The following is a 144,179-nucleotide window of genomic DNA, read 5'->3' as shown; positions in this document are numbered from 1 at the left end:
TGTTGATACAAATAACTAATAATAAAAACCTTTTTACAAAATAAAAAAAAATAATTAAAAAATGTGTCCAAAAGAACTCTTTTAAAATAGCAAAGAACCTTGACTGTGAAAAATTAATTTTCATTTACTTTAGATTTGTTTGATTTAGTGTTGAAATGTGGCATTTGGACTTCCTTCGGTTGGTTACACGTTAAACTACCTGAGAAAGTCATTCAAGTTGCCTTTTTGACAAATTCCCTTATGCGCTAAAGAATTTACAAATTAAATTAACGGTCAAAATTAGTATTTTCTTGACATTCATAGAATTTGATTCAATTGTGTAGATATTTCCTCAATCCAAAGGCAAAGCGATCACAGGGCGGAGTGAAAAGGAGCGGGCTAAAATGTGCTAACTTGCTTTTGAAGTGTCGCGGGTGTGCGGCAAATCTGTTGAATAAAAGCTTGGGACTTATGCTAATGAGACGGGCACGCCACTATTAGAAACAGGAGATGGAGTGTGGGAACAAAGTGGCAGCCTGGTGCATCACAACATGAAACTGTGCTCAGAACTGACAGATGCTTCTCATTTCAGTGTTGTCAGAAGTCCTCGTTTGAGGACGACTTTGTAGATTTGCGCGGCCGCTAATTGCCAACTCACATTTGCAAGAAGGACAGGAGTCTGTTTGCAGCCTTTGTGGTGTTTTTTTTGTTTTTGCATCCGCACCTATCTGACGATTGTTCTAAGTCAACAAAAACAAAATATGTGCTTTTTTACTTGGGGTCTCCAGGGTATATGATGTTTTTCTTCCCCAAAGCAGCAATGAAACATACTTGGGATGAATGTTAAGGATGTTTTGTTTTGTCTTTTTTTATGACTTGGAGCTGTTTTCAAGATGTACTTTCTCCTCTGCAGCACAGTAAAAAGTCTTGTTTCTTTCTGTGGTGTTTCAAAGCTCAAACATTGCATCCCAACGGGGAGGACGACGGACAAAGGCTTCTGAATCAAAATGCATCCGCCACCTTGTTTTGCCAACTCAAGTCGTCCAAATCTCAAACATGACAGACTCCCGGTGACATCACAGAGAAGCCAGCCTTGGTTTGCTGCAAGAGGACATCAAGAGTGCGGCGTCGGAACAGACTCGGGTGAGAGAGTCTGTCTGCATCCTTATTGTCAGGAGTTCCGCAGGGGTGAGCTACCTACCTGGGAGATGAAGGCAGCTGTGTGGGACTTCATTTCCTGGCAGAGTAAATCTCTCCAGTCAGAGGAGCGCTACTTAAGGCACCCTGACAGCCTGGCCCAGCTCTATGATGCCAAAGTAAATGACACTTCGGTCATGGCTAATGTGGAATCACAAGATGATGGGGCATCGTCACCACATTCATTGACTCCAACACCTTGCAGCGACTGCGGCCACGTCATAGTTTTCCTCGACCAGTTGGCCACTTGAGTGTCACAGCTCCTCAGCCAGATGGAGCAAATTGGTGAGGCTGCTGTCGACATCGGTGTGGCTGAGGATAATTGGGCGGAGGCGCTGGTCCATTAATAATCAAACAAAAGCCAGTGAATGTATTTCCAGCACACTTGGGAATTTTCTTACAGCAAATAATACAAACGTCTAGTGGGAATTGCATCCCTTTATTTATGTAAAAATGGGCCCTTACCTTCTGAACATCAGAAGGCATCCTCTTGAGGAAATCCAGCACCTCATTATTGTCAATTGCATATGGGTTGCGCAGCTTCTTGGTAAATTTGTTAATGCCTGTGAAAACAAGAACACATTCCTAAATAGCTGAACAACATGCTTTGCATCAGTGTATTGTATAAGGTGCTGTGATCCACCCCAGCCAAATATTATAGATACATATACTCAAGAAAAATATAAACGCAACACTTTTTTGCTCCCATTTTTCATGAGCTGAACTTAAAGATCTTAACCTTTTTCTGTGTACACAAAAGGCTTATTTCTCTCTCAAATATTGTTCACAAATCTGTCTAAATCTGTGTTAGTGAGCATTCGTAATTCATCCATATGTGGCATATGCTGATTAGACAGCATTATTATTGCATGGGTGTGCCTTAGGTTGGCCACAATAAAAGGCCACTCCAAAATGTGGAATTTAACTGTATTGAGGGGTCCAGGGAGGTCCAAAACCCACACAGTCTCTGCACCTGTGCCGTGGATGAAGTGGCCCATGGTGGCAGTGGAGTTATGGTATGGGCAGGCGTACGTTTTGAACAACGAACACAGGTGCAATTTATTGCTGGCATTTTGAATGCACAGAGATACCGTGATGAGATCCTGAGGCCCATTGTTATAGTATTCATCCACGACCATCACCTCATGTTGCAACATGATAATGCATGGCCCCATGTTGCAAGCATCTGTACACAATTCATGGAAGCTGAAAACATCCCTGTTGTCGGATGGCCAGCATACTCACCTAACATGTCACCCACTGAGCATGTTTGGAGTGCTTAGGACCGTACAGTCGTTCCTCGTTTATCGCGGTTAACTGGTTCCAGACCCGACCGTAGTAAGTGAATTTCCACGAAGTAGGATTCAATGTTAATAAATGGAATATTTTCGTAGTGAAAGCATAGAAAACATTTTTCTGACTTTCTAAATATGTTTCTTAGCATTATTAGAGCCACGTAGAAATGAAATAGCACCCCAATAGTCACCTTTACACTGCTATTATTCTTTGTTTACACCACATTGCTGTAATGTAATGCAGTGTCTCATCAATGTTTCGTGTCAGTACTGACGCTTAGTGGCCAGAATACTACATATAACTTTTTTTTTACTAATAATGGGCCATAGTCAACCACGAAACAGGAATTATTTAATATTAATTAGTTTTTGAAAAGATTTTTTTTTGACAGAGTGACATTGGAACAGCGATGTAGCTAGGGATGACTGTATATGGTATTTCAGGCAAATGACATTTACACCAGATACTAGTGTAATGTCTTTTTACGGTTAACAATGTTAAAGATTCACTTCAAACATTGCCCCTGCAGTTAATAAAGGTATGGCAAAAGTCTGATCATGGAACAGATTATCTAAATTGCCATCATTTTCAATAAAACAATGTATCAAAATATGGACAATTTAGAGGTTCCACTGTAATAAACTGTATTATCCATACACTTTATGTACAAAAGTGTTGTTTAGGTTAAATATTAATACTCATTTCTTACTTAATCTTAATTGTTCATCTTATTTGGGAGAATTTTATGCAAACTTTGTGGGAACAGTTTGTTCCCTTATCACTGCCTGTACATGTCATCAAGAGAGTCAATCCTTGTAGTGTACATATTTAGAAGCAATAATATGAAAACAGTGTATTGATTTGATTTTTCAGACAAGCAACCCTCTGCTCATTTCAGTTTTATCATTTTACATGGCATCCCACAGTAAGCGAAAAATAAACCACACATCTCAAGGGTCTCGTAATGGGACCATTATACCCACAGCTTGCAACATGCACACAAAGAACCCGAGGACCCCAAAAATGTGCACACAACTTGAAAGGGTTGCCTTGCAACCAAAGTGATGGGGGTTAACTGGGGGAGGCAGAGCAATGTCTGAGTCTGCGTGTTTTTGTTTGATATGATGGGTTTTGTTATTGATCGTGTTGAAGGCTGCACGGAAGTAGAAAAAGCAGTTGTGGGCTTACAAGTTGGTGCAGGAGAAAGCCTGTTAAGGGTAACACATCTACCTGACCATTGAGATGTCTGTTCTGTATAGCTGCACTAGATAATGAGAGGCTAGACCAGGAGCCTGCAGACCGCCCAAGGACATCCTGTGTTATATACAGCTCTACCGCTCGCCTTTGATTTCCCACAAACCCCGGGCCTTAGCCTATGCTGGGCTCCACCATAACCAGCCCACACGAAGAACACCTCTGCATACCACTGATCTCATACAGGCGCATGGTTGTCAAGTGTATGGCTGAGAACTTATGATAACTACACTTTACTAAATGAAGGATGTAAAGCTAGCTAGGCTCAGTATAAGAAAGGATAAACAAGGACGTTTAACACAGCAGAGTTTGTTATATATAATACACAATAAAATTAGGTTAAAATTTGAAATTGTAAAGGATCCTGGTAATTTCCAGCACAATATAAACAAAGAGAGAATATAATACGTCTGGGGCCTCCCCTGCTCCCTGCAAAACAGATTTTCTGCTATCTATTATGCTATCTGCTAACTATTTAGTGGCTTGTGGAAACTACAGCTATTTAAAGATAAGCAAAGTTAGCTTAACAGTTTTTAAAACCTTTCTCAAGTTTCTCCCCTAAAGTCTTACAGCGCTTCCCAGGGAAGGGTAGCCTGACTGCTGATGAGTATTTTAATAAACTATACATTTACACCACTGGAGACAATTGAGAGAAGCTTACGACTTTTCATCAAAACGTAAAACTATTCATACAGTTGTCAGCCAATTCAACAAATGAAAGTTCAGTTCAACTCAAAAATGTGTCGGTGAATAACTGTGTAGTAGTATTTACCAGAAAAGCATGGTTCAGTTCTAGTGTGTGTGTAGAGTGTCTTTGTACAGGACTGTGCAAACGTATTACCCACATTTTGTTGCGTTAACGACCTACTGTATAATCATAGCAGTCATTTTGACATGGTAGAACAATAGTAACAACAGTAGAAAGAAAGACTCAATTAGTAGGATTACGGCAGGTACACAAAACATTGCAGAGGTATCTGGTCCATGAGCCAAGGAACGATCCTTTAAATTTGGTGAGGATCTGGATAAAGGTACAGATGCAGGGAAATGTATTATCTGTGTACTAATCGGTGACATTTAGCAAATTTGTCATTGTATAATTGTTAAAACAGTAAATCTAATGGTGCCTTAGCCTTTTTCGACAGTACTATAAATGTACAACTTACCCCATATGAGCACTATATATCGCAGTGGGATGAAATATAATAGTGACGTGGCTGCGAACAGTACCAAGCAGGCTAGGCAAGACATGAACGGCACAGACCAGTTGAATATGCTGTGCAGGAAGAATAAATAGCGTTAAAAGTTGATAGCATCAAAACATTTCTCATGAATAACAATAAAAGGCTCCATTTACTTCTTTACTCGCTCCCCGATGCTTGCAATCTCTTCCAAAATGTTCTGAACAGCCAAGACCACTTCTTGCACCATGTGGATCTTCTCCATTATACCCTTTTTACCAGGTTCCTGAAAAGAAACAACAAGAAATGCTCTGATGAGGTAAACTATTGTGGTCATTATCAGGCTGCATTGACAAAGACCTGTATTATTAGGACCGTTAAATGATTAAAATGTTTAATCAAATTAATCATAGTTTTGAAATCAATTTATGATTAATCATCATTTGCAACTATGTCTGAAATATCCCAATTTGTACTGTATTTTATTAACAGAAAGATAAACAACAGGACACATTATACATTTGTATATATGAAAAACTCCAAATGAACTGAAAATATAAATCAGGCTAAGAAATACCACACGTCTGAAAATCGAATTGCATAATCCTAGTCTCTTGAATAGTGAATCACACTTTAACGGTGTAACCGAGCAATGAGGGGTTGTAGACACATAATTTAAGTTGAAATCACATGTTTTGGGTGTATTTATAGCAAACTGTACTTCCACATTAGGGCTCACGCACTGCCCTTGAACGCATCATCATGTAAGTAGTGCCTGGCCAGCACACACTGTGTTCTCCTGCTAAAAAAGGAGACAATTATGTAGGTATTCGTTTGTGTACTTTTTACAAACCAAAGAGTGAGTTTAATGATGTTTTACATTTAATGATAATGCTATTTTTGACAGTCCTAGTTATTATATACAGTTTATCTGGCCAATGGTCATAAGCAAACTCCACTAGAGATGGTGCTTCTGAGTCTGACACAAACTCCTATATACACACACGTGCGCACACATACATAGAAACACAACCAAAAAAAGCGGCAGTTAAGACACTCAGGTAGGTGACAAGTAGACAATCAGCAATCAGGCTCAGGGGACATTCCATTCCAGCAGCCTCCATAGGCCCTGTGCCAATGTTTCTTTTTTGCATACAAATCTCCCCATCCCTTGTTTAATAACTTAAGAGTATCATAACATTCCCTCCACATGAGATATGCTTTACCTTTTGTCGAGCACCAGCAGCATTCATATGAGTCGTGTCGCAGGCGTTATTTACGCACTGACATAATAATTGAGTGTGGCAAGGCAATAAGTCAACATGTGCGGGGGGTTGGAGGGTTTGTCTTTGTGATCACTTCAAGGCAAGAAATAACGACCAGTGTGAAGCCTTCCAGAAGGAGAGGAGTACACCGAGATAACTCGCAGCAACGCGCACTAAAGAGGCCTGAAAAGGCTGACATCAAAAGGAGGAAATAATGACAGGAATGATGACAGAGAGAGAGAGAAAGAGAGCGAAAGAGAGTAAAAGGAGGGTAGCAGTGATGGAGGCTGGAGGATGTCTACAGTATATGTTTATGATACAAGACATGTAAATTGACAGGGTCCAGGCAGGATGCCGCTATCAGACTCAATGAAGCCGCCCATGGGAACACAGTGTCTGAAGGAGGCAGAGACTCCCCACTGTCAGGTCCACGCAGGAAGAGAGCCATTCCCACACTAACACATCCTCCCCCGCCAGGCTTGGGATTGCAGCTAGACACCGGAGGCTCGGCACTGTCCAAAAAAGGGAAAAAGCATCGCGAATGCGCTTTTCTTTTACATGAGTATCTCACATTCTCATCAAAGGGACTATCAGTGTATTACCTCAAGACCAGTTTCCCTCATACTGTCCAGTCTGGTTCATTTTAGTGTAACATTTATTTTGTAAAGTGTACCAAATTATGAGATTTACTCCTACAGTACTTGATACCTTTTGTTGGTGCAGCAACTGAACTTAAAGGATAGAGCTTGACAAAGAGTCTTATTTCGAGTCGTTCTGTTTATTGGTTTTATGCAAGGTGGTGGTTATTATTTACAACATGCGGGAGGAGAGATCGCATGAATTAAATAACAGGTCTTAATTATGACTTTGGGTTTTGACCATGGGTTTTGACTTTGTCGATTATTCGGAGCATACCTATTTATTTCTATTACAGTATGAAATGTGGCAGTTATCATAAAGCACTGGGGAGAAACGATCTCATTATAGAAATGGTTCTCAATTATTTTCTGTCGTGCCACCCTAAAAATGTTTCACCCCAATTTAAAATACTATTGAGAACCTATTGTATGTATTTATTTATACAAACCACTTTATGAGTTGCTGGCACCAGCATCATTCAAGTATGAAAAAAGAACTGGCCTACCAACCTTGAAGAAATGTAATGTAGTATATCATTTAGGTATATCATTTATCATTCAATTGCCATTACCAATACAGTATTTAAAAGTTCTATTGTGACCCCTGAATGGATTCATTCTATTTCCAGTATTTCCTGTGGAGGAATTTAATATACAAATCTTCATTTCTTTTCATGTTTACACTTCAACTTGTGACCCAATTACATGATTTAGATTTCAAACTAGGAGATGTGACACATAAATTAGTTGCAATTGCAAATTTAGCAAGAAATACAACTCTGACAGACAAAGGGGGGAAAAAAGGAGACACATTGGCTTTCATACTTAAAAGAAAGAAAACAGACAAATATATGCACTCTGAAGTATAAATAAATAGGCAGCGTACTGAAGATTATCATTATTAATTTATTTTTTTTAAGTAAAATGAATCACAATATGCTCCATTTCCTTGGTGACAAGGTATTTGTTGTATTTGTTTCTCCTTTTTTTGGCTAGCACAGGAGACAACAAATACATACTAACAGATTTGGAACAGGAAAAAAAGTGAGTTTAGCAAAAGATAAATGTCTACTGATTAGAAAACCTGGTGAACCACATTCTCATCCATCCATCCATACATTTTATATGCTGCTCGCCCTTACAAGGGTCGCGGGGGTATGCTGGAGCCTATCAGAGCAGACTTTGGGCAAGAGGCAGGGTACACCTTGGACTGGTCGACCACATTCTCATATCAGGTAAAATTGTAAAATGCTTGTGATAACATAGACTCAATTTGATCCTCTGAACAGAAGCAAGCACTCTGTAAAAACGCTAATTTAGACTCAGTTTAATTACAATAAATGGTGCCAAATATGACTGAATAGGATTCTTGACAAAGATTAGGAGGACATGCAAATGAAGATACAGCTGTTTTGCAGGCTCCTCATCTCCTAAAGCAGTTAAATTGAGTGAAAATGTGTTAGGAATGTTCTCAGTGTGCAGTAGTTCTACATGTATTGCATGTTGCAGATGATGACATGGACAGTCTGGCTGCGGTGCTCAAGGAGACCCAGCGGTGACTGTGGACTATCGGATGAGGGATGGAGCAGCCCCCTGGCCCAGTCTAGCACCCCGACAACAACCTCCCCCCATCTACCTCCCCTCTGGGAGCAAATGGAGCCGAGACCAGCTCCGTGGGGCCGGGGGGCACGAATGAGCAGTTTCATCTTCCTTGTTCATTTCTATTGGAGATCTATGGACTTGCTTTGCCTCTTTGTTTCTTTCTGTTATGATTAAATATTGTCTGTGTGCACAATTGATACCTAAGGCCAAAGGGAAGTCACTTTGCCCACACATAATTTGTAAGCCGATTCTTCCCACCCCGAGGACAGATTTGTTCACAGGCAGAGGATCTGTTCTATATTATCCTTCTGTAACACTGTGTTGCCTTTCGTCTCTCTTCAACATCATGCCTTCTCTGACTGTGGTTCACATATTTCCTTCCTCAAGGGGGAAAAAGAGGGAATAAAAAACATATTTGAGTGGTAATCGTAAACTCTTTACAGGGCTTGTATTCCAATGTGAAAGGGGGACTTTGAAGCCATCCAACTTAAAACCGATCACTCTTTAACCCCAAATATTTTAAAGCAGACTTTGATAGGAGGTGTAAAGCTACACTCGCTTGATCTAGCCGCATGATATCACGCTCAAGTGACAGCAGAGACCATAACACAACTTTCAAATAAGCCACTTTAAATTAAAGCTGACAGCTTAAAACAAACACGAGTGAATGCTTAATTAGTAAATGAAAGGAGATATTTCATTTTTCCCTCGGAGTGTGAAAGGGCTTAAGAGGCTCACGGAAAACATTTCAGAGAGCTTTAAGATGAGACGGGGAATCTTGTATAGGCATTTCTTAAACTAAACTACAAAGTCCTTGATCAGAAATTGAGGTTCAAGGTGAAGACATATGTTATAAATAGTCTCTGAAGCATTTATATTACAATAATTGCGCGGCACTAAATGCTAGAATAAAACTATTTTTAGTGCAATGTTCTTTCAAAATTACTTTTTCTTCCACTTTGTATGTGCACACATATCATGTGAGTTTCATCATCCTTGCAGACAGGATTTGGTGGTCTATGCGCCTGCATGTGTTTTTTTCCCCTCAAAGCCCCAGCGGTCATCCAACAGAATATATTGAGCACATTATGGATATGAATCCTGGGTCTAGACACGCAGCACAAGGGTCAGCGCTCGCAGGCTTTGCGTTAGTTCCACACTTCATTGCCATAAAGCAATAATACACATCCCTGTTAACTGTCCCTTCCTTATAGAAAACTGGGGGATGAGTGTAATTGAATATGGTGTGCTTTTGGGTAGGAGTGCGTATAATTTTTCAGTTTTAGGTTTTCAGAGACACTAATAGAGATGGTTTATGATTTTCCCTCCATATAAATAAGTGGCTTGTAAGTCCTTTGGGCAAAATATACATGTTTTTCAGTTGCTTTGTGATTTGTTGTGATAGTTAATATCATCGTCTACTATAGACTTCAGACATTAATGATACAAGAGATCTACTCATTTAATCCGCCAATGGCTCTGTAATTTTAATATAGTATGTTTGCAAAAAGTTTTGCAGTATGAATTTTTATTCTTATTTTGTATAGATTTTTATTTTTATTTGATGGATTTAGAAAAGAAACGTTAAATACCAAAAAGAAAAGAGCTTTTAGTTTCAGCTTTTAAGGTCCTGCTAACCTTGTTCTGTGTAAATGCCACCAAAGCGAGGTTGAGTGGGACAAAGACAATGCAGACAATTGCTGCTGTCCAAAAAGAACTGTCTACAACACACTGAAGGTCAATAACGTTGGATCTGTTGTTACGGCTCCGATGCGGCTATTTTGTTGGATCTCTATGTGAAAAGGGTTATAATGTCTAAGGCGCCATTTATATAAGCAGTGGAGTTTTCAATGTACAGTAGTGAGTCCTCGGGACCCACAGGTAGTGAACTGAGCGGATGCATGGAAAATTCAATGGATCCCGAATGAAAAAAAAAATTATTTATTTTGCTTTTGCGTTCTTATTTTCATTTTCTTCAAATGTAGTGTTAGAAACTCATTTGATGGTGGTATGGTTTATGATATTGTCATAATTAACGAATATATCGATTGATGTTCATCATGTATTTAAAAAAATAACATTTGCCGCTTATCCTCACTAGAGTCGCAGGTATGCTGGATCGCTATCCCATCTGAATTTGGGCGAGAGGTGGGGTACACCCTGGTCTTGTCGCCAGCCAGGGCACATATAGACAAACAACCATTCACACTCACACTCATACCTGTGGACAATTTAGAATCGTCAATTAACACTGTAAATTCCAGGGTTTTCTTGCCCCGACTACAATGCCCAGAGGACAGCCAAAAGGCTGTGTGGTTTAAAATTAATTAGGCCTACAATTACCCACCTTTGTTTTGTAAACCCAGCCATTACCTGCCAGATTAGCAGTTCACATTGGAATGTGGTTCCACGAGAATGCGCAGATCAGGTAGGGGGAAGGTTTATGTTTACATCACTGCTTTCACGACTCAATCCATGGAAATAAAAGCCACTCTTTCCTGATTGAATAAATAATTTTAAGGGTTTTTTTCGGCACTGAAAAAGCTACAGACAAAAATGTTTGCTAAGAAGACGTTGGGATGGATGATGGATGGTATTTCTCAGTTTAGCATAAAACTATAGCTGCTGGTATGCGAACAAATCCATCTTTGCACTCAGCTTACAGTCGTGCGCATTCAAATATCACATCACTTTTGTTTTGTTTACTCCTCCGTGAATCACCACCTTATCGGTGTGGAAGGGTTTGAGCCCCTGAGTGATCCTAGGAGCTACAGTATGTTGTCCGGGGTTATATGCCCCTGGTAGGGTCTCCCAAGGCAAACAGGTTCTAGGTGACGTGTCAGACAAAGAGTGATTCAGAAGACCCTATGAAAAAAACAATAAGAAGCCACATGGGATCTCCACCCATAGACCCACCACCTGTGGGGGCAAGCATAAGGGTCTGGTGCAATGTGCTTTGGGTGGCGGTTGAGGGTGGGAACATGGGCGACCTGATCTGCTTCTTGTGACATGAACCGACGGGGAAGGAGTGAAAACTTGTGAAAGAGGTTGAGACATTCCAACTCAACATAGTCGGACTCACCTCGACCCACAGTTTGGGCTCTGAAACCAAACTCCTCAAGAGGAGCTGGACCTTATTCTACTCTGGAGTTACGGCAGGGGAGACACGGCGAGCTGGCGTGAGCTTATTAATAGGGCCTCCATGTTGGACTCATCCCCGGTGAACGAGAGGGTCACTTCCCTACACCTTGTGGTTGGGGAAAGGGTCCTGACTGTCGTTTGCGCTTACATGCCCAATGACAGTTCAGAGTACACAGCCTTCTTGGAGTATATCAGAGAGGTGCTGGAGAGCACACCAGTTGGAGACTCCGTAGTTCTACTGGGAGCCTTTAATGCCCATGTGAGCAGGGACAGTGTGACCTGAAGGAGAGTGATTGGGAGGAACGGCCTGCCCAATCTGAACCCGTGCAGTGTAGTGTTATTGGACTTCTGTGCGAACCACAGTTTGTCCATAACAAACACCGTGTTTGAACATAAGGATGTCAACAAGTGCAATTGGCACCAGGACACCCTAGGTCGCAGATCGACTTTGTAATTGTATCACCAGACCTAGGTCCACATGTTCTGTAAACTGATTGCCACCTGATAATGAGTTGAATTAGAAATGCGGGAGAGGATGCTGGACAGACCTGGGAGACCCACGTCTGGCAGAGTCTCCCGTTCGTCGAGTCTTCAACTCTCACTTCCCGGGGGAGGACAAGAATATAGAGTTGGAATGGGCCATATTCTGTGCATCCATTGCTGAGGCAACCGATCGGAACTGCGGCCTCAAGGTGCCAGTCGTGGCGTCAAGCCTCAAACCCGATGGTCAGAGGTCAGGGCTGCCGTCAAACTGAAGAAGGAGTCCTGTTGAGCATGGATGGTTTGTGGGGCTCCTGAAGCAGCTGACAGGTACCGGCAGACCAAGCAACACACGGCTTCGGCGGTGGTGGAGGCAAAAACTCAGGTGTGGGAGGAGTTCAGTGAGGCCATGGAGCACGATTTTAGGTTGGCCTCGAAGAGGTTCTGGCAAGCCATCCAACACCTCAGAAAGGGGAAGCAGTGCCCGGTCCACATTGTTCAGAGTGGGGATGGAGGCCACGAATGAGAATGAGTGAAAGTGTTTTGTGTTAACATTTTTGGGTGTCTGGAACAGGTTAACTGAATTTACATTGTTTTTTTATGTGAAATATTGTTTCAGTTTTCATACAGTTTGGTTTTAGACTGACCCTTTGGAACAGATTAAAAACAAAAACCAAGGTACCACTGCACTTACCAAAGTCCCATTCATATACAGTGTTCCCTCGTTTAAAACCAAAAAATACCAGTGTTAAGTGAAATCCGTGTAATAGAAGTTGATTTTTTTTTGTTTTTTTAAGGGTTTTTTCGTTAATTATATATTTTTTCTTTTACAGGATATGTTTTTTCATTTATTATATATGTTTTTTCCATTTACAGGGCATGTTTTTTCGTTCTCAGACATGAAAAATGAAAATGAAAAATATGTTGCGCATAAAGAGGGCCTTGAAAGCATGGCTCATTCCTTGGTTCATGGGCTGAATCAGCAATGTAGTGTTTCCAAAATAAGCCTGTCTCATCCATATTAAAAACTTGTTCAGGTTTATATCCCCCTTTCTCGATGATGCCTTTAAATTTGTTTATGTATCCCTCTGCCCCGGTGTCCGCAGACACAGCCTCTCCGTGGTCTTGTTGCGGACAGTTAAATCCCTTCTTACATACAGCACTAAAGAGCCACACTGTTAGCGATAGAACAATTACATAAATTAGGCAAGCTGAACGCATTCTGTACTGTACAGGACGCATGGCGTGGAGGAGATTGATTGATGGTCTACAGTCCCTTAGCAAATCGGGACGCAGAAGATAATGTGGGTTCTTCCTCAGTGAATCAGGACGCAGAACACAATGTGTTCACACGCTGTAAAAAAAAAAAGCATGCTACATTGTAAAAAATTCCACACAAAAAAAAATCTATGCAATGGCGAGGCCGCGTAAAGCGAACCGCGTTATAGCGAGGGAACACTGTATATCACATAACCATTGGCGAAGGGTTGTGTCTGGAAGGATAAGCAGTTGTTGAGTGTTCAATTGCAAACACCAACCACTGGCCTAGCAGGCACAATACAGTGTTTTTAGTTGTTTTTGGGGGTCTGTGTCATGAATATTACTTTGAATAAAAAATCCTTTTTTAACTATGTTGTTGTGCAAACATACTCCTCGATGGCATGATAAGGGTAATGTCACAGAAATGTGAAAATAGTCAGGCTTTCAAGGTAAATATTAAAAAGATAAACATAGATTTTAAAAAGCTGCACTTCCAACCAAAACATATTATCCCCTAAAACGGACAAGATAAAATACCTTCTCGTCGTCCTCTTCATCCTCACCTATGCTCACGTTCACCTAAGAGAAAATAAAAGGGTAGGGAGACATTCAAACGAATGGTGCATGTGGGCACTGGAGCATTTTTAACAAACACCTAGTAATGAAATTTTCTTTGAGTACATTCACCCCTATTGGGACATGCTTGTTTCCATAGAGACTGCATCACAGGGGTGACCTCGCACAAAAGGCGAGGTGAAAGAGGGCCTTCTTCACAACAGCACTGTCACACAAAAGCAATCTCATTTCTCCCCAACGTAAGCACACAGAAAAGCATGAAGAAAAACGCATACACACACACACACATACACACACATTTAATTTGGATGTTGTTGCCTATATCACTTTATATCAAGTCAGCCCTGACCCTACTGTGGCACACACTGTGACATTGCCTGGGAACAGAGCTTTTGTCATTGCCAGCCAGAGGGTCACAAAAGGGGGCGAGAGGGAGTCTCCGCACTGGATGTGGAGGGTGAGCCTGGGCTTTAACATTGCCCAGGGATACAACCTCTGCCTACAACCATAAAAATACTCTCTGAAGAGGGGCATCACTTTAGGGAGGATGTGTAAGCCAGTCCAGGCTTGTGGCTGTACGGTGAGAATGCGAGGGTGGTGGGTGGCAGTCAAAAGTGTGAACAGCATTACCCTTCAGAGGCCTGTGGAGGGCAAACATCAACTCCATAGCAGTGGACAGGGGAGAGATTATGTTTTAGGCTACGCTGAGACGACAGCAAGCTAGTATAATGCTTTTTTTGTACAAATGTCAAAATGATCACACAGACGAGTCAAAATATTTTAAAAACATGGTGTTGTGGCAAGGTGATGTCATGACATGGTGATGTCATTTTGTAAAGAGACGCGCATGCACACCAACTGCCTCTTTTTTCATACCCTTCGTTGGCTCGTAAGTGATATGTGAATAAAGACTTCGGTAAGCAATGTGACTCCACTGGAGCACTGTAAATGTACTTTTTGCTGGAGAAGTCTTTAGTGATGGTCATTTTAATAGATTTCCTTGATGGACTATGGAGAAAATAAATCGGGGGTGCCCAAAGTCTGGCCTGGCCGCCATTTGTTGCCCGCAAGGCAATTTTTGCTTTGTCACCTGTAACACAAAGCTGAATTTAGGCTGTTTTTTCTGATATTCAACTGTTATGTAGCGTTTTTAACATGCAATTAAGTAAACAAAAAGTGAAGAATATCTTATAAGGTTGTAATCACAATCCGTACCCAGTTCACACCTAAAGTCCAGCATATTTGACTAGAGTGAGTGCACTGATTCTTGCCCAGCCACGGCCCACTTCTCCTTTTAGTCAGCCAAGGCCTAGCACTAATTCAAAAACATCCACAAGCGCAACATAACCAAGTCATAGAATAACAGGAATATGATTGCTCCTCACAGGTTATACATGATAACAGACACAATTCATCATATATATGCATTACTCAAAATGACCTAAAAGCCAAAATCACAGGATGCTTGCTCACCCGCAACTACATTCCTGTGGGCAATAAAGACCTGTCATTTAATTAATACAATCGCTCCTCTTGCAAGTAATTCATGATAGCTGGCACCTCCCACATTAGCAATAATAAAAATGACTCAAAATAAAACTGGAAATAATCCACAGAGTTAGGGAAATTGCAGTGAAACAGCAGAATTGAAGTGACGGGAGAAGTAAACTAGTCCATTTCAGAAGGTGTTACTCAATGATTTTTTTTCTGGTTCCTGGTTATGTTTGAAATTCACTTAAAGATGCCCTCTTCTCTTTTCCAACATAAACATTGATGACAATTTTTGCTTTCTTTTAGTGCTTTTTCTCCCTTCATCAACTTACACAAGAAACCCCGCAGGCTTATTTTGAACTTTTTGCACTCATGTTTTTGTGTGCGAAACACATGGAATTACTGACATCCCACACACAAGATTGACACTTTCCCTGCCCACACAATAATTTTAATAAATTGCCTCACACCTCTTTTGTCCTCTTTTTTTACTGCACATTTTCATTGCTCTTAAATAAGGACTTTATGTTTATTAATAATAAGCTAACTGTAGATTCTGTAAGTTATTTTGTATTATAAGTGGTATAAATTGGGCAAACTGCAGCATCAGTTTCACTCACCAGGTCCGGGTTTGAGTTGCTGTTCCTCCCACTGAGCTGGAAGTAGTTCCAGCCGATAAGCAGGAGCAGGAAAAGGGGAAGCATGAAGAGCTCCCAGTGCCAAACTGTCACCACAAAGATCTGAGGAGAGACGACATGACAGATTAAATGTGATACAGCTCATCACAGTCAAGTACCCTCAAATCCCAGCGGGCCTGTACCCAAAACAAAGTATAAAATTGATTTAAGCACATTCTAAATCTCTTGAAAAGCACTACAGTCTATAAAGCCTTTTGAGAATTTGGCAACAGATTATGTCTGAAATTTCAGGGACAACTTTTAATATCTCGAAAATCCTATTTATACACACACAGCAATAGCACTCCCTTCTTGCTGAACAGAAAGTATGACAGATAGGCGCGGTTTACTGTCTTTTTACTAGCACATCAAATCCTCTTAGAATCAGAGGCGTTGAGGAGCTATGACGAGGCACATGTGGCAAACCGGAGGAGCATTTGCAACATTTAGCCCCTCCGTGGTGATGATACTGACCCCTGGTAGAAATAAGACAGATCATGCTGAATGAGTAATCCCTTATAATTCTGTAAAGGAATGGCGCTAAGCATGGCGCACAACACCGCTGCACTTCACAGCAGAGAACTAATTGGATGGCTGCTTTTAAGCCCATTTAGTGACAGTCTAATGAGGCTGCCTCCAACCGAAATTATCATAAACATGTGAAGACGATCACACCCAACGCTAGACGGGTATGAGGTGGGAAAAAATATCCTCCACATTAAAGGGATAATTCAGATTTTTTGACATGAAGTTGTATGGCATCCCCATCAGCAATGTAGTGCATCAACATTGACTTAGGCCCCACTTCGTCCCGTGAGCCCAGTTCTGGTCGGACTTTGGTGATGAGGAGCATAGTTCTGGGTAGTAAGTGGAAAACAATGTGCGGAATACATTTGCATCACAAACATGGGTCCTCAAAAAAACAGACACTGCTCGTCCGTTGTTGTTTGCGAGACTCTCATGTCGCTTCTGCGAATGTAAAGTGACCTAAAGCAAAAACCTGGCTCCTACAAATACTGCCCTCGCCACAATGCACTTTGAATTTCTCGGCTTCACTCTGTCACGTTTTTTCAAAATATATTACCATAAATTTCGGACTATAAGCCGTTTTTCACTCGCTTTGAACCCTGCGTTTTAAATAATGATGCGGCTAATTTATGGCTAAAAAAAACTACAGTTCCCACAGGAAGTAGTGAATTGGAGTAGTCAAGTGGATGCTAATATCACGTTTTGAAGTCTTATGCAGCAATCGTGTTTTCATCTGATAAATCTTAAGTAAGTTTGATCAAGTGTACAATTACTAACAATACTAACATGTGTGAGTCTATATTGTGTCTTATCTTTTATTATTATATCTACTATATTGGGTAATACAAGTGTAAAAGTGACTATGGCGTGTTATTTCATGTGTAGAGAGATCTAGTAGGTTTTCTATGCACTAACTACAAAAATATTCAATTTATAAATAGGGAATCCTACTTAGCGGAAATGGCTCAGGTCTGGAAACCTATAAATCGTGATAAACAAGGGCTGACTGTAGCTGGCACAGAAAACCATCCCACCTGTGTTGAGAAAGACTCATTGCTATACCCAGACTTGGAAAAGACCCATCGTCTCCAAAGAGCTGCAGGTCCATCTCTCTCCTCTGAATCACTTACAAGCTCCTCCAAATGCTTCTAGATTCCAAGCTGACCAAAGAGCAACTGGGTAGACAAATGGAGCAGCTTTTATAGACTTCAGTGCTGCCTATGACTAGGGATGCGTACCAAAACTCGGTATGACAATGGCATCGGTGCCGGCACAAACAATAGTAACCAGACAGAAAAACTAAGAAGCTATCATTTTCAACATTATTGCCAACCTTAACACGTGAACAGCAGTGCTCAATTTCAACACAGCACACGTTTCTATGTTGCTGTCAACACCACCAGAATGAAGCTTTAATCCAGTGTCAAATAAAATAAAAAATAAAAGTAAAAATATGGCGTGCTAGGATGACTAACAATTACTATATTCATTTTTTTTAGTAGTGTGCAAAACGACGACCTTTGAGAAATATGCATTTAGAAAATCAATACAAGAATAACTTTTTTAATGCAATTAAGGGCAAATGGGAATAAGAAAGAAGTGATTACTAGTGCAACATTTGCAAACATAAGTTTATTTCTAAACCCACGCAATCCTAGCAGTGCATGCAAGGCTCAAAGAGCTGGAGGCTGCTCCGAGTACGAACAATATGTTTGCGTTAAGCAGGATGTGAACCACTGAGAGCTTCAGGCCTCAATAGCGGGGCCTGTAAACAGCAGATTGCTTGTGTCACACTATAACCATGCATGAGTGTGTGCACGTTTGCTCCTGGGGGCCAGTCTACCTACTGCCACACCAATGAGTAATGCAGACAAATGCCCCAAGCTGCACCACTTAGTATCTCTCAGTAGAGCGGTAGGTGAGCTGAGACTACTAGGTCTAGGATGAGTTAAACAATGGACAATATGTTGCTGATATTTTTATTATAGTTAATATGAATTACGCATACAGCAACAAAGTAGCACAAGAGAGGGGTTAAAAAAAGGTAAACAATGAATATGCATGATGTACAGAGGTAGCTGCAGCACATCCTCGTCTACGTTATGAATAACCTACGTCATTGTGTTGTCACCTCAGCTCCCATGAGGCGCTTCGAGAGCGATGCTCCCCTCACCCCTGAGGAATTCAGCTGGCTGGAGGACAGGTAGCTTGTCATATTCCACGTATTCTCATAAAAAAAAGGAATAGGAGAGGGAGGAAATGTGCAGAGAAACTGACATGAGCCCAGCAGGAATGTTGAACTTTCCTGCCCTCCCTACGAAAGCTGCTACATTAACCACTAAAAGTCTAATTGCTTGGTCTCCGTCTTCCTTCGTGAGTCAAAATAGGGAGCCAATTCGTTTCCGCCCGAGGGAGGCGGCACAGAGAATCTGTCACAGGTATTCATAATCGCCCACTAATGCAAATTTCTGCTCGCCGCGTTCTGGCTCAGTGGACAAGATAAAAGCCTACAGAAATACAATGCCTGGTGTCTAAAAGTGAATGCTTAAATGAGGGTGGAAACCAAAACTGTCAGAAATATCTTCTCAATTCCTCCCTCACGGTATGTCAGCCCATGTGTTCAGCAATTACACGTTTGTTGTATTTTTTTTTTTTTATTTCACAGCTAAAGATGACCCACGAAGTGAAACATCTGGAAAAAACCTCTTGGATTCTTTCACTCGGGTATCCCAAAGTAATGAGCGGAGGCAGGATAGTACTTTCCCCTTGTCTCCTCACATCCTCCAGCGTCTTGCTAGAGAGGAGACAGGACTAATTCCCCAACTAAGTGGCTTATGTTTTATTAGCAACCAGCTGAGTGATTGTTGTGACATGTTGGACAAAGTGCAACCTTTCAGGCATAACTGTAAATCTGAATAAAAATAATCCACATTTTTAATTGCCATCAGAGATGAGTGGTGATTCGCCTGCACTTTTTTACCCTTCTTCCTTCCATCAACAAATTACACCCGGCGAGTGAAACCTCGACCTTTCTAAACATGACAAATATACGTCAAACACCAACATTTATTTAAGCAAAAAAATGCGTAATGCAATTCACAAAACAAAGCTAGGAGATAAATGATGTACCTACGCACACAGCACAACTGGATAACAAATGGCTTGTAAGTGAACAAGTGTTAGTCTATATGTTAGGAGGAGGAGTGACTGTAATGCAGGAAAACTCCCTTGACAAACACCATTTAGCTGAAAAATAGCAGTATGATTACACGCAGGGTGCCTAGGGAAGAGAAACAATACATTAATAAAACTATTAGCACACACTGGAGTATATATGATGGAGATGCACTCTCCTTAGCCACCTGTAAGCACTTGCAGAAGAGGCCAAGCCTGGGCAGAGCAAATCTGCCAGCAGGGTTAAGAACAGCCTGACAGATTTGTTTTATAGTGCCATTAATATGATTCCACTAAATGCACCATGTAGACTCCCCCCTCTTGTTCGGCCGGGGCAGCATCCGGCACCTAATAATAAAGCACTCAGCGATTAAAAGTGTGAATAAAACAACTTAAAGCTGAGCAAGCACGGCAGCTCCTGCCACCCACACTCTCCCAGGAGGGGGGATAAGAGATCGTAGCCGCAACAAAGGGACAAAGACTACCTCCGTAAGAGTTTCTGACATCCTGTAAATTGATTAACAAGAGAAAGAGGAGGGAGGGCAGCTACCGGCTTAACCACCCAAACTAGTGACTGGCAGGCGTAACACCAGACTGGCAAAGGCTTCCTTTTACACAGCTGACTATAAGCAGTCACAGTAAAGGCAATAACATGATATAGAGCAGATGAGCCAAATGATGTAATGTCACAGCACACTTAAAATATCAGTATTATGCACATAAACAATCAAATATTTTAGGTGCCCTGGCCAGGGCAGTGTGAAAAAAAATTTAATGATGCCTGTTGAGTTGCGTTATTTCTTTGTAGGTACTTTGTAAATGCAATAAAATCACATTCCATTTCGCATCTATAGTATTTTGAAATAAATGTTTGTAGGACAACTTGCGTCAAAGAACCTTAAAATACACTAAAAACACAGTGCACAGTGTTTGACGTTAAAATTTGTCTCTCCAGGAGACCCTTTGCACTGCCCATAAAGCCATCCTTTTCTTGTTTTGCCTGCTCTGTGCGAACAGCACCAACAAACAAAATGAACCCACCAATATTCCGCCATCTGAGACAGTCTGAAAGCCGCAGAAACTCGCAGAAATTGACATAATGTAAATAGAATGCTGTCATTGTGAGGAGAAGGAACATTAGTGTGGGGATGTAGTTCACCGGCAGACCGTTGAATCATGATGGAATCTCACTACAAAAACTAGCCCGACCCCTCCCAAACTAAACATTTCAAAACGGCGACCTGAAACACTGGCAAAAGTTGAACAAAAAACTTAGAAACTCCTCTCTTATGAAGCGTGAATGGAAGCTAGCGGGGTTAGCTTAGTTTATCAGAGCATGCGAGTGCAGCTGTGTGTGTGCGATTCATGCTGTATGAGTGTGTTTTCACTGTGTTGTTTTTTACCGCTTGTTAATGTAAGCGAGTGTTTTACGATGCCCGCTGACGTCATGCAAGTTCTGAGACGAGAGGCACGTTTATTCTTAGTCCAAGGTCGTCTTAATCGTGAACAGACATTCTCAACACACACAACACACTTCCAGTCTTCATACTGTCAAATTTTGTACGGTGTTTCCTCATTTATCGCGGGGGATAGGTTCCCAAAATAGCCTGCAAAAAGTGAATTCCGCAAAGTATTCAACTGTATATTTTTACAATTATTATATACGTTTTAAGGCTGTAAAACCCCTCACCATACACTTTATACACTTTCCTCAGACAGGCATTCACATTTTCTCTGTTCTCTCTTGTTCTCTTAAAGTTCAAATTTCATTTGAATTTTAATGATCAACCAACTAGTTTGGACACAAGAAATTATTAAGTGACCCACGCGTATTTCACTCCTCTGACCTCTTCATCCTGGCAGCTGTAGCGTTTTTGTATCCTTGTTAAAACATACTGTATTGCTCCTGTCGTCGTATTTGCCTCACATGGTTAGTTTCTTCTGTTTCTTTTATTGTTTACAGTACTGGTAAGTTAGCAAGCAGCTCACATGGTTAGCTAGTTTGGTAGCCATGACGGCACAAAGGGGATTGATTGACAATGATCGACAGCCAATCAGAATGCAGAAGACAATGGGCAGTGCAGATAGAAGAGAGAGAATAGAGAGACACCGCCACCTGTATTAAAGCACAGAACTACAACTTCCCACAATGCAATTTCTCTTAAAGGGCCAGGCTCAGCCTGTAACAGCGTTCATACGCTGTAAAAAAAACAAACTAAAATTGCATTTCAAAAAATCTGCGCAATGGAGCAAGGGAACATTATATACAAAATAAGGGTGTCAAAAAATATCTTACATTAATAAAGCAATTGGATTTGTATTTAATTACTGTCACAAAAATACACAGTCTATGCTGGTAAAATACGTGTAAAAGGTAAAAAAATGAATTAATAAAAATTAAAACGAAAAAATCTAATTTTGAAAAAATATAAAACAGAATTTGGGAAAAAATAAAAGGGGTTTCATAGAGACCTATAAATGGTTATTCTGTTAGTGTTCTGATGAGCTGATTTTTCTCTGTGTTAAAGACGCTAGAGATGCTTGTAGTATATTTTTTCTTCAATTGAAATTTTGTGACCTCCACGCCTCCACCTGTGGGCAACCAACCCGCTTCCCCACCTGGCTAACTATAGTTCATCATTACTACGGGCGTAAAAGAAAAGAAAACATCCCCAATAAAGGACTTTCTTTACAGATTTCATGAGTGCGTGTGTGAGACGCTGTGACATCTTGGCTGTGGTTTCATTTCTTCTCCTGCAGTTCAACGCCGCTTGGAAAGCAAAGCGAGAAGAGCGCCAAGTGGCATTACGAGGGTCAGTCCGGGGCGGTGTGGCCGGGTGCCAGATTACGTGAGTATAGTGAAATACTAACAAGGCTACAGAGTGTGTGAGGAAGTGGTGGAGGTAAAACTATATATGTATCAAATTGCATGATGTTTTACAGAGTAAAAAACACTTACTTAAATAAAAAATCAAGTAAAAGTCCCCCCAAAAAATTGATAATGAATTAAAGGAGCATGAACAGTAGCAACTCTTGAAACGGATTCAATGGTAGAAAGCTGGTGCCGGGAACGGGGAGCAGCGGGCTCTCGAGCAGCTGTAAACGCAGAGCAATGAGACATGTAATGTGTGTTGAGCTCGGGCCAGCGCGGGGACAGGCTTTCGGGGGGGGTGTCGGAGGCAGAGGAAGCGCAGATAAGATTTCTCTTCGGGGCAGGGTAGAGTGTGTGGGCAGCCGCGCCGCTCTGAGCAAATTATTTCTGAATAAATATTTCACATACGCTCAGCTCAATTTGTATCGACTTAGGAGGAGGAGAAGGAAGAAAAACATATAGTCGAGAGGCTAGTATATGAGACGAAAAAGAGGTCAGCTGCGCTTGATTGGGAACAATTTAGAAATGAAAATTAATGAATGGGCTAAATTTGCATTAAATGGGAGGTTACTTTTCCTGCAAAATATGTTTCTTGTTGCATATCATGCTTAAATAAATGTCGACACAATCCTTGCCACACGCCTAAAAAGACAACAAACCAATTTGTCTGCAGAGGAGATAAGAAAATGCTTGTAAGGACGTCTGCACGTCACTTTATTGATGCAGTTAAGACAAGCAGACTTGCAAGGAAAGCATTAGCATGTGCTCCCAAGGGCCAGATCTGGTCGTTGCCCCACCACCACCCCCCTGCCTGTCTGACACATGCCAGGGCCACAGACGCACCAGTGTGAGCGCATGCAGCAGCGAGAGGGCCAGTCAGCAGGGGGCCCCGTGGTGCCTGTCAGTGGTGGCTACACTGACCCTGCACTCCAGCACTGGCCACTAGTGTTTAATCCGTGTCGGGTGCGTTAACACTGAGCGACCTCCCGGGTGACAGATCTGCCATGTGAGCCTTTTCCCCTGAGGAAGGAGAGAATGTTGGTGGTGGTAGTGGGTAGGGAGGGAGTGGCATGGACTAGCTGTCAGCTCAGCTCACACACACGTTAACACACCAGGGCATAGACCGACCACCGCTAACACCCCCTTCCCCGAGCAGCCGCACACTGGGGGCCGTGGGGGGCGAGTCAGTGCTTCAGCTGCCTGGGGAGAGACGTCCACTGTGACCAGTAAGGTGGCGAGTAAGTCATTAAAATACGACACACGTAGTGGGGTTAAACACGGAGCATTCCTCAGTGATGGGGGTACTTGTATAAAATTAAAAAAACAAGAGGCTCTACTTTCTCTAGCGTTTGTGGTAAAATTACTGTATTTCCTCAGTGTCCCCTACTCTAATAGACGCTGCACCTCAAATATACACTCTTTTTTTCATTTTTACAGGTGGTGCTATTAGATGGCTGCAATTAACTTACTAAATGTCGCAGCAGACATCTTTACCTCAACACACATTGCCTGCAGAGAGAACGTAGCATCTGTAAAGCTGACGTTCATGGTGAGTTTAAAGGAGAAGTGCAACAATAACAGCACATCCAACACTATGATGTCTGCTAACAAGGAGAGAAGTTGACAAAAAGTTGGGTAAAAAGCTTTTAAAGCAGATTTATTAATTGAGGGACAAACCACCAAACAGAACAGGAAATATGACCAGAAAGGCAGTGACAGATCTACCCTTGAGTGAGTAATAGAACACACGGTATGTATTAATATACAAAACCGGTCAAAAGTTTCAGAACATCCCAATTTTTTATGCAATTAAAGTCGTTCGAGTCTAATGAATAGCTTGAAACGGTAAGTGGTGAAATGCCAGAGGTTACTCAAAACTGAAAAATAATGTATTTTTTAAAATGATACAAAAAGGCCTTTTTCAGGGACCACAAAATGGGTCAACAATTTAAATCTGTTCTGCAGAAATGTAGGATGATCAAGCCTTGACAGTTGGTGCTACTAATTCCTACAGGTGTTCCAACTTTTCTGGAGCACTTACTACCCCCTCTGTCTGCATAAAAGCAGTGTTTGGAACACACTGTGGTATTATATCTTATATCTTAGCAGTTGAAAATGTAGTTTTTTCCTACAGACAAATTGCGGTGTTCTCAAACCTTTGGAGGGGAGTGTATATTATTTTCATAAATTATTCTTATTTGTGTAAATTATATAAAAGTAATATGTGTACAACTGAAGGCCTCACTATTATTAAAAGCCGTACTCCTACTAGATGCCAGGTACTCTCTGTGGTTGAGTAATTAGCATCACTATCCACTATCAAAAAGGAGATACGCTATATCAGGGGTTTTCAACTTGTGGCACAGTGAGTCTCCCCTCAAAGAACCTAATACGGTTGTACCTCCCCTACTTCCTGAAAAACGGATTTTCTGGAGCATAGCTTGTGAGGGGTTTTGCTAACCCCAGACTCTCTTCAATCTCTCACTGCAGGAATTAAAAATCATTTTGCCTTTAAGCATAACTGAAACTAGCTTTTTCAAAAACTTGTTTTTCTTTATTGTTCTCAAGCTGCTGCGCCTCCCCTGATGCCATGTTACGCTTCAGATCATACTCATAATAAAAACGAATTAGAATCATTTTACGGTTGCAATTGAGATTTGAGTCCTAACACGTGAACACTGAGATCGTATTCGCCCAAACGGTGAGAAAAACTCCACCAATAAGGGGGGTTGTTTCAAGGTCGCATGCTGCATTCATCCAACCTCAAGAGCTGTCACCTGACACCGTCATGGAGGGTGGCGCCATCATAATGCTACCTTAAATCAGGAGTCGCTCACAGCCTGTCGTTTAATAATTAATAATTGCAGGCCCATGAATGCATACACTTCACCGTCACTACCATCGTTTGTTCCCACTACACACGTTCCCACCACGCAGGCTGTGAGAACTCCCACAGCCAGGGAGAAGAGAGAGGAGAGCGTAACCCCCACGGGAGTGAAGAGAAGGGCTCCTTTGAGGCCTCCAACTTTTTCAAAGAGAGAGAAAACAGACGCAAAGCAGAAACAAGGAGACGATTAACAGGCGTGCACGGTTCCCTTCACAATGCAGCCGCACACAAACGGGCCCGACCTCAAGACTCACAAAAGCCTCTAGTTTTCAGGGACAGTGTTGACAAGAACAATTATGACAACTCTGATTACTTCTTTGATCTGGGCTGGTGTGCTGGTTAATGGCTGCGGCTGCCAAGGTTCTGCACAGGTGGTCACCCGAGACCCCAGGAGCCTGAGCTGACCCTGCCCTTGCGTCGCCGTGATTATATGGGCCCCTGGTTGCAGCTGCCAAGTGTGTTTACAGCTGCACCGCATCAAACATTCATCAAATGCCATCTTTACAGTGTGTGATGTGAAGCAATCAGCATTTCACAGGGCGTCAAAGCGACGTCTACAACAGTCGCTATGGCTGGCAGGGTCAAAGAGAAAACTCACAGAAGGTACACAGGTTTCTTTCCTGGCACATGAGGTACCTCATATGTTTAAATATTAATTCCACTTAAATACTTTAGGCAGTCTAATGACAGCTAGGCTCAAAAATCAGCTTTAATGTGTAAATGATCCCTTTTTCTCGTTTTAACTCTCACGCATTCCATCTCAATCAAAATTGTTCTCAACTTTAACTTCTGAAGCAGATTAATTTGCTTGGCTAATACATGCTAATTTAAGATTTCTTTTTTCATCATTTTCGAGAAGAAACTTATGTGTTGTGGTGATGGTGTTTGGAATGGAAGATCTCCCACTACAACTTGTCCCTAAGAAAGGCTCCCGTTGGGAAAAAGTGTCATATTCCAATTTCTAGTGGTGCTATAGCTCCATCTACAGGCCAAACACTCACATGCATGCAAAGAACTCTGTGTGACCCCTCTACAGTCGCTGCTGATGCATAGCACATTCATCTCACTCAGTCTTAGTGAGAAAAGCACATCTAAAGGATGTTATTTTATGAAGATTTTAGCTGTCATACTTCCTCACTCGGAAGACGAGAACATGCTGTTGTCTGACTCTTGAAAAGCGCAAATTCGAGGCTCATTACTGCAGCATAAACAAACCGAGAGAGGAGGGGGAAATATCATTTTCTTGTTTGTATTTCCGTCCACTTATGAAAATGTTTAGGCCCTTGCAGAACTTTTTTTTATGCGTGAGAACACGTTGTTTTTTTTTTTACCCCTGCAACATTACCTCATTAGCAAGGCTATCTGCTGCGTGGGAAAATGAACATTACTTTATTACAAACTTGAGACTACTTCAAAACAATATGAAAAGGCTTACCAGCACTAAGTATTATATCCAAGAAAACTCCCAAGATACAAGTTATTTGACAAAGTCATCAAATAGATTTTTCTCCTTTTCACATTCCCATCCTCTTTGGGTATCAGGAGTGATCACTCATGCAATAATTTGAATACCTTACACACCACAGCAACGAGCACTTCATAATGCATACATGAATCTGCATAAACAGGATAAAAATGGAGGCTGCATGCTGTGCGAAGGTCAGAAAATTGCCCTGTGGGACTGAGTGATATAATGGCTAAGTATTCCTGGTAAAGCACTACGCGAGGAGCATCCCGCAGTCCCAGCAGAGGCTGCAGCGGTGGTAATGCATTACAGGATGTATGTGGTGTAAAAAAGGACTATAGCGCTGGTCTGCCGGCTTGATAAATAATGTATTGTAATGTATATTAAAGCGAGACCACAACTGCAGTGTTTCCTACCGGCGTACCCTGAGAAGCTGCCATGGAGAAGAGCAGACACTACTGGTATAATTATGCACATCGCAGAGGCAAGGAGAGGCCATCTGTCAATGTCTGAATCAGTTACCTTATTACCACTGCCTAAAGATATAAAGATAGGAATGGGAGCTGCTTTCATTAAAGCACACAACTGCGTACTACTTTAGACAGATTCCAACACTAACTTAATTGCGAATGATGACTTGGACGACGGCTGTATGGAGGCTGGCCTCCGAGTGGGCAGGGGCACCCTGAGTGGATAGTGGCATGGCACACTAAGGCCTAATCATTACCCTTAAAGCTTTGAGGGTCTTTCCCACTATATATTTTATGTATGTTTAGTAAAATAACCAATCCAAACCCACTCAGACAAATCCTTAATATTTAATTTGACTCTACCTTACCGCAGGAAAAAGGTGTAGTCTGACACTGATATTTGAGACGAACACGACAGACACTTAAGTATGGGGACATTACACCTTCAAGAAGTGAAGACTTTCTGCAACATTTCAGGGAATTGTTGTCCATTCATTACAAAAGAAGATTTGTGAGGTCAGAAGTCTTGGTTTTTGGACCTGACACAGGACCATCTCTGTTCTAGTTCATCACAAAGATGTTTACTGGCATTGAGGTCTCAGGTCAAGTTCCTCTATACCAGGATCTTTGATTAAGTCAATGATTAAGTCAGTGTCAGGTGCAGCAGTTTGAGAAAAATAAAGAAAAAAACTGACATATTTGCAGCTGCTACAAAATGCTTATCTGAGCTTACATTAAAGGTGAATTTATAGTAAATTCGAGCAAACATATTTACATTTATACCACATTTATACCACAGGCCCAAGTCAAAGACGTTCATGTAAGTCCTGTATTGCGTCTTTAAGCTGTTGAAACAAATCAAGACATTGCTAATGCTAAAAACAATGCTAATAACAAGGCGGCATGTCGCGAGCATTGCTGAAACCTCAAGAAAGAGACACAACCACATATAATATAAACATGCAACTTCAAAACATGACCGGCTGTTCATTACCTTTGCGCATGCAGAGTTACGAGAACAAGTCTAAAGGAACAATCTACTCCAACTGCTTCAAACTGTACCTCATTTCACCCAGTATACTGCACTGAACAACATTTGACAAGACTTAAAGACTCTGAATTGGGCTTGAAACAGGCTTAATTCATAGTGTATATCCAGCTCTTGTGAGTATTGCCGCAGCAGGTGGAGTAAAAGGTGGAAATGAGAGATTAGAGTGTGCCAACACGTGCACAATTTAATTATACGTAGAGGGAAGATGGCCTCATCCTGCTGACCTGTCAGCCTGTCCACATCCCTGCCTGTCTGTCTTTTCCTTCCTTCTTATATCTTACACACATCTTCCTCCGTCAGTGCTCAAACTTTCTTTCCCAGACACAACCATGCCTCCCACTCGATCCTTCTTATACAAACTGCTCGCATTGTTCCCTGCCTTCCTGTCTGTGTGTCCGCCCGCCTTCCGGTGCTTCTTGCTGCTCGAAAGGCTATGATACATCGAGCATGGCCATAGCCGAGGGGGATTTGCTCCTCAAGATCAGTGTGAAGGGCTTATAGAATACACCAGGTATAGTTGCATGTCATCCAGAGACAGAGCTGACAGAAGAAAGGTGGTTCTTCACACACACCCCATCAGTGACCGCCTCCTCACCCTGACACCGCACTGCCAAGTGTAGTCTTAATCATGACATTACGTGTGCTGCACCAAGGGGGATTCACAGGGGTGATTCAAGATTATTTTAGCTTAGCACCTCAGATCGCATAGCCTCATTAAAAACCGCTAAACAGAGACATTTAAACATAACTTCAAATCTCAGAGGCAGACTGTCACTCCTCCAACGCAGCCGAGCTGAGGCGGTGATCCTCCTTACACCATCCCTGGGGTTAGCAGGCTTTGCTCAGAAGTCAGACACACAAATGCACAAACCTCGCCCCCTTCAAATGCACTCTAAAGTCATCAGAGCTGAAGGAAAGCCAAGCGGGGTGTGATTGAAGCATAAAGCACATCCATAGTCATACACGTGGGACCAAAACAGAAGGCGGCCATTGTTTTTCATAAGGCAAAAAAAGGTGGGCAATGAGAGAACATGGCTAAACCACAGATTCTCCACAGCAAAGTAAAAAAATGGTACACCTTGAGGCTCAAAGACAGTTCATTAACATGAGGCAATGGCTTACCAAAAAAGCTATTAGACTCCGATGCGTGTTCTCCCATTGAAAACAGCTCTTAATGTACTGTAATGTCCATAGAACTGCTGTGCTGATTTTTCGAACTCTATATATGTTCTGGGCAAGAACCTAAAGGGGAAAAATTGGAACAGAATGGTTAGTGTCATTGGATAGATGACATGATGTATATGGATACTTTTGATGTTAATTGCTTTCATTTGATTAATATGGCATTTGAAATTATTTGAAATTACGCAATATGAGTCTTATGAGTTTTACATGAAAACAGACAATTACTGTGATACCTTTTTTGAGAACTTCACATTTTCCTCTGTAAATTTTTCCTCCTTTGGTTGAAAGGTTCGAATACCAGCCCGAACCTTGCAGAAGACAAAAGTATTATTTGCATCCTTGAATGTGTGGAAAACAACTTTCCAAATGGTCTTGATCTTACTTTGTTATATATCACCTCCAGCACCAGCGTGACAGTTCCTTTAGCTGCACCTCTCAAGTCCTCTTTCTTCAAGAATAGACAAATCTGCTGCTCATTCTGAACCTTGTCAGACAATAATAAATACATTTGCTTTATGTGCTTATGTTTAGTATGACAAAACAAGATAATTGTAATTGCAACTTACAGTTAGTAATGGAATGGCCACTTTGCCCAAAAAGTTTGGTGCTTTGTCTCCATTTTCATCCAGGATAGTCAGCTCAATCACATCATGAATGTCCTTAACTGGGCTGCAACACGACAAGCACAACTGTTAAAATATGAACCACACTAAATGTCATACACTACGTCCTTCTTACAATGTGAGTGCTTTGTTCCACTCCGGATTGACGGTCTTGTAGACAGTGTGGGTTTGAAGTTTGCTGTTTCCAAGCTCAATGACACAAAATGGGTTGCTTTTTCCTGCAAATGGCAAATTGTGTGTTAACTACTATTCATTGCAAAGAAAAACGTGATTCTGAGGGTGGAGTGATGTACGGTTGCGAGTTACCATTGAGGTCTGAAGAAGAAAGCTCATTTGCTTTTAAAACTTTGACCTGAAGGAAACCAATTTCCCTCACATATTTATAAGAGTTCTTTAAGCTCTGGGGGGAAAATAGATTATGATTAATATCTGGAAATGTAAAACAAACAAACCAAAAAAAAGAAACCTACTTAGGGATATGCATTTGACTACAGTATGTTTACTTGATAGACTATGGGGAAAATGAATAAATAGTGTGGTGCAAAATGACTTGGTTTCATCATTGTACTCTTTGGCCAAATAAATGAAATTTTTGAGGGCTTTCCATTACTGAAAAGCTTTTACAAGCCTGTTGATGTTGAGAAATTTAATCCAGTAGCATATCTCAAAAATCCATGCTCAAAAAGACAATAGGAAGTTTGTTATTTTGGCCTTTTCCATGAGTCCTTCAAAAATGAACTCGTCCTCCAAACATTGTCTAATTGGTAACAAATTAAAACGCTACTAGACAAATGTCCAATGATAAACCCCAAAATATTGGAGTTTTCGGCTTTAATGGGGGCAGGGTCTGGTAGCAAAGTTGAATGACTTGTCATAAAACAGGAAACTAATGAATCAGCTCCACTGGGTCAGAGCCTGACCAAACATTTTCTGTGAGATGACGGTCTCGCCATGAAGCGAATTATATTTTAAAAATTACTGTTTCAACGGTACCAAGCAAATGCTGTTCTTCTGAATGAAGAGTACCTCTGCCTGTTGCAGCTACGTATTGCACTTGCGAGGAGCAAGTGTTGCACATTTTGCCTCAAGATGCGATCAATTCATGCAATCAATTCTCTCGTCTGAACAAAATACCTAATGATCAATTATGTCCATCCCCACACTAAATTATTTGACATTTGCTCTGACATTGGTGTAAATGCTAATACTCACAAATTTCTCCACCACGGCGTCTCTCTCATCAGCCTTCTCTAAAGTAGCCAACTCAATGTCAGAAACGGAGACCCCCCAGCATGGTCGGAGGGTGACCAAAAACACCAGCCTGCCCTTTCCCGGATCCAGCACATGAGTGTAGAGCTGCCTTTCATTAAAGTTAAGTCTGGATAGGTCAACCTCAAACCTGCAACACAAAAGAGGAAATGGTTCCAATGGCGACACAAAGGGCTGCAGAGGGGTTCCATTATCATTACCCACCAGGAAATACTCACATTCCCCATGATTCCTCACCCTTCCTGCCTCTCTTTGAATACACCTCCACTTGCAGAGGTTCCTGGTTATCTGCAAACTGATTGAAGTCAAACTGCTCTCTCCACTGGGGATTGGCCTGAATGCAAAGGTTCTGAGGACAGTAAAAACACAGATTCATGTCATGGAAACACACACGCGCACACACACACATTTGACACATTATCAAACCGAACACCACCTGCATGACATGTGAATTAAGCCATCATGCAGGACAACGACAGAGCAGCAATAGAGGAAAAACCAAAGGTTTCGCTTGTTTTGTGTGTGCTTATACACTTCAGTAGCCACACTGGGATCGTAAACACTGACAGCTCCCAATTATAATCAGCTTTGTTCAGCAAACAAACAAACAAACAAGCTGAAAGGGGTGTACAAAGAAATGACACAAGAACACGAGACAAGCGCACCGCAGAATCCTCAGTTGAGAGGGGGAGGCAAACAAGTCCAGGTAGATGAACAGGGGCATGCTGGGTATGCAAATCAAGGCAATGAAGCCCAGCAGCCGAGACACGGGGAGAGTGAGTGGCAGCCTCGCCTGGTCTAATGAGCTGTCTGTGCCATGGCCCAGTGAGCCAAGGTGGAGGTGAGCCACTGAGGCAGAGAAGCCCCGTAAGAAAGACATGAAGTATAAAGAGCACGTCATGAAGAGACAAAAAGAGCGTGAGAAATAAGGAGGTATAGGCAGGAAAGGGGCTATGAGACTAAGAAAGAAAGTCTAACCTTGCTTTTGTACTTCTGATCGCCAAGGCGAAAGCGGACATAGATGTCGCCGTGGCCGTACTGAGGCAGATCTTGACCCTCCACCAGGGTGATGGCGAAAACCCCTGTCCACATGCGGCTTTTCAGCTGACTCTTCTGCATCTCGGCTGGGCTTTGGTACTGTGTGGCCTTCTGTTGAAGCATAGTCATTCACCAAGCATGAGGACAGCAATGTACAGTGGAACCTCAAAATAACTTGGAAAGTAGGAACCAGTTAAGAACTGTGGTGAATGGCAATTCATCACAATACAGGTAAAACTAAGCTAAAGAAGAAAAATGTGATGATGACAATGTCACACATATCACCAAACAGGAAAGCGGTACATGAGTCTCTGACCTTGACTATATCGACCATACTGAAAGGGCAATACACTACAATTAAGACTGTAAGTGTAGGAGTTTTAAGTTTTAAGATTAGAGGTTGACTCCATTTTCTTCACTGGTATGACTTGTAAGAATGACAGGTAAGAATGTTCAAATGTTAGTTAGCTATACAGTTAATCAAGGTTTTATGATGGTAACAATTTGACTTTGGTTTGTATTTCCATTCATGGGAGCAAAAGTACCAAAAATGAACCGAATGGAGATCGATCAGCACCCTATAGCAGATTGTGATCACCCCACTGCCCACTGTGTGTATGCGCTCCTGCCTCAACCTGACACTTCGTCATGTTCATAGAGTGTCTTTAAGTTAGACAAGGGTTTACACTATTTCTGTTGGAGACATTAACACATCTTTTTCTGACAGGCAAGCCACACCACAGAGGTTGGCAGAGAGAGAGAGAGAGAGAGAGAGAGAGAGAGAGAGAGAAAGAGAGGAAGAGCGGGACGACAGCAAGCAGCCAGATGTCCCAGGCTGTGACAGTCCCACTCATCACTAGATTCCAGGCTGAGTGTTGGGAGTCAGGACACTTGGCACACTGCACTGGAGACAGCAGGCGGCAGTGAGTAATGATGCAAACCGCACAGCTCTCTCATCAGCATATTATGCAAAATGCAGTATGTATGACCAGCATTACAGTGTGTTGTATGCTGGTAAGTCCCCCCCTATATATGAACATAGGCTCTGTTTGTGTAACGAGCATTTCCACCTTTGTTCAGGCAGTGACATGTCTCTTAATTTCTATCTTTGGAAAGGTACAATATTCAATATGGCCCTTTGCTGGAGTGGATGAACATTCAAACCTACAAAGTGCAATGCATCAAAAGTGACACAATTTGAGGGAAAATATGGCTCAAAACAAAACTTGGAGTTCAAAACATATTCATGCATGATGTCACATCAGAGACATCAGCACATCTCATAAACATAATGGCAAAGAGGAAACGTTATATTAATTATATACGTATAGTTAATAATTCTAACAATAAAGCCAGACGTGGAACCTACTCCAACATAGGAAAGCGTCTGGCTGGTCAATACAGTATGAACATTAACATGAATTAAACATCAATTAAAGTAAATATACAAATTATATCCAGCAATAACTATTACACCACAAGGTGACAGTGCTCTCAAACACGTTCCTGCTCATTCTCCACCTGGCAGACATCTTCAAAGGATGAGTTGTTTGACTTTATTTTAGTTTTATTATACAGTGCTCAACTTATATATTTACATTTGCATGGCAGTTAGGAATGTTAAAATATTACTTTAAACATACCTGTACAGTTAGTAAAGGTTTTTTAACATGACGATTAGAGCTGTTTTGAGAAGAGATCAACTAAGAAATAAGCCAACATCAGAGGCTTTTTTTTTTTATAAATGAAAAGGAACATATTGTCTCGTGCCTTATTTTGGACAACATGACAGAAATGGAGGACAAGCCCAGCAAATGGACTTCCCCTGCCCTGTGCCACAGAGGGAGTGAGACAGAGCGGCCTTGATATGTTTCCCTGTTAGAGTTCCCATGAGGCCGTACGGAGATAGTTCAGAGCTGTAAAAACAAACAGCGGAGAGGTTGTGTCGCGCTGACAGTAATTAAAGAGCAGGACCATCATCTGCTCTAACCTCTTTGATTGCCCAGCTCCTTGGGCTGCCCCAGCCGACGCCGCTTCAAACGGCCCCGCGACTCCCTTGCCACTGTGGCCCCTCACCTTCCCACTACGAAGGTCACAACCCACATTGCCACCCAATCCTGAGGGGATCAAAGCCCATCTCTGGGACCTGAATTAACATGGCATAGCACAGGCGCAGCCCTATGAATATCACCCCCCCACCCTTCAAAAGAAGAAGAACAGAGGGAATGGAGGAACGATATAAAACAGGCCTCAGCCAAGTCATCCCTGGTGTTTATCTTGGACACGTTTCTATCTCAGCGGCCAATAAAACAATTCCACTTAACTGTAAGTGGCCCCTGAAGAGAATCTATTCCTGTTCCTAAAAAGGGCTGTGCGATGGCTTCCATATGGTGGGACAGCATAGGGACAAGCACAACGAGCTCAGACCAGGGTCCATTTGGCTCCTGCCTCAACACTGTCCGTCCACAGCTGTGATATTACCTCCTAACATCTGGGTTATTGCCCACTTTGCCTGGGAATTATCAGCCGTGCTGATCTTAGGCATCTCACTCTGGCAGCGTGCCGCCGACAGCCCAACCTCCCTTCCCGTTTTGAAACACTATCACACAGTGGAGTTTTTACTCAGCCACTTGCCATCTCATGTCTCCGTGGTGGTAACACACGGGGAGAAAACGATGTTTGGAAAGAGGGGGAACCGAGCTGTAAAAGCTGGCGATTCAGCACTTCCAGGATAGGTGTTAAATGCAATAAGATATTGTCAAAAATGAAATGGGGAAGAGGGGGTGGTGGGCATTGTTACATTGTCAAATTAGCACCACGACTTAGGCAGCAGAGTCCCATCACACATTTCCGTCTCCCTTTGAGTATCTTTAACCATCTGTAGTGCATGAAAATGGTTTCATTCTTTTGTCATCTCATTTCAAATTGAGATTGTCTGCTGGACCATCAAGAGACTGAACAGTGGCAGATGTAGAGACTACATAGGTGTGAATATAAACCCACTCAACTGCAGCGCCAGTCCCAAACAGCCGCCCAACTATTTCACTCTGAATCTAATTACAGCGGCAATATACTGAAACCCACTTGAGAATCGAAGGAACTTTGTTTACTACAAAACCAATTACTGCCCTGTAATACACATCTAAGAGTTTCTTTTATTACTACAGGTTTGGTCAACACAGTATTATAATTTGAGTTGTGATACAAATCTTTTATTGTATTTTCTCTCTCTCTCTCACAGAGCAAATGATACCGCTCAAAACAGTATGCATTGCAAATAAGGATAAGCAATAGAAGCCAAGGTTATACACAAAAGTGTCGAGCGTCCACCTTGTTCTTTGTTGTAATATAGCACAGTGAGCTACTGCCCCCTAGTGTTCTTCCCTAAAACAAATAGAGTGCAGCTCATACAGTAAGTCAACACATTTAATGTATGTGAGTAATGAGAGTATAAGAAAATCTTTACCTTATTCTTCTTTACTGGCCATCTCTGTTAAAGGAAAAAAAAAAGACAATCACGAGGGTCAGTAAAATGACCAGGAAGAGGTTTCTGTATCACCATATACTTGTCATATCATAAATACTTACTGAGTTTCGTTTGATGGTGGCATCCCGGAACATTAGACATACATCAACATTAATTACTCCCATGTTTTCCTCTTTGCTTTTAGGATCACTGAGGGGCAACTCCATTTCATAGTTCCTGAGATAAAAAGATGACATTTGGTGACATTTGGTTTGCAGTCTTTTATATCTCCTGACCCCTATAATAGACCTTTGAGATTCTGTTGTCCATGTACTGTTAAAAGTGTATAGCTGAACAATCAATAAATATCTGTTTTTTACATGCCACCTTTCTAATGAGTGGGTAGAAATGCAAGCCATTATTATGTCTGTGGTGTTGTCTAAAAAATGTAATTTTAGTGTGTTTTTTTTTTTATTAAATGCTCTAAATTATTTTTTTCTTGCTTCTGAAAAAAAGAAAATGTGACTAAATTGGGAAATTCCCTAAACCAAGATTTAGCACCCCTGGTTAACAGCACCTGTCTGAATCAAAATGTAAAAAAAAAAAAAAAGACAAAGACAAAGAAAAAGAAAGGATGCCACTCACTTGTAAAGTTCAAGATCTTTCAGCGCAATAGTGCTTGAACCCATGAATTCATCTGAAGTCCGATTTTTATCGTAGACCTGTTAGAGAAAAACTATATTTTGAGAATGTTCTTGTTTGTGAAATAAATTCAAAAAACGTTTTGCATACCCGAACTTCCACAATATGCTCTCTGTCCCGCAGAGGAAAGGAGAAGAACTCGTTCCACCTTGGATTCAAGTTTTTATACACCACTTTGCTCTTGTAGAATTGCTTTCCTTCCAGTTTGAACTTCACATAAGGATCACTTGTGCCTTCAAAATAAAACATAACGAGGCACACATTAGTATGATGCACATAATGGGCTAAAGGTTGTCCGTTTTTATCGGTTTGTAAGTCAGGTTTGTTGCAATTAATTACCAGTTGTTGTGTTTCAGCTCATCAGTTTATGTATTTGTTGGTTTTATGGCAATACATCATATAGGTTTGGGCCAGAGATATATTTCTAATTAGTCTTGAGCTGACATAAATTGGGAGTTTATAACTACTCCTATAGGAATTGCAGTTACCTTATGCAGAACCTGAAAAAAAAATTCCCCAAAAAACATGCTAATGGCCCCACACATGCACAGCCTTCTTCCACACCGATTTCATGAGAGTAGAAGGAGGAGGAGGAGTACCACACACATGGCGATGTAGCCGTTTAATTGTGAAAGAGGCGAAGCACTCGCCAGCATGAGACAACCAGAAAGCAAAATCTCGAAGCAACCAGTGTTAATCTCCCAAGCCTGTTAAGAAAGTCTGCGCGCGAGCGGGGTGAGGGTATGAGACTTCTTTGTTTCTGCAATTGCATGCAGACTGGCCAAAAAAAAAGAAAGCCATTTTCATGCCTTCATTTGTGTAGGGGGGGATAAAGGGGTGCTTGAGAGAGCCCGCAGGGATGCTTGAATCACATGACAAAGGCCCTGTGGGGATGGGCTGTCAGGCCTGTCAGCTCCCCACTCCAAATGAACATCTCGCAAAAGCAGGCAGGACCCACAGCAGCTCCACCCTGCCAGCCTGTGACAGGGAAACCTCCAGGCAACTTGACAGGAGGAGAATGTGGCAGCCCGCTAGGAGAAAAGCTCTGGCACAAGTGAGAACGGTGACGATGGAAATTAATGGGAGAGGGCGAGGGGAAAAAAAAAACAAGAGGAAAGAACAAAACCCAAAGAGTGGAAGGGGGGCTGGTGGCGTGGGTCCTTTTCAGAATATGTAATGAAAATATATGCCCTTGGTCAGTCTTTGGCACAGTGGTGATTGTTGGGCAAACAGGGGTGAGGCACGGAACGTGTGTGGGTTGCATCATCGCGGTGCCATCCTCTCAGCAACAGTTAGGTCCCTACTAGACTTCAAGTGCCCTTTGCTATCACTCAAAAGAATACAAATAAATGTAGACGTGTTATCAATAAATGGAACAAAATCACATGTTCTACTCTAAAATACTATCCATCCATTTTCCATCCTGTTTGTCCTGTTAAAGGAAAACTGCTCTTTTTTTTGGAATTTTGCCCATCATCCACAATCCTATGCCGCTGACAAAGACTGCTACAGAAACACCTCCAAAAACCTCCAACAAGGTTTTATGGTTTCATATACATGCTGTAACCATGTAGTAACAGGTACATTCATGATAACATGTAATAGGCTACTTACAATATTTTGCCGTATTTTGGTCTATTAAAGCATTACCAGAACTTTCTTTCTGGGTGAATTGATTTCACATAGCAACATTGAAATGAACGTCTATACCATGAACATTTGCAAACTCAAAAACAAATACACAGCAACAGTAGCAGCAGCTCCAATACGTTAGTCGCGTTACGTTTTGGTAGTGGCTTGAGGCATTGTGAGCGTGACACTGACGTGCTGTGGGCGAGTGTGTGGTGAAGCTAGTTGCTAGCCAGCTAGTAGCTAGCCGGTGTGGTGTGGCAAGGTGTCAATGCGCCAGTAACGTAGTTCAATCAGTGCAACAATGTTAATAATAATGCTGCTTTTTGGAGTTTTTTTCAGAAGGCTTTATAAACGGAATAAGTGTTTCCCATTACGTGCATTCTTAGCTAAGTCTTTTTAGCTGTTTTTATACCTTTAGAACACACAGAAAAGATGAAGTATGTGAAGTATGTGTTCATGTCTCAAATAAGGATTATGGCTGATGGACAATTTTTTTTTCTTTAAAGGTCACCATGAGGATGCATACTGTTTTTGCTGATTTAGGAAGGAAGACAAGACCAATCACCTGTCAATCACAGTGCTGAGAATTAGGACCCTTTCACACTACTGGCCTGCTACATTTTGTTCTGTATAAACACCACCCACATGAAACGGAGGGAAACCAGTTGACCTGACAATATTTCCCGGCCTTTGAGGTAGGATCAGAGCCGTAACACAGGCTGAACGCCACTCTAGCATTTTCAGTTAACCAAAACTACTTTATCTTTTTGTAATTTAGGAGGAAGTTGAAACACTTTAACATAAACCACACAGTGAACTTGGAAAATACAATAATGCAAAGATGTCCAATTTTATGACACTTGAACACCTTATATTATACCTTATATTCCCAACAGTGCCTTCTCACATTGGATCCTTATACATACTTTTCATCAATAGCTCCCAGATTCTGTGTTAGTTTTTTATAAAATACCAATTTACAAATGTATTTACTCTTATTTTAAATTGTGACGCAGCTTGCGTCCTGTGTTATCTGAAAGGTGCTATGAAAATAAATGTATTTACTTTTTAGCATTACAGATTAGTGCTCAAATCCAAATAATCACACATGAATTTTCTGATTGTAGTTCCAATTAATACCACTTGAGGTCGCTGCTTTTCACAACATCCCTTTCACAAGGCTTCTGTAAAAGGGGTCAAGAAGTGCATGAGGTAGTAAAGCAGAACATGACATGCGAGCTACGTTATGAAATATTCTAAATTCACTGTAGCTCTGAGCGTGACTGTATGTGTCAGCCCAGTGATTGACAGGTGATCGACTAAAATAGGCTCTAGTACCCCCATGACACTGATCAGCATAAGTGACTTTGGAAATGGATGCAAGCCTCTATACAGTAGATACATTTCTTTGACTTCGATGTCCTGGTGAACTGATTTCCTTATCACCTTATTTGTTATCATACTGGTCTGACTGCATACTTCTAAAATGTGTCTGACTGCACACCACCATACCACAAGTATTAACTTGACAAATTTACATCTTGCTTTCAACACATTTGTCCCACTTTTGAATACAGGGAAATGTTGTTCAAGCGCAACAAGTTTGACAAAGTATAAATGACGTATGAACATGTAGCTACAGTACAGCCAAAAAACAACCCATGAATGAGCATACAAGAAAATCATCTCACTTGACAACAGGCAGACAATACAGGAAACAATGAACACAATTTAGTCACAAGCCAATAATATGAAGAAGACTTGTGCAAAAGGCCAATGCTTTCGGAACACCTGCAGGTAGTTGACCTACCGGAGCGTTTGTCTCGGATGACCAGGTTCTGTCCCTGCTTTAAACTGATGCAAAGTAGGTACCTCTGGAGTGGGGCTGGTCCTTGGACATCTGACCCTGCTGTCAAAACCTGCCCGTGGAGATTATTTGCTTTTACGTTGTGTCTACAGTATCAAGTTATTGCCAAGCCTAAGCAAAGAGTGGGAACTCACAGAGCTTTCAGGTGGATCTTGTAGAATTTGCTCAAAGAAGTCACATGGTTCACTGGACATCTACATTGGAAGGAAAAAAATGGTAAACACAAACTCACTCCTAGAAAGTTAATTGACTAAACAGAGCTATTACATTTTTCAAATCGGTGCCATAGATCTCAAAATCTTTCACATGCTTTGCTCAAACAAAATGCATTATGGGAAAACTTTAAAATGTTGTTTTTTTTAACTTGTATTATGTACTGTATGTTTGCACAAAGACAAAAGAATGATTTCTGCATTGTCTTTGTTTTTTTCCTTTTTGGTGTCGCTTTTCCTGTTTTGTCTTTGTCATTACTAAATGACTACTAAAACTACTACTAAATGCAATGACAAAACGCAAGTGGAAAAGACAAATACAAAACAGGAAAAACAACGGCAAATTGGAAAAAACAAAGACAATACAAAAAAAACAATGACAAAATGGAAAAAGAATATGACTACATTTGTATATTTTTTTTATTATTGATTCTCTTTGTATTTCCACATTTGTATATTTTTGTTTTATTAATTCTCTTTGTATTTCCACACGTATTCCCTTTTAATTTTGGCACTAGCTTATCTGCTAATGCAAACATGACAGTCTCCATCTCCTCTCAGCCAAAGCTTGCCAAGAAGACAGTTTTGTTTCAGGTATGTTGACGTATAACGACTTGTGTGTAACTTACAAATAACGTGTGTGAACGGGTGTCAACAATCGCATAACCTATTGCCCGCGGATGCGGGACGTATGAATCATACGTTGACATACGTTGAAAAGTTTTGTGCATGCACAAAATTTTTGGACGACTTAGACGTACTACGACGTATGCCGGCGTGCTTCCGCGTGCTGTTAACATATACAAAACTTACCCATAACTTATTCGACGTACGCCAGCGTATTGGCCAAATATTTCATACGTTGGCGTAAGCTGGCTAAATCGTCAAGGTGTGACAGGCGTTGGCTGTTGGGCATAAATTGTGAACACTGGCAACACGCTATGCATTCGTTGATATAAGTTGTCTATAAGTTATAGAAACGTTCTATATAAGTTACTAATACGTCATGTTTACGTCGACCTCGTTATGAATACGCTATGTATACGCCCAAAATTGAAAAAAACACTGTCGGCAGTTCAACGTATGCCATCAAAATGATCACGTCAGGCATGCGCTGCCTAAATCGTCAAGGTGTAACAGGGCCCTAACTAGCCGCTACAAGTGAGCAGATAACTTTTGTTATAGATATAGACATCTTACCACAGAGTTAGTTCATCCATAATCAGAATAATAAAGATGAAAGTTGTATCTTCGTGCGTAGCTTGAAACGCTGCGGGGGAGCAAGCGTGAATCAGGAGGGGAGCTTAATGTCAGCTGACTGATGTCATATGACAACTACAAAGTGACGTTTACGTGATCGACCCAAACTACCTTGGCGATCTACCCGTAGCTCACGATCGACGTAATGGCCACCCCTGGTGTACAGTAATGTTGGCGTTTTCTAATCTAATCATTCATGTAAAGCACATCATAGTGAAGTCTGTGAATTATAGCCACTGTAGTCCACCAACAATTCTCATGGTGACATATGTTTATTCTATTCAGCATACAGTATGGATGGTCAGGAACATAGGAAATGAGCTAAATAAAAGATGTAAACAACATGGCCATATGTGGACAGCACACCACATTATCAAACTTTATTCAACTTTTGGAATCTAATGTTGTCCCATCTATTTATTTACCATCACTCTATATTTGTTTTCGCCACACTGTTACCATATTACTATTATTATTGTATTTACTAGTTAACAGTTGTACCCCATCAATCATGCATGTGTGTCATTCCTGCACGAGATGCTAAGCCAACTGAAGTCAGCCCTCTGCTACACCACACAGCACTCCAGGACCATGCTACAATCTCAGTATAGAAAAGTCAAATACAACAAAATGCCATTCCAGACTTTCTTACAAAACAATCGGAGAGACAACATACTGTAAATGACAGGAGGAGAGCGAGACCAAAACAGGGAGGTTTTTAATCCTTGAAATGATGCTTGGTAAGATTTATGCATTTTATAGATTTGATAAGATTTATACATTTGTTGATTAAGTTTGTGGTATTGTTCTATTTCATATGCATATTTGATACATTCTTTTTTTATAAATGTTATTACAGTGCTGGTGCCCTGCGATTGACTGGCGACCAGTCCAGGGTGTACCCCGCCTGTCGCGCCAAGTCAGCTGGGATAGGCTCCAGCATACCCTCGCGACCCTAATGAGGAGAAGCGGCATAGAAAATGGATGGATGGATGGATGGATTACAGTGCTGGTTGTAAGCTGTTAATTATTAGCGTTGTTTGTTGTGCAATAAATGTCAGTTTGTAAAAATGAGTGTCTTTTATTTTTAAAAAAGGTGTCGTGAGTAGGCTATATCACATTGAAATAATCTAGAAATGTATGCACCTTACTTTATGGAAGGAAACAAGTATTATGAACAATTTAATTATCTCATCTGCCTACGTCACAGCCAGGAAGCGGTGAAGGGTGATGATGTCATGACAATCAAGTGGTATCCCATTTCTTAGTGGCTTCTTCCATTTGGGCCTAGGTTTTAAGGGGTAGGGGAAGGGGTAAGGCAAGGGGTAAGACGAAGGGGAAGGGCTAAGTGGTAGAATTGGGATTCAGCCTTAGTTTCAACTACAGTCATGGAAAAAATGATTATACCACCCATGTTTCTTCAGTTTACTGATCCATTGTAATGCCTGGTACAACTAAAGGTACATTTGTTTGTACAAATATAATGATGATAACAAATATAGCTCAGAAGAGTTGAATTTAAGAGCTGATATCTAGCAACTTCCATGGTTTTCTTGATAATACCCACAATCACATTGTACTGCCAAAAAATGTAACTCTTAGAGTTATTTTTGTTGTCATTGTTATATTTGTCCAAACAAAGGTACCTTTAGTTGTATCAGGCATTCAAATGAAGAAGAAACTGAAGAAACATATATATACTGCTCAAAAAAATTAGAGGAACACTTCAAAAACACATCAGATCTAAACTGGGGGGAAAATGATCTTGAATATCTTTCCTGATAATAAGTGGGTGATGTATTAGTAACAAAATGATGCCACATAACTTGATACAAATGAAAATGATCACCCTATAGAGGGGGGAAATCAAAGACACCCCAAAAATGAAGGTGAAAAAATGATGCAGCACACTGGTCCATTTTGCCAAAATGTCATTGTAGCAACTCAAAATGATTCTCAGTAGTTTGTGTGGCCCCCACGTGCTTGTACGCATGCCTGACAACGTCGGGGCATGCTCCTAATGAGACTACGGATGGTGTCCTGGGGGATCTCCTCCCAGATCTGGACCAGGGCATCAATGAGCTCCTGGACAGTCTGAGGAGCAACCTGGCGGCGCCGGATGGACCTAAACATAATGTCCCAGAGGTGTTCTATTGGGTTTAGGTCAGGTGAACGTGGGGGCCAGTCAATGGTATCAATTCCTTCATCCTCCAGGAACTACCTGCATACACTAGCCACATGACGTCGGCATTGTCGTGGACCAGGAGGAACCCAGGTCCCACTGCACCAGTGTAGGTTCTGACAATGGGTCCAAGGATTTCATCCCGATACCTAATAGCAGTCAGGGTGCCGTTATCTAACCTGTAGAGGTCTGTACGTCCTTCCAGGGATATGCCTCCCCAGACCATCACTGACCCACCACCAAACCGGTCATGCTGAATGATGTTGCAGGCAGCATAACGTTCTCCACGGCATCTCCAGACCCTTTCACGTCTGTCACATGTGCTCAGGTTGAACTTGCTCTCATCAGGGAAGAGCGCAGGGCACCAGTGGTATAGTTGCCAATTCTGGTGGTCTATGGCAAATGCCAATCAAGCTCTACGGTGAGGGGCAGTGAGCACAGGGCCCACTACAGGACGTCGGGCCCTCAGGCCACCCTCATGGAGCCTGTTTCTGATTGTTTGGTCAGAAACATTCACACCAGTGGCCTGCTGGAGATCATTTTGTAGGGCTCTGGCAGTGCTCATCCTGTTCCTCCTTGCACAAAGGCGCAGATACCGATCCTGCTGAGGGTTGAAGGGCCTTCTACGGCCCTGCCCAGCTCTCCTGGAGTAACTACCTGTCTCCTGGAATCTCCTCCATGCGTCCAGGTACATTGATGCCCTGGCCCAGATCTGGGAGGAGATCCCCCAGGACACCATCCGTAGTCTCATTAGGAGCATGCCCCGACGTTGTCAGGCATGCGTACAAGCACGTGGGGGCCACACAAACTACTGAGAATCATTTTGAGTTGCTACAATGACATTTTAGCAAAATGGACCAGTCTGCTGCATCATTTTTTCACTTTCATTTTTGGGGTGTCTTTGATTTCCCCCCTCTATAGGGTGATCATTTTCATTTCTATCAAATTATGTGGCATCATTTTGTTACTAATACATCACCTACTTATTATCAGGAAAGATATTCAAGATCATTTTTCCCCCAGTTTAGATCTGATGTGTTTTCCAAGTGTTTCTCTAATTTTTTTCAGCAGTGTATATACCTTACAGACCAAACCCTGAATATGTATGCCTTTTTGTCATCATATAACTTCCAAGAGATTATATCTAGGTCATGTTGTTCATACAAAGAGTTGGAGGAGGATAAGAGCAGACAGCTGGCCATTCAACTTGTCAATCTTCCTAAATGTTTTCCAGGATGTGTCGCCCACTTTCTGCTCTCAAACAAACATCTTAGCTGTCCTTGCAAGCGCCTTAGAAAAACAGACCCATCCATTTCTTTGTTTTGTTTTTTTAGTTATTTATAATTTTATCCTTTAGAAAACAGAACAGTGGTAACAGTCTTGGAAAAATGAATATGTTTCCATACTTGAGTTTCCATTTTCCATACTTTTCCACACCTGGAAATTTATCAAATCAAATTCCATACTTTTCCATACTTGCGTAGGAACCCTGCTTTTATATGGCTGCAGTTGCTGGGTTGAAAAGGTTACATTGGAACTTGTTTCAGTTTCAGTGTTGCTTCACTGTGTTTCCTCATTGCTGCCACTGATAACTTTGTCACAGTTATGAAGCGAATTATATGGCACTCTGGTTGGCAGGTATGCAGGCTTCACATGCTAAACATAGATTTTAACATGATGGACAATGTACTGAATTCCCTAATGCAATAGAGTAAGCATACATAACATATGTGAGTTTTTTTTATAATAGGTACATTTACAGTATATAAATAAGACTTACCTCTATTTCTTCCATAGTCCCTCCTTCTAGTGAAGATTCCTCAATATTACAGTCACTTGTGATTGGGGATGGGGTGGGTTCCTGATCCAGTGCCTCAATGTCTGTCAACCATGGAATGGCAACCTGGTCCTCGCCCGACCAACAGTATTGTGAGCTGCCATCCGCACTGTCCTGTGGTTTACTGAGAGTTTCTAACGTCAAAGGCACCTTTTCTCTGAAAGGTGATGGACTCCCTTTTCCAGATAGGGGCCTGTCCTGCTTGAAGCGAACGACCCTCGCATGTGCACTTTGTTCTCCCAGAGAGTTTGCTCTTGCAAGCACGTCTGCGACAGCTCCTGGATTACCGACAGCCTCAGGTGTCCAGGGTCTTTCACCAAAATCTGTTGCAGAATCCAGTCTTGGCAAACTGATTTGTACATTGGCAGAACTGGAACTTTGTGCAGGAATGGGGTCAAAAGTAAAAGTAGGTCCTTTCCTCTTGGCTTGTTTGTCTACTTGTGCATATAAGGCTCCTCCACTCATGTTCATCTTTTTCTCCGAGCTTGACATGACGTCAATAATTTCCTCATAGAGAGTCGTTGAGTTGAACGATGAATATGCAGAGTTGGAGCCTACATCTGAGACATCTGTGGGAAGTCTGATGTTAATTGCCGACCCATCAGGAATTGAGCCACTTGCAGTCGAATCATTATCACTCAACATGGGGGAATTGGCACAAAATATGGCCTCGGAGGCTGTCGACGACACAACGTTCTCCGATGGAAGCACTTCTCCTGCCGTAAGCCTTAAGTCTGGGACAGATATACTGCGCCTATAGGCAAGTTTCTTTCCCTGCTTGGCACCTGCCTTTTTGCCTGGTTTCATCAGATTGACAAACTTATTTTTCACTCGGATATTGTCCAATAACTTCTTCTTCTTTTTGGCTTCCATTTTTAAGGCTTCCTTCGGGGAAAAAAGATCAGTTGGTTATTGTAAATGCGCACAAATATATAAAGATGTTCTCTAAATGACTACCTAGTGGCAGAAAACTGCCAGCTGTATGATTCAGACGATATTTTTAGCTGGTCGGCAAAAAAGCATTGTAGTCAGATCCAACAAAAATCCAGGTTAAACTATAACGTGAATTTACAATTGTAAAGAAAATGTACTGATTACATAGGTAGGCTTAAAAGTATTCCAATTAAAGTCTTTAGCGTTATATATTTGTCATAAACAGAATCATCCCAGTTCAAAAGAAGATACCTGCTCAGTCAACTTCCGCCACCACTACTTCCAAATATCCTCCAAGACCAGTGAGTTCTCAGAGAGGCAGCCTAACCATTACGGCAAAAACATGTCGTCGGGCACACCTTCCTGATTGGAGGCTGGTCATTGGTGGAGTAACCTGACTGGAATGAAACTAGCTATACCTGTCCTGCAAGGCAAGTTCCAACAACTGTGACAATGCAACAGTTGCGCTCCACGGCTGAGTCAGGCCGAAAGTTAAATTCCATCAAAACAATGATTCTATGACAATACACAGCTGAACCTTAAAAGGTCAAACAAAATCAGTTACGAAACATTTTCATCTTCTTAACTGTCGTAAAAGTATAAATGTGTGCAACCACTATCATTATTATGAATACTATTATTAACCACTGTTAATAATCATACAATGAAGCAATAACATGTGTACCCACTAGGGGTGTCACAAGATAGCCAACTCACGAGACAAGACGATACATGAAATTGAGTCCACAAGAACGAGACAAGATTTTAACCTTAATTTTGAGAAAAGTACAATGAAAAAATACGACTGCACAGACAAAACCATGTGGCGGGGGGGAGTTCGAAATGCTTATTGTCCCACAAATTGGCGCTAAATGATATTACTGTTTACTAGGGATGCTCCAATCAGGGTTTTATGCAGCAGATTCCAATACTGATCATCCATCTGTGGCCACTCCTGGTCACTCCGGCCACCCCACTTAGCCATCTAGACAATTTAGGTATCAACTTAATGCCACCCCTATGTGAGTAATGGTCTCACCTTGGCCATCCTAATGAAAAATGTCTGGCTCCGCCACTGCATAGAATCGCCTTCATTTAGGAAAAAACATATTTAACAACATATAGAACATATATCACTCGTGAAACTGACATATGAGACGCCTTCTTTAAGGAGAGTTTGGATGTGAGAGTACATGGTTTGATGGCGTTCTAGCAGGACTTCCTGATATCATGCAGCGGGGCTCCAAGTGAGAGAGCAGTCGGTAAACTCGGTGTCTTCCACCGATGAGAGAGGCTGGTCATGTGGTCTGATGAATTGAATTATTTTTCGGGTTATTTAATTTAGACTGCTGACTGTGTTGTCCAGTGGTGGCTACATTAGCTGCCTTTTGACTGATGATCACATCGTGTATCTTGAAAATTCACCATAAAATGATTCATGAGATATATTCCATTGTAACCTGCATGTATGTTCAAATTAAATTAAATCAAACCAAACCAAACCAAACCATGACCATATTCCTCCCCCCTCCCGCCACTACTGATAATTGGCAACAGCTGGCGGCCACAAGGTGTGAAGCGGCTGCCTCTTCCACCCAGAAGGAAGTACACATCGCCAAAATAAAAGCGTGACACCACTACCGCACTGGTTTGAGATTGGTATCCTTTTCCTGCTTGACCGCCCACTCTGCAGCATCCACTGCCTCCAACGTGCAGCATGACGGCCCGCCAGCAGTCTCGTCTCCGTGCAGCTGCTTTTGGTCTCTCGGAACCGACCAGTCTCTGATGGCACTGACTTTCTCCTCCACTGTACTGATGCCGCTCACATCCACCTTGTGGCCCAGGAACTCCACCTCTTGCCGCATAAAATGGCACTTCTCTGGATGCAGCTTTAGTCCAGCCACGGCAAACCTCCCTAACCCCAGCCTCAGGGAATCTAGCGTGGCCTGGAAGGACGTCCACAGGACAAGGACTTCGTCCAGGTACACCAGGCACTGCTGCCTGGGAATATTTGGCGTGGGTTGTGGCCTACATCAGCGCTTATATGAATGTTCACTGTTCTCCGCTATTAATAAAGCGATTGAAGTGCATCGGCGACGTGATTGTCTCTCCTTCACCACAACCAAAGGCATTACAATACTATAATTCCACAAGAGTAACTAACCCTCCCAAAATACCGTTGATGGATTCAGCAACATGACTGAGGCATATGAAATGTTGGCAAGTCTCGCCATCTGATCTCATCCCCGATTTCCAGATCACATCAGGCCTTCCTTCGCACCAAACTCACATTCCTATCACACATCCCCATATTCATTTACGGCGCAGCGTGCTTTAGCCGAGGCTCGTCACCAATGTGCATTAGTGTTTGCAAAGTATAAACTATGTCTTCCTGTCCACACAAAAGTTAATTCCACTGGTGTTCAACTGTGTCTCTCCTGGGTCTACGCCGCCTAACAGTGGAGACTGTATGACAACAGATGCGTTTGAGTCTGGGACGAATCTTGTTCAATATTTACCCAGGTCTTAAAGGGAGATCAGCCCCACACGAAAGAACCCCGACTTGGCTCCTGGTTGAAAGGCAGGATTGGAGGGGATTGTGAACAGGGCAAGCCCCTACGGCAGGTGGCCTGTAGCGCCCCTTCTCACACAAGTCAAACAAGCCCAAAGCCTGCTTGGTTACTCTACACATGCACACTGGACCTCTTCCCACCTGCTGCACAGCTGCTCTGGACGATAGCGAGCCAGGAACATGCACGTGCGGACATAAATGGTGACACATTCACACCTGACAGAAACAACAAAAAAGTTGTTGCATCATTCATTGTGTTGACGTTCACGTTCATTGCATTTAACTCACAAGAGTTGTCAAAATTCAGCTGAAGCTAATAGCCCCATTCATTGTACAGTGCCAGTCAAGTGTGGACAGTTTCCCATACTATTGAATGAGGCGGTGTGTCCAAACATCTGACTGCCACTGTAATTATCATTAACTATTTAATTACCTTTGCTGTGAACACATTAATGAAAAACGTTGGATATATTTACTTACGTTTTTAAAAAGTACATCAATTGTCGCAATATTTATGGTGATCCAATGATCATACTGTGGAATTTAAAACTCATGTAGCATATTATACTGACTAAATGCCTAGATTTAAGGCTTATAGCTCCATAAAAGGCTAGCTAGCTAACAAGAAATCTATAATGTACATAACGTGTATTATACTTTTTCGGCGTCGACTTCAAGCAACATGCTTAAATTGGTACATATTATTTATGCTGCCAAAGCGCCACTTGCCGGTCGGATGCCGGAACTACAACAAGTTACCTTTTGAATTGACCATTCATGATCTTCATTCTTCTTCGAATCTACATCAAACCGTAGCCAAGTTGTTGTCAAGTCAAGTTGGTAATTAATGATGCTGCCACAGCGTCACCTGCAGCCGGATGGTGAAACTACAAAAACTCGTCTGAATTGATTTATTCTATTTACTGTATTGTCGAGAGGTTTGCAGTCAGGGTGAAAAATAGATAATGCTGCAAATAAATAAATAACACTGTAAACAATACTGTACTACTAATGATCTAGTTAACATATATTTAACATGCTTATTTCTATTTTTATTATTGTGTTTTGAAATTATATATGACAGGCCCTTGAAATCCATGTTAGGTTTTGCCCCACCAAAAATAGCTGGATTTTTTAATAACATTTGAAAAACTTCCACATTTTCGACAGTAAATTACTACAAAGTAATAAAAATTTGAAGAGAAAATATAAATATATTTTTAAAACATGTTCAAAATATTGTCATGTTTTCTACAATCCAGTAATGCATTTTAAAAATTATCACATTTTCGACAGTAAATTAATGAAGGAATTGAAAGAAAAATAAAGGAAAATATAAGTTACTTGTAAACAATATATTAATTAATAACATATTTAGTAGTTTACCAGAAGTATTCTCTATTACATATTGCACTGGCATTAACCAAACTTATTGTTTATTTAAACATTTGATCCATAGAGTTGGAGGTAAGCAAAGGTGAATAAATGTGCTTTGAAAACAAGTGTGCATTGGTGTGAATCAGTGTTTGCCCCCTTCCTGATTTCTTATTTTTTGCATGTTTGTCACACTTAAATGTTTCAGATCATCAAACACATTTAAATATCAGTCAATGACAACTGAACACAAAATGCAGTTTTGAAATGAAAGTTTTTATTATTAAGGGACAAAAAAATCCAAACCTGTGTGAAAAAGTGATACTCGGTGGTCTAATGAGACAAAAGTTGGAAGGTGTGTGTCCCATTACACCCGGTGTAAAAGTAATGCCGCATTTAAAAAATATATATTTATACCAGCACTAAAATATGGTGGTGGTAGTGTGATGGTCTGGGACTGTTTTGGTGCTTCAGAACCTGGAAGACTTGCTGTGATTAATGGAACCATGAATTCTGCTGTCTACCAAAAAATCCTGAAGGAGAATGTCCGGCCATCTGTTTGTGACCTCAAGCTGAAACCAACTTGGGTTCTGCAGCAGGACAATGATCCAAAACACACCAGCAAGTCCACCTCTGAATGGCTGAAGAAAAACAAAATGAAGACTTTGGAGTGGCCTAGTCCAAGTCCTGACCTGAATCCTATTGAGATGCTGTGGCATGACCTTAAAAAGGCGGTTCATGTTCCAAAACCCTCCAATGTGGCTGAATTACAACAATTCTGCAAAGATGAGGGGTCCAGAATTCCTCCACAGCGCTGTAAGAGATTTTTAATGGGCAGATTCAAAGATGACTGAGACATCAAGTCCATACACTGATGTGTTTAATCAAGTTTGCTACTGTGTGTGACTTCACAAGAGAACACGTCTATGTCAGAGTTGTTTACTTCTTTCTTCTTCTTTTTCATACAGAGTAAAGAGAGAGATAACGTAAATTACACATTGAAAGCCAATATTTGTACTTTTCTGAAAAATACAAATTTTGTACAACGATATCTAGCATAGTATCTTAATTGCTCCATAAAAAGTTCACTTGAATACTTAATATATGCTGAAAAATAAAATAGCACATTCGAGGGAATTAAAACGCAGATTAACTTAAAATCACCTTCGTTTTTTTTTTTTTTTTTTAACAAAACAAATAACTCCAATGTTGGCAACAAAGTCCAGCTTGTGCCGCCAAACGGTCTGAGCAGTCAAACCGAAAAAACAGCTTTGGAGTGAAAGTGAACTATCGACTACAAACACTTAGCAAACACATACTGTTCTGTTTATAAAAGCCATGAAGCGAAGCGTGTGAAGAAAATTCCTTGACTACATTTCCTTTCAACATTCATCAGTTGTTTCCAGGCTGATCTACAGAGGAGGAGGAGAGTGCATCACTGTGCATTGGCCGTGCGCTTCTTCTTCTGTGATCAAAGGAGGTGAGAGTGGTGTCATATTTCTTTGGGATAAGGCATTTCCTATGTGTGCATATAGAAACTACAAAATTCCCTGACATGTCATCAAGTGTGCTCAACTACGAGGTGATGCTGTTTTGTTGTAGTCACTTTGTTATTGCTATTTTTTTTTTTTACCTGCCGCTCTGTATTGGATTCTGTGGTTGACACTGTTTAAAGAATATCTATTAGGGTACAGTGGAACCTTCAAAGTGGAACAAAAGTGTTAAAATGTAGAGTTCAACCAAACATTTTCCGAAAAAAATTTGCCTCAAAAGTCAACCCAAACTTGGAGGTCATCATTTACTTCTGTTTCAGCTTGGTGACTCCTTTATTTTTCTTTTATTTTTGTGTTAAGGGTACCACTGATGGCAAGTGTGATGATTACCATAGAACCGAAAATGGAAAGGGCCCAGGAAAGAGCAAAAGGTTTGTAATTCCAGCAATGTATCTTTAGGTTCCCTCACCATTCCATGTTGGCCAGGATGTGTAATTTTACTCTATTTTACTTTTATTATACAGTAGTTGACCTATTTTTATACTTGGGTGCTTAAAATGTGATGTTGACCCTCAAGAGTTCCTATAAATATCCTCAATCAAGTGTTCCAAATGAGTCAGTTTCCCAAAAACTACTGTAAAAATATTATATATTGATATTTTTTTCAAACATACACATTAAAATATTAACACTTGGTTGTTGTTTTTTTGAACTCTTTACATTCCTGTATGTTGCCACAATGACACAGTTTTGGATAAAAAAAAAAAAATCCATGAAATACATAAAAAAAATTCTGGTGTTCACAACAAAAAATGTTTGCTGCCCAAAAACCACTCCAAATATATATAAAATACTACTAAATACTACTTTAAACAAGTTTTAGGTTTTAAATTGTATTAACTACACATGTTAAATACTAATTATATTTGTTTTCTTTTTAACTCTAGAAAGGCCAGCATGTTAACTTAAAAAGAAAATAATTTCCATTTTTCTGTATATTACCGTTAGGACTTTGATGGGTCAATGATTGGCAGAAATATTGATTTTCAACGCATTATTTTCTGTAAAAATATATATATATATTTATATTTTTCCCCCATTTCAAACGAAACAATATATTTAAAAAAAAATATTATAACAACTTCTGATTAAATAACAATTTTAACCATTTAAAAGTCACCTTTAGGTTAATAACGATGGCAACAGTTTGAGTCTGGTTTATCAGATTAATCCACTTTTCCCTACAGATTTGGTTCCACTGTACATAAAAGTGTATATGGAAATGTGGACTTACCCAAGTTATCAAAACAATTCATGTAGCAATGGCACTTACGAATAAAAGAGGCTAACAGTCTATGTGCAGGTCTTCCTTAAAAATGCCTCCACCTGCATTGACATCATACATATCTGGATTAGTCATGTGATTTGGTGCTGCATAGATTATTATTACTATGGGGTGTGTCCTATACCATGGAGGCTGATAATGGATGCAAAGAGTAGCGCAAAAGAGCAAGTGCAGACAGCCAAAGCAGAATGATACCCCCCTATCCATTTGTGAGAACGATCTTGCTGAATGATTTGCTTGTGTGCTGACACAGAAGGGGAAAAGTCACCCATTACTCCACTCGATGATTAGTCAACGTGTGTTTGGCAATGTGTAGGCTGCAACAGTAACACATTCACAACAAATGACAGCTGTGTAGCAACCTAACAGCATTGTATCGAAACAAAAACGTAGTCGCCACTATAATAAAAATGTAATTGACCACTTGGCAGTAAAGTGATGTACTTTCAGGGTCTAAACTTGTAAACTTGGCTGTCATCCACAAAAATATGTCTTTTTTTTTTTCTTCATAGCACATTTTCAAATGTGCGCCACAAACATGAAAGTGGCTATTTACATGAAAGAAAGATTTGATGAAAGAATTGAATGGCTTGACGTGGCGACGCTACAAGTGGAACAACAGAAGAAGCTTTGGCTTGTATTAACTGATGAAGATGATGATTTTGTCACCTGTTCAACTGGGCAGGTTGACCTTCATTGCACATTTAATGCTCCTTTAACCGTAAAAGCAACATGAACACTGTGTCATTATTGCGATGAATTCCTTTCCTTACTGAATCAATAAATTAGAGGCCACAGGGGATAAAAGGTGTGTGTGTGTGGTTACAGCAATGACATCTTTCGGTGAAAAATCCTCTGATTGCTTGCGAGCACAACAGCGAAACATCAACGACATAATATAAGTGTCTAAAAACAATCTAGCACGTATTGTAACCTCTGCAGACGTCATGTGAGCGGCGCCTTGTGCCTGACAGTACCTGCTGAATGTACAACTGAACTGGGGTTGAATAATGATATCATAGAGCGCTCAGGACCTTCGCCTTCATTCCGACCGGCCTCGTTTCCTCTATGTCACCCACGTGTCCATGCGCAAACGCTTGACGGAGGGGTTCTCCCTGTCGCCGGCTCCAGCGGCCGGGGGTCGACCCAAGCCGGCGAGAGGCAAGTGGAAGTCCGCCCGGTGGTCCTCTCGATCGCTTCCGTCGTAGGAGCTGCAGGAGGAGCTCAGGCTGTCGGCGGGCGAGCGTCCCAGCCCCTCCTGTCGGCCGGACCCTTGCGGAGGCGGCTGCTGCGGGGGGAAACTGGAGGGGGTGACGCGCTCCCGTGGCGGAGAGATGGGCTCGGATTTGATGTTGATGCTCTGGCTGGTGTTGATGGAGAGGTTGGAGCCTTGAGGTAGGTGGCCTCCACCGCTGCTGAGGAACAAATGGGACAGGTGTGAGACATGGGATTCAGCATGAAGACACAAAAAAGAAGATATGCTGTAAAAACAACAATTGTAACAACCCTTGGCCATTATATACTGTACACTGGAACCCATTTAAATCAACAACTCGTCTATGTCGACCAACTCAAGTCCACCATGTTCTTCTTCTGCCCGCTTAAAGGGATAGTTCGGATGTTTTGACATGAAGTTGTATGACATCCCCATCAGCATTGTAATGAATTAACAGTGACTTTCCCCCCACTTCGTCCCTTTAAGCCGATGTTGACAGATATGGTGGACCGCTTTTGTCAACATAAAATGTGAAACTCAAAGGGGTCATATAATTTATGTCGACATTTGTTGTAGCATTGTTACCTTCATTATCGTTAAGCAGCGTACAACAACATTACTACTACTAAGCTAATACACAGCTTTAAAATGTGCACACAGAGACTTCCTGTTCGGTGCAAAGTAAGCTTCAAAATCAAAATGCGTCCATTTAATTTTCTTTCTAGATTGTTAGCCACTGAAAGAGAGATTTGTACATGTACATTGTACAAAAGCTTTTTTGTAATTTTTTAAAAATATCATATGAAAGAAAAAGATATAGACGTGGCTGTGCCGCCAGGACGGCCTAACGGCCACGCCCTCGGCCCAGGAGTAGCGCCACCTTGGAGAGAGATGGGGAGAGGGAAGGCCTTCCGTGGAGCCTCCTCCACCCCCTGTTGGCAACCAGGAATGACCCTTCCGCAGGTTCACCTACGGAAACCTTGCTACGACTTATACTTCCACTAGATATTGGCCACCAACCCATCGATTGCGAGCCACCAGTTCATCTTTGGTATTTTGTTGCTCGATCATGAGAATATTAGAAAAAAATGTATTATTACACCAGTGCCCTCCCCTCCTGGAGAGTGAGCAACAAGCACACATTTTGACCACTGAACACGCGCGTACTCCTTGCTGCTCTCCCGCAAAGTCCAGCCAGGAGCCCAGTCCCCAAAACCCAACCAGAGGTACCAGCGCACACACGTACAAAGGCTTGCGTCGCCCCGCAGCGACAGGGAGAGGGGCAGTGACAGAGCGCAGTGACGTGCCTGCTTACACAAGAATAATTATTTCACATTAATGTGGCTCAAAATCTGCATTTGCTACCTCAAAATGAAGGCACAAACATAACTCCATAGATGTGCACCTGCAAAAGACGCAACTTGTTAGGATTGACTTGTAACGCAGTCCCTCTCCCCTCAACCATCGCTCGCCCATGACACTGAGCCAACAAGTCAAAAACAGTCAAGAACTGACCCCGACACAAGAGCCACAAAAGTCAATGCAGAAACAAAATAAAATCGAAAAAAACAGAAAAAATGGTAAAAATACAGCAAAAGGCACAATGATGCTGACAACCAGTAATAACACTGGTGAACCCTGCTCTAGATTGTCAAGTTGGATCGTCATCTCGGCGTTCCGCCACGACAGAAGCCAAGCCGTGCCTCTCAGTGCCTGGTAGACACATGCTGATCCATTCAGTGTGGCACGCGTGCAACACCAAACATCTAAGGGGATCACAGACCCGTTATTGCTCAATCTCGTGTGGCTGAACGCCACTTGTGCTTCTAAGAAGTTAGACCCCTACCGCACGGGGGCCACTTAGCTAGTTAGTAAGCCGGAGTCTCGTTTGCTATAGGAATTAACCAGACAATCGCTCCACCAACTAAGAAACGGCCATCCACCCACAGAATCGAGAAAGAGCTATCCTGTCACTCCTTTCCCTGTCCGGGCCGGGTGAGGTTTCCCGTGTTGAGTCAAATTAAGCCGCAGGCTCCACTCCTGGTGGTGCACTTCCGTCAATTCCTTTAAGTTTCAGCTTTGCGACCATATTCCCTCCGGAAACCAAAGAAACCCTCCAATAAAAAAGATGCGAGTCAGCCAGTCAAACAGGTGTTGACAAATGGGTTCCACTGTATACATTTTAGATTTCCCAATGATTTTTCTTGTACTATTAACACTGATCAGCGTCACTGGTCTGTGCAACATTCACACATGAGCTAATGTGACCCAAACAGCATTAACGTTTATTGGAAGCAGTCCAAAACCACCTCTTCAACGGATCTCATTTCACTGCTAAACTGCAATATCAGAGCAATTGCATCATATTCTGTTTTATCCCAACTCAGCCTGAAAAATGTGGGTACCATACTGAAGTGAAACATATAACTTGGGGGTAATAAGGATTTACTATTTACTATGCATGCGTGTGTACCATCCTTGTTTGTAAGTGTTCTACTCACACCAAAGAATTAAGCGCTGCCTGTCCAAGTTGATGCTGTTGCCATGCAGACATGGAGCCCAGTGACAGCCCAGGAGAGCCAAAGCCCTGCAGGGAGGAGATCTCTGCACTGCTCAGGGAATACTCTGCAAAAAAAAAAAACATAGGTTGTAGTCTCAATCTCACATTTAATCTACAACATTGTGCTCTTTTATGTTCTTTTACGTTTGACTTTGGGGGTGGGGGTCAAACATGGTCTTACCTGCAGGGTTGTAGGAGGTGGGCATGCCTGAGTAGACCAGGCCTTGTGGAGGTAAGCTGGGGGTGGTGACAGACACCACTGGAGTGGCCAGTGGCTGGGTGGACTGGGAGCTGCTTATCCTATGTGTATTCTGCAATAGTAATAAAACAAACATAAACAAAGCGTTCATATCATAGCAGTTCATAGCCATGCCGTGAAAAACGCTGGTGAGTTGTGTCAAAGAGGACTAGATGTTGTATATTTTCGTTGTTGAACTTTTGAATTTTTCAAATTATGTTTTTTCAAATGTGTTAATATGGGAAAATTGTATTTTAGACATTTTACATATTTTTTTTTATATTTTTTGTTGGACATGTAGGTACAAATATTCAGTATATTCTGTATATAATTATTCTGTCTTTCCTGAAGGAAAACAATAAAATAATAGGCACACTTGTAATAGTAATAATAATGACACCAAACACAAAAATAATAAAACATTATAAAAATAGTATAATAGTAATAACAGTATAATAGTAGGTAAGTGTAATTTGGTTCTGCTTCAAATAATAATAACACTAACAATAATAACAATAATAATAAGAGGAATTTATTTGTGGCACCTCTGTGGCCCCACAAGGGCACTGTACAAAGAGTAAATAATGATGATAATAAATAAAACATCACACAATGCCGCCTCACATAACAAACCATAAAATGATAAATCATAAAATGACAACATTATATTATCTATTAAACTGACTCATAACTTAGTTAAACTTAAATTGATTGTTTAAAAAAATGAATGTCATAATAATAATAATAATAGACTGGCAACCAGTCCAGGGTGTACCCCACCTCTCACCCGAAGTCAGCTGGGATAGGCTCCAGCATAACCGCGACCCTCGAAAATAGGGTCGCACAGAACATGGATGGATGGATGGATGGATAATAATAATAGCAACTTTGATCCGCGCCAACAGTAAATATAATTGTGACCACAAGATGGTAGTACAAATCCATGGCTGACTAGTGTGGGGGCTCTTGTTTATTGAATTACGTTTCTGGAGAAGTATAGTAACTTTACTTGTTTCAAGTCTAACATTGATTGTGTCAGTTCATTTTAAGTGACAAGGTTCGAATGACCAGTTATATACAGTATTTTGCTCTAATGAAACTATTACAGTTTTTGTGCAGTGTCATGCAATCCACTCAAACACAGCACAGTCTGTCCATGCATCACACTTTGAAGCACGCGGCAACAATCAATCGCAGACATTGTGTAGACCGTAATGGAGCAAACATCTGTGCATCTGCCAGTGGCTGTGCTTCAGGCAGCATGGCCTCATCGTCATCATCAACCTCATCCTCATGCTGACAGCTTCCTTGCATTGTTCCAGCACTCTGAGGCCAGATGACTTCAACATGTATCTGACAGAATGACCTCATTCAAGATGATGTCAGTGTGTCTTCCTTATAAAACAACAAAAAAAATATGTATAATAAATCATTGTGTGTTTTGTTTTCAGCAGTCCCAAACACTACAATGGCATTGTTTGTTTGTGCACGCATCTCCAGAGCATCACACTACTAGAGTTGCCTACATGCATGTGTAGGCAATGGAGGAGCCAAGTGAACAGGCTGAGGCAATTTTCACAAGCCAAAGCCAAAACATGCAGTGACAAAAAGGATTTTTTCCCACGTTATTATTACTGCAGGCACTTTTTAGAGCTCATAGTCAGTCTAGTACTGTATGTTCCATCATCGGAAGCACTTTTTCAACCCATATAACTCACCAAATCCATTTCCTCTTCCTCTGACTGGAAGGAAAAGAAAAGCAGCATTACGTTAAGGACGAGTTTATAAGTTTATAAATGCCATCATTTCTGTGCCTGCTGTTGTGCCATTCTGCTGAACCAAAGTGCCAGATGTGATTTTTTTTTGTGCTTTGTGTTTGTTTCACACATGTAGCCGCAATACCCCAGCAATGTGTGATTGTGAAGTTTGCAAAGTTGTTAGGCGCTAAAAGAAAAAAGAAAAGCAAAGGAAACATCCCAGCTAATATTCTTTCACTGATAATATCGTATTGACACAAATATAAAATGAGACTATAAGATGATCCATCTTTTTAACGCCCTGTTTGGGGGTTGTATTTTTTTAAGGACAAAAAAACAGACAAAATGTATCTTTTTGACATCAGTGACTGTCAGTTGTTTGATGACGGCAGGTGATGAAAGTCACCTGCCTTTTCAGATTGTTTTCTATGAAAAAAACAATTTTCTATGAAAAAAAATACCGTCTTACAGTATATTCGGGTTAGTGAGGTACTTTGTGCCTCATCGTATATCCTCAAATAGTGACATCCGATTTAACAGACCTGATGTCGCTATCATTATTATTATTATTATTGTTATTATTATTAGGGATGTCCAATCCTAACCAATGTTAGCGGCCCGATATTGGCATAAAAATGGTATATTGGGCAATATCGGTCTCTGGATTTTTCCCTATAATGAAAGCCGATAATAAACATAATGCTGTATATACGCCTAGGGGCTCCCGTATTTGCTGGCGCACAAAAGATGACCTCATCAAACCGCCTCTCAAGCGTGTAAACAAACGTGGGTGGCTAGTAGCAACTAGCTTGCTCCTTCCATCCATCCATTTTCTAGATATGCCGCCTATCCTCACTAGTAGGAATGTAACTAGTAGGAAGTAAGCAACGGTAAAATCTGACACTGTGTGTGTGATTAGGAGAGTTTGTGGGAATGTCAGTGAAAATGCTGCTTTTTCATATGATATCGGGCGTATTTTCATTCGTATACATGTTTGTTAGGTAGATTACTTTTCCTCTTCAATTTCGCATCGGATTTATACTGAGTGTTGGACCACCTCGACCCATATGACAACTTTGAATGTTAAGTCCAACTTAAAGCCTTTCAAACTCATGGATCGGAGCTTCAGGACAAGATAAAGGTATGTAGGATATAAATTCACTTTAATATCTATCTGCAAATGAAATTTCTTTAAAATCTGATGCAAAATATGTTAATTTTTGCCCGGAATTATTGTGTACACGCAATTTGTAGTGTGGCTTGGAAACAAATACAGCGCGCTGCTGCACAGTGGCGGAGCTACGTGGTGGCCACCGGCCAACCCACTGGCCATGTAGACATTTCAGCTATCAACTTATTGCCACTCCTATGCGAGTAATTTCTGGCTGCGCCACTTTTTGATGACCAAAAAAATGTAAATGGCCAGTCTGTTGACTTGCCACAGCCCAAGCCTAATCACAAGTATTTCTCAGATGTTTTACAATGTTGTAAATTGTTGTTTACAGCCATGTTGAGAGGCTAACTGCTGATGCTGTATCCATTAGCTTCACAACAGATATGTGTTCATTCCACCACAGGAGATACAGTATGTGATGTTACACATATCAGTATAGGCATCGGCTGATATTGGTATCGGAAATTGAGAGTTGGACAATATGGCATATTGGTAAAAAAGCCAATATCGGGCATCCTTAATTATTATTATTGTTTCCATCAAGGAGTACGGTTGAATTCAGCACATTACACCCTGATTGACATAAAACATACAACAAACAAAAAAATACATCAGCACGGCCATGCAGCAAGTGCAAACTTTTGCGTTTGTTGTGCAGCTAAATTGGTTTGATTGTGTACTGGATGTGAATCACAATATAACGGTAAACACATAAACGCGATAATTGGGATAATTTCATTTGGAAACGGTACAATAACAATATTTTATTGCGGTTTACTGATAATCCATATACAGTTTCAACCCTGTGAGACAGGTGCACATTTAATTCCCATTGTGACATAAAAGCCACAATTCTCTGTCCACTAATCACTGGACATCAGCGTGTCTAGATACGTATTTGTACTACTAAAGGTCTCCCCTCAAATAAAGGCATCCTTCATATCCTGTATCTGTCTGCAGTTAAGTAAATAAACAACCCATTATTTGAGGACATGACACTTCTATTTACACTACACTGGCTCTACTTCATTTATTTCTTCACTAGTGGAAGATCCTTCGACCGGGCCAGGGCTGCTTTAATACCCCACACTCAATCAATGGTGTCGGGAAGACGCGACAAGGGCGACAAGATATTATCTGGCTCACACCCTGGGCCCCTGATTAAGTCTTCATCTACACTCTGTCACGCTGAGATGTGATTAATTTAATACCATTATGGTCTAATGACAGGCTGTCTGCAGACCTGCCACCGCCGCAAACCTCCGCAGACTTGTGCCCGTCTTCGAAAGGCTTGCTCAGCTCAGACACAACTCACTAACCCGGGTCACAGCTCTTAAAACGCAAACATAGCAGATGCTCAATTATGATGGGCAAATAAAACCTATACGAGTTGTTGACGAGAACTGTTGAAAACAAAGCACGTAGACACTTTTTTCTGAACTAAGTGTAGTGTAGCCCCAGGTGTTCACTGTGGTCAGAGTGCTCTACATCTTCATTATCATGATTATCATGACAAAGCCACGTGTTTATGTGAATAATTTATAGAGCGTTACAGCACTTCAGCTGCAGATTATTGGTTTGATGGGGACTTAATAGAAAAACAGGAGTACTTTGCGCGCTAAAAACTTGCAAAACTCTAAAAATCTAGATGGTAACATCACATTCTATTCAGTCTTGGAGGTTGACACACACAGTGTGGACAAACGTCCTGGGACACAGTTTTTAATCAATTAATTAATCAATGAGGGGTTACAAACATTTGATTACAAAAAAGAAAGAAAACAGATTTTATCCAAGAGGATATAGATAGATAGATAGATAGATAGATAGATAGATAGATAGATAGATAGATAGATAGATAGATAGATAGATAGATAGAGAGATGTGACTTATATATCTATATCTATATCTATATATAATTTCATATATTTTTAAATGTTATTCACACTGTCTGAGATGAACATTACCATTAGCAATGACATCGGGAGCTTGGTGAACTTGCTTAACAGTAACTTGCTTGTTGGACGCGCAGGATTGTTATGTTAATTTTATCTATGCAACCCTCAGGGTATGTCCTTTATGCTATTATGTAGGTGAATAACATACTCGACACCTGTTGTTCTATGTGTTATAATTGTTATAATTGTTATTGTGTTGTCGAACAACTTGTCTGTTCATGGTCTTGAATTTTGGTGAAATATGCTCCTGAATAACTTATAGCCCAGTGTTAATAAAGCGGGCCACGTACGTACTCCCGTGTGCTGGCTATGTGCAAAAGTGGGGAAAATCGCACGAGACACGCATGTGTCCCGTACGGATTTTCAAACTCGCAGACAGCAAACAAAGCCCGTAGGAAGAAAATAGGTGAAAATTATTTTCTGCGTGGACGCAGAAACACCTTGCACACCGCCAGGTCGCAAGGGCAACGCAGAGGAGTGCGTGACCCTTGTGTGTGTCTCAAGTTTAAAAGTACATTGTGTACATTGTGTACATTGTGTACGTTGCCCAGCCACAGCAGCGGCTCCTCCTGCGGCGGGCGACTACTCTAACTGTACACTCTGGTTCTCTCGACTGCTTACATAGCCTATACGACATTAATGCGCCTTGCCCGGCCTCGGTGGGTAGCTTCTCCCGGCCACATTTTTGACTGATGCAACACACTCTAGAGCCTAGGTTTCCAAAGTGGGGTATGCATACCCCCAGGGGTACGCAAATTGTCATTTGGGGTACGTGAATAAAAACGGAAAAAAAATGTGCGTCTCTCACAATTACGAACGCACCAGAAAAAAGGAAGGAGACACAGCATGAAGTTCTACATTGCTCTGTGTGAGTTATATGAAAAAGTAAGTTTGATGATTATGTTGTGTATTAAGAGTGTTTAATCTTGAAGGTTTAACTTATATTGGTGAAATCCTGTCAATGTACATGTGTGTGTGTGTCAGGATGACAGAGTGGAGAGTGGAGAAAAATGAGGTTTTATCGATGCTTGTATGTATTTTTGTACTTTGGAGACTGCTTTATCATGTTTGTTCAACTTTCCTTTTCAATATCAAATAAAAAATTTCAGTATCAAATTAATGTGTGCATTTAAATCACAGCGATTGCAAGTGGACAGTGAAGAGAAGCTCAAGTTCAACCCATTCAAAGGGAAGGATGCCAACATCCGGCTGAAATAAAACACATATAGGACAAATACTTACATACTGAATTCACATCTTACCGATTTATCAGTGCTCATGTAAAACTTATATCAAAATTTGACCGTGCACAATACAAATTTTTGAACCAGAATTCTAAAATTAATTAACCAATGAATAATGTATAATCTTTCAATTTAAGGAAATGTAAAAATGGTTCATGGGGCAGGCGACTGTAAAAAGTTTGGTAACCACTGCTCTAGAGCAACTTACAGTCTGTAAAATACAGTAAATAAAATGACAGTGTCCAGAGCTAAGGCAGAGCAGTATGGTTAGGTAATGTTGACATTTATGCTTGTTTTTGTTATTTCCAGGCCTGTACTTTTTTAAATTTAAAATGACAAGGCAATGACTAATTCGCTCAACAAATGAATGACCGGCATTGGGCCTCGTCAGCCGTACGGTATAGGCTTGGCATGCTTGAAACCACAGCTGAATAAGTACTAGAAATAGTACCAGGTAAAATACCACATTTTGCCCATGGAAATGGGTTAGTAACAAGTGGGACCATGCTGGACCAAGTATCTACCATGCAGTGGAAAAGAGTTAATTGTTCATACTGTAGTTGGTAATAATTGTATGCTTGTTTGTGGGAACAGTTTGGGGGAAGGCCCCAAGGTTTATAAAGGCATGTTTGGAGGAACTTCTGACTTGCTCTGTCTGACCATACACATTTTCTTCTGCATGAATGGGCAAAAATTTGAAATCTTATATAAAGACTTCCCTGAGGACTGTTAGCTCTTGTAGCTTTATTGTCAATTAGTGTAGATGTAATAACCCGATACTTTTGTCCATATGGTGCATCTTCAGTGTGTGCAGTGGTGTGTGCTGTACTCACCAGCGGGGGCATCATCCCTTTGCTAGATGGAGGGATAACAACCCTTAGGTCTGGCTTGCGGCTTCCCATTCCCATGTTCCCTCCAGGGGGTGGTGGAGACTTCGTAGGCATGACTTTACCCAGGCCGTTGCCGCTGGGTGTGTTGAGGAGGCCCGGGGAGCCCCTGGGGTTAACAAAACCGTTCCCTGCAGAGGTGCACAGTAACAGGCACACATCATGAAACCACAAACTGTGACTGACAACAATCCCAGTCATCAACCTTGTTCTCTATCACACACACATACACTCTTGTTGTTTTCTGGCTTTCTGCAGCACATGGCTTTAAGTGTTTTAATCCCTCTGGGAAGTTTTAATAGACATGGATAATTATCCTGAACAGTTACAAAAATAAAATGGCCATTTTAAAATTGATGAGCCTTTTGTTTTTTAGTGTGAATGATTGCATCCAAGTGCCTTTTTTGCACCTCGAGATAAGGGGCAGTTCCCTGCCAAATGTACTGTGACTACTTAAGAGAAATAGCTGAAACCATTATAGCTGGATTAAAACAATTAAAAAGGAAAAAGTGTTTTTGCAGAATGCACACATGCTACAACAACACGCTGGACTCAACGTTCACACTCTGACATGCACGGTCATTTCCTTTTGATTAAAAAAAGTGCTCAGCTACTAAGGTTCCATATCAGTCTTATCAATGAGTCAACTATAAAAGGCTTGAACAAACTTATTGTATTCTATTATATCATTCATATGAATTTACAGTCTACAATAACTACTTTAAATTACAAGTTATTTATCTGTGCTTATTTATTTATTTATTTATACATTTTAGAAAATTGTATTTTTATTTGGAATCCTACATATATAAATACGACATTTACATTATTTTATTGCACAAGGATCCAATAGAATGAGAAGAGTAACATTTGTAAATACGCACACAAATTATACAATTAAATTGAATATACAGTATATAGTGTGAGTGAAGCTTCACTTACATTAAAAAACATATGTTAAAACACTAAAAAGAAGGGGAAGAAAGAATGAATGGTATCTGGCGGCGCATCAACAGATCAGTAACACTTCAACAAGTTGCTGACTTCTCTATTGTGTTCAGCGTGTCCGAGCGAAACAAAATGTGTGTGTACAACGAGGAGGCTCTTTGCGTAGGAACATAATAGAACAATAGCTGCACTGACTGCAGATAAGCACCAGCAACAATTTACGGTCAAATAAACAGTTATGAAGCTCACAATAGTATCTCACAGCTGAATCAACAGTATATACACAAGCATCCATCAGCTGTGACTTTGATCACATAAGAATTGACTGCAGTGTTTATGGTGTTTATAGTGGAGTATATGTCCATGGCCTTAAAATAGAAGTGCTGTTGGAAAGTAGATAAGACAATATGGAAATGTGTAGAAGGCAAAGCAATGACCTACACTATTTTAGACATTTCATCCAACTCATTCAATTGCTGGATTGTCAACCATTGTTAAACGTGATTAACTAGTACTGCAATGTCACACATTATGCAACTACTGTATTAAATTAAACTTCTTCATATTGCTTCATCTACTCGGCTGCAGAAAGGTACAGGAGCATAACTAAAAATAATAATAATAATAATACAACTCAGTTTTACTCTTGTCTACTTGTCTTTGTCTATTTACGTCAGGGCTGTCCAGCTGTCCTTTTATAATAAAAAAACAACAATTTACATAAAAATAAAAAAACATTATACAATATTTAAAGACAAATCTTTGTGTTTTTTTGTTATTAATATCATTTTTTTTCTATTTTTGCTCTATTTGTCCACTTTTGCTGGGTTTTTGTTGATTTTATTTCGGCAATAAGTCACGTTCCACAGATGGCCCCTGCGCCACACTTTGGACACCGATGCATGTTTTGCCAGAAAGGCGACTGTGTCCAAGCTCTACCTTCTTGGCTCTGCTGGTCAAGGGCTGGGTTTAATTGTGGAATTTTTTTTTTTTTTTTTTTTTTTTTACAGCTTTCAGACGTGCATTGCAGTGGTGGAGCTCACGCCCGCTCGCCTGCTCGACAGATTCTTCTCTTTTGTTGATCGCTTGTATTTAATTACCGAATAAATGCATGACACAAGAAACACTTAAATTGCTAAATGTCAACACAGTTCTCTTCTATGTATGAGGTGTGTTATGAAGCAGATGACGCCGGTACTTGAAAGATGGCGCTGAGCCAAACGCAATGAGCGTCAATAGAACCACTCTGTGATTAAGGGTGCAGACAAGTCCACACATCTATATGGGTTGATCTGACAAAATCTTTAAGTAAAGTTGATCAAATCTAGAATTACTACAGCTTCTGCTTGGACATCAACAAGGATGATGAAAAAAACAGCTGACGGTGACGCTGTGAAAACCAAAGTAGGTTGGATTGCCAGGTGTGCCTAAAGCACTTAATGTGCGCTGACAATAATGCCTTGCACACTGCCATTCCATATTCGACACAGCTTTTCTCCAAATGAGAAATCTTGGCATGTTTTAATAATTGTCTAATAACCGATAATTGGAGAAAAGGAGAAAAGAGGCAAAATGTATATAAGAAGAATGAAATAATAAAGTCATCAAATTATATGAATAAAGTTGACATATTAAAGAACTACAGTTGTATGAGGCAAAAAAGTCCAAAATACAAGAATAAATATATATATATTATTACATATTATATACTATATAATATTAATATTTTTTCACAAATAATGATACTAACTATTATGAATATAACATATGTCCAGCGAAACAGCAAGAACTTAGGCAGGCTGGACAGAGGCAGGCTGCTGCGGAACTTCCAAAAAATGTCAACATGAAGCGACTATAGAGGCAACTGAAACAATAATCAGTAGAAACAACGCAGTCTCCACATAATATCTTTTCTAATACTGCACACGGACATATGACCCAGTAGGTGCTGCTGTTTTGGTTAGCAATGCAGTTTAAGACTTGTTGATGTGCAGTCATTTAAGTTAATTCAACATTATTCCATCCAATTTGTGTTAACACTCACAGTAACTTGTCTTGTTCTGTATTGTTTGTATTTATCAGTTTGGTGCCTCCCACAATTGGCCGTGCATTCATGTAGACACAGTGTAAATATTTACAAGTGATCCGTGCTCAAGAAGCATGACTCAGTTGCATTTGTAACAACCAAGCTTCATCCTAACTAATCAGATGAGTCAGTCAAGTTGGGCATTACTGTTATTTCAGAGTAATAGTGTCTTGTGGCCCAATGTCCACCCCCAAAGTTGTGATGAAATAAATAATGTTTTTCATTGTGCCATGGACAGTGCTTTTCTACTTGAAAACAGAAAACGCTCCGGTGTGCCTCCTCATGATGACAGATGGCAGTGATTTGCATTTGGCAGAGCTATTCACGTCTGGGCAACCTCTTGGTCTTTTTTTTTTTTATAAAGACCTATGTCGAAATTGCTTATCATTAAATAATTACGACATAACAAAGACAGTATTTACTATATTTAAGTATTTGTTTTTATTTAGGGATATAAGCTCTTTATATTCCACTGAAAAGAACTGCCTTGCAGTGCAATCCCATTATGTTATTACGTGCACAGATATATAAGTTGTAGAGAAAGTGATGCTTACTTTGCAGACCCTGTCCCCTGACCCTGAGTCTTTAATTTATTATTTCCTGCATTATTTTGTTCTAGAATCTATTCCAGTAGGGCAAAGACTGAGAGCATCACTCACAAACGTGTAAACTAATTTAGACCTGAATCAACATGTGAATTAACACTCAACTTCAGGGAATGTGCATCCATCTGATTAAGATGTCACACGTCTCAGGATCCAGCGTTTCCCTTGATGATGGTTGCCAAGAGAGAATACTATTGACTCCAATACAGATGTAGCTTTGACTTTTGAGCCAATAAGTATAGGATCTTAATTGAATTTGCAGACGACTGCAACTCTATATACCGTAGTATGCTTTTGCCACATATACACTGAATACCTTTATCGATTTGGACCGAATCTCGCACATATTTAACGTTCTTCTGTTCCTTATCTTAAGACATTACTTAAGGGTTTGCCAATATAAAATCATTGCATAAGTAAGCACTTGTTAAAAATGAATGGGTGTTGAGCATTTGAGCCCAAAAGAGTGGCTAATATTGGTGGCCGTTTGTCCTCTCTCTGAACAATTTATTATGTTAATTTTTACTTCCATGATGATGGCTTTCCATTTCTTTGACGCATGACTGCTTGGGAAACGTAATGAAGTGTAAAAAGTTAACTAATAAGCAATGTTATACTTCATCAGTGCAGCTGCACAGGCACATACTGTATTCTTCCATCATGCGCTCGAGGCACACACTTGCAATTCTTGCCATGCGCGCCACTAATTCTTCCGCCGCGCACACTCTAACTAGCTCTCGAGCAAGCCTCGCGTTTACAGACCGAAAGTATGTTTTTAATGAATTTATGAGAGTGTGTAAACACAAAACACAAAACCTACCGCAGAATATTGTAAACCAAGGAGCAAAAATAATCTCAAAATTACATAAAAACATTTGATCACAGCTGGTCTTCAGCGGGTAAATCTAATTCTTGGGACATTGAATGTCCCTTCTCTGGTGGGGAAGGAGCCCGAGCTTGTGCGAGAGGTTGAGAAATTCCGACTAGACATAGTCGGACTCACCTCGACACCCACAGTTTGGGTTCTGGAGCCAAACTTCTGAAAAGGGGCTGGACCTTGTTCTACTCTGGAGTTGCCGCAGGGGACAGGCGACGAGCTGGTGTGGGCTTATTATTAGACCCCCGACTCGGTGCCTCCATGTTGGAATCATCCCAAATGAGGGTCACTTCCCTATGCCTTCGGGATGGGGAAAGGGTCCTGACTGTTGTTTGTGCGTACGTGACAAATGGAGTACTCAGCCTTCTTGCAATCCATCAGAGGGGTCTACTGGGAAACTTCGACAGGCATGTGGGCAATGACGGTGGGACCTGGAGGGGCATGATTGGGAGGAACGGCCTCCCCGATCTACACCCTTGCGGGGTAATGTTATTGAACCTCTGTGCGAACCACAGTTTGTCCATAACAAACACCGTGTTCGAACACAAGGATGTGCACATGTGCAGATGGCACCAGGACACCCTAGGCCACAGGTCTATGATTGACTTTGTAGGTGTATCATCAGACATCACACCACCGGCAGAGCTTTGCCTGCATCCCGGGGGAAAACCGGGATATATGCGAATGGTCTGTGCCTCCGTTTCTGAGGCAGCCGATTGGAGCTGTGGCCCCAACGTGGTCCGTGCCAGGCATGGCGGCAAAACCTCTAATCCGATGGTGGACCCCAGAGGTTAGGGTTGCTGTCAACCTGAAGGAGTCCTATCAAGCATGAATGGCTTGTGGGGCTTGCTCCTGAAGCTGTTGACTGATAAGGAAAGCGACATGCGGCTTTGGTAGTTGTCAAGGCAAACACTTGGGTGTGGTAGAAGTTCGGTGAGGTCATGGAGCACAATTTTTGGTCGGCCTCGAAGAGGTTCTGGCAAACAATTTGGCGCCTCAGAAGGGGCCAGCAGTGCCCGGTCCATACCGTTTACAGCGGGGATGGGGGCCTGCTGACCTCGACTGAAGTATATAGTATAGAGTATAGTATATAGAATATAGTCAGGCGGTGGAAAGAATACTTTGGCATTCTTCTCAATCCCACTGACATACCTTCCTTTGATGAAGCAGAGTCCGAGGACACAAATGCGGACAGGTCCATCACCGTGGCTGAGGTATCTGAGGTAGTCAAAAAACTCCACAGCGGCAAAGCTCTGGGGGACAAGTTTCACCCAGAATTTCACCCTGAATTCCTCAAGGCTCCGGATGTTGTGGGACTGTCTTCGTTGACATGTCTCTTCTACATTGCGTGGATGTCGGAACAGCAACTCTGAGGTCTTGCCCCAGGTGGAGGAGTTAAAGTATCTTGGGGTCTTGTTACGAGTGAGGGAAGGTTGGAGCGCAAGGTCGACAGGCGGATCAGAGCTTTGTGTCAACCAAAAGACCAAAAGAACGAGTTTGTGGATTCAATCGACTGAAATGAGTTTCCTCTGTAGGGTGGCTGGACTCCCCCTAAGAGAGAGGGTGAAGAGCTCGACCATCCTGGAGGGGCTCAAAGTAGAGCCACTGCTCCTTCACATGGAGAGGAGTTGAGCTGGGTCGAGCATCTGGTCCGGATGCCTCCTGGACGCCTCCCTGGTAAAGTGTTCCGGGCATGCCAGCTGGAAGGAGGCCCCGAGGCAGACCTCGGACAAGCTGGAGGGATTATGGCTACGTTCACACTGCAGGGTATGATGCCCAATTCAGATTTTTTGTTAAAATCCGATTTGTTATGTGGCCGTTCACATTACCAAAAAAATGCAACTTGTGAAAACAAAGCATCCAGGAAGTGATGTGCATGAGCAAAAGGACGACGTCATACGCATTTCCATGTGTTTACAGAAGTGAAAATTTCTGCGGTGTGTGTGTTCTCCTTAACGTGTTGTGGCAATTTCAAGGGTTTTGTGCAACGGGAGTCTATATTGGTGAGTACTTTTATCCAAGTCTGGCATGGTAAACCATGCCTTTCGATGAGGTATAGGTCAGTTGTATGCAACCTGAATGTTCAGACTGCAGTTGATCGGATACCTATCGGATTTATATCTACATCACACGAGGCCTGAGTCGCATTTGAAAAAAATCTGAATTGTACTGTTCACAGTGACATGAAAAAATCAGATACAGGTCACATATGAGCAAAAAAATCGGAATTGACCTGCAGTGTGAACGTAGCCTATGTCTCACACAGCTGGCCTGGGAATGCCTTGGTGTCGGGAGACCGGGAAGTCTTCCCTATTGAGACTGCTGTCCCCGCAACCCGGACCCGGATAAGCAGAAGAAAATGGAATGGAATATTACGACTTTAAATGTTAAAACATGGTAAAACAATTTGGCAAGTTTAGTTTCTCATGGATGATTTAATTTATTGCAATATTATAACTTATTTCAAAAAATATGTAATTTTAATCTTGTAAAATCATGATTTTAAAACAATGATTTCAATTTGTAAGATTTTACATATTTTTCTCTCAACGCTTATATTGTGAAATTATGATTTTGCTTTCAAAACAAAAAAAAAAAACATCTTTAATCCCATAAAATTGCACATTTTCTCAATTCTACTATTTTTTTTCTTAGCATATTATGACTAGCTTTTGGTAATAGTACGTTATTTTTTGTGTAACATTATGGCTTATTATACATACTCATTATATTAACTATGTATTCACTGAAAGTACCATTTTGTTCCCCTGACTTTCATTTTACGATTTATTTTCATTTTAGTGTTGCTGCAACACCCCCTACTAGGTGATAAATAATTTTAAAAAAACACAACATAAGAAAATCACTTCACAAATATGTGTATATTATGTGTTTCAGAGGTATTGCATTGCAGACCATTCACCTGCTTATTCAATGCAACTTCTAAATACGCACCAATTCCCAAAGCGTTTGATTGACACATTGTTGAGCTCTCTTATGAAATGGAGGTATTGGTATAAAATGAAAAGACATGAACAACACCAGCTGCATGGTGGCCACATGGTTAGCATGCAGGCCTCACAGGAGATCAAGGGTTCTCTGCGTTGGGCATCTCTGTGTGGAGTTTGCATGTTCTCCTCGTGCGTGTGTGGGTTTTCTTCGGGTAATCCTCCCACATTGCAAAAACAATGCATGTCGGGTCAATTGGAGACTCAAAATTGTCCATAGATGTGAATGAGAGTGTGTCTATATGTGCCCTGTGATTGGCTGGTGTCCAGGCCAGGGTGTACCCCACCTTGCCTGAAGTCAGTTGGGACAGGCTCCAGCTCACCCGTCACCCGATTGAGGACAAAAGGTATAGAAAATGGATGGATTAATGAGGATATAGCTATTAAGAAAGTAAAAACAGGGAATGTATTTGCAAATGTTCCCTGACGTGACCATTACGCCAGCATGTGAGACAACTATGTGAGAAGAAAAACCACACCCAACAATTAAATGAGTCACCCATTTCATCACAGAGCGCACCGATGCTATAAAGTGTATGTTAAATGTACGTTAAAATCAACTGATGAGGAGAAACGCTGATATCCCAAGGCACACTCCATCTGGTAACTTTGAAAGGCTGTCGCTGTGGTCATGTTACTCGTTGTGAAGAAGCAGAGCTATGTCAGGAATGGTCATCAGACAGCAAGCCTGCAAGCTTTCTCCTCCCTGTGGTCTCTGCTGTTCCACTTGGTACAAACAACAGCTGCAACACTCACCCTGTGCCCACTGCCAGCTGCCTTTTGACACAAGACTGTGCCTTGACCACAGCACAAACAAGTATCAAGGTGGTCCCCAGCCATGTCAATTTATTCATTCTGCTGCCATCATAACACCTGTATTAACTGCTCAGGCAATGTTTAAAGAAACAGTCTAACATTCTTAACTATCATAGAACTACAAGAGATGTTAAGCACTGTAGAATAAAACTAAAATAAAGTAATACTAATCACTCCTTTATGGCGTTTGGTAGGCAGTAATAAAACCTATGAGGAAGTGTTTTCCACTAGAGACGTGTTTGTGAGTTGGAGATACAGTATATGGTGTTTCAATTGCGCTGCTATTGATGTGTTCAAGTCAGGATAAAGTTCTAAAAAGAGCGTCAGACTCTGTGTGACTATGTGGGGGCACTCCACTGTGCCTCTGTCTGCCGTCATAACAGAGGTGTGGCTTGATATGATGGGCATGCGTTAATTACGCTAAAAAAGTTTAACATAATTAATTAAATAAATCAGTTGGCGCTGTTAAAGTGCTATTTTTTTATTATAGAATTTTGTAGATTTTTTTTCAAGTGATACATATTTAAAGACAAAGAAAGATTTGTGTTGTTATTGGTTGTTGGAACCAACATTTCAGTTTGTCTCTTTGTGCCTTTTGCTCTATTGGCGTGCACTGGCACCTCCAGTCGGACTTTGGGGACTGAACTGTGGGTGCGTGCCTGGAGAGCGGCAAGGCGTACAGTCATGTACAGTGGTCAAAATGTGTGTCTGTTGATCACTCTCCAGGAGGGGAGAGCACAAATGTAATAATGCAATTATTTTTCCTAAATATTTTTTGCGAGAGCACCTCATCTCTACCTGGTGTAAAAAACATGAAATCCGCCCTAAACAGTGCCTGCACTAAATATAAACGTATAATGAGAGAATTTTACAACAGCGATCGACTGGGCAAGTCGCAAAGGTTGCCTGGTCGATCGCGTTTGACGGGTTGTCGGCCGCTGCTTTAGATCCTCACTGACCCAAAGTCACACGTGATAATATTTTAAACATCATGTATTGTCTTTTGAGGCATATTTTTTCCACACTGCAAAAAAGGGTTGGCCAAATATAAGAAAAAAATTACTTATAACTAGTGAAATTATCTGTCCATGCAGCAAGTACATTTTACTTGGTAAGAAATCCTAAATTAAGATTTCTACACCTAGAAATAAGCAGGACTGAAATCCTAGATTTAAGATTTTTACATTTAAAAATTAGCAGGACCTTTAAGGTAGAAATACTTATTTTTAGAATGAAATACTTGAAAGTGAAAATGAAATTATAAAATGAATAAGCTGTATCCTGAAACTCGCTGATCTTGAAATAAGCCAAAATTAATCTTACAAGTAGGCCAAAAAGTCTACTTGTTCCACGAATATCTTAACTCGTGCTATTGAAAATGACACCAAGAAGTGATAATTTGATCACTTCAATTTTATTTTCTTTAACCAGTAAACCAAGTTGCTCTACAAAATCCGTCATTTAGTCATTCTTCTGTATTGGTCATCAAAAATGGTTTATAGTATACCATTACCTTGCTCTTTAATAAACTGAATGTTAAACATTGTTGTTTAGCATTCTGTGGATGTTGTGGAATCTTTAAACGAGATTTCATTTTTTGGGAAAACCAAAGTAACTTATTTTTAGAGTTATTTACTCAATTTTAACATTCCGGAACTAAACTAGACAAAAAGTAATCCTTCAGTATAAAATTAAGGTTATACTATAGAGTCAATGAGTAAATAACCCTTAAAAGTAGGCAAATTATCTAACATGTCTACAAATATGATTTTAAATCTTGGCAAGTGGCACATAATTTGCAGTGCAGATAATTTTGGTTGAACTCCGTATTGTTGAATTGTTCAATTTGACCCATACCTTTGGGAATAATTTAAAGTTGCGCAAAAATCCTGACGTTGAAACACCACCAACACATTATCTTCGCATATGTCTTTAGATGTCGACATTTTTCTCTTAACTCTTAAGTGTATTTTGCTTTATTGTATTGTATTTTGCCTTTTTTGTGTGTTTTTGCGATGCAGGAGGCTACCAGTACTGTGTTGATGACAGCATTTTAGATGCTCACCGACCTAAAGTCACACTTGATAAGGTGCTCGATTTTTTTAGGTTCCACAAGCCGTACAATTTGACCAATATTTTTGGGAATAATCTAATGTCACACAAAAATCCAGAGGTTGAACTGCCAAAACACAACCTTTGCATATGTCTTAACTTCTTAACAGCATTTTGCTTTATTCTTTGGCTTTTGTGTATTTTAACAATGCAGGAGGGTACTGGTGATGGCAAAGAGTAAAAATGTAATGATGACAGCCATAGAATCAGAAATGGACGTGATTGTGATGCAACTGTAGCATCGTATCTAAAGTGGTACCCCGTTCGGACTGCTCAGTACAATGTAGCTAGGTCGACAGTAATAAAAGAAAAAGAATGAAATGTACACCACAAAATGAGCTACTTATTGTCTTTATGCTAGCAGAGTTAAGGGTGAGTACGCAAATTATTGTTTTTATGTTTTATCATAACAGCGGTTAACTTATTTTTATAGTTACAAAACAGAAAAGAATGCTAAAATGTTACAAATAAACATTGCCTGTTCACTTAATAACGAACATTAGGGCAACAGTTTGACCCTGGAACAGATGAATCACATTTCCATTATTTCCACTTTATATACTTAACAATCTTCTCACTAATCATTTTAAATAAGCTAAGGGTGTTACATATTGCCCCATTTGGTAACAAGCGACTACTGTTTAAGAAGAGTGACAAGGAAAGAGTTAAAGGCCACCTGCCATCGCTTCTCACACAGCACATTGCAGCCATGACAGGCTGTCCGGTCATTGTGTACCGAGGACTTAGTGGAATATCATGGCCTGAATACCTACAGGGTTATGCTGGTCTAGACATCTTATTGGCCCTCGCCAGCCTTATAAGGGCTGCTACGGTAGAGAGGGGGACAGATGCACCTGTCAATAGAGGGAAGGAAACACCGTGGGGGCGAGGGCTACACGTGGTGGTGAGTTGAAAGGCAATGCTGCATTTATTTGCCAGTCAGAGTCAGTCAGCCACCTCGCCTGGTTAGCCTTTTCAAGCACAATCACTGCACTGTGTGATGGGCCTTTTCCAAACTCCCATGCATGTGTACAACAAGCATAATCACACATTTCCTGTGTTAATAGGAGGTCTGCATGTAAGCTATTAGCATGCAGTGGATATAGCCAAGCAAAGGCCCAATCAGTCACTGATAGTGCACACTGTCTTGAACCAATCACAGATGGATACATAACTATCCAGCTCAAGTGCTAAGCAGGAGGTCTACTGGGCAGCGCAACAGAGAGCAAATAAATCTCTGGGAGGACTTACCCGCTGGGCTGGAGCCCACATCGCTTGGCACTGAGAGGTCTGTGGTATCCAGCATGCCTGAGATGCACAGAGTGATATGATTAACCATCTACAGCCCTCTGCAAAACGAGCATTCGCGTGTGATCGAGGTGCCAGACCAGACATGGATGTCTTGTAGATTTATCTTCACAACCCGTAAAATGGAAGCAAGTTCTCCCCCCCCCCAAGAGTGTCCCCACGACAGGGACATTTTAAAAAAACATAAAGCAGCGTTCGTTTGCAGGCAGCGAACACAGCATTCCACCATGACGATGCACTTGCAGTGAGCCATCAATCATGCACTTGGAAATTACAGCTTTATCAAGGCCTATCTTAAAAGTTTTATGAAGCAAGAGGACACATTCCAAGCGATAAACTGAAATCAAAGCACACCAATACAATCCGAATGAGTCTTTTTTTTTAATACACTGATTAAACTACAAAGACTGCAACAATCTAGCTGGTTTGCAAAACAACCATTACAAGAACTGCGAATAAGAAGGTGTCAGACACCTCTTGATATGAAGTCACATCCGAATGAGACATTTCACACCTCTCTGCATGTACTTCTGTCATATGCAGTGTGTAGCTGCATCTTGCAAAAAGCCATCTGGGCTGATAGAAGCAAACCAGTAATCCAAGTACTAGCATACATACACACCTTTTTTACCACAATGCTAGTAGGGTGAGCTTAGAGGAGGAGCAAAGAGGGGGTTTGGGGGGCATGACATCAACAACTGGTGAATGAATATGACATGATAGCTTGACCTTAGCTTCAGGTCACACTGGATACAATTGCGAAAATCAGTGTGTCTATTGTATCTCATCATATAGTGGTGCTTATTTACTCAACTGCAGAGAGTAGTGTGTACATATGTAGTGCACTGATTGCTTGTGGTGTCCACCAACCAACTAACCTGCACTTGTGGGCCTCTGGGGCCCTCCACTGGAGCCCACGTTCCTATGCAAAGAGGCATGCGGCGGGGACAGCATCCCATTGTCAGTCAGGGAGGCTGCGGCCGCTGGTAAAGTCTGGCTGCCCAGAGTCCCTCCTGGCTGGTACATGGCATTAGGATTGGACACCGGCACCGCCACATGCATGGAGAAGTTCTGCTGAGGCAACGCTGTAGGCTGCAAGAAGGGCACACACACACACACATTTACACACAAACACAACCATCCAAGGTCTGACAATGATGATCAGTGGTTGTCATGGTATCAACTGAGAGCTACTCTTGAGGGCTTGCTTTAATAAAAGGACACAGATTCAGAAAACGGGCAGCTCTTCAACATTTCATACTGACAATAGAGCAACATACACAAAACTTTTCTAATGTATCTATAAACAGTAAGTGAATACCCTCGCTGCATTTGTCCAAAATTCTAATGGTAATTGTGAAAGAGTTACAGTTTGGGGCCTTTTGTATGAAAGTGGTATTTTTGATTGTTGGATCAGTATCTGTTAGCTGGAAATGACACAAGAAAATGGAAAGACTGTAAGACGTTTTATTTGAGACATTAAAGGTGCTGTCTGCCTTGCTGTTTCGTGGTTGAATACCGCCTTTTGTTAGTCCAAACATCCAGGGTGTACCCTGGACTGGTCGCCAGTCAATCGCCCGAAGTCAGCTGGGATAGGCTCCAGCATACCTGCGACCCTAGTGACGATAAGCGGCATAGAAAATGGGTGGATGGTTTGTTTGGTCTCAAAAAATGTTGGCAATAATACGGTTTAGCATCAATTAATAGCATCAACAAACATTTCAAAACGCACCTGCATTGTTTTGTGTTAAATAGAAGTTTGTTTTTTCATTTTACTTTTCTGAAAATTAATGTTAAAATCTTGTCAAGTCTCAAGTCTCATTCTTATCAACCTAATTTCGTGCATCGTCTTGTCTGGTGACTAATATTGGGTAATGTAAGTGTAAAGGTGACTATAGGGGTGTTGGTTCATATTTAGAGGGCTCTAATAATGTTAAAAACTGTATTTAAAAGGCCGTAAACAGGTTTTCTATACTCTAACCACAAAAATATTTCATTTATATATAAAGAACCTACTTCACGGAAATTCAATTATCAGGGTCGAGTCTGGAACTAATTAGCCGTGATAAACGAGAGATTCATGTATTTTATTTTTTATTAATGAATACATCAATAAAAATATAATAATTTAAATATTTTGAATGCATTAATAATATATTATTCTTACTTGCTAGGTTTTTACAGTATATCATTCTAAATTTAAAATGATATTTGATACAACTTCAGTGTCCACAATTATTCATACACTTTCTCATTCATTCATTCATTCATTTTCTATGCCGCTTGTCCTCAGTAGGGTCGCAGGGTATGCTGGAGCCTATCCCAGCTGAGTTTGGGTGAGAGGCGGGGTACACCCTGGACTGGTCACCAGCTAATTGCAGTGCACATATAAACAAACAACCATTCAAATTCACATTCATACCTATGGACAAGTTAGAGTCTCCAATTAACGTAACATGCATATTTTTAGAATGTGGGAGGAAGCTGGAGTACCCGGAGACACCCAAACGGAGATACGAACCCAGTCTGTGCGCTACATGCCCTACACTTTCTCAATACAATACACAACACTAAATGCTCTAGATCAAGGGTGTGGAACCTGCTGCTTGTGGGCAATGGCCTGTCAGGGCATTTGGTTTACTCCCTTATGCAATTATAAAAATATCTACTATAAAATCACAGATGAACCTGTTGAACTAAAATGCGCAAAACTATTGCTGAAAATATATAATGTCTCTCTGACTCTTAATACAAACTAAAATTGCCTAAAAGGTTTGTCCAGATAACGGTAGACGTTACTAGAATGTTTTAAAATGATGAAAAAGATTGCATTTCTTCAAAACTGTCCAATCAGATCAAAGATGTTAATATTTTAACTCTACATTTTAAGTCGTTTGCCACTTCCTTGTGTCATTCCTAGCTAAAAGATACCAACACAACAAATACAAATTGGCGTAAATCTCACAATTTAGCGAGTTTGGACACTGTACAAACACCATACTAGACAGATATTCAGTGCTGCTGCAGCACAAACAAAAAACAGGAGAAAAAAACACAAGTCCAAAAACATGCATTCAGGTGATCATCTGGCATTGCAGCGGTCAGCACAACAGGCGCACATTTTGTCTTGTGAAGCATCTGTGTGTATTTGTGCAGTGTAGCGAAAAGATGCATTGCAACAGCTACAAGAATCACATCCATTGACCTTGTGCTGACAGTGCAAAGCGTGAATGAAAATGACACGTGTCAGTGATTAAAAAAAAACAACGTTTCATTACAGCCTTCATCCAGTGTGGTCAGTCTGTGTGTTATCGTGACTTTGTTAATGGCAAAGTAATGCTCTTCATGTCAGGAACAGAGAGAACATGGCACGCATGATAAGATCACACAAGATTTGCATTATAATTGGTTATGATGAAAATGCCCTGCCCCATTTATTAAGTAAGGTGATAAACACACCGCTCTTCCAATGCAACATTTACTCCATTTTAATATTCTTTGTTTATAAAAAATGTGATCTTATCACGGAATATTAAATATCACTTGCAAAATAAATGTAACAATCCAGAAGAGGAGGCATTATTTATAAAGAAAGCATACTTTTGAGAGTTTTGTGGGAGGTTAACAAAAAGAGAAACAAAAATTCCTTGTGGCACACAAAGCCAAGCAAAAAAAAAAAAAAAAACTCAAACTGCATTTACAGTACTTACGATTTTATGATTTCTCATCATATTATCAAACTCCTCATTAATTTTTTTATACTTTTCTTCAGTGTGAGGAGTGAGGACATATGAGGCATCAGGATCCGGGCTATCACAACCTCTGTGTTCTTTCTTGTTTAGCGCCTGCAGTGAACATCGACATAAAGACAACCATCAACACAAAACAGCGGGGGACAAAAGGAAGTACTTACACCACAGCGCTTGTACATTAAATCACTCTCTTCGTTTAGTTTGCCGAAATGGTCATCCATGAGGGGACTGTGCCCGAAACAGTCTTCGGGATCAGGGCTAGCACAGTCATTATGGCCTTTGTTTCTTAATTTCTGAAATGAAATTGCACAGTTGAAAATAAACAGGATACAAGATGTGTCATCTTGCATAACGCTGAAACAATAAGTCCTGTTACATGGAAATGACACAATACAGTATAGCAGAATAGCAGCAGCCTTTCCCAAAGTTAGGATGAGGACTCAAGGAGGTTTGGGAGGGTCACTAGTAGAGTATAATGCTTTAAGCCAGGGCTTTTCAAAGTGTGAGGCACCAGAAAAATTCAGGGGAGGCACAGCAGCTTGAAAAGGATAAATAAAAACATAATTTTCAAACCTGACATGCAATCTCTTGTTATGTCAAAGGGAAAATGATCTGATTTTTAGCTCCTACAGTGAGCAAGTAAACAGAGCCTGGGGTGAGCAGAAAACACCACAAATAATAATAATAATAATAATAATAATAATAACAATAATAATAATATATTTATACATTTTTAAGTTAATACATTGTTTTATATTATGTATTATAGTTTACATAATAAGTTATTTTATTTGTATTTTTTTATCCTATTTTCAGATTTTAACTGAAAGTTCAGAGTCCAAAATGATACATACCATTTCTCATTCCAGGCATATCCAATTTAAAAGTTTGTTGGAATGCTTTTAATTTTTTGGAGCCCATTCTGTGCATTTTTGTGCTTGCTCCAAGACTCCCTTAGGAGAGGTGTTTCCTCTCCATTGAGTGGAATAAAATCAATTAATTATGTCTTCACACGTACTGTAGCTGAAGTAGGCGTTAGGTTTACAAAACATTTTTTTCTTTATTTTTATCATGCTCTCTTGTGAAGTCTTCTAGATTACATTGGCAGTCGCCAGGATCTTTAAAAACTTGCAGATTATTGTGTTTCACCAAAATTGAATCATTTAGTTGCCTTCTTAACTTCTTAAGAGTGGTTTGCCTTTTTGCCTTATTCACATGCCATTCCATCCTAATCATTGTCAGCTTAAGTGGATGTGATGATATGATGTCACAGCAATATATTTTAGTTTTTGTTTGGATCTTGAGTTGAAAAAGTTTAATAAACCGTGACCACACTTTGTCTTCTACCTTTACAGGCCGCGCCAAAAAAATATCTTCCTTTTTCCTCTCTGCCTCCCCCCACCCCCCTTCTTTTCTACAACTATGGGTTTGCATGTTATTATATTTCAGTAATCATAAGCAACCGCTGCCTACTTAAGAAGATCCCACAGCAGAGTACTTAGAAGTTTTGCACTATTTAAATCAGCAGGGCTGCAATAGAAGGGATCTTATCAAGGTTAATCCATGCAAGGAATAAAGCAGATAATCGAATGCTGCCGTGAAATTGTGCATTTCCACAGCAACCAGGCAACAGAAGCGCTGCACTGCAGCCTTATAAAGAGCCCACTCTCATGACAGTGAAACAAAGTCGTGAAAGAAATCAAGTAAGAGCTGTGTGCTGCTCACTGCTCCTCATTACCGCTCTGAATAGCGGTGTTAACAAGGCTCGCTGACAGCATGTGACAGCTTGTGATATGGAGGCAGTGTACATCAAAACATGATTTATGGCGGGCTCTCAAGGCTCCTCTATCAGGCTGCTGCAGGCCCACAGCGGCACCCTGCTCATGTCTGCGGGTTGCCGCAGAGGCCTCGCCTCTACAGGAAGGTCACTGACACCTGCGCATGTTGGGGTCACAGCGAGACCAACCTACACAGACTAATGAGACCTCACCCTCGCCTTCTTGTCTTTATCGTCCAACAAAATGAAATGATACGAGTGTGTGTATGCGAGGGAGAGAGACAGACAGATAAAGGATTCAGTGTTGTTTTGGGTGAGAGGGTGCAACTTCGGTGCGAGGATGTGGGGAGGAGGGGGTGTCTATGTCTACAGACATGTGACAGAATGGCTCATCGGTGCAGACGGTGCGGCTAACCCAGCGCCGCTCGCCAAAACCTCACTTTTGGAAGCATTTCCTCAAAGTGTGGATATGGCTTAAGGAGATTCCTGAAAAAACTGAAAACAGATTCCACAGGGCCTCTCACAACTCAGCACTTGACTTGAATGGATACAGGAAGTGAACACACCACTGTTAAAATAGCAGGTTTATACCACTGTAAATAATATAATATAATATAATATAATATAATATAATATAATATATAATAAAATATATTACATTATAATAATTAACAGGACTAGAATATTAAAGTAATTAAAATAATATTGTATATTATATATGAGCTATTCTATTTGTGTTGTTAGTTTACTGCAAATCATTTTAGAAAGTTTTGAAACTTTTAATATTAACAGGAATTTGCCATGAACGATGAATAATTTTGGGAGCAACTGTATGTTTGGAAACATTTCCGAACATTTTGGGCCAAACTTTGGGTCTATTTTGAACTACTCAAAAGTCCATCCACCTTTAGGCAAGCCCCAGTTCCAGCTGAAGAAAAAAAAACTGTAAGAGCGGACCCCCGAAGTCCAGCCCTGCACACACCAGGGCTCGAAGCACACATCCCCATCAAATGAGAGTTAAGCAGCGCTAGCCAACGAGTAAAAAGCCCTACTACTACTACTACTACTCGTTGTCCATCGCGGCTCTTAAGGCATCAGGGAGCAAGGTTTACATGACATACTATCACACAGCCACATGAGCTGGTATCTGTTACACAAGCTCAAAACATGCTGCACCCACCATGTTTCACGTGAGTATGTTATTCTTCTGGTGAAAAAACAACTTTGCAGGATTGTGTTCCCTTTCTACACCCATCCACTATACTCCTGAGTTCAGTTTGTATGGATGCAACACAGGTCACACTGGGATGTTCACAATGCCACCCACTTCAAACTCTAGTGTCCACAATGAGTGAAGAAGGATGCGAACGAGAGACAACTCCTCTGGATAATGACTGGGTCACACTGAGCCACAGATGCATTAAGGCTGCTGCGGTACAAAGCGGTAACATTCCTCTCGTTCTAAGAAAAAGTCTTGCGCCTGGTTCATTTCCTGTTTACCGAACATACGCTCTTTATAGTCCTTTCAGGCCTGTGTTTTCTGGGCTTAAGCAATGCACTTTCTTCATCTATGAGCCAAAAGTCTGATATGAACCTGCAAATTTAAAGTCCATCCTAGTCATTATGGGGAATATGTTGGTCGCATTGGTCAGGCTCCTCTTTAACAACAATCCTGGGCCAGTATTCTGTCCACCCCGCCCAATGAGCCTCTTAGGGTCTCTTAGGGAGTGGTTGACAGCACGGTGGAAAAGCAGGATAGAAGATACAAGGACAGGCAGTAGTGCCCTGACATTCAACATACATAAGTCACTGCAATAGTATATTATGTTTAAAAAGGCTATTTAAAGCTGTGATTCAAGGTGATGCATATGTAGGACAGCTGGTGTGCATTAGTTAATCAATGAAACGGCTCCAGTCATCTCTGAGGCATGCATGGAAGTGACTGAAGGCCAGGGAGGGATAGAATGAGAGCGTGCCTGTAAATCTTTGCTGAATGACTTGGCGTGTTTTGGATATCCCGCAGTGACCGCCCATGGCTCCCAGTAAATGGATCACTAAACCAGCACATGGCCGAACAGGTGTCTCTGCTCCGAACACCTGCCAGGACCTGGCACCCCATAACGCCCAATCAAAGTCAGCTGTGCAGGGAGATGGCCGTAGAAGGGACAACTTGCAGCACCCGTATGCCATCTGATCTCAAAAACAATCTGGATCTTACATGCAAATGCAATAAAAAGAAAAGCGTTTATTTAATCAAAACTTTAACATCTTTCTGTGTGCTAAATATCCCATGTTAAGACGTGGACACCTGTGGCTTATAGACAGGTGCAGCCTATATATGTACAAATCTTCTTTTCTCTTTAAATTTAGTGTGTGTGGCTTATACACCGGTGTGCTCTATAGTCCAGAAATTACAGTAATTGCAACATTCAATTGACTTGTCCTCCGTTTCAGTTTTTGTCTCACCTTTTAGAACGGATTAATGACAAAGACAGAGGTTCCACTGTATTTGATAACAAGCGCTGCAAAAAGCCAAAGAAAAAGCAAAACACACGTCATTCTTCCTCACTTCTAGTGAGGTCTCAAAAGATTTGTTCACATGATGCCTGATGACCCCCACGCCGTATTTTTCTTCATTGTGGTTTTTATAACCAAATGTCTCTCAGCGTCAAAGTTTTGTTTTCTAATGTAAAGTTGGCTTAGTTTCAGTCTATGGTTGTGCGTTGCTTGACCGAGGCCACAGAGAGTATCAAAGAGGGGAAGTTGTGTAATGAATTCACAAGGCCATGGGATGCTTACAAAGATGAGTGTTGTCGTACCAAATAAAAACAATTCTGATGCCAACCCAAACGTCCTGTGTTCGTCTGTTTTCTTGTGTGATAGAGTCGTCCCTCGTCTATTAATTGGTTCCAGCCCGCCACCAACACATCATCATCTTCATTATGACGTCTGTCACTTGATTGATATATTCATCCCAGACTGACGTACACTCCGACACTAGTGCTAGCTTTGTTTACATCACATTGCGCAACTCTTATGCGCAGGCTACGGGATCTCTGAAGTGACACAAGATACCGCCGCCGCTTTAAGAATAGCAATATACTAAGCTAACTAGTTAGCCTCTAATTTATTAATGTATATGAAACGTATAATAACATTTATTAAAAGTAAGAATGGGTTTGAAACTGAGTGAGGAAGTAGGACAAAAAATGTACCACTTCCACATGGAATAATAGGTCATAGTCAACCACAAAACAGCAATCCTTTAATAATTTATTAATTTTTGAAAACCACGATAGAGTGAGGGAGCAATGTTCAAACTGCCATGTTGTGAGGGACGACTGTACTACTAATGTAGATATTTTTTCCAATGTAGAACCTTTTGAAGCCCATCCATCCATCAATTTTCTACACCGCGTGTCCTCACTAGGGTCGCGGATATGCTGGAACCCATCCCAGATGTCATCGGGCGAGAGGCGGGGTACACTCTGGACTACTTGCCAGCCAATCGCAAGGCACATATAGAGAAACAACCATTCACACTCACATTCATAGCTATAGATAATTTAGAATGTCCAATTAACCTAACAAGCATATTTTTGGAATGTGAGAGGAAGGAGGAGTAAGTAAGGAAGTAAGTAAGCCTTACAGAAAATACCAATATATTACTACTTAAGTTACAAGCATGGGAAACACTCAGGACAATAATAGCCTTTCCTCTAATGTTTAACTTACAACTTACCTATACTTTACATAACAGCCCTATCATTTAGATTATTTTAATTATATTGATGAAATGAGACAGCCTTTTCCAACTACGGGGACACTATTCGAGATTCAAAATAACACTGCAAAAAGCACCTTTTGCTTGAGAGCTACTTGAAGTGTAATGGGTCCAGCCTATTTACTCTCCTGTATCTTGGAAGACCACTTCAGTGAGATGCTCACCCTCCCTCCTGACAAGAGAGCTTTTCTCAGTGTAACTTATTCATGTACTGTACGTGACTGCAAGTGAATTGAAGGCAGTGAAAAGAGGGGACAGATAGGGGTTGGAAGAAAAAAAAAGACTCACAAAAAGGAACATACAGGCTTGAGGAGGCTACTTTCTGCAGCACTCTTAATCTGAACATACATAAAAAAGTTGGCAGGATTATACAAACCAATGATGTACATGATTTCATTGGTTACATGTATTAAGTACATGTACCCAATAAATTGGACGTGTAACCTGGTGTTGTATAATCAATATGATCGTCCCTCCTGCAACTTATTAATAACAGCCATCTTTCATACTAAAAATAACCAGAAATGCACCAAGTGAAAGCCACGCATGCAAGTGCACGGGCACGCAACGTACACATTATTTAAATAATACACTTCCACTTTTATTCACGTGGCAACATTGTTTTAAGCTGTTCTTGGCCAGGAATTCTGTGTTGCTCTGCAGACCACATACTTTTTCCACCTTGACAGGGGTATACGCTGACTGCCTTTCTAGTTTTTCGAGCATTCACTGACATACAGTACATAAAAGCAGTCATGCAACCACCTTATCCAAGCCTCATGCCACAGCCTTTCACCCTGCGGTGCTGTGAATTGGCCCTTGTGCCCACCGCTAGGATTCACAAAGGTAGCATGCTAATCCTCATGACATCACTATTGTGTCCATGCTGTTCCATCTAATGTGCTTATCAAAGGAGCTCTTTGAATGTGAAGGCACTAGGAAATCAGCAGCTAGGGAGGCAGCTGATAGCAAGACTTTTATCTGCCAAGGAACATTCCCGTTCTTATATAACACCTTAAGAGACTTTCACTATAACCATGTTCCAATTCCCTCGTGGTACTGTCGTCTTCACTTTAGGAGAATAAAAAAATCCTTTTTGGTTGGTTGGTCTTCAGGCCACAGTGTGTAATGGCCAAACCTAACGTTCAAGTATTACACAACAAAAACCCATGAATTCCCAGAATATCCGGTTGAATCTAGTGATCCAAAGACATTACAGAGTGGACTGATCGCAGGATACGAGACTGGAGTATATCCTTCCTTTGGCCCACGCTATTGTTTAGGTCATTAGCAGAAAGGAAGAGCAGAGGGAGTGGGCGCGTTCTCAACTCAACAGTTTGAATTTCATTTTGATGTAGCCTTTTACTTGTGGGCTCTCTGAGGCAAACGATTTGCCCTTGGTCACGTGACAGACACTTCAGGCAATGGTCAATACGGTGCACGTGTGGAGACAACTACTGTCGCTGATATTCTTTTGGCTACGTTTGCTGTTATAACTCTAGCTATGTTTGCTGACAACAATAAAGCACAGACATGTCTTATGGATCAGAAATCATCATATCAGCAATTTCCAATACGTGAATTACGCTGGATCGATACTGGATCCAAGGATAAAAAATGTAAATGTTTTACACCTTAAAAGCTTACGTTGTTAAGGGTCATGGACTGGTGGACACTGAGTGCCAGCTGCCGAAAAGTCAGCTACGTGAACCACTACACTACCAAAGTCTCTCATCATATCATATCAAGTATATTATACCTGTACATTATCAGCATTTGCATCCATTATGACTGTTTTTGAATAACCTACTGTATGTAACAAAACTATTACATCCCATAGCCAGGGAGAATAATCATAAGATGGAACATTTTGAGTGTGGACGAGAGGAAATTCAAGTAGTGATTGATGATAAAGATAAATTAATCTCATCATTATGTACAGATGAGGCTGTACCAAAAGGAAAAGTTGATAAAAATTATCATATGAATCTAAAGAAGAAAGAAAAAACATCAGAAATCTTGTGCCACCACCTCTTTCTTCCCTTCCCGTGAGTGGAACATTAGCTATCAGGGCCCTTGAAACCATACCCCCCACCCTGAACTCCCATCCTTGCTGGCCTCTAAAATATTCATAAGGACAATTAGGAGTTCCGATAAAGCTGGGGGTGGGCAGCAGTGAGGGCAGGGATATGCCAGTAGGACGTCTGTTCTGCAACACTCTACACCCTGACCACAGACCGGTCCTCATCAATCTGAGGCACAGCAACCTCCATCTTTGGCCCCAGTTCGACCAGGCTCCTGGGGGAAGGTGGCACACTGCCAGCTACCCCCATCCCAGCAGGCTGTGCTCCGTCCTCGCCCCAGGGCAGGAGAGGTTGGCTGCACAGTATGAGCAATGGGGGGGGGCACAAGGGCAAGCTGGTTGTTGCATGAGCTAAGTCAAAGAAGCGCTTATGTATTAAAAGCTAGGTCTCATTGCAGCCAGTCACCCCTCACTGAAGGTCAAAGAAGAACACAAGGGGAGATGCCTGCTTTAAATGATCTTTAACAATTCTAGCATTATTGCTTCTCCACGACTAGTTCAAACCAAATTAGGACAGACTGATCTTGACCCATTTCATGGGGTTCATACCGCACACATTTATTACAATTGGAGAAGGTATACAATTAATTTCTGCTGTCCAACACATCGCCAGTGGTTAGTACTCTTTGCAGAGTGCAGTCAGAGTTCACAGGTTGCTTGTGCAGTATGTCTCCTGTGTTTCTGCTCTGTAAACAATCCTAAACTCCATCCATTGTCTTTATCATTGCATCCTGTTCAAGGTCACCTCAGAAGCAGGGTACACCCTAGACTGATCATATCATCAGTTACAGGTCTGACACATAGAGACATAAGACCCTTTTACACAAATTTATCTCTATTGTTTTCTGGGTGGCTGTTCTGGATAAATAGCACAAATCTGGAATGGAAGGACCGGACTGTTCCACAAAAATTCTACCTTTATAGATAGTTTGAATCAGAGTAGGGACAGTGCTGGGACGAACAGGATGGTGGTGGTGAACGGGATTGCTGACCTTGTTACAAAAGTAACTGACTGATTCTAGGATGCCATGTAGCTCTGTAAAAGGCAGTAGACAGCCTTTCTTGGGTTCTGTGTAAAAATCAAAAAATGATATTTATTGATGGTTGTGGCTGTGACGCATGATTTCTGCCTGAAGGATGCTACAGACTAGCCAACACTGGGAACTTGTTTGGAGTTTTTAAAGTGTGGCACAGTAAGCCTCCCATCAGAGAATATAACATGTTTGGCACCTCCTCTCCTCCTCAAAAAAAATGATTTTCTGAAGCATCTTTTTTGGAGTTTCTGCTCACCCAGGCTCTGTTTACTTCCTCCTAGTAAATGGGGGGTTATTTAGCAGTCACTCTCAATAAAAAAAAAAAAAAATGCACGGACAGTGAGTCAACAAAGCGTAGGGTGCTTTGTTTGGGCACCTGCTTTCACAAAAGAAACTAGATTGTTACGTGTAATATTGTACAAAAAACGAGACAGTGTACGGCAAAATCTTAGCGAAAACTGTAGATGAAAACTGAATCACATTAAAACTTCCACATACAAAAACCCATGTTTGACTATGAATATTAGTTATTTAAGATAATTAGTATATAAAAAAATCAAAATGCAGTCTGTTAGCGATACTTCTTCAATTTAATTGTAGAGTACGGTTAATAGACAAGTTAGCTTGCTGATACGGTCCCGATAGCTTAATGTTGTATCTATATTTATTTATGTTAATTTTTTTCATCTCCATCTAGTCTGTTAACTTTTATGAATACATTTAAAGAATCATCCAAACCAGTTCACCAAAGTCATTATGGTGTAAAGTTTTAGAAGACGAATTGGAGCGATGGCTGGCCAACATTCTTATGCTTCGTGAAGGAGAATCACAGAATATTGCATCTGCACCACACAAAATATTGGCCTGACAAGCGTACTTTGATGTAATAATGTTGACAGAAAACATGTCTTGTATCAACTGAACATACAGTACATAACCATGCATCAAAATTGAATGAGTTCTTCCTGAGACCATGTGCCACTCTTCTAAAAAGTTTATTGGAAATAGCTTATGTAGTAGGCTAACACATCCGATTCTGTTTGGTGAGCTGAGTGTGTTATTGGTTCCATACTTGGGCACAGAATACATCTCACACTAATCATTAGCATCACTGGTAAGCAATGTTTTGAAAAGCTGACTTGTTGTGTTCCCTTTCATTCTGTGTTCTTGGAAGAGACTCTTCGGTGTGAAATGAGACATATGCAACATAGTTGAGAGGGTGGAAAAGAAGTGCTGACGTCAATGAAGCATGGTGTGTGCCAAAAGCAAAAATCTCTTGGCAGTAACCTGGTAACAAGAATCATACTAGAGTGCAGAGAGATAATAAAAGAAGGAAATGGACGAGAAGGTAAACCAAGATGAAAACTGAAGAGGGACTGCAAAAAGAAACAAATATAGCACAAGAACACTGCAGCTTAGCCATTACAGGAATCACTGTATTTGTTCCTTTTTCAGAATGCTTTTTCATATACCCACATGAACAATCCAATAACTGTTTCATTATGCTCAGATAACTACATGAGGGCTGATGAAGCTTTTTCACTGAAAGCCCAGAGGAAAAGAAGTCCTTGTCCTATTAAAAGGGACACTTGAAAAATACGGCAGTTGGCTCGCACCCATTTGTGTGTCTTTTACTGTGGCAAGAGGGAAAAAATACACTTTCCGACCACATAAGATATTTCATCAGATAACAAGCACTAAGATAAGACTGTATTTGAGACATTTTCAAAGAAATAAAAGAACACTTCTGTTTTCAAGTTGGAATTGTGAGTGGGATTTGATGACAAATGGCATTCATATGCTTGTGGAAGCATCGCACAGTATCTCACAAAAGTAAATACAGCCTTCACATTACAGCAAACCTTTTATTATATCTTCTGTAGGTGCACTCATATAGAAACAAGCTCAGCTTCAGAATGTCATGGTACAAGTTGAAATGTGCCCAGAGCCTGCAGCACTCGTGGAGGAAATCTATACTGCTATATAAGCTGTACAGTGACTACTCTAAAGTGAATCAAAGTTTAATTTCTATAGTAATTTTGCGGCTTCACTCTGTCACGGTTTTTCCAACATATATCAACTAATAAATTATACTGTTTTGTGGTTGAATACGGCCTATTAGTAAAAAAAAAAAAAAAAAAAAAGCATATTTAAGCAAACTGTATGTATTTTTTGGCTAAATTAAAGGGATAGTTCAGATTTTTTGACATGAAGGTGTATGACAGCCCCATCAGCATTGTAGCCCAGTAACAGCGACTTACCCCCCATGTGGTCTCCTAAGTCCAGTTCTGGTCAGATTTCTGTGATGAAGAACATAGTTCCTCTTAGTTGCTGGGGACAATTAAGTCCAGAGTTTGGCTTATCAAAACAATATGCGTTCAAAAGATTAAGACATTTGCATCACAAAAATGCCTTCTTGGCATTATATCTGTATCCCGCCGTATCTTTGCGCACTGTCGCCTGTGCGTTGATGTGAATGTGATGAAGACACATACGTAAACAAGATGGCCGCGGTGCGCTGTCGCGGAAGTAGATGTGAGTGTCTTCGTCACATACACATGAACGCACAGGCGACAGTACCCAGGAAAACAGCGGGAGACAAATATATAACGCCAAGTGTTTTGTGAAGTCTGATTTTTTTTTTAAGAAGGCATTTTTGTGATGCAAATGTTATTAATCTTTTGAAGGCATATTGTTTTGAGAAGCCAGAGTCTTTACTTAATTGTCCCCAGCAACTATGTGGAACTACGTTCTTAATCAAGGAAATCTGATCAGAACTGGATTTAAGAGACCAAGTGGGGGGTAAATTGCCGTTATTGGACTACAATGCTGATGGGGATGTCATATCCCTTCATGTAAAATAATCCGAACTACCCTTTAAGCATTTTCAAGCATAAAAATGGTGAAATTAACTAAAAACTGGACTATTAAGCGCACCTGAATATAAGCCACGCTCATCAAATTTAAAGATATATATATTTTTTTACATATATAGGCCACACTTGTCTATCAGCCACAGGTGTCCACATTGTAATATGGGATACTTACACAGAAAGACACACTATAAACCTTGCAATCCTACTTACTCTCGTTGTTCCCAGCGTCACTTGTTCGCTCCATGGAATGCTTTTTTTCACCAGAGTTCAACAGCTGCCACTGTCCAAGCAGTCCAAGCAGAAGATGTAGCAATTCTACATCTCATTCTGCACTTTAAGTATCATGGGAACTGTAGCAATATTAGCCATAAATTAGACACATCATTGTTTAAATCGCAGGGTTCAAAAGGTATTGGAGTATAGTCCACAATTTATGATACAAGGAATTAAGAAGACACATTCAACTTGTGAATGTAGTATTCTACGTTGGTCACTAGGTGTCAGTAATTGTTCGGTAAGACAAGCACCAGACTTGAATGCTGGAACAACAGGCTTTTATTGCAGGTTTAAATTATATCACAACAGGCAGAATAATAACTAATAATAATCCTAATCATAATCGTAAGCATTAATCATCATCAATAATAACACGGACTATTGTTGTGGCAATAATCCAGTTGAAACTCAACTCTGAACCCCCATCGTCACTTCCAATGTTGCCAGATTCACCTATTAGAAGTGAATTTGGGCTTGTTTTGTGTAAAGACGCTGGTAAATCCCCAAGTTTCTTGTTTTGGGCTTGTGTTTGTAAATTAACTTACAAATTCCCAAGTTGCCCGTGGTTTTGGGATTGTTTTCAAAGAGCTCGTCGCTTGTTTCTCTCATGAAACCTGGCAACAGTGTCTCCGTGTCTCGGCGGAAGAAGGAGAAGGAATTCTACCAGCTACATTGTGCTGTGCTATCAATTACATCTTAGTTCAAGTGATTATGCAAAACAATTGCCTGCCAGACACAACTGTTGCCCTGTATTCAATTTATGACGAGCACCTTGATGTGGATGGCTAGCAAGTTGCACAGAAACAATACAGGTCGCCACAGTGTGATGGCTACTGTTTTACATCACAATGTCCGACCGTTCGGCTTCCTCCATTCATATGCACTGTACTTTATGTCTTTAATAGCCAGTAACGGTAGACACAGTTGTCCCTTTTTCTCCACATTCATGAGCGATCTGGCAACAACTTCGATCGTAGCTAAAACTACATCCACCGAACATGGACACATATGAACAACTACAAACAACAACAACTGAACATTGACATATTAGCTTTCACGATTACTCGCTATGTCCATACAGCGAACATTTAGATGTTTTTACACAATCATAACCCACTTGGCCACAATTAATTGCGGGTTACATTCCGCCGTGGATACTGGCCCGTGCACAGAACGCCAGCTCTGCTCCAGTAGCACGCATGCAAGAGGGAGAACTAGTTTCCAATCGCATATCTAGGTATGTTAATCTGACTTTTAAAAAGCCAAACACGATCTAATTAAGGTGTTCACATGCGTGTTTAAGAGGTAATCTTACACCAATTCATGCAATATTTTTTTTAGTGCATGTAAATGTACTGACTGTAGATATCATGCTGTCATACTACCAAAAGCTTAACCTCCTCTTACTTGAGGTTAACAACAATAAAGTGTGTGTAGCAATAAAATAATAATACAATAATAATCCAAAATGCTGGCGGAAAATGTCACATATATTGGAAAGGCCTAGAACATCAACACAATAAGCCTATGTCAATAACGGTGACATTTGATTTTGCTTAAAGAAGGTTTCTCATCATTGATGCTGTAGGTTCTGTAGAAAGCACAAAAAAATAAATGAGGAAACATGCAAGTAATGGGAGAAATTCCAAATCATAGTCATAAAGAATGGGCATAATTTATTAATCCATCATTAGAATGATTGTGGAATTGGTCATTGACTTCTTGAAACAACTGAGGCCAAATAGAGTAATTCTGGCTACAAGGCGCTGTGGGTACATCACAACTAGTTTGCTATCCAAAAAAACAAATTTTCGTTAAAGGTTTGCAGCTCAATTCTTTCCTCCCTCATACATTTTTCTTTTTCATCCTCACACTCTTCAGCAGCAGCAGCAGAAGCAGTCTCCATTTCCGGTGAGCCACTAGCAGTAGGATAATTGATCAATCATGCTAATTGAAGAGCCTGGACAGCTAGCCCACCATAGCAGATGTGCCAATTTGCATTCATTAAGGTAGAAATGAGCCTTAATCACTGCAGTGCTCAGGATTTGATTGACAATCTAACTTACCCCCCCACGCCACCTCTACCACAGCCCCCCAAATCTCACAGTGCTCATTCCTTCTAACAGTTTCTTCAAAGGATACATTGTATGTATGACATGAATATACATCAAATAATATTTGGTTGTATTTTGATTAACAAACACATTTGCTAACCTACCCTAACCTTAGCTGTCTTACCCGTTTAATTACTTATCTTGTTCCAAAAGTAAGAAAACCGAGTGTTTTGACGAATTATAGTTAAAATGTAAGGTGTCAATGTTTTATAATAGGGCAGTAATAAACGTGAGTCTACAATCAGCTCACACTGTTAGAAACACAAAAAGTGATTGACATTCTGTAATGGTCGGAATTTCCATATTGTATTGAATGATTTATATACATCCATTTATAAGAAATGTTGATAGTGATCATGAAATGAAACCTAATGGAAACAGCCTGATAATTATATGCTCATTTCCTCATACTGAAGAGCTCTTGTGAAAGGGAGTGTGTTCTTTCATGAAAAGAGAAAGAATTGTCCGTTTATTCGCCTCCAAGTAACAATGGCAACTCCTATTTATTATGGGGAAGATAAGCCAAATTTCCCTATGAATGATCGCTGTTTGTTTAGTTTCACAATTCATCAGGGTAAAAGACATGCAAGTGAGTCTTTGAATGATATTGAAGGTCATTTATTTACTACGGTGGATTTTTCGGTATTTGACTAAAGTTGCACCACAGTGCCTGGCCATGTAATATGCACCTTAATTGCATTAAATCATGAATCAGATGAATGCCTGTGACGTTACCAGCTGATTTTAAAGGTCTTTCTTGGCGACAGGCAACACTCTGTGTCCACAAGAATGGTGTGAGGTTAAAGTGGAGCAAGAGCAAAATCTCATTAGCTCTGCACGGGAAGAGGGAAGGAAGAGTGAATATTATTAGATTAATCTAATGACTAACTGCAGCATTTTCATTTGTGGTATAAAAAGAATTCAATAAGATACACAATAGAGGCAATGCCATAAAACTTGTCATGAGGAACGTTGCAACAACACAAAAATTTGAATAAGCATTAGGGAGTAAATATCAGCGAAAAACACCTACTTTATAAAAGAAAACAATGTTTATTTGAAGTAAAATTTTTAAATGGGAAACAACTGTGTAAATCATTAGCATTTCACAATTAGCAACGGAGGATCAGGCATATGGAGAGAGTTGTAAAAAAATCGGAAACTAGACTAGCAAAAAGTCCAACAACTCTTAACTAATGCCCTATAATTTCCACGTTAATTCCGCGAATTGTGGAATTGGTAAATAAAAACAAAATCTACTGTTGAACACGGACTCTCGCGGATATAATGTGAATGAAATGCTGTCATCGTGAGGAGAAGGAACGTTTGTGTAGCGAAATATTTCACTAGCAGACCGCTCAATCGTGACGGCATTTCCTCACAAATACCATTGCTCCACATCTCGAACTAAACATGTCGAGGCAACTACAGTACCTGAAACACCGGCTGAGTTGGTGAAAACAACTTTGGAGCTCATCTCATACTAGTCACCGAGCATGAGTGGAAGCTGCCTATATACATTTCTTTCACTGCTACTCTTCAGTGAGTCGATTTCACCATTTTAATGTCATCTAGGAGACGTTATTTCCGAGAGTGGCAAAAAATTTTAAAAAGAAGAAATCTAATGCATTTTATTTAGGACACACTAAATACTTAGGACTTATAAGGACTTGAAAATGTAAAGCCTATGACTTCAGACCTGTCTTGTTTTGACTTGGACATGCACATCTTTACTTGAGGCTTGACTTGAAACTTGGGACTTACATGAGACGTGCAAAACACTGACTTGCTCCTGCCTCTGCCACATACAAATAAACTGTAATGCAGCTTGAGTCACTTTAGCTCCAGCGTGAAGTCTACACAGACCAAAAACCAGGGTTAAAATGACAACAGAAAGCATAACGAATGGTTAAGTTGGTTACAGTAGTTGGCGTTAGAAGTACAGCCTATGTACTGTGTTACAAAACCATGAGTTGTGTCACAAAATATATCATGAATGCTGTGTACATTCTTCAGTGTGAACACAAATGTGTACTATACACCAAACCATGTATCTTTTTTTTGGTACAGACCAAAGTACCACATTACAAGTATGAACAGTTTAGTACTAGACAAGCCTGCCTACAGTCCAAACCTTTCCCACAAAACATGCAGCTCATTATGCAGTCCGAAAAACCAAAATTTATAATATCAATCAACAATGAAGTTAATTTCCCTTTGTACTGTATTGAATTGAATATAGGCTGAAAACTACAGTTAGTATTGTCAAATAAAGTTACTACAAACAATCATGCTCAAGTACATTCCATTATCGCTCACAAAGGAAAAAAATCCTGAGCCGGTTGCTCTGCTTTGGACTGCCAGCCAAGTCTGAGACAAAGTCCACAGCCCTCCACCGGGTTATCAAACTGCGGGCCAGGCTTCCATCCATCTGGGGAAAACATGGAGACATGTTCTCCCACACTGTACAGCCCGGCCTTTATCTACAGATGGTACTACTGAACAGGAATGTGACCTTTGATTTGGTTTCTCACACAGGGTGACCATCCCTGTGAAAAGTATGTGGATTGTATCCAGGGGCCTCCCAAATGTGGACAAATAGGCACATGATTGTTTACATGGCATAAGATTGCTTTAACACAATTGAAACATTTCAGTAAGTGTCCAGCAAAAGTGCCCTCATGTGAGGCTCATTTCTGTTGCTAAACTGGAGAAAGGGTGACCTCCTCCCATGATTGTAAGTGCCTTAAAAAGCGTATAGAGGTAGTCTGCAAACGTGCAAAAAAACATCTCTCTCTGAGGACACGATGGACGTCCAACAGATCATCAGCCACCTCTGACACTGACAACTAAAAGAGGTTGTGTGGTGATGCTCTGAAGTGGAATGGTCTGGTTATTTCTGCTCTGCTTCTTCACTTCTGAGCCTTAAACATGTAGCCTGCAGAAGGGGGTTTGTGCATACAATCCGGAAAGATGCGGGACGAGTAAACTGACACAACAGCACCTTTTGTGCAGCAGGGCAGCTTCCTTGAGAGTAGCCAGAAGGGAAGTGGTGTATTGGTGTTACATTATACACTATTATGCTGTGATGTTGACTTAAAAAACGAGCATTTGTCGACCACAGATACGTCAAATAAAAGGTGTGGTGACAGTGACCAAACTTTTGGTGACTGTCCCAACACTTTGTTAAAGTAAAACCTTATTTGAGAGCATGAAGAAATTTGTGGTCATCATTATGTAAGAAAGGAATGCATCCATTTATTTTTTATGCAGGTGAGCCCGGGCTTTTGCTACATGGGCCCCTGATGAAAGAGTGACTACATGAGTCGACTGCTTGCCAGAGCACTCTCCTGCAGCTCTGCCAAGCAGGTAATTCACAAGCAGCAGCAGCATGAATAAAAGATAATGGGCCACAGCTGACTCTTCTATGCTACATGTAATATCTCTAATTTCACCAAATAAAATACTTTTCTAATTCGACAAATCCCCTGCCTTACACCTGTGATATCTGTTATCTAGCTTTTGAGAATGATGGATGGATGATGGATGATGAAACTTTGACAACATGACAACAAACAACAACATTGCGCAGCTCACTTAGTGGTGTGCATTCCTTTCATCTTCTACTGTACCGTTATTATTTATTACTGTCATAGTGCAGCCTGGACATGTAGGCAACAGGCAACCGCATGGCTAATTTACATAAAAAACCAAGCCAACTTAGTTCCTGGGATCTAATTAAGTCAGTGGACCGGGTCCAACACAGTGGTGCGGTTATGTCAAAAACAGACCATTGCATCTGCATATTTATCACTGCTAAAAAAAAAAACATGGCTAATTTTCTGCCATGCATTCCTTAATTTTTTTCATGAATGGATCCTTTATTTATGATGGTGATTACAACTTATGTGACATAGTTATCGGCCGCACGGTGGTCTAGTGGTTAGCCAACACAGCCAACATAGTAACACTTTGGAGATCGGGAAGACCTGGGTTCAATTCTCCCCTGGGCATTTCTGTGTGGAGTTTGCATGTTCTCCCCGTGTGTGCGTGGGTTTTCTCCGGCTTCCGGCTTCCTCCCACATTCCAAAAACATGCAAGTGAGGTTAATTGGCAACTCTAAATTGTCCATAGGTATGAATGTGAGTGTGAATGGTTGTTTGTCTATATGTGCCCTGCGATTGGCTGGCGACCAGTCCAGGGTGTACCCCACCTGTCGCCCGAAGTCAGCTGGGATAGGCTCCAGCATGCCCCCGCGACCTAATGAGGAAGAAGCGGTATAGAAAATGGATGGTGACGTAGTTTTCCCCCAAAATTTTGGTCACACTGAATTGTACGACTTGAAGATAACTTCTGCAACAGGAGCACACCTTCATTATTTTAATTTAGCTTGCTTGCTTGTTTACGCTTCTGGCAGACAATACTCTATCCTGACATAACAAGCTTTGGCATTCTTGTCTACTCAATGCAGGGAACACCGCTGCCAAAAACCTTTTACAGCTTTACAGACATGAAACTACTGAATTTCTACTGTACAATACAGCCAGCCTGATGACAGGTACTATATCTTTGGGGAAACAGAGTCATACTTAGTGGTCAGCAGCAACTGCACCAGCACAGATGGGTTTCCTCCACCCGTTAGTGAACATTAGAGCGGCTGAACTTATCAGGGAGAGCAGACCTCTTGCGTTGTGTCTGACCGGTAACTACAAGTAAACTGTTACATGTGCCACTTGTCTATAGCAGTGGTTCCCTGCCTTCAGACTTCAGACGTTTGACCTGAAGCCATGTACCCACTACCCCTGCACACTTAAAAACATAAACCTTTTTATCTTAATTGACTTGAAATATTGAACAGAATTAATTGGTTAATTTTTTTGTATTTCTTGGTCACAAATGTGTATTTTGCATGGTCACATTTTGCTAACGTCCAACATGGGCACTGATAAATAAATAAGTTATCATCCTACATATCTTTTGTTCCAGTTTGATCCTGGCATCCTTCCGTTTCAATGGCTTGAATTTCAGATTCACTTTTTTGTCCACTCAAGATGGCTATGGTTTAGGTCTGCATATTAATTCAATACCAAATTGAAGGGGAAAGTTTAACAATCATGATAAAGCAGTGTCCGAAGTATAAAAATACACAAAACCAAAAATAAAGCCTCTTAACGCACAAAATAATCATCAAACTTACTTATTTGTTCATATGATGCACAGATCAATGAATAACTTCATGCTCTGTCTCCTTTCTGCTCCGTTCTCCTTGCGCTGTGGTGTTCAGTCACACTTGTAATTGTGAGTGTTAGGCGCTAATTGTTTTTAATTTTTATTTACGTACCTCCGTTACAATGGGCGTTCCCATTTTGGGAACCTAAGGTCTATAGCACGGGTGTCAAACACAAGGCCCGGGGGCCAGATGTGGCCCACCACATCATTTTATGTGGCCCGCCACATCATTTTACGTGGTCCGCGAAACCTCGGGAATAATGCATGTCAATAATGCACTTCACCTTTGTCCTTCTAAATGTATTTGATCCGTCATTTTGATAGAAAAATGGTACTGCATGCAGTTCTTCTAAACGTCAGTATTGTCTAATCATGCAGCAAGATATTCCACTAATTTTTCAAAAATAAATTCTTGACTGTCTGCTTGTCACCATGACATTCTCACTTTACGTCTCATTTCAAAGCAAGTTATCCATCAATTTGTTAGTACAAATATAATAATCAAATGCATGGGCAATTGTGTAATAATATCATGAGGTTATATTCATATTTATATTCATATATACTGACAGTTACAAGTGGCCCTCTGCAGCCGGCCGTAACTGCGATGTGGCCCTCAATGAAAATGAGTTTGACACCCCTGGTCTGTAGCATTAACAATGCCATTTTTTATAGTACCTCTAAGGGTATATATAATGAGGGTATATTCCATGGCCTGCATCCAGAACAAAAATAATTATTCCATACTAAACTTGATTAATTTCTGTGTACAACAGCAACACGAGCATAAAATTCGCATGCAAGGTCGGAGCCTGACACTCACCTCGACAATGTCAGAGTTGGTTCTGCTCTCGTGGGGCTCGTTGTACTCTGTATACTTCAGCAGCACTTTGTCCATGTCTGTGCTGGCATACTGGAACAGTTTGTTGGAGCTGTTGAAAATGATGAGGGCTATCTCGCAGTCGCACAGTACGCTCAGCTCATAGGCTTTCTTCATCAATCCAAACTTCCTCTTTGTGAAGGTAACCTGAGGAACAAAACAACATTGGTTACTAAGGGTGTCACAAGATCTTAAAACGAGATCGAAACGTGCCGAGATTGATCATTCAGAAAAATAATGTTCTGTGGCCACCAGGCCTGTGATGATAATAAAACCAATTAATTACACAATAAATTCAAATGAACTCCATAATTTTGCTGGAAACATTCTCTTGTTCAACGAGAAGTGAGCAAGCAAATCCACACTCATGATGGATTCAATGGGAAAGAAAGTAATCACCTTTTACTAAAGTAGTACTTCCAATATTGCAAAACAATACAATTGGGAAGCTCCATTACAAATAGATTATATTATTCAGACATTTGACATATTTTATAGAAGGCTACTAGCTAGTAAAACTTCTTATATGCAAAGCAAATACACGCTACTGAACCGAAAGCTTCATACATAACTACTCAATTGTGGACTATATTTTTATTTTTTCATTTGATAATTGTATTTATTGGACAATTACCTACAAGTACATTGCAATTGCATGTCCAGGCTTTTAAAATATAATTAATTTATGAAATTAAACACATTAATTAAACACATTAATTAAACACAAAATCTAAGCAGTTTTATGTTTAGCATTTTGTTCCCGTATTATACCGAAAATAAACTGAACCATGGCCTTAATACCGAGGTACCGTGGTACCATTACACCCTCGGTACTTTCTATTCAGGTTTTCAAATCAATGTAAAAAAAAGAAAAACAACTGCATTTAGGTGCAGTTGTTTTACGTAGAGTGTTTTTGTTTGTGTAGGTAAGTTTTCAAAAGCAGTAAAAATCCTCTGAGATGCACAAGTAGTTATTATTCTGAATTCAATCAAAAAGTGCATGAAAATATGCCTCTAAGGTCGAACAAAACTTCAAACACATTCATCCATCTTCTTTACATATGTGTTCCACGGGGGAAGGAGATGCGAGTGTCCTCATCCCATACACATGAATGCCCAGGCGACAGTGCGCAGGGATATGGCGGAAGAGGTCTGATGTTTTTGAGAAGGCATTTTTGTTATGCAAATGTATTACTCTTTTGAACGCAATTTTTTTCATCCATCCATCCATCCATCCATCCATCCATCCATCCATCCATCCATCCATTTTCTATGCTGCTTATCCTCACTAGGGTCGCGGCGGTATGCTGCAGCCTATCCCAGCTGACTTAGGGTGAGAGGCAGGGTACACCCTGGACTGGTCACCAGCCAATCGCAGGGCAAATATAGGCAAACTTTTTTTTCCAATGTATACTGTAAATTGAAATAAGTTGCCACTTATGTTGTCCACATATTACATGTTCATTATATTCCAATGCAGTTTTAATAGGCAACAATATCCGTCATCCATGAGAAAAGCCTGAATATACACAGGGCACGTCTAAAACATCTTGTCAAGGGGTCAGGATATGATGCACAAGTCAGCGAGCTGAGTCAGAGCTTTGGCAACAACATGCGTCCATACATTACTGTAGCTAGCCACTGACTCCATATACGGAAAGTTATCTGTGTAGCGCAGCATAAGCCTTGTAACTTGAGCCCTGAGATGGGACTTCAGGTCATACATCACTCTGTAATGCAACTCCCCCCACCTCAGCAAAGTGAAGTGACTTGATGTCCTGTATCTTTGCAGTTCTGTTTCTGTGGTCAGCCCAGTCTCATGCACGCATCATTCATTATGTTAGGCCAATTTAAAAGAATGGTTTCTAAAAAATCATATCTAAGTCTATGAGTAATCTACGAGTCTACTGTATGCACTCCAGGAAAATAGCATACTATACAGTATATGCCTTGTGCCTGTGAGAGGATGTGATGCACTTCTTCAGCTATGCACTTGTTTAAACTGGTATAAACGTGTTATGGAAATTAACAGGAAAAGGTAATTCCAACTCATTTCCAGCTACATGTGCACCACCAAGTAGTAAAAAAATAACATTTTTTGGTTAATGAAATGATTATTTGAAGAAATGTAAATACAAGGTGGCCTAGTGGTTAGCATGTTGGCCACACAGTCAGGAGATCGGGAAGACCTGGGTTTCAATCTCTAGGCATCCCTGTGTGGAGGTTGCATGTTCTCCCCGTGCATGCGTGGGTTTTCTTCGGGTACTCCGGTTTCCTCCCACATTCCAAAAACTTGCATGTTAGGTTAATTGGCGACTGACTCTAAATTGTCCATAGGTATGAATGTGAGTGTGAATGGTTGTTTGTCTATATGTGCCCTGCGATTGGCTGGCGACCAGTCCAGGGTGTACCCCGCCTCTCGCTCCAAGTCAGCTGCAATAGGCTCCAGCATACCCCCACGACCACGACCTAATTAGGATAAACGGCATAGAAAACAGATGGATGTAAATGCAATTAATCCGTTCCGGAAAGCCAAAAATCTTAACACACAACATGTTTTTATACTTTTAAAGGCATATACATACATACATATAAATGCTGAATGAAAGAGATAAATTAACATTTAGGGTTACTTTTACCTTCAATGAAGACGTAATTCTGGACATGACTGAAAACAGGAAGATGGTGATGGTTGATCTTACTGCTACTTTGCGTCTTTGAGAACAGTCACGTCTTCAATGAAGGTAAAAGTAAACTTACATGTGCATTTATCCCTTTCATTTGTCAACATATGCATTTAGAATTGTTTTAAGCATGTAAAACTATCATTGTAAAACTATAAAAACGTGTTTTGTGTTTTTGAGAATAAACCCCTGATGACATCCTAGACCGGCAACGTAATGTAGTTGACTTCCAGTTACGTTTGCCATTTTGCAAGTTAGCTAATAGTATTCTAATAAGGAAGGACATTTTGTAATAAAAATATATCAAGAACACAGTTGGACAAGCGCAGGGTATTAACAATGTATGCTAACCTGAGATTGCATGCAAACAGAGGCAAAATTGTGATGTCAATTTTCAACGTTAACCGAAAAACACGCTAACCGGGTAAGACGCCAACCGAGGTTCCACTGAAGCAATCATGTGACCTAATTCTTCAAGTGTCTGAGCACAAACACAAACGACCTGAGCATTCCTTGGACCTCTGTAAGCGCCATCAGACATGCACACTGTAGTAACCTGTAGTAACCTGACAACTTGATGTTGTCCAACTTCCAATCTGTGGCATTTTGTATGAGTGGGATCAAAAGGACAGCAAGGCGTATTTCATCATCTAATTAATGAATTCATCTGAATTCATATTGTTGTAGAATTGAGAACATTTAATGGTTTTGTGCATGTCGCTCGTTTCCTCAAAGTGCATCTCTTTTGCATCCACCAAGAGCACCTTGCACTTCTAACCAACACCAAGGACTGCACACCTTGCTCATCTGCCTGTTTGCATATGTGTTTGTTTGCTTAACCAAGCGGAATGTGGGTTAGCGTCACGTGAGGAAAATGATTAACAAATTGTATGCTCTTTAGCAGATGAACGCAGCTTTAGGCATCGAGATGTCAGATTGTTGGCGAGGGTTTTTTCAACAGGAAACGCGCAGATTGAGATGCAGAGAGTGGACTTTGTTCCACCTGGATGGGTCGCAGAGTGCTGAGTGCACGGCTGCTGAGCCAAGCACTGCTTCATTTCAGCAGCACAATAAGCCACATCACACTAGAGATGACTTTACATTGGTGCTGGTTGTATATTTACCTTTAATTGAGAGAGAAGATTTTTAAATGCACTATTACAAATGGAAAATGGCCAAGAACATTTATTTTCATAGCAACCCAAACAAAGCGAACACGCTTGTTTTACCAGAACATTAACAAAATGCTGGTATCCACAGCTCACATTTTATATTTCAGAATGCATTTCTTTCTTGTGTTCTCACATTATTAATGAAAATTTTCATGAAAAGCAGGCTTGCCGGCGCCCTGATGCCCGCGGGCACCGTGTACGTTGGTGACCCCTTCGCTATATGATATGAAAGGGGAACCATAAAATTTTGACAAAAACATATTTTACTTAATTTTTCAAAATGACTGGTGTAACTTAAGAGGATCAGGCGCCTTTTTTAAGGAGAATATGAATGCAAGATCAGCTTGATGTGGGTGCGTCGCTCGCCGGTGTGGCTGGTCGCAGACACTCGTCGCGTCCCGTGTGCGTGGATTGCTGTGCGTTGGCAGTGGGTTTTGCCGGTTGCAGCTTTTTGTCGGCTCCCGCACACACAGGCGCTACATTTGCCGCCGCCCGACCAATGATCACATCGCAAGCCTTGATAACTCACCACACACTGCCAAGTGCCCGCCTCCCAAATGCCATGCAAGGCACCACCCCGGCAATACATTTTCCATGGTATGTTTTGCAGGGTGCAAAGCTTATATCACTCTCACAACGACAGATAAGTCCCACACAGCAGCCATGCTTGTTTTGGCTTTGAGAAGGGAAAGTAGCCGGGAGACGGCCGCTATAGGCTGGATGCTGCAATGGGGGATGATCGGTGGATGTGATTGCCGCTATAAAGTAAGTATCAGCATATGCCGATACCGTGCTTTTTCACGGAAATCGGCCAATATTGATTGGTAGCCAATCAATCGGAGCAGCCCTAGCTAAAATATATATTTTTTTGTAATTAGTATAAATAGCAGGGGTTAGCCTGTTGGCCACACAGTCAGGAGATCGGGAAGCTCTGGCTTCGAATCTCCCTTTGGGCCGCTTTCTGGAGAGTTTGCATGTTCTCCCCGTGCGGGGGTTTTCTCCGGGTACTCCAGTTTCCTCCCACATTCCAAAAACATACATGTTCGGTTAATTGGAGACTCTAATTTGCCCATAGGTATGAATGTGAGTGTGAATAGTAGTTTGCCCTGCGACTGGCTGGCGACCAGTCCAGGGTGTTTTGCCTCTCGGCCAAAGTCCGTTGGGATAGGCTCCAGCATACCCCTGTGACCCTAGTGAGGACAAGCGGCATAGAAAATGGATGGATGGATAAATAGCAGGAAATAACCTTTATAACCCATCTATTGAGTCAGTAGGGAAAACACAAACATCCTTAGGGTAAATGGGAGTCACACTAAATCAAATACTGCCACAAAGAAAATGTAACTTTAATCCACAATAATGAGGCTTGGCACTGTTGGCTGCCAATGGCCATTAGTATTATAAAATGGAAAAGATTGTAGTGCCTTACACAAATTGATTATTATTGATTTATCATGTCTTGAAGCAATTGAGGCAAAATATGCAATACTTGGCTGCAAGAAGCAGAGATAGCAGCATTCTGCTCGATGTGGCACTAAAACAAAAACAGGAGTTCAGAACATTCAGACAGAGATTCTAAAAAAAAAATCATATTATTCAATCCACAGTCAATCAAGAAAATGTAGTGAACTGCTAATCCCCTAGGTACGCAGTACCATGCACAGGGTTGATGTGTCAGTCAATGGCTCTATCTATGTCGCTCCTGAGGCGGAGGCGCCAAGACAACAAACAAGACATCTGGGTCCACGAGTTCAGCTGTGACTAGAGCATGGCCAGGAGCTGCCTGAGTCGCTCGAACACCTTCGGAGGGGTGAGGAGCTGGAAGCCTTATTAGAAAACCTAATGTCAACCCTGATGGCAGACATGAGAGGCTTGAGAGACAAGAGAGATCTGGCACCAGCTGGCAGAGTGACCCTGGCCCTCTGGCTGATGCACTGGCCATGCAGTGCATGGTCCATCGCGACTGTCTGTCCGGATCATCTCTCCCGGAGACAGCAAAGGGCCTCGGGATCTCCGTGTGGACAAATGACGGTGCAAAGGGTCTTGTCCTGGGTGGGAATGACCTTGAAATAATATCATGAACTCATTCTGAACCTAAATGGAGAGGATGTCATGGTAATTTAGGAGAATAGTTCAAGGGGAATAGTGGGCCATGATGTGTCACAAGGTAGGAGATGGTAGATAAAGGTAAAATATAATGTACAAGGATAAGGGCTGGAATAAAAAATGAGTTCAGGGTCAGTTTTTATTGCGTGATTTCATTGCCCGTCAGCACGCACACTCATTTGACAAAGGGCTCTTTCATTCATGCTTTCTGTAAGAAATGTCTGTTGTGTTCTTTATAATTAATTATATCAAAATATAATGAAAAACATAATTATTCACTGGGAAAATCTGAAAATCACATAAAAAGTGACAGAAAGAGCAGTGTTCACAGATTTTTTTACATTTTGTTTGCTTACATTTAGTCATTTAAATTGTGTTCACATTGTTCACTTCCTGTGTGAAAGAAGAAAACAGTTGTTTAGGAAAATGTAGAAGAAAAACAAATCAGGATAAAATAGGATTACAAAAAAACAAATAGAAAGTAGGTAAGTTAGAATTTGTGGGGACATTATAAAAGCTACTGTAAGTATGGTAATTAAGCACAACATTGATATATTTATATCAATAATGGAGTAAACAGATATATGTGCCCTGCGATTGGCACATACATTGGGACAAGGGACAAGAGGTGTACCCCACCTCTTGTCCTAAATCAGCTGGGATAGGCTCCAGTATATCCCCGTGACCCTAATGAGGATTAAGAGGCATAGAAAATAAATGAATGACTGGAGTAAACATTTTGACTGAATTGCACAATTTATGAGTAATTTCTGGCTATAGACAAAGTAATAACTAACAGGACACATTCAGTGAATGAAATGTATTACGTATAATCTATGTTATTAATATTATTTTTATTGTCATTTTATTATTTTGTATTATTATTGTTCATATTATGTTTATATTATTGAGGTATTTTTGATTGACTAAGACTTCAAGTTGCATCAAGTCTTTGTGAGTTGTGTCTTTTTTCCCATGTAGTTGAGAAGATGTCATCTTCAATATTTGTCCAGGTCCGTGATGTCTTTGACAACAAGTACTTTGGCTTCCTCCGGTCCTCCATTTAACTTGATATAGATGTTGCAGTTGGCACTCCAAGCGCTTAGAATGTTCCATGCTTCCTTAAGTCGTTCTGGCACATGCTCATTTATGTAGATGTTTGTTCCTTTCAGTTTGCTTCTCTGACTCAGCAAAGGCACTTTGTTTGTGTTTTTTGGTGAACTTTATAACGATAATAGGTGTTACTCCTGCCAGACATTAGAACGATGTACATGTATCCATGTTGTTGACATCCACATCAACCCCCTTTCATTGTAGAAAGTTGGGCACCTGTTGCTCTGTTGAAGCAACATCATCTTGTTCTCCTCTGCTATAATCAGCTGCCCTCGCATGCCTACGTGTAATGTGGAGCCCAGTCACAATCACATTGTTCATGAGCATAGACTGTTCCAAATCATCAATGTGCGCACCGTGTGCAATATATTTTCACCGTTTCACCTTTTTGCTTCTTTAAGGCATCCACTTTCTCTAAGCTCAATAGCTTTGACGTTTGGACGTTAGCAACTGTTACACTGTCTGGCCAGCGATCATCTGCAGTCGTAACAAATTTTTTCAGACGAGTTAGTTGCTCTCGCCAGACAGTGTTCAAGAAGGAAACCCCATTCTAATCTGAGACTTGAGCTGAGTTTGGGGAACCCTGCTTTAGGAAAGAACTTCTTCAAAGACAGATATGCTGGTGCTTTCCAGATGGTGTCATTCAATATGAAACGGTTGATGATACAGTACCAGTCTCTGTTCTACATGTCCGTCAAAAAAAAGTTAGCTGTAGTGAATGCTATGAATGACAAAAATCAAGCCTTGCAGGGACTGCTCTAGACGGTAGTTATCTAGCATTCAGTGGCAATCAGTGTGGCCATCTGGATGATGAGTGTGGCAGTGTATTGTCTGCAGGACTATCACACATGCAGGGTGTGCTTGCAAGAAGTGGCTGTTCACTGTCCTACTATATGCATGATGACGGTAGCTCTGCTGCATTCAAGACTCATTAAGTTCACATCGCTGAGCCGCGCATCAAGAGAACAAACCTCATATAAAGTAGTAATAACAAACTGGTACATGAGCTACATTTATTGCGTATGTTGCCATTGAGGCAAACTGGTGCTTTGGAATATGTTCTTCAAGGATACTTCAACATGACGAAAGAGAACCCAGTGATCGAACCTGCAGTCTTTAAGTTGCAAGTTGAACTGCCGCCAAAATACAAGGAGATCAATAAGAAGCTAGAGGCACAAAAAGCTACCTAAATTCAGTACCTGTTTAATGATGGCAATTAGAAAACCTCAGCTGCGGGGACAATATCATTAACACTGACAGGTTAACAACTTTCAGTGAAGATGTGCTCATCCAGTTGGGCATTGTTTGAATTTGAACGATTACAGTTTTGATTCCTAACTATTCTCGATTCCGATGCATTTAAGAGTAAGGGTCTTAAAGTTTGCATGGTTTAAATGAGGGCACTAAACAGAATTATTTTTGGATTAAATGTCTTAAGTAATTTCTCACAGGGCTCTTTTCAACCAATATTTAAATATCAAACCATTCAACTTGAATATAAATGTTATGAAGTTTTTATCTACAGGAACACACTTTCACATTTATTTTTTTACTTGCTAATGTTATCACTTAGCACTAGTATACTTTGTTTGCTGCCTCAATGTTGGTGTAAGCTATTTTTATGACACCCTTATTTTGTTTGTTGGCTACGGCAGGGGTCCCCAACCACCGGGCCGTGGCCCAGTACCAGTCCATGGGCGAGCCCGAACTGGGCCGAGGAACCCTTCCGGCGCAATGATAAATACACACACACAAAAAAATATATAGTTTGAAGTTTTTGCGTGTTTATGTTGTTTGTTGCGAGTGTCCCACTTTGTTTGACAGTCCTTGAACGCACCATTGTACATGCGCTAGCCTTCTTGCACTATTCCACTAAGTAAATAATTAATAATGGCAAGCTATACCATGTTATCTATGTGCTAGCTATGTTCATCCTGATTTTGCATTGCATTTTGACAATTTTTTGTACTCATTGTTAATTTATTCTTAAGTATGTCAGCATTATTAATAATTTACACCGGATTCGCTTACCAAAAACAACGGGAATCTAGGAAACTTCACCTGCACTGTCCAGTGTCCAGGTATTTATTTTACAGTCACGCTGGTTGAGTTTTTGGATAAAAAGTTACTGAATTTATTTAAAGTTGCTGAATTGCTTGCATCGTATTGTTCTAAATGAACCAACAACATCCTTGAATCGTATCAGCAAACACGAGTCATGAGACGAATCAAATCGTTATTAAAACGAATCGTTACACTCCTCGTTGCATGGGATAGAAGCCATATGATGATGTCTCAAGTGTCCATCTTTTTGGAGATCAAAAAAGGAAACAAAATCCAAAGAAAAAATTCTAATACTCTCAAAGACCTTACAAATATGCATGTGGGAATTTAAAATCTGATTTATTGTGCAATTTGTGCTCAACATTTTTGATAAATGTACGACTTCAGGGCCATTTGACTTCAAAGGTTCCACTGTGGATAGCAAGAGGTTTCATTTTAGTGCTTGGACTATAGCAGCAATAAAAGATAAGCTTCCCAACAATATAGACCATATGCTAATGGATATCCCCCCCCCCCTCGTTAGAATGGTGCCACAGGGAGATGGTAATGTGTGCATCATGCCCAGGGGATACAAAGAGAAAGACACATGCTCATACATCACTTTGTATCAAAAGATGAATTCTGCAGCAGCAGCCTTTTGTCATTGCTTGTTCACTGCTGAGCCAGCTAATGCAAGCTGCAATACCTGAACACTGATGATAAACTTTACCATTAATCCAAACAACTACGCCAACAGTTTACTTTCAAACAATTAAGAAAAACGGATCTACAGATCAACTAAACGGCAAAAGTGATCAGTTGAAAATGTGCTTTAATGTTATTTACTCCTGTCATTTCTTCCACTCCATTCACAGTTCATTACCTACAGAGTACATGTTCTAATCAAGCCTGTTGTTAACAGTTTGAGATACACCCACAAAGAGGTGTTGCACTGTTAATTGGTTCATAGCCTGTCACTTGACTGAACTGTAAATACCCAGTTAGAATTGTGAGCCCACAGTCAAAGATTGTTTCGACAGAACAGGGGGAAAAAAATCTTTTTGGCTTAATTCTAACTAATGAAAATCATCTGGATTTTTTTATATACTTATAATTAAGTAAAGAGTTTGGCTTCTCACAACAATAAGCATTGAAAGTATGTCTCCTGTGCGTTCATGTGTATGTGACGAAGACACTCATCTTCTTCCACTGTGCAACACATACGTAAAGAAGATGGCCACGGTGCTCTGTCGCGGAAGTGGATGCGAGCGTCTTCGTGATATACACAAGAATGCACAGGCGACAGGAATACGGCGGGAAACAAATAAACGCTGAGCGTTTTGTGAGGTCTGAGTTTTTTGAAAAGCCATTTTTGTGCTGCAAATGTAATAATCTTTTGAATGCACATTGTTTTGAAAAGCCAAACTCTTTACTTAATTGTCCCCAGCAACGAAGTGGAACTACGTTCTTCATCACAGAGATCTGACCTGAATTTGGACTTAGGAGACCAAGTGGGGGGTAAGTCGCTGTTAATGAACTACAATGCTGAAGAGGATGTCATACAATTTCATGTCAAAAAATCCGAACAACCCCTTCTAAGGAACACCACGTTTACATTTGCACAATACATCATATTTGAAAAGAAGTAGGAAGAAGGTGAACAAATAATTCTAAATCAGGGGTCACCAACGTGGTGCCCGTGGGCACCAGGTAGCCCCCCACGACCACATGAGGTGCCCGCAAGCCTGCTTTTCATTCAGGTTTTCAGTTAATAATGTGAGAAGTATTCTGAAACATAAAATGTGAGTTGTGGATACCAGCATTTTGTGAATGTTTTGGTAAAACAAGCATATTTGATTTGTTTGGGTTGAAATAAGGTATGAAAATCATTTCTACAAAAATGAGTAGCTCGTGGCCATTTTCATTTTCTAAACGTAGCTCTCGCAAGAAAAAACGTTGGTGACCCTTGTTCTAAATAATAAAAATTCATTTGTTTACATTTTGTCGTTAAAAAATTTGTTAAGGCAATATTTCCAATAGGGAGAAAAAGGAATAAAGAATAGGATATGGGGATATGAAAAAATAAGTAAGTAAAATAAATAAATAAATAAATTAAAGATAAACAAATTATTAGGAATAAGGAGTAAAGGACCAACAAAAACATTGTATTATGTATTAGGGCGACTCTCCTGAAAGGGTTACCAGCGAGGATGCCATCACTTCGAGGGGCATGATACACAGACTACAGTGCTTTGAAGCTATAACCATATAAAAATATAATGCCAACACATTGCATAAACATGATCTGATGTCAGCTTGTTTGCGCATTGCCATTTTGTGACAAGCAAAAGTTTGTCACAAAGGCAAATAAATAAATAATACAAAACGGTGGAACTTACATTTCAGCTGCTGTGCTTTCCCAAGTATAACACCTACAGTAATTATTCATCAAACGCATTTTGCTGCATTCAAAACATGTACTGATAACACATGACCAAACTCAACAAAATATTACGCCTTGTTAACATAAACAGCCAAGTCTACAAACAATGCAAATAAAACTGATGGAAGACTTTAGGCAAATGAGCTGATGTACTGAAATTAACACCAAATGTGAACTTCAGAGTATTGGTGCCTTAAGGTGCCTTCATTTTTCCCTGCTTCCTTAAGTCACATGCTTTCTTGGCAATGTCAGTATTTTGTCAGACGATGACGACCGATGTGGTGTTGCTCTCGTCAATATCCACCTCCTTTGATCGAAGAAAGTTGGCTACTTATTGCTCTGTTGAAACTTCATCCATTACTTCTGGTTCTCCTCTTTTGTACTCGACTGCCCTGGCATAAGACCTGCGTGTGGTGCTGAGCCCAGTCATAATCACGTTGTTCATGTGCGTGCTTTGCTCCATCTCATCCACTCTTCACTTCATTTGCTCTATGATTTGTTCCTTCTCTTTGTCCTCTTTCTTGAGAGCTTGATGCAGTGCAGCGTTTTCCACCCTTAGATCCTTCATGTCAGCCAGGATTATGTTGTTATCATGCAGAGCCTTGACGTTACTGTCAAGATTTAAACTTTCTTATTTTGTTTCTCTATGATATCTTGTCATTGCTTGATTCGCTCTGTTAGCCTTGATGCTACGTTTGCCACCATTATTCATAGTGTAATCATCTCCAATTTTAGGGCAAGTGCTACATAAATGAATGGATCAATCAACCCCTCTTTGAATTAGCTCTTGTCGCTAAAACAGGCTGTTTTGTACAATGTTCAGCTGTTGCAGAGTTTATTTCGCAGAATATTGCAGCTCCCTGTGGCTAGACCAAACCAGAGTAGCCCAGAAGGATGCTGCGTCTCCTGCTGACCCACCCTGCAAAATGAGAGGGTGCTGCAGTGCCATGGCTACTCGTAATTACTACCAAACAGCTGCAAACACATGGCAGCGATGGGGACCCGGCCATACCGCCAGGCACGGCACAGGCTCCCTTCTGTGCTTGAAGCTAGCCTCAGTTCACTCAAGACACACCATGACGCTCTCACTGCCGTCCAGAACTCATGCTGCCTCATCAAGTTTTCTGGCCGAAATTGCAGGGTGGCAGGGGAACCATGTCTGTAAATATGACTGCACTGACAAAGAAATGTCATGGTCCCTCTTCGGCCAGCTGTGACTTCGGGGAGGGAGGTATGTCTGTTTAGATCAATGCAAACAATGACAGCTGCTATGGTAGATATACGTATAAGGCAGGAGGGGAAAGCAGGGATGGTACACTGACAGATGCAGTTTGATGACAGTGATGTTTTGAAATCATATCAGTAGATTGTTAAATACATTAAGAGCACTCAGAGAATGCAGATTCTGCAGAGACCTTTCTAACTCTGTACCTGCAAAATCATATGCAAACCTGTATTCTTGATGAACATTTACATACTTTTAGCTATTAGGACCATGCACAAGCACAGCAAATTAAAACACGATATAATGAGATTATGAGCAATATAAAATGTTAAATGGAAATGCAAAACTCGGTGTGACAATTTAGCTTCTAAATTTGCTTACATTTTGCAAATTTCATTAAAATCCATTAACAAAAGATTGTTTCGCAATAGTAAATATACTATTTATTAATTTAGAACAATTGCTATTTGTGTAATTTATAATAATGTTATAAAGTATTTAAGTTTTTATTCATTTATTATATTTTTAATGTTATTTTTAAAGAGGTTTTTACCATATTTTTAATTCAGCAATAATGAAGAAGCAGCAAACCCAAAAAACAGCCCAAATGAAAACTAGAAATGCATGACCACACGTAGATGGCCGCAATGTATCCGCCGGGCATCAACCAACTGTTTATACTTTAAATATATAAACCACAGAAGCTCTTCAACATAACAATCAGTTTCCAATAATAAGGCCAGAAGAAATGGATCTCCTATTTGACTTTGTATCTTTGAGAAAAACGCCATAACTTAGTCAAAATTAACGACAGTAATGCCATTTTTGGCCCATGTCAAGATCGAGAAGTGATGTTACATCATCCAGATAAACAGACTGATATATACAGTACGAGATACATATGGACCTACCTGTCTGTTCCTTTCATCCATGATCCTGGTAATCTGTATCTTCTTCCGACCCATGGCTCTTTCCTTTTCCCGTCTCTCTGGCCCTCGGACGATATCAGACAAACACAACACACTTCCGTCCACCGCCTCTCCTAGCACATTATGCGCAAGTTCTTCTTCTTGTATTCTCAACACACCATATGCTCTTCAGCAGTTGCCGCCACAAGCTGCAAAACACACAAAAAAGAGACAGACAGACAGACAGACATAGTGAGAGCGAGCGAGTTAACATGCCACTCAGTAAATGTCTCCTTAGGCACTTCCAAGCACAAGAGTCTTCTGTTCTCAATGTCATTTGGAGTATGAGACCCACATGTTGAGCCCTTATCTCCCCATGTGAACCACAGCTGAAGTCAATGAAAGATAGCTTGGCACTTGTGGAGCATTAACGCACTATTGTATTGCATCCATGCAGTTTGCAACAACAAACAAATGCAATGTAAATTATCACATCGTTATTTCTGGACTGAGGAAATTATGTTCATCCATCATTCGTTTCTGGGACAGATGGTGGTCTTAAAATATTGCAATTTGTATTGACTGACTCCTAATTATAAAGCAATCATCAATAGGAATTTAATGGTCCAGTGTGATCTCAAAATGTCAACACAATAACAACATGAAATCAACAACATTTTCAGAAATAAACGTCTCAAAGATCACACACAAGCTTGGAGGTCGAAACACCAATGCGGTTGACTACAAATTTCAGCCACTTGTTTTAATATATTCATAAAATAGTAAACTTATTGTATGTCAAAATGTTCCACTGCTAATGTGAAGTACTAGCATTAGCCGTAGTAGTTCACGTAGTTATGAAACGTACACTTTTTTTTAACTGATTTTAGGGTTTTGTTAATAATACAGTTTTAAACATATTGTACGACTGTTAAAAATGTCAATGTTACTTAAAGCATTGCCTGCACAGTTAATCAGTTTGACTCTGGTTTTATTGTACATTATTTGTCACTTACTGACAATATTTTTTTTGGAAATGTATTTTAAAATACAGTCAAACCTCGGTTTTTGAAAGTCCCAGTTTTTGTATCATTCAGTTTTCGGTGAAAATGTTTGCCAATTTTGCCTTTCTTTGCGTACACTGTCTTGGTTATCATACAATATGGTGCGTAACAAACTAGTCCGTTTGCCCTGTACTGTATCATTGATCTACTAGAGTTAGCCACGAGCAATAGTTTGGTGGCAAACTTTGACACTGGAACGAATTATTCTAAATTATTAAAATTATTTTACTACAGGGTCCAGAAATGGATTGTGTTGGCGATTGGGGGTGCCAATGTTCATAAATGGCACGATTTAGAATTTGTTATTAATTTAGAATCAGTTTCTAATTAAATTTGCAAGTAGAAATGCAAAGCAAGCCTGATAAACACCAATACATAATGTCAGTGATTTCATGTTATCAGTGACCTTAATTAATCTACCATCAATGGAGAAAGTTTATGATCCAGCTTGCAAACAGAAAGTCGTGCCATCTAATCGACCTTCCTTAGCTGACCATGGTGCCAACTTTGCTCTTAAGATGATTAAGACAACACCAAGTCTGAAGTTGACATCAGTTGAAGTCTCCTGGGCTGGAAGGGACACCGTGGAGGTGAAAAAAAGGATGCGTATAGAGTATATTCCCACATGGACTTGTAACATGACTGCATGGTTCCCTGAGGAACATCCAAGTCTGTCCTATCTGTTTCTCCAAAAGAAGAATTATAGCCCCTGCCCTGGAGGTACAGTACATCTATCACTTACGCAGAGCAAATAAAAATGTCTAAACAACTACATTCCCCTATCTAAGTACAAATCTAGAAACAACTCCAACCATTAGATGCAATTGTGAAACAAGGCAGCCAGAGGCAGAACTGGCATTGTAAATGAAAATGACCGGGTTCCAGTGGCACACAGTCATTATGGGTTAAAGATGGTCTGGAATTATGGTGTCTGGCTTTCTGCATTGGGGCTCCACTGTGGGCAAACCTGACTGAGATCACCCAGCTAACTGGCCGCAAAAGTCTGACTAAGCTCGGACAGGAAAATCCTAAACCACATCAAAATAGGCAGCAGAGAATCACGATGCTCACACAAAGACAGGCGCAGAAATATTACAATGTAAGGTTATGTTCTGCTTTTGTCAAGCTTATCCATATTCTATCTCTCGCTTTTTGATGCCCATTTTATGAAAGTCAAGTACAGCTGTCACCAATACAGTATGCATGCATGTGTATGTCTTTTGCCATCTTTACGTGGTCGAGCTGTCACAGCGGGACAGATCAGGTCTGGAGGCATAATGGACTGTGCCAGGAAATTTCTCTTATGCAGATGTGAAATGACAAGCTTAGAGGGAATTCAGACAGCAGGTGTGCGACACTCTCAATTTATTGCACACACAGAACAAAAGTTAGCTGAAAGCAAGAACGGTTTTTGCACACAAAAGCTTGTGTCAGACTGACATATTCACTTAGTGCATTCAACATCAGTACAGTATTTTCACTATTCTAGTCAGTGACTTATACTAATGCTATACTCTGATCAAGTTTAGGAGTGACACTTTATCTATTCACCTGGTATGTCAGCTGATGACCCAGTTATTCACTTCACTAAGGTAACTTCTAAACACGTCACTGGCTAATATCATTCAGGATGCCTCATTGAGTCTATTTCTAAACCTGGCTGATTCCAAGGAATCCTCTAAATTGAAAGCCACCTCCACCCTGGTGCTTCCTTACTGTACATACGGCATCTGACTCAATCAATGTCCTTCTAGTCACTGTTGTGGTGTATCTTGTGGTCTTACATGCTATCCTCCCTGTCTTATGCTAGTAGATCATAGATGTAACAATGTGCCTGTGCATTTTACACCGAAAGTGACAAAGCAGGGTAATGGCGCAACTGTGTGCACTTTCAGTCAGTGCATGGCAGCGTCAGGTGTGACGTATACAATATTTGTTGTACTGCAACAACAGGGCAAGTGACGAGAGTGTCGAGTGTTAAACTTCACACAACTGCCACGGGATCGCGAATACCCTTGCATACAGACGCCGTTGATTACTGGCGGTACAACTTCACTGCCATTATCTTTGGTCATGACACAAACAAAAGGCAGACAAAAGTTGAAAAAAATCAAACAGTTTTGCGCCTTTTCGACAAAGTCAACCCCCCAATTCGTCAGCTGTGGCACTAGAATCAGAGGGGTAAATGAGGTGGGACGGTGGGAATGTGAAAGGGTATTCCCCCAGGACCCGAGTGTGAAGTAAGCCAAATGTCCCACTTCACTGGGTACTGCGTGAAAGACACAAGGCAACTTCTGTTACGACTCGCACCAATTTTGCGACATCTTTGTGTGAAAGAAGCTAATGTACAAAAAAAAGCCCAGTTTCCAGCAAGTTCACCACGGTACATTTAGAATTCTAATAAACCATGACCAGGCTTCCATTTCCACTACAGGGTTTATAGACAGCATGACAATAATGCTAACCAATCAGCAGCAAACTTCCATAAGAATACCAATGCCTACCACTGCAAGCGACACTCCAAAAGAGGCGTACTGGAAAGTGATCGTTTTGGGTCAGATATTTTGGGACTATACCAAACTGCACCACTTGGTGGAAACAATAGCAGCAAATGCATCCTCTGTGACAGTGTGGACATTAAAAATAAATCTTGTATTGGATCTCTTCAGATTAGTGCAGTTGCAATGAAGGAAATGTCTAATGTTTAAAGCTACTTCTGGGCTGCTTCTGTAGCATGCATCAGTTGAAATCATAAGAACTGTGGCCAGTTCCCTGATCAGGTTGCAGCAGTATTGCACTGCTTATCCTCAGAATCCAATCATAGGCATAGTGTAGACAAGATTGCACTTCCTGCCCCTTCCACTTCCTGTTATTCTTCTGCACGTCTGCATGTACTCCACGGGGCCGTCAAAAGGGGAGAAGCTGGAGAGGAGGAAAGGGAGGGACAACCTCAGGGACACCCTTCCCATCTGATCTTTCCCCTTAGCACCATTGTGACTATTTGTCCCAGACTAAACAACAAGGGGGGGCTCATCTCTTGTGGCTACACTTTGGTGGGCTTACTGGAAGGTTCATTTAACAGGATGGAGGACATGTACACACACTTTTAGTCGGTGACTTTACAACTGGTATGTTGTATGAGACTTTTTTTTTTCCATCACTCCACTGGTTACATAAGAATGAATCATTAATATACATTAACGTCAAGATTATGCTACAGATACATTTGTAAAAGGAGGCAGCTCTGTGAAAGCAACCATAAAAATATTGAAAGTATAGTGTCACCAATCAACCTGGAGCTAGAAAACCTAAATCCACGGTTTTGCCAATTTGCTTCAATGGAGCCTTGACACCAGAGTGGTAGAAAACGAGCATCCACACTCTTTGTTCTTTGTTTTCATCACGAGTTGTTGTACCTGTAAATGAGGCTGTTGGCCTGAGGGAAGTGGAGGTAAGCCAGCCCTTTCATGCCACACAGTACCCCCCCCCCCCCCCCCCCCCATCCCTGTCTTCTCTCCACCTCCCTTTTTTTGTTAGCTTATCTCCCTCTCCAGTGGTGAAAGGCAGGATTGTGGGCCCTGCAGCATCACTAGTGTTAATGTCTCTTGATGATAATCTGGCATACGGCTGATCCCCCCCAACAATAAATGCTTCCCTGGCCCTCTTTTCAGATGTGATTTCATTGTTTAATTCTTTTGTCTAGGTCTCTGTCTTCTTTCTTTCTTTTCTGTGAGCTAATGTTATACATCACCTCCGTTTCCACGGCAACTAATGAGACACAATTAATAGGCGCCATCACAGCAGCACACGTGAGCATAAAGTGAAACAGGAAGCAGTGAAAAATATAGAGAGCAAGGTGGATCTGTTTACAAAATGTAGACTTAGCTAAGTATTGATTGGGTTCACAAAACATAACACTTGATATAACGGTTTTGATTCAAATAACATTTCGAAAGTAGCTAAAGCTGCCTTTGCTAAAGGAAAACCAAAGGATAGGCCAGAGATTTCACACAGAGATCCAGAAAAACTGTTGCATCAGCGTTGTAATAGTACACAGAAAAGCGGCACAACAGCGTGTGCTTTTTACACAGTGACACAGCATCCAGCAATCAGACCCATAAAATCGGACAGCTACAATTGTTTCAACACAACAGGACTGGAAAAGTGAGTCTTGGGTGTTAAACATCACACACATACGGTATACATTTCGGGACAAAGCTTTGTTTAATTACTAGTTATTAGTATCAACATTTCAGCTTTTCGTCTTCACAATCTGCCTTTTTGTTCAAATTGTTTCATTTTTTTGGTTGATTAATTTAATTTCTACATTGTGCCATGGGCCAATAAAAAAACAAGCCACGGACCGCAGATGGCCCCCAAGCCGCACTTTGGACACCCTTGCTCGAAAGCCTTCAAATTTGGGGTGTCTGTGCCTTTCACATAACCTGGTAACGTGAAGGTCGTTACATACCCTCTCTGCCTTACTCGATAAAGTAACACGATGAAGCAGATTGAGCCTAAAAGCATCAATCAAATGAGATATTAAAATTTACTGTTCGAAAGGAGAGCGTGACCTAAACTAGCAAGGAGAGCGCACACTAAAGCACAGCAGCCAAGCAGACAGCGAGTGGTTAATCTGCCCTGATGACTGTAGCTCGCTTCAACTCTCCAATGACCCAGCTGTAATCCCTCACTGGATCAATGCAAGTTCAAACAATCCTCGATGCTGCTCGCACCTTGTACAGGGCTGTGGGGGTAGGGGGGTGGTACTGTAAGACTGGGATCGGGAGACAGGAAGCTACTTATCACCTCCAAAATGACATCAAAAGGAAAGAAAACCCCACAGGACGGGAGTCTGTTCTCACTAAGAAAATGTCTCACTAGTGAGCAAATTACACTGCCATCTATGAGGGAAATGATGTGAATCTTCACATCATTTGCAAAATCTGAAAGATGATGAGTGGATATAACAACCAATAACCAAAAGGACATTGTGCGCTGGCAGCGCGAGCAGACAGACATCCTCCATCTCTCACTACTGTCAGGGGAAGGGAGAACCACGGAAGGTGACTTTGACTAAGTGCCCTGGGGTTTCATGAGAAAACGACACTACATTAATTTCATGTGTCTTTTTTAACTGATGCGCCAAAAAAATGAAACAGACACAATGGCTTGAAGGCAAAAGGATGCAAAGACCACCGGAGTGACAAATATATGTTGAGATCAGCAACCGATTATGTTAAGACGGAAACTTTCCAATGCACTTCCCATGTTTGATAGCAGGTGTTTGTAAGATAGTGAGATAGAAAGTTAAGAAAGTGAGCGTGAGAGTCACAAAGTTGGACGTGGACTTTGACTGTGTTAGCCGTGGAAAACTTGTGAGGGAGGAAACAAGACTAAAAGCAGCATCCTGCACCCTACCCATCCTACCTCAGAGGTAGTGTGTGGCAGCAGCGTGGTAATATAATTACTGCTGGGACACTTCTATTCCCAATGATCCATTTGCGTCAGTCAGGTTTTCCAGCCTAGCCAATGAATGGATTCTCAGTTTCTCAAGGATAAAGAGATGACCCTATCTTAACGGTGATATCCATTTCATGTTGAAAAAGCGACTCTCGTTCTCAAGGTAAATCCCTCGATGCAAGTATGAGGGGAAACTTTCAAACTATGAAAATGATGACAACTTCTTTGATGTAAGGGTCGGGTGATGATTTATGGCTCATTAAAAAATGAATGCAAATGAGTCACAGACGTACTGTATACCTCAGCTTGTATAGTTCCCCACTTGCCCCACTTCATTTCTCTCTCTTACCACACTTGGTTCACAAAGCTAAACATCTGGTTTTCTTAACAACAAATGCTGGCTAATCTTAAATCTCCATAGTCATGTACACAATACTTTTCGGTTTATCTTGATGACCGCTGGTTCCATCTGTTGCACAATTACGGGGATTTTTCTCCTGAGTTGGATGATTGAATCCAAACAAAGAACTAAAAAGGAAATGATCTACTGTATTACGTTGTGATTTCAAAGTTATCAATTACCGCATTTCCTCAAAAAATATCCTCCACCCTATTAGACGCCATGCCCCAATTAGATGCTGGGAGTGTTGTACATATGAAATAAATATTGCACCACAATGTTTTCCCTCATGTGGCTGTAATTGTGTGACACCTATAAAATTCTGCACCAATTCTTCTTCTTTTTATTCCGTCTCGTTTTTCGTCTGCTTCCACAGGCCACATTTTTAAACTTATTCCAAATATTTCAACACAAAAATGTTACACTTATTAAAACGTGTGCTCTCTTTACTCCATGTTTCTAAAATGTCCACATTTCTCCAAATTCTAAAATTTCCACAATTTTCCCATTGAAGATGAATGGGCTATTTTTCAAACATCCACAGTTCAACACATTCCAATTATGAAAACGTAACACTAACTAAGCACTTCAAAATTCACAATTTTAGACATTCAAAAAAGTCCCACTTTTTCCAAATTTTCCAATTTTCCGGAAACCAAATTTTTCTTTTTCGAAGAAAAGTTTCACGGTCCACATTTCTCAACCGATTCAAGCCATTCCAACATCAAATTGTTTAACACGTTAAAGACATTCATTCTATTTTTCAAATAGATTTTTTTTTTAAATTTCGCAAAATTCTCATTTTTCGTAACACCAGTCACCTTTATGAAGATGCTACTATTTCCACATTACTCATCCGATTCACCTCACATCATATTGGTGATTGTTATGGGAATTGTTTAGTGAATATGCAAAACAATTTACACAGCAGCACATCAGATTTACACTTGCACAATTCAACATGTCCGAAAAGAAGTAGGAAGAAGCACAACTTATTTAATCCTGGCCCTTCATTTTTCAGCAAGTAAGTAAGTGGAGTAGATTAAATAATACAAAAATAAATAGAATGCACAAAATACGGGAGTAAAAGTAGACACAACTTTGTGCAGTAATGAATAATACATGTTGTACTATAAGAAACACCCGAGTTAGATCACAAGACAATGAGAATACTGTAATAGTAATACAGAAGTAAAACCGGCATGACATTATGTAGTGAATTTTTGAATATGAAATAATATATAAGAATGCTGCAGCTACGAAACAAGCAGAGGGTGCTGTCTCACAAGTCAATCCACTCATTATTTCCCAGCACTGGAAGATGCTTTGACAACATGTGATGTTGTGTAAGTGCACATTTTGTAAGTAGAATACTGTAAACTGTATGCCTGTAATTGTTTAACGTGTAAAACTTAATTGAAAATGTGTTCATCTTTAGGCTTTTTATGGTAGTCCATTATTCACGGTTTTTCGCTATTCTCTGGGGTCTTCGAACGTAACCCAAACAAACAGCAGGGATCTACTATAGCCTTGGTGCCCAAAGTGGGGTACGCATACCTCCAGGGGTACATCAATTGTAATAGGGGGTACATGAATAAAAATGAAGAACAATTAACAATAAACAATTAACACTCACAATTACAAGTGTACCTGAAAGCCTCACAGCACAAGCAGAACAGATCAGAAAGGAGACAGAGCACATTGTTGTTCATTGCTCTGTAAGCATCATATGAACAAATAAGTAAGATGATGATTATTTTGTGCATTATGAGTGTTTAATCTTGAAGATTCCATTTATATTGGTGTTCCAATTCTTGCACGGCTTAGCTGTGATAAGCTGCCACTGTGAATGGGGATTCCCCCAAAAATGAGGCTTTATTGTTGGTTGTATGTATTTTTGTACTTTGGATACTGCTTTATCGTGATTGTTAAACTGTCTCCTTCAATTTGGTATTAAATTATTATGCAGACTTAAACCATAGCCATGGTGAGTGGACAAAAAAGTGAAGCTCAAATTCAAATAGAGCACGACCGGGCTTATCGGCGGGCCGATTATGACGTTTCACCGATTAATCAATATCGGTGAATGTACAACCGATATATTACCTTTTTTTGTTGTGTGGAGATTCTTTCGCTCCCTTCCTGTAGGTCTCTCTGTGCTGCTCCCTGCCCGAGTACCAGGCCCCTCCCCCCCACACACAGACAGAGCAGCGCCTCACTCACTCGGCTGCAGCAGAGAATACGAGAGAAAAATGCATTTTTTTTAACACCATGGTAAGCTGTGACTTCGTAACACTACACTTTAACGCCACGCTGTCAGGGCCCGTCAAGGAAAACGGAGTATTACAGTGTTTTAACATCATGTAAGTTGCATCTCTGTGAGATCAACAAAGACAGATGCAACTGTTAATTCACATGTCCACCATTATGTAAAACTCTTATACAGCATTTTAAAGTGAAATAAAGATATGTGAAGATATACACAGCGTCCAACTTCCCTTCATACTTCCACGCAGGATTTACAGGGGCTCATACGTTCACAAGTTAATGTCTTCATTAAAATCATTTTGAAAATGTTCCAAGTAATGTATTTAGTTGTAATTTGATATATTGCATCTTTTGAAAGCAGCTACATTGTTACATAAAATGTACTTTAGTCCCTTGTTATTAAGTCTAGTAATGTGATGCATGTTTTGATAATTTATTTTGTTTGTAATCAACTTTTTTTCACTTTTCCATGTTTGCTTCAGCATTTGTTTTTTTAGCTGTTTGCAAATACTCAGTGGCTGCACGTAGAACTTTTCAATAGCTACTAAATATGAATAATTGATATTAGTAAGATGTTTTTGTGAATAAGCCTTTTAGAAACACATAATGTATTAGTTTAAAAACACCTCACACTAGCCTTTGTATTAGCAATTTTAGCTGAATGCAGCCAGTTGTTTTTATTTTAAAATGGTCAACTATAGTATCAAATTCGAGGCTAATTACCAAAATGCACTAAATGTATATATTTTCATTTCACAGGCAGGGAGGAAGAGTAAGGTGTGGAGCCACTTCACATAAGACTCAACAGGCATTGATTTGCAATGTGGAAGTTAGCCAGGGCTCCAGCACCAGCAAAGCAACAAACACTACAAATTTGTTGCAACACCTAAAAGTAAATCACAAAGAGGCATGTCCTTATGTTGACAGTGTGACTAATTAAACGTCTTTATTTTCATTTACTAGTCTTCTGCTTCTTTGCTTTGAATTGTATTTTGGGTATGATAAGAATTTATGTTCATGTACAGTATACAGTATATCCTGTGTATATTAATGTTTTTATATATATCGGTTATTGGCCAATATATTCGATATCGGCTTTTTTCAGCCTCTAAAATCGGTATCAGCATCCGCCCCAAAAATACCATATCGGTCGGGCTCTATATTGAACTCATTCAAAAGGCCAACCTAAAAGATGTAGCATGATTAGTTATCTATTTATCAGTGCTCATGAGAAACTTTATTCAAATGTGACCATGCAAAATACAATTTTTTGACCCAGAAGTATGCAGGAGTAGGTGTTAAATGGCTTCAGGTCAAATGTCTGAAAGGGTACGCAACTATAAAACATTTGGGAACCACTGTACTATAATATATTAATTATCATTACTTATTTGTGGAAAAAAATTAAAAGTAAATATGGTTTGGGACAAATACAATCCTGCCCCCTAACACTGTAAATACCTTGTACCCTGGTACTCCCCAACGTGTTAACCAGAGGTTTGAGGAGCATAGAAAAAGAATAAAATAAAAGAAGCGGTTGGTCTGTTAAAGCTACAACAAATCAGATAACCCAATGCATCGCCATGAGGAACTTCTGTATTAAGTTAGCCTCTTGTCATGGAATGTGCAGTAAATGCAATTGACTGGCTAACCACTCAGATGACATTAACAACACAGATTTTACTCCATCAGCATTACTTCTGTGCCACTTAAATTATTTCATGTCTTTGCTTCCTTTGATATACCTGTACTCTTGTGACTACATATGATATACTGTACTTGTTATTGATTTGATTTACACGTTTTAGGTGATTGCATTTACGGCTTATAAGGTTGCATTGGTGCTGTGGCTGGCACGTTGATTTGCATGGTTGTCTATCATCAGACGGACTCCTCATCGGGGAACAATGATAATGCCAAAGCCATGGGGAGCGATGATGCCCCTACCCTCACAGGAAGCCTGCGAGCTGTGTTAAGTGCCGTGGCAGCCTTTTGATGTTGCACAGACTGCAACGCAGAAATGGTAAACAGCTATGATGAACCAAGATCTTCCTCCGGGCTGACTCCACACTGTAAGAATATTAGGGATGTCATGCATAATATGTCTCAGCAGTTGCAGAGCATTTACCCTCATATCTCACAGCATCTTCGGAAAGACTGGTTATCAAGATGAGACTCAGATTCCTGATATTAGTTACTTCCACAGTGTTTGATAATCAGCGAGGAAACAATAACTGCTGTGGAAAGACAACAGTTGGTCTTATACATTTCAAGTGGTCCATATTATTAAGGGTTTTAAGTTTGCTTTTCCCAACAATGCCTGATTTGAAAGGAAAAAAAACAAAAAGCTGAGAATAAATATTTGATTTTTGTCTTCCCATTTTTATCCTCCACTCGATAGCTCTTTCTCAACAGTGTTGCATAAAAGGTTTATGCAATGCGGGCAGTGAGGATAGCCATGAGTCACATCAGCAGTGAAGGGTACTAGCATTGATTTTTCATTTGCTGTCCAAAACTGAACACAATAATTTACGTGATGGTGGTCAACGTTTGGTGGTCGATTTAAAAAAAAAAAAAACTGTAAAGGCAATATTAAGCAAAATTTTAACATTAAATTGTGACACAATCCTTAAATGATTCTGTAATATTAAACATTAAACACTAACACACACGTGAAACACGTTACCTTTTCATCACAAAAAGGCATATGACAACTAATCACTCAGTTGCTAACATTAGCAGTCTACATCTCTCTTGAATGTTTGTGAAACAGCACAAACAGATGGAACTCAAAAAGTATCAGTCGCAGAAGATCCAAATCAAAGTCCTTTATAGACAAAAGGTTGCTTGATACTGTCCAAGAGTCCAATCATGCACACAAGAAGGGGAACAAAACAGAAAATAAACCAGTAGCAGCGCCAGTTTGATGGTCAAATATTGTGTCAGCTTTAGGGCATATTTTTCTCGAAAATGTTGGTCGAAATTTGACAAGCCTTAGGGCACAAAGAGATGGTTGATAATAGGGGTGTCACGATACATTCGGCTCACGACGATACACAATATTGGGTTCACGAGAAAGATATTTTAACGATATTTTAACATCACTTTTAAGAAAGCTACAATGACAAAATATTTTTAAAAGTTTTAGAACTTTGCATGAATGACCTAAACATGATGCTTTTATCTGTTGAACTTTTTTCCGCAAATTGAAACAAAAACAAAAAATTATAAAAGTTAAAATAATCACGGCAGTTCTAGCTGCTACTACTAATCATTTATGTTGATGTGTAGTTATTTAAAGAGACGTGAAATTGATTACATTAGATTAGTTTTATGTTGAACTAAAAAGAACTACAGTTCCCATGATGCTTGAAGTTACCAAGAAGTAGTGAAATAGACACTTGTATCACGTGGTTTGATGGAAGTCTTATGCAGCGATCGTATTTTGATCTGACAAATCTTAAGTAACTTTGATCAAATTTAGAATTACTACAGCTTCTGCTTGGACATTAACATGGAGCCAGCTGTTGAACTCCGATACATGTCGCGAGCGAGTGGCGCTCGTTGTAGGTTTTATTACAAGGTTTATTGTATGCATAAAGCACTTTATGTGCAGTTCCAATCCTGCCTCGCGCACTGCCACTACGCACTACCATTACGTGTATTATCAATCACAGTAGCGATGCCGGAGTTCACAGTCTCATAGACTTCTGGCTGCCCTGTTCCCGTGAGACAGCTTTTCTCTAAAGAGAAACATTGTCACATTTTAATCTTGTAACAACACAAATTGAGACTGATCAAAAGTCCTATTAGGCACACAGGAAAGAGGGGAAAAAAATCAACCGGTAACAGTGCTAAACATTGGTCATCAATGTGACAGTTGTAGCACCTTTTAGGCAGATTTTCCTAATTTTTTCAATGTTAAGTTTACAGACAAGTTACAGTCGCCTGTCTATAATGTTATCAGCGGTTGACTCTGTAGTTCTTTGCTAAGTAACACAGTTACTCTCTGCTTTTCGCATTGATCACAGATGCAAGACAACCCGCAATGGAGCCATAGGAAGCTGCGAGTGCCAGCATTTTGATAAAGGTGAGAAACATTATTGAATTCAAGAAAAAACTCATAGCAAAATGTGAAGGTGGCGTTCGTGTGAATATCTGAGAGTCCCTTCTGCCTCATAGCTGTCTTTGTCAACAATCAAGTCTTTCAAAGTAAATGTGACTTAAATGTTCATTTATCCCTTTCATTCGTCATTTATATGCATTTATATATATTTTCAATTGTTTTCTGTACATAAAAATATTAATTGTAAAACTGTAAAAAAGTGTATTGTGTTGACATTTATGGAGTGTCCGGAATGGATTAATTGATTTGCATTATTTCTTATGGGAAAAGTTGATTCGGTTAGACTACTTTTCGGTTCTAGTCTGAGCTTCTGGAAAAGACGCTAACAGAGGTTCCACACATTTCATTGACTGTCAACAACATCATTGTTTGTGAAATACAATGACACACAAAGAGTACAACGACATTTCTAAAAAGGTATGTGGTATATTTACTGTTGTGTTTAAGTTTTTATTTTGCACATGCTGATCCACGAAAAACAATTTGTCTTAACAGTTTAACGCAGCACAGCCTCAAATCGAACAACTGTGAACAGAATTATTATTTTTTTGTCTGCTGCAAGTTTTTTTCTCTTTCAAAATCAGATGATGCTATCTCACTGTCACATGAACACTGTGTCCAAACACTATGATGAAGAGAGATGGAGTGAGACAGATTGAAGGAGAAGGAGAAAGTGAGAGAGCGAGAGATACAACCACAGGCCCTGCTGCTCACTTCACCAGGAATCTTCTCAGTCAAGCTGTTTCCTGGTAGCCTCTGGTCTCGACTCCGAGTGCCAATGACTATTTGACATAATAAAAAAAACACTATTTGTTCTGAATACCCTGGCATTTGGATCGGTGACAAAGGCAGAGACAACTGAGAATGCCATGTGATGTGATCACAGGCTGCCGACAGGCTCACTGGTGGAAAGCCTACACCATTTTCACCTCAACGTGTACAGATGGAAAAAGCGGAGAGGGCAGGCAGGCAGAGGCGCAATCAGCGGGCAGACTCAACACCTCGCGCAGAATCACAGTCACACTAGAGCTGTGAGATCCACCAAAGCGTCCAGTCAAAGCCCAAATAGCCACCTCTAAATCAACCATGATGGCCGTTGGCAGTATAATAATGTAGAAAACATTAAATGGACTTGGTAATGATGGTCCAACTGTTTGTAGAAACTACGACCCATTGACAAAACATTCAGACAACAGTCCTAATACAACTTATGAACTGCAAGTCAGACCCCTCCAGCTACACTGGAGTGTGTTTGTGGGGGCGTCACTTCCCTTTGCTGTCGTAATGGCTGATGTGTGTTTCTGAATAATGCGAGGACTCAGCTTCCTCCCCTCCACCTCCAGCTGTCTTGGTTCACAGGCCTCCACAGACAGACAGAAAAACAAGGATATTGCAGGGCCGGGGCGGCCTCTTTTCCTGCAATTCAGGAGCTTTTAAATGCAACATGTATGGTTTAGCACAAAATCACAAGCGTGAAGATAGCCTTACTTGAGCTGTCAAACATGTCAAACAAAGTGAATGAAAACCGAGTGTCTACTTTTTAATGTGTTGGATAACACAATGTGAACATAGAGTGGCTGGTCATTAGGAGAACAAGTGATGTTTCAAATAACTTCGATTAGCTACAAGAGTAAAAAGCTCCTTCAGCCAGAACTTTGAAACATCTTTTCCATGCAGATAATTCAGCTGTTTGTCTGTCTACAGTGGATTGAGTTTACCAACAGAATACAAAGCAAGAATTCAACTCTCCAGCGTGATGTGTTGCTTTTTAAGATCCACACAGCCGAGCATCAGGAATTCAATACAGCGGGGTATATTAGTAACCATGCGGATCTTTTGATCTACTAAATTAGATTATAATATATTCCTTTGATTTATGTTTTTTTTAAGTCTCATTAAAATTCTGTTAAAATGCAACTCAGCAAATAGATGTCTCTTTTAACTCCCACTCCAAGAGTAGGTTTAAACACGATAACACTTTATAACTAAATAATACTGCCAGAGTCACAATATAGCTTTGTGTGTGCCATGATACACAACAATGACAAACCAAACCGCAGCACAAACACATTGGGCTTGTCGGTCCTCTTAGTGAAGCCCAGCTGCTCTTAAAAATGACACATAATGTAACTGCGCGGTTTCTCTTGCACCCCTGAAAGCCAAAGTAGGTGGAGGTGACATCTCACAAAGATGTTAAATGACTTGGAAACGCAAAGTCATCACCTCATGCTTCCACAGTTGGCTCTAAATAACACACAATGCACTAGAGAAGGTAAGAGATGACAATAGATGGGCTTGCTGTCTAGAAAAACACAATAGACATTATAAATTCAATGTTTTATGGAGATGGTTTGTATTCTATCAGTGTAACTTCCTAACAAAACGGCTTGATACACTAAAGAAAGGGTGTTTGAAGTCCGGCCTAGGGGGCATTTGTACTTTTATTTGCCCGCAACTCATTTTATATTGGCCTATGGCATAGCTCAGAATGAGAATTAAACACGGTCAACAAGACAACAACAGAATTTTCCTTCAATATATTCAACTGCTAAACGCAGCCTGTCTCAAAAAACATATACTATTATATATTTTTTCTGTATTGCCCTAATCCTCCTTTTATAAAGTTTTGATGTGGCCTTACTGCAGTTTTTGTTGGTTTGTTTGTTGTTTTATACCTCCAGATTCGCTCTTGGCGGCATAAAAAAAGTGGCAAACAGATGTCAGCAGCAACACAAGGATAATGCAACTTTATACATATGACTTTTCATATATGCCTATGCCTATATCTAGAACAAAAGTTATTTGTTCACTTGTAGCAGCTACTTATGTAGAAAAAAACATCAATTGTTTCATGGCTGCGCTTCGCATCATGAACTCTCCTATAGAAAAGTGTTTTCTCAAAGTTCATTTGTTAAACTACTATTTCATGATGAATTGGAAAATGTGCCCATTGCTCAAAGCTATTGAACTCTTTCACTGCCTGACGTCTTTTCAAAAAGTAACGTTGACTGCCAAAGACATCTGTTGACGTCTTTTGCTTTTTTTTTGTGGGAGCTACAGATCAAAGTCTTATTCATCTTGTGTGTGAATTTCTGACTTCTAGACACTGTATTTCTGTCCCAGTATGGGTCAACAGTTCTCTTTTCCTCCAACGGGCGACGGATTGTGGGTTGAGAGAGGAAAATGGCAAAACACATGCAGAAATCGAGCGGAGACAAAAAATACAAGCAGCTAACACAGCTACCCCGACCCTGATTCTTCTGAAGAGTGACTGCCGTCTGGATCGTTCAGCAGCAGAGATTCATCCCCGCATCCAGTAGACCCCACAGTCACTCTGCTTGAATTTGCTTCTCTGCAGAAAAAGGTCGTTTTCTCAGTTTTTTGGTCAAAATGAGGTTGTTTTTGCTGAAACTACTATGTTCTTCCGGCAATATCTAAAGACCCAAAAAGGTTAGAAACAAACATTTTTTTCTGATGAAAGAAGAGAGACTAAAGTTTCTCTAGATAGTTTCAATGTTTATGTAGTCCTAAAACTCAAAATTCTGTGGGTCTTGAAATTTCAGCAAAAATGCCCAAAAACTCTGGCAGTACGGAGCTCTCTGCTCTGAACATGGCTGGCAGTAAATAAGTTAATATGTTGCCTTGACTACGGTTGCATTGTCTTTTGCATAATCCTTTTAAATTCTTGTATACGGTATCTGTAATGTTGTATAGCAAATGCTAACTGGACGTAATACATGATGAACGGTACGTAGCTATTTTCACTGACATATTACTCAGTTTATGTACACAACTATTGAGGAATTATGTGTAATTATCTTTATTGCCATATTGATTTGAACTGTGAATTACTGAACGATATCAACTATTTTGATGACTTGTAAACTTTGAAACTGTGAATGTGTGTATTTAATATAGTAGTTGCAAAGTTTACCAGTTAGATTTTATATATGGTATATGTTTTATAGTAAGAAGTAGATCATTTTTGCTGTGCAGACAAGCAAACCACTACTTTCTGAAAATTATGATGTCATCGTCTTTAGCCACCCCGTCGCCGTCACGTGAACAAAAGTGGGCGTTGCCTAGAAGCCAACATAATATCACCCCAGTCGACATTCTCCTGATATTTTGTTGTCTTATACTCCAAAATGACTCACAGAAGTAATTCCCCTTCGTCATAAGTCTGGCCAAGCCGACCAAGCGCAACACGACAGACTTTATGCGCATATGTTCTTACTTTTTCTATAGTTTTGGTGTCACCTGGTTTTGTCTATGCGTCTGTTTACAGCTCCACATGTACAGTAAGTGTGTCTTATGTATTTCATCGTTTTCACCCAGTGATCTGTTCCCATTTGGATGTGACTCTTTACTAATCCAAAACAGTGTGAATAAAAAAGTTTGTCAACCTGCCAAAAAAAAAAATCCTGTGTGGACAGGGCCTAAGTCAACAGTGATAGGCTCCAGCTCTCCCGCAACCCTAAAGAGGATAAGCAGCAAGGAACGGTTTTGTAATGTGTTTACTTTATATCCACAACCAGAATGTGTGTTGACAGAGACACAGGATTGTAACAGTGAAAGCAGATTCAAAGGAGATGTATTAAAGGATGGTTTCTGCTTAAGGATATTCCCCACCGAGCGCGGAAGTGTGGTCCAGGCAGGTAGACCAGGATAGGTTTGGGAGACTGCTGGGGACAAGAAAACTACAGCGCAGCCTTAGGTAAGCTGCTCTGCCCTGCTCAGCAGCACATGTGCTGAGTGAGCCAAACACGGTGGCTTACCACCAGAGGTCTCAGTCAAGGGCAGGACAGTTGAAAGGTCACTGCTTGCTGTCTTGCTATACAAACAGGGCCTCAGTGAGTAATACATTCACCCTCTGAGCTTACATCAGACGATAACTACCGAGAGTTTCTGCTATGTGTAGCATTCACAGATCTGTTTTATTTGACACCCTTCATTTTGATCTACAGTGCATATGAGTGAATGCTATCAAATGAAGTACAACATTTTGCTTATGTAAAAAAATAGAGGTGTAACAATTAGTTTTAATGACAATTCAAATCGTATCATGATTCGTGGTTGCCGATACGATTCAAGGACGATATTGGGTCATTTAAAACGATATGATCCGAAACAATTCAGTAACTTTAAATCAATTGAGTAACATTTTAGCCAAAAATTCAACCAGTGTGACTGTGAAATAAATACCTGGATACTGGACAGTGCAGGTGAAGTTTCCTAGATCCCCGTAGTATTTTGCAAGTTATAAAGGAATTATGGATATAAACAAACAAGTAAACAACAATTAATGGCAAATGCATTCAGATTTTATTTGAATAAAATGCAGCCAACACTTCCGGTTGAATTAACAGGAGGTTAACCTTTTCTGCTCTCTTTTTTAATATTCAATAAATTTTACCTTAAAGTACAGTAAACGCAGAAATAGCTGACGTTACCATCCGCTGCTACTGTAGCAGGAACGAGAGGTGCCTGGACGGTCAGCGTTGTGTGAAATCCCATATTTGAAATCCCATATAAAATACATATCCTACAAACAGCGAGCGACTTATTTAGAACATCTCCTTCTTTGCAAAAGTCAAAGTGTTTCCACACACTGGACCGAAATGGTGTCTTAATTATTTCTCACTCGCCAGCTTGTCCTCTGCCATGCTACATTTTGTTGTCTGCTGGCACGTGGCGATGACGTCACAGACAGGCAGACTGAATCGAGTAACGTTTAACGTCTTTATCATTAAAAGTGCTAAAAAAAAAACACATCCATATAAAGCCTGCAGTGCTTAAATCCAATGCTTTATTTCCTAGTATCGATGCACTCGATTGATTACCTTTTACACAATGTTTAAATGTAGTTGAATCATAGGAATATAAATCGATACTTTGATGTAGTAGATTAATCGTAACAAAATGTTAGTTTGTTTTCTTCACTTGTAATGTACTGGCTGCAGTTCATGGAAAGTTTTTTGTACTGAAATCAAATAAATATAACAGCATATAAAAATAAAACTGTAATTGATATTTAATCATCAATTAAATATACTTAATTTTCATTAAATGTTCGCACAAAAAAATTGCCACAACAATTAACATTATGTAAAAAAAATGAAATATGTTTTATCTTTACCTTCCTTATAGTCACAATTTACTAAGAATGGTTTTGGTTTTGTTTCTGCAAGTGAGGATTGCTGTAGGTATTTATTAACAGACTGTATTTTATGCAGTTCATTTGAACATGTTTGTATACAAAATATGCTACAAACTATTATTTCATTACAAACCAACATGCTGACAGTGCATGCAAACTAAACAGAAAGGGGGATGGAAATTGAAAACTTGCTGTGAGATACCAAGCAAAAGCCAGTCATGATTCATTGCACACACGACAACCTTAACGCCATGCAACCAAAAGTGTAAATTATGAACATGTCTGCAATAATTATTGTAATTGTTTTGCATACAACAGTGGAAATGATTCCATATTATCTGATTTATTAGGGGCTCTTTTGCCAACATAAAACGCGCACACGTTTTTTCACCAGTGCCCAGTTAACTGCGTTCTAAAACGTTATCTGTCAGGCTCAAGATTCTGCATGTGACCTCCAGGTCTCACAGGAGAACGCTGGAATCTCCATATTGATGATGGCACTCTGATAAACAATGACTCATGTTACCAAATGCTTCTGTCAGTCAAAAAGATGATTAAGCGTTGACCAGGTGAGATTGATGTTGTTTCTCGGGATCCTAAAAATGACTTCAATAAAAAAAAATATACATAATAAAATGTTGTGAGGAAGTTTAGTCACTTATGTGAGACAAAAAAATCTCCAGGAATATGTTGCAACTAAGAGATTCACATTGTTCATTTTACATGTTATATGCTATTCCAGAGAATTACAGTATTCCTATCTTTAACAACAAATGATGACACTGTAATGCAAAGTGTAAAAACAATTTACCCATTCTAAAATGCAAAATCAATAAAACAAATTGACACTACCTTCGACAGCAAGTGAAGCCACGAAAAGCAGTTAAGCATAGCTCGTTAGCATAACATGAGTAGGCCCCGCTATCTGGACTTCAGTGTGGCATGCACTGATGACATACAAGTGTGAAAATGAGTTAACCACTGCTGCACAAAAAATCTATTAGCTTTAACTTTCTTAGCTTTAACCAATGTCAAAAACATAACATGTCACAGATGTACTGTACCTCACCCATCTCTTGGTTTAACAAACATAACTGTCACACAAGTGCAAAAAGAGGTTAACCACTCGACCGTACCTATGTATATTCCTCTTCTCTTCTCATGTTCTTCTCTTAACAGCCCTTGTCGAGAATAGGCGTGGCCAAAGAAGTCACAAAAAGCCAAAGAAAAAGCGAATTATGCAAGTCAATCCTTTGATGTTCACTGAAATGAAAAACTTTCATGAGGTCTTGTGCTATAGGATCACGCCCCTCAGTGCGTTACTTTAGTGTCACATTTCCTTTCCACAAAATCTGGCTTTATATTCCAATTTAAAAGAATTTGATTTCAGAAGAACAAAAAAGCATTGATGCTATCAATAACCTGTAGGTTTTTTAGCCAATACATCAAATATGATGGTCATTCGGAAAGACTTGATATTTTGTAGTACTAGAAGGAATCCTCTGTATTTATATGCTTCCCTTGTTTTGTTTTTTTAGGTGCTCCTTGGAAACCAACATCCTAACAGAGGGAGAGTGGTAGGAGCAGGCCTTTTCGCTCAGTGATTCAGAGACACGGTGTAAACGCCAGGTTTCTCTTTCTGACGAGCGCCGTTAATTGCAGATCGGACTCGCCCACATGCTCCACATTTGTTGGTGGAATGAGAAGCTGAGACACAGAGATTAAAGTGGGATGGAGAGTGCGGTAAAAGATGCTGCAGCTGCCCATTCCTCACATACTGGACAGTATCTCCCTTTCCTGCTCACAACTTGTGCTAAAATGCTGATATACACGAATGGATAGCATCAGAGTCAGGTGAAACATACAGTACAAACACAAAAAAATGTAGTATTCTATACTTCACTTTAAATTATACAATTAGCTATATAACATTCATATTATAAAAAACCCGAATATTTGCATTATATAAAACTTGAGGTCAATAAGGTTAGACCAACAGTGAGAAAGATGCTGAGATTTCTCCATCAGTGTCATCCAGCACATTTGTACTCATTCCAATGACTAAAATACTCCATAAATTGTTCAAATGGTATTCACTTTAGCAGAGCTCAGAGCCCCTCGTCCATATATTACACATAAAAGCTCACGTGACGCAGCTCATGAACGACATTACTGCCAGCGCTCCAGGGCAGCGCACAAGCTAATGACTGCAGACTGGAAAGCTGCTTCACTGCCTTGCTATCACAACTGGCAAACTTTGCGTCTTTTGTTGATCTTACGTCTTTGGGGTTAGCTTCTTTTTACACTTTTTAGTTGCTTCGACTTTGTTTTTGTGTGTGTGTGTTAAGAGATTGGGAATGTTAGAAGAATACACAAATAGTGCTGATTTTACACCTTAAGTGGTCAACTTCTTTTTACACTCGACAGTCACTTTTTCTTTGGCTTTTGGCGACATTTATTCCAAAAAACTGACGGACTGTTTTATTTCTATATATTTTACTAATAGTGTTTAACTTATTTGTATGTGTATAATGTTAAAATGTTAATTGAAAAATTGCCTGTACAAGGTTTTTATGATGGCGACACCAAATTCACCAGATTGGATGACAGCTTCACCAAGGTCATCCATCCATCCATTTTCTGTGCCGCTTATCCTAATTAGGGTCGCGGGGGTATGCTGGAGACAATCCCAGCTGACTTCGGGCGAGAAGCGGGGTACTGGTCGCCAGCCAATCGTAGGGCAAACAATCATTCATGCTCACATTCATACCTATGGACAATTTTGAGTCGCCAATTAACCTAACATGCATGTTTTTGGAATGTGGAAGGAAACCGGAGTACCCGGAGAAAACCTACGCACGCACTGGGAGAACATGCAAACTCCACACAGAGATGCCCAACAGAGATTCAAACCCAGGTCATCCTGATCTCCTGACTGTATGGCCAACATGCTGGCCAACATGCTAACCACTCATCCACCGTGCGGACCAAGGCCAATTAAATCAATTTTTCTTCACCTTAACATTTTATTGATTCTACTAGTTAACACATTTCTATTGGACATTAAACTGAAAAATGACATAACTTCCTAAAGCTTTAAATCCACTTAATAGAAAGATGTTCAAGATGGCCATGTTTTACTTAAAAGTAATTGCAGTTGGCTGCTCCTCCCATGTAGCATGACTAAACAACAACAAGAACAACAAGAAGACTGCAAGGGAAACTAACCACAAACTGTGGCATCAACGCTTGTGGGAAAAAGAAAAAAAAAAAAACAGGTGCTGCCATGGTGACCAAAACTGTTCAATTCTTATCTAAAAGGTGGTAAACTTGTGTGACAGTTCCATTTTTTTGGCTTTTGCAACATTTATTCCAAAAGACTAGCTCAGACTCAGCAAGAGAAGAATACAGAAAAGTTAACATTGCAGGTTTTAAAGCAGCTAATGTGGACAGTTGCTTTTTCTTTGGCTTTTGGAGGCTTTTTTGGTGACATTTACTGTACAAGGACAAGCCATAAAGAAGGGGGACACACCAACAACTGTTGTGTCAACTTGTGCGTGAAGAAAAAGCAGATGCTTCCATGGTTAACGTAACCTTTGACACTTGTTTGGCAGCTGCCTTTTCTTTGGCTTTTGGCATTTTATTCCAAAAGAGTGGACCATCCTCAAGGTGTTTTTAGAACAGAAGAGAAGAATATACAAAAGTTAAGGTGGCTTCTTGTTGATTTAACAGTACTTCTAAAGCAGTTAATGTATTTTTACACTTGTCTGGCAATTGCTTTTTCTTTAGCTTTTGGTTGGTTGTGTTTCTGAACAAAATAATGTTAGAAGACTACAAAAGTTAAAGTTGTGTGTTTTATTGATTTAACGGTATGTCTAAAGTGGTTAAGCGTTATTACACTTATATGGCCTGCTTTTTCTTTGTTGAGATATTTATTCCAAAAGGTGGGCAAGTCCCAGCGACAGACGCACCACCAACTGCGGTGTCAACTTGTGCTTAATTTGCAATCAAAAACTGGCAAACTCAATCATCACTAACTTGTCAATTTTTAGAGCGAGAACAGAAATATGTCAAACATCGTCACAGTCCAGTAGCACGCACACATTAAATAGGAAATAGTAATAGTAGGTGAGTCTTTCACGGAAGTTTTCTCTCCCGTGAAAAATGGCTTTATGGTCAAACGCGTAGAAGTTACCCCACAATTACCCGCGCGTTTAGGTGCATCCTTGACCACAAAACCGTTTGGACGTGGAAAATCCACAACACTGATTGTCACCTGGCTAATTCTAAAACACAATCTGCCTCTATGCCAAAAAAGTGAACCCCCCGAGAGCCCTCGTGTACTTTTTAATGCCCTCCAATCTGACAAATCCACTGTACGCCTCCCCCTGGCGCTTTTCTGACGTTACTCCCATGTCGCTCCGCGGCTGCCTCAACAACAACGTTTCTATTTGCGCTCACTCACCTTTAGTCCCGGGCCAGTCTGTTGCTGCTGCGTGTGGACACTCTATATCGGTGCTCTCCCCTGGATAAACGTAATTTCACTTCACATTTACACGTTGGCTGCTATTTTAGGTGGGAGGAGGGAAGCTGACAAACTCAGAAAAAGCCAGTCTCCCTCTTGACAGCAAGGCTCCTCCCACTTATCTGACGTCACCGCCCCCGCTCTCTTTCGCTCTCTCTCGCTCTTCCTCACAACAGAAACAATAATTATAACAACAATAATGAAAGTGTTTATGTTAGAAAGTTGGCGCACATTCAACATTGAGCATATCCTAACATATATTAAAATGTGGTGGTGATGCAAGAGTGTATCTATTTAGAATAATCAAAATGAAAGCAATGCTAATCTCAGCAGAAAAAAAACAATATACATACTTGACAAAAATATTTCCTCAAGCCTGATTTGCTTTTACTTTCCCAAATGACTCGTTCCTTTGCCTTGACGTCACATCTCTAAAACAACAGCAAATAGTTTGAGTGTCAGCCAATCACAGCACGTAGCGTCTGCATAGCAGCCAATTAGAGTAGGAGGGCGGGATGTGTTTGTCTCACAGACAGGAACATGTGACGCGTGTGTATGAGGCAGAATTTGAGGAGGAGGAGGTGTGGCGCCTGCCTGCCTACTTGCCATGACAGCATGTTTGTCCCTTCCTGGCTTTTGGGAGGAGCAGGTGTGTAACAAGAATCAGCTGTGATCAAGCTTAGATGTGACCACACACCGCAGACATGACATGGCGTTGAGTGCAAAGTGTATCTAGTCCGATCAAGATGCACTTTAACATTACTTTTTCAGCACAGGGACGTTTCTATGTAGGATTTTACTTTTAAAATTATAATATTAATCATACAACACTTTACAAGTAGCACAATAAAACAAAAATAAAAAGGTACAGTACATCAAAATTACATATTGTTACTGACTATAGACTGTTCACTGTATTATAAGACTTGCGGTAACCTAGGCTACAACAGTACTGAAATCTACGATAAATCACTAATAATAATAAATATTTACCTTTTGAAATGCAGCAAATGTCAACTATTATATAGCATATTGCATAATAAGGTCATCAGTTTCAACTCTACAGTTATAAATTATTGTTATTATTGTCATTATTACCTTGCTGCTACAATGGTAGCTCGGTTTTCATTACTAATTTGTTCAAAGACACCTGACAAATAACGTAAATGCTATTAATCTATTACAGAAACCTAAAAATATTAACAAAAAATTATTTTATAGAGAATAATTATCATTTTACATGTAGAAAACAATACTAAATAATTATAAATGACAAATAAAATGGATAAGTGAACATTTATCATCATGTTTACTTTTATTGAATACTCTTGTTGGTGAAGACGGCGAGGAGCAGAGAGTGAGGAGGGGACGTGAGGGGAGAGAGAGGAGGGGATCCACACCAACAACTTCTCAACATCTTCGATCATTTGTGAACTTGGTTTCGTTAACATATTTACCCCTTTTGCGACGTTCGCTTCCATGATTTCTTCTTTCTTCACCAGGATGAAGAAAACGTCATGACGCAATGCGCGTCACTTCCGCTTCTTCCGCAACAACAGCGGCACGATGGATAATGAACGCCTTTGTTTGCGTTTTGGCCCTGGTACTGACCCACCACCAGTACTTGACACTATTCTGTCTCACTTTCTTCATTAATGGAAGGCGAGAATGTGAAGAAATAGGAAATGGAGCCTGAGCTGTGCTACCCACATCCATGCTAAATCTCCAGAGCCCCCCCGGATACTTTTGAAGATGCGTTCGAACGAACCCTGCTTCGCGTAACTGCTTGCTCACCTTCTGATAGATTCCGCTATTGCAGCACTTTCTACCGTCAATAAAAGACATAATGTTCCTGTCTTTCACCACACTAACGAGGTGGCTTGTTTCCCCCTCGCTCCAAAAGTGTGGGATTTTGCATGTCGTGGTGTTTACAAGTAGTTCCTAGCAACGACACAAGATTCCTTTCGAACAGAACATGCGCAGAACACAAATTAATGTTCTTTCGATCGGGATATCCCAATAGGTGTATACATGACCCGATTTTTGGGTTCGAAAAGGATTAACCCAGGAGTAATATTCAGGTTTTGAAAAAACGGAATATAAGCATATTCCGGTTTTTCAAAAGGGTTATTGGTGTTTACATGGCCATGCGCAACCGGGTTATTGCTAATAATTCCAGTTATGATAGGGTTATTTGACTGCATGGAAATGTAGTCACTCATTAAAGTTAGGAATATACTGTCAGGATGCCTGTGCAAACAAAATCACTCTACAGTCTTAACTTATACATAAGGACCATATCAAGTCTTCCTCTGGCTTTATAGACTTCTCAGGGATCACATCCAAAGATCCAGAGAAGATGATCAAAAAAAAGAAGGTTGTATGCTGTATAGAACTGGCCATAAATTTTGTCTTAAAAGGCCTGTTTCACATATGGACTTAGGGGCAGCACAGTGTGCCAGTATCATATAACTTTGGAGAAGAGTCAGGGTGAAAATGAGCAGTGTAGAACCATTTTGGTCTAACTGTCCGTATGCGCATTGTTCTGCTCTTGGCTTATGGCCACGCACCCGTCCAGGTTAAATGAGAGTGTGCTTTATGGCCAGCGCTGGGTGAGGCAGACTGGCTCTTCCTGCAGTTTTTCTTCATCCTCTTTTGCTTTGCTGTGCAAACTCAAGCTGCACAAGGACAATATTATGGCAAGCAAGAAATTCCATGTGTCAGGTATTAAATGAGCAGTACATACACAGTATTACGTTCCCTATGTCAATTAGAAGGTTCCAAAAACTACACTCAGTTTGCCACATGTTTCACTTGAAGTGTCTAATCAACTTATACATCTAAATCATATTTCTATACTTACATACCAATGGTAACCAAAAGTGAGTAGCATTCTTGTTGTACTGTATCTTAAAGACATTGGATTCTATACTTTAATTCCTTGTAAACATCCATGACTAAGTCAGAGACATTGCACTCTAAGCCCCATTTCCACTAAGCAGTTTAGTTCATTTTGCTTTGGCACTCATTTTTTATGTTTCCATGAAAGCGAAGCGCACAAAAATTACTGATCAATACCTTTACACTTCCTGAAACCTTTTCATTGAGGTACTAACTGGAGTGGCATACTGTCGGTGGAGTTTGACACACTGAAGTTTGCAGATTGGTTGATCAGTGCGTTATTTAGTGGGTTAGTTTGTGTTATGCTGATATGATGCTGCATTATCCACATAGCTGACACAGCCAGTACTATCTGTTCAATATACAGTTGTCTCTCGCTACATTGTGGTTCGAACATCACCCCCTCACTTTATCGCATTTTTTCCAAAATGTATTAATCAATAAATGATCACTGTTTTGTAGCTGACTATGGTCCATTATTAGTAAAACATATTGAAAGACAAATCATAAGTAGTATTGTGGTCACTAGGCATCAGTAATGCCACAAAATATTAATGAGACATAATGTTATATTACCTTCATACTGCATGTAGTCAGTCATGGCATGTCCGACATGATAACAGTGAAAGAAAGTTATCCTCACATTCGGTGTGGAAGTGGTATGTTTTTGGCTTCTTACTTTGTACCTCTTCCCCACTCCATTTGAAACCTTTTCTCGAGCTTAAAATAAATAAATTGGAAGCTAACTATTTACAGTAGCTCGCTAACATGCTATGCTTAAAGCCATGGCTCTGGAACCAATTAATCGCGATAAACGAGAGACAACTGTAACCTGAAGTTGAACACATTAAAAAACAAAACAGTAGAGGACAACTTCTGTATTGACTTCTCTACTGTAAGGACACCAATTTAATTCAAGAGGAGATTAAGTAGGTATCATGCAATGGAAAATGGGCAATGGAATAGACAGCATAAATGCTATTGAGTAAACAGGTATATCCAAATGATCACACAATAAATATTCTTCAACACGGCTAAACTTTACCCTTGCTTGGCATCCAATCCAGTGTTATGGCGTCGTTTCAAGTTTTTCTGACACCTGTGGTCTTGCCTGTTGCCAAACAAATTCCTTCACAGAACCTGCTGTTCCAGTCTCCACTTGACTGTCTTTTCTTCCCTTGCGTCTATAACCCTTCTTCCTCTTCTTTGTTTCCCTCAACCCATCGATTTAGTTCAAAGCCAGACCAGCTGGCTTTGAACACTGAACCCTGCAAGCCTGAAGAGGCCCGAACTCACACCCTGTTCCTCTTCTTGTATCTGTCTGCACAGAGCCAGGGGGGCCGTGGCTTGAACCCCTCCTAGACGTAGACTAGGCATGCGATGGCGCGTGGTTCTGTGGCCCAGTCACAACTGTCAATCATGATTCCAGCAGGTGCTCTTGTACTCTCTGTGGCTTAAAAAATAGTAATCTTTGGTTGGTTGTTTTGAATTGCCAATTTTCCAAAGTGTTAATTAATGTGTGTTAACTAATAGAGAAATCTTAATTCTTCACATAACTTCTATTTACAGAGAAGTCAAAACTGTATGTAAAATATGGCCTAGTAATTGCATTGCAACAATTTGCATGGCGCTTGCCAAATGACGGTTCATTCCAGCAGAGCCTTGATGTGTGACAGCTGGCATTTCCAACACTGCGCCACACCACAAATAGACCCAGACACTCTTTTTCCCCAATTAAAAAAAGAGCCCCAAAACACGCGTCTCATGCAGAGAGCTTTATTAGGCTTTGTAAGCCAAGTTTGATCTGCAATACAAGTGCATGGAAAAAGGTAGACTTTTTTTGTTTTTTTGTTTTGTAAATGGGAAAAAAAAATCAATAAGTTGCAAAGTTTCTTCTGAGAAATCATGCTTTGAGATAACACTTAATTATCTTGGCCTTTATGAGAAAGCCCTCTAGGCCCCTTTGGCAACCTTACTTGCTGTCAACAGTGCTGTTTACCTTTCAATTACTTGTATATATAGTACGACTGCAATTAAACACTAATTGGTGTTAATAAAATAATTGTACGTGTTGCTACAAGTCAAGCTTAATTTAAGTACTTTGAAGGGTCTTACTGATTCATTGTTGTTTATTGTTAATTGATTAAGTATTCCTGTCTATGCCTCTCCTCTCTCATTTCCTATCATAATGGAAACTAACAAAGGCCTGAGAGCCCAGAATGACACACAACTGCTAATTTGAAAGAATGACAATCAGTACACTGACAACAAGGGATGGCCATTTCACAAATTGTATTACTGTAATATACTGTAAACTCTAGCCCATTTTCACACTGCCTGTAAAAGCCAGCATTTTTCGCCATTTTTCCCTGGTCACAATCCTGTTTAAACAGCACTAACAGGGAATGGGGTGTGATGAAATTACACATGTGTGGAAGGTTAACCCGCAATGCGACTGGGCTGCAAAGTTTAACACACAGGACTTACTTCTACCTCCCTGTTGTGTTGAAAGGAAATACACGACACAAGATGCTGCCACTGACGTCACGTGTCTAATTATCTGAATAAACAATACTGTGCTCTGAGTCCATTCATTGTGTTCTGTGTCAAAGGCAGAGGCCGGATACGCCGGATCAACCATTATAGATCTACAGTGGCAACTTTAAGAGGATCTCTGTGTGAAACAGGCTCCAGTGATCATGATACTTGCAAGAAATGCAGTTTATTTGCCGAGGATGGTAACTTAGAGGAACAACTCTGCGCTGTGGAAGGACATCATTTCTGTGTACTAGCTAGCCACCTCTGTCTGGGCGGTACATTACATTGATGATGCCTTGCAGCTTGTCACAGCATATAGCTCTCAATGACGCAGCTAGGTTGCGGCATCAATAGGGGTGTCACGAGATGTTGCGAGATTAAACCATGTCTTGTGATAATAAATTAATTAATTACTCATACAATGAAATGAAAATGAACTCGAAAATTTAGCAGGCCTCTATACCGTATATTGCCATAAGCATGCATATCTCTTGCTTCCAAACAGGCAGGAAGAGAGATCACATTGGTTCCGCACCTACATGCTTCATAGAACAACGGCAAACAGACCTCTTGTGATTCATACAGTTCCTTTGTCTCTGTGAGGGAGGCGGGGCCGCTAGCATGTGCACACAGCAAAAGAGTGGCACCTCGTGAGGAGCAATGCAAGGTAACGTACTGCAGTAGAAATTAGGAGGGAAAAAGATGCTTACAAAGCCAAATGTCACATGCCCCCATTACTGAGCAAGGTCAGCCCATCAACACAAACGAGCCAGTGTACCAAATTTATTTGAAAGTGGTAGCAACATAAAAGGCAACAAAACAAACTTGCCCACCTCAAACATATCCACCCGATCCAGTTTTCTGGGGAAAAAAAACTACACATCGAGATGCAGAGCCTTTGTTCTGACAGTCAACACTCACTGAGACGTTTAGTGGGCAAATTGAATACAAACAGAACAGTGTAAAA

At 40.5% G+C, this 144,179-nt stretch overlaps 2 protein-coding genes across 16 annotated transcripts in view; both read right to left on the bottom strand.

Moving 5' to 3' along the window:
• Positions 1–47,013, bottom strand: part of mctp2a (multiple C2 domains, transmembrane 2a) — a 50,189-nt gene extending 3,176 nt beyond the window's left edge. Inside the window, exons 1-22 of one of the 2 annotated variants that reach the window (XM_054776891.1) lie at positions 46,943–47,013; positions 45,701–46,642; positions 40,401–40,460; positions 40,210–40,318; positions 36,858–37,000; positions 36,711–36,787; positions 36,188–36,302; positions 36,066–36,089; positions 32,540–32,710; positions 31,780–31,910; positions 31,505–31,691; positions 30,599–30,692; positions 30,408–30,510; positions 30,236–30,338; positions 30,052–30,153; positions 29,903–29,977; positions 29,607–29,726; positions 15,981–16,100; positions 13,831–13,872; positions 5,084–5,193; positions 4,893–5,002; positions 1,642–1,739 (exon numbers count right to left, since the gene is read on the bottom strand). In XM_054776891.1, coding sequence (XP_054632866.1) covers positions 1,642–1,739; positions 4,893–5,002; positions 5,084–5,193; positions 13,831–13,872; positions 15,981–16,100; positions 29,607–29,726; positions 29,903–29,977; positions 30,052–30,153; positions 30,236–30,338; positions 30,408–30,510; positions 30,599–30,692; positions 31,505–31,691; positions 31,780–31,910; positions 32,540–32,710; positions 36,066–36,089; positions 36,188–36,302; positions 36,711–36,787; positions 36,858–37,000; positions 40,210–40,318; positions 40,401–40,460; positions 45,701–46,630 — 3,024 coding nt within the window. In that variant the 5' untranslated portion in view covers positions 46,631–46,642; positions 46,943–47,013. The remainder of the gene's footprint in view (positions 1–1,641; positions 1,740–4,892; positions 5,003–5,083; positions 5,194–13,830; positions 13,873–15,980; positions 16,101–29,606; positions 29,727–29,902; positions 29,978–30,051; positions 30,154–30,235; positions 30,339–30,407; positions 30,511–30,598; positions 30,693–31,504; positions 31,692–31,779; positions 31,911–32,539; positions 32,711–36,065; positions 36,090–36,187; positions 36,303–36,710; positions 36,788–36,857; positions 37,001–40,209; positions 40,319–40,400; positions 40,461–45,700; positions 46,643–46,942) is intronic. The other variant, XM_054776892.1, reaches the window with a different exon arrangement.
• A 5,873-nt stretch (positions 47,014–52,886) lies between these two features.
• mef2aa (myocyte enhancer factor 2aa) lies at positions 52,887–141,999 on the bottom strand. Of its 14 annotated transcripts, XM_054775394.1 has the most exons (13): positions 137,714–137,880; positions 122,801–122,921; positions 113,771–113,976; positions 100,017–100,220; positions 80,182–80,313; positions 79,979–80,113; positions 77,147–77,360; positions 76,212–76,268; positions 64,455–64,639; positions 59,207–59,230; positions 57,432–57,561; positions 57,192–57,315; positions 52,887–54,889 (listed from the first exon to the last, which is right to left on the bottom strand). In XM_054775394.1, the coding sequence occupies exons 3-13, from the start codon at positions 113,822–113,824 to the stop codon at positions 54,541–54,543; spliced, it is 1,608 nt and encodes a 535-aa protein (XP_054631369.1). In that variant the 5' UTR covers positions 113,825–113,976; positions 122,801–122,921; positions 137,714–137,880; the 3' UTR covers positions 52,887–54,540. The 14 variants fall into 14 exon arrangements, with proteins under 14 accessions (XP_054631369.1, XP_054631368.1, XP_054631367.1 ...); XM_054775393.1 differs by lacking the exons at positions 122,801–122,921; positions 137,714–137,880 and adding an exon at positions 141,720–141,999; XM_054775392.1 differs by lacking the exon at positions 122,801–122,921.
• Between the last annotated feature and the right edge of the window lie 2,180 nt (positions 142,000–144,179).

This window comes from Dunckerocampus dactyliophorus, chromosome 5 (assembly GCF_027744805.1).
Source record: "Dunckerocampus dactyliophorus isolate RoL2022-P2 chromosome 5, RoL_Ddac_1.1, whole genome shotgun sequence".
Taxonomy (NCBI): Eukaryota; Metazoa; Chordata; class Actinopteri; order Syngnathiformes; family Syngnathidae; genus Dunckerocampus; species Dunckerocampus dactyliophorus.
The sequence above is the reverse complement of the archived record's forward strand: the minus strand, read 5'-3'. Positions and strand labels throughout refer to the sequence as shown.

What these genes read in the sequence shown, in the direction of transcription:
- mef2aa (XM_054775393.1), bottom strand. Translation starts at nt 113,824, where the DNA reads ATGGGTCGGAAGAAGATACAGATTACCAGGATCATGGATGAAAGGAAC. An exon ending in TGATGAGAAATCATAAAATC is followed by an intron (nt 77,361 to 79,978) that starts GTAAGTACTGTA and finishes CCCTTCTTGCAG; the next exon opens with CCTACAGCGTTGCCTCAGCA. An exon ending in CCAGAGGCCCACAAGTGCAG is followed by an intron (nt 76,269 to 77,146) that starts GTTAGTTGGTTG and finishes TGTGCATCTCAG; the next exon opens with GCATGCTGGATACCACAGAC.